Source organism: Poeciliopsis prolifica, unplaced genomic scaffold, assembly GCF_027474105.1.
Source record: "Poeciliopsis prolifica strain line A6 unplaced genomic scaffold, Auburn_PproV2 SCAFFOLD012, whole genome shotgun sequence".
Lineage (NCBI taxonomy): Eukaryota > Metazoa > Chordata > Actinopteri > Cyprinodontiformes > Poeciliidae > Poeciliopsis > Poeciliopsis prolifica.
Window position 1 is genome coordinate 14,286,184 of NW_026562387.1, and position 124,243 is coordinate 14,410,426.

Below are 124,243 nucleotides of genomic sequence, written 5' to 3' on the forward strand. Positions count from 1 at the left end.
ACCGGAGGATTTTGTTAGCGGATCCACCACCAGCCGCCTTAAAAGTGGATCTGTTCCTTCCCTGTTTGCCTGGAATAACTTCACTGCACCGGCAATGAGAGAGTCTGCTTTCGAGAGGGCTAAGAAACGGCAGTTTGTCCTCTCTCAGGAAGCTAGCCAGGCTGAAGATGCTACTGCGGACCATGATTATATTGTACATCCACCCGCAGGTAAAAGATGGTATATTGTATATATTTTCCATGTAAGATAAATTCAGTAAAATATAACTGTTGCTATAATAATAATATTATTATTATGATCACATAATAATAAAATTATGAGATTATGTGGTTATGTATTTTGTGGAGAGATTAAGTCAATGGCTGTATACATAAATGCTCCGACTCACAACATGTATTAATCTTCACAGAAGTAATGCTTCAAATATATAATTAAAACTTATTGCTAACCGTATGTTTTGCTATTTTATTTTGTGGTTTTACAGGTGCACTTGATGAAGCTCTGGATTATATTAAGAAGTTGGAGGCCAGACTTCAAAAAGTGGATTTGTCTGCCACACTTTTTAGCTGCTACTGTGCCTCTGGTGACCAGATCCGGTTCTACACCGAATTTCCATCTGAATGTGTGTTCTGGATCTTCTGGGAGTCCATTGCACCCTCTGCATCACGCCTGGTGTTCTGGAGCAGAGCACAGAAACTTGGAGAGGAAGCATGTTCTGAATCCAGCCCTGCCCGCTGCATGCCTCTGATTGATGAGTTCCTGATGTTCTCATTCAGAGTTGCAGTGGGCATGAAGGAGCAGCTCATTGCTGAAATGTTTCAAGTCAGTACAGCTACTGTCAGCCGAGTGACCATCACCTGGGCCAACTACCTCTTTATTGTGTTCTCTTCCATCAACCTGTGGATTAGTCGTGAGAAGGTAAAAGCCAGTATGCCTCAGAAATTTCTGAAGTTCTCTCCAAATGTCCGTGTCATCTTGGACTGCACAGAAGTTGCTCTGGAAACGCCATCATCCCTCACCTTACAGTCTGAAACGTTCTCTGCCTACAAGAACCACACCACTCTGAAAGGGCTGATTGGAGTTGCTCCCTGTGGGTTAGTGACATTTATTTCAGCGTTGTACACAGGCTGCGTCTCCGACAAAGAAATAATGAAGGTCAGTGGAATCCTTCCTCTGCTTGAGCTGGGAGATGAAGTCATGGTAGATAAAGGCTTCCTCATTCAAGACCTCCTTCATGAAGCTGGAGCCAAACTGATCATTCCACCATTTAGGCGTCCTGGTCAGTTCAGCAAGGAAGAGACAGAGGAGACCCAGACCATTGCTCGGCTGCGGATCATTGTAGAGGAAGCAATCGCTAGAGTAAAGTGCTACCACATCTGGGATTCTCCAGTGCCTCTCACTTTAATAGGAACTGTCAATCAAATCTGGCACAACTGTTGCGTTTTGGCAAATTATCAAGGCTCTATTGTTGTGATAAAGGTTAATGTTGTTTTGAGACCACTTTCAGACCAACTCTAATATACTTCATTTCAAAGTCCTTTTAAGGAATGTAACTTTTATAAATATGTCTTCAATATTTGTTAAAACTGCCACCATGTGATAGTTCATTATGAGACTGATCATCTGTGAAAAGATTGATCTCTTTCACCTCCTCCCTCAGTAAATATGGCTGTCAGAAGGAATGCACCAAAATCACCCAATCAGAGTCAGGAGGAGGGTCTTAGCGCTGTCAATCAACTCATGTACTCGCTTGTAAATGTGCTAATGGCGGAGAAGCAACTTAAGGCTTCAAAATCTGACCATGCTAACTGGACTAAGCATTCACAACAGGCCATGCCAGCATCAGCGTACCACAGAGCAAGAGGGGGAGGATGAGCAGCGCCACACAGAAGGTGATGGACAGCGCTGAGAAGACAAAGGTGTTTTTTAGTGCAAAGTAGAAGCTGGATTAAATCTTTATTCCTCTCCAGTTAATGCTGTAAATTTCATATTTGTGTCTTTTATTCATGTAAATCAACTATATTTGAGTTTCTCTTTAAAGTTTTGATGGCATTTTGGGGGGCATTATGAAGGCATGTCGTCCGAGAATAATGTTGATCCTTGATTGAAGTCGAGAGGAGTAACAGTGATAAAGACTTAATCTATCAAAGACTAATAAACTTTAATTTTTTAAGCATATTTAATACTGAACTGGGAGACATTTCTTTCAAAATAAAACACATCAATAATTAATTAGAATATTAATTATTGATCTCATTTTAATTTACAAAGCAATTAATTGATTGTTTATTGCGACAGATTTACCTATAACCAATCAAATTAACATTATAATTATTATGAAACATAAGCCACAAACTGTAGCCGCAGAATTACAACTGAAGGCGATCAGAACCAGGAGCTCTGTGAGGCGTGACCAGCAGCTCGATCAACTTCCTCTGTACTTCATGTTCCTGTGATAAGGCCAAACATGGACTGTAGAGTGCAAAAGGCTTTGGGCACGTTTATTTTTATTTCTGCCAGCAGCAAAACTTTAATGTAATCTTCAAAGATTAGCCTAGATCTGAGTTCCCCAACAACTTTTCTCCAGAATGCCGGAATCAAATGAATTGCTCTTCACCAAAGAAAACTTATTTTCTCCAGTGACAAAGTGTCTGACGATTGAATTTAAAAGTGTTTTCATTTTTTACTTCATCATATGTGCGGATGAATCCAAACGCAGGCGATAATGATGAGACAAATCATGAGGAATATGAGGATTTGATCAAATAAAAAGTCTAAAACTTAAACAAAGAAATTAGACGGCAAAGATATTTAAACAGGTCTAAATGTGGAAGAAGCGATGGTGAAGGACCAGAAAACCAGGCTTGGAGAATCTGTAAAGGAACGGACAAAAAGGAAAGTAGATATTCTGGAGTTGGAACAGGAGAGGTTGATTAATAAAATATGGAGAAAGAAGAATTAAAAGAGGAGAAAATGACAAAATAGATGCAAATACAGTAAGAAAATAAGACTCAATTTTAAAAAAAAACTAAAATATATAGAAGGGATTATCTTGACCAGACTGTCCAAATATTTTGTTATGTCGGCCAAAATCATCAGCTCAAAAGTATTTGCAAGTAAGAAAAATTCTAGAATAAAAAGGTTGAGGTCAGCATCAAATGGTTTTGAGAAAAGTAGTTTGTCTTTTTCTAGCAAATATTCAACTTGACAAGCTCAGAATTTCCCATCTTTTCCTATTGAATTTCTGAGATTAATTTCAAAATTTGAGTTTTGTCGAGCAAATTTTTAACTTTTAATTTCTTAGATTTTTTCTTTTTCTAAAGGAAAACCTTTTGAAATGCATCAACATTTCAAGAAAAATCTAGAGGAAGTGCTATAATTTCTGGAATTATGGCGACAGAAAACAAATAATTTTGATCCACTACAGAGTAGCATCTATCTGACAGAGATCGAAGCTGATGGAAACTCTTCAGGTGCAGTAAAGCCAGTCTGGGTGGAACAAAGCACATCCTGAATATGATTAGTGTTTAATTAACCTTCAGACCTCGATATTACTGAGGCAGACTGAGATCAACTTTAAAGGAAGAAGAACAAAAGGCAGCAACATCCAAAGAAAAGACGAAGAGAAGGACGTCCTTCAAGAAGCCTGCAGACCTGCTCCTGAATGCCGCTCAAAGAAATAACTTCCTGAAAGCACTTTTCAGTTGTTAGCTTCGTTTAAACAAGTTGACACATTTTCTTTTTCTTTATAAAACAACGAGATGTGCAGTTATAACCTTTGCAGATAAGGAGCTAAATCATTATCCTCCAATATCCCTGTAACAGCAGAAAACGGATTAAACTCATTTATTACATCGTTTCTTCTCCAGTTCATAACTTTACATATTTATTTAAACTGTCAACGTGTCCTAAAAGCATAATATGGAACAAAAAGTAAATAAGTCTACTATTGCAGAATCACACCGTTCCCCGTCAGAAACAGCCAATCAGTCAGGAGGAGGGCCTTAGCGCTGTCAATCACTCTTCTGTATGTACTGCAGCTGTGCTAATGGTAGAGAAACAACCCAACACTACAGAAAAACCTGATCATTTCTTGAGATTCCCCACAACAGATGAAGAGCGTTGCTGGATTTTCCTCCTGAACATTTGATCATATAAACCCTATATAACAAAAGGTGTTAATATGTCAATTTCACAACAGCAAAATTAGAAAAATTTTAATTAGTTTGAAAATGTTGCCCAGAAATTCTGTCTTTATTCCAAAAAAGCATAACCACAAAGTCTTAGGGATAGATAAATCAAAGTAAGGATTTTTGGGTATAATCCACAAACACCTCATTCCCACTTTCACATACGGTGACAGAGGGATGAGGATTTGGGATTGTTTCATAAATTCAATCACTTCTTGAGTCCAGCAGATGAGTTTTAGTTGGTAGTAAATGGAACAACAAATGCTGAAATGAGAAGAATCAAGGTGTCGCAAACCTCAAAATGCGTGAAATGATGCTGTGGGACATTAAGAGAACACAAACAAACATCTACAGACCAGAAAGAACTGAAACGCAGTTGCTAAGAAGAGTGAACTAAAATCAACAACCAAATAGACGGATGAAATCACATAGAAAGCTCATTCCTCTCATTATTAATGCCAAGCATGGTTCTACAAGATGTTGAATGCGGGGTGTCCTTTCTTTCTGGATTGATTAGTAGCTCACAGAACAATTGACACCAATTAAAGCTTAACCAGGACATTTAGTTATTTCCTGTTGTGATGGATCTAAACACCTGAGAGGAAAGATGAAGAACTTCTCTTCCTCTTTCTCCTCCTTCAGTTAGAGGTTCATCCATCTGCAGAGCGGCGCTGTCGCCTCCGCTGATGCAGGGCGAGCTTCTGCAGCAGAGGTCATGCAGGGACATCAGGCGGTGCAGAACAAGGTCGCCGAGTCCCTGCGAGACAGAATAGTGAGAGCTGCATACCAAACAGCAAATCTGAGCTTCCCTCTTCCATTTGGAAAACATAAGCCTTGCTTTTTATTCTTCTTCTTTTCTTTTAGTTCAAGACAATCCATGATAAAGACTTTGAACCCCACCCACAATTAATCCGCATCACTTCCTCTCGTTTCCACGCTCCCCTGTGTCTGATAGTGCAGCGATGCTGCAGAGGACACACCCATCCTCACTCTGCCGCCTCTCTTTGACCCAGAGAAGTTGATGATGCTGCAGTGGAAACAGACTGCAATAACAGAAAAAAGGACATTTCTTCATCAAATAAACAGGAGGAAGTCTGTAATTAAAGAGGGAGGGATGATGGAAACCAAATGGCTTTCTTTTCTAGCAGAGAGATGAGTACTTGTCACTAACATCGTGTAATTATGTTCTCTAAAGAGCCATTAGCTATATTAGAGCTAAAAACCAGAGAAAGGAATAAATTAAAAAAATTACATTGAATGAGTTTGTAATGGGAAAAATTTATGCTTTATTTTCATATTCCAATTAATTTTGTGAGAGATTGTAACTGTTCTCCAAAAAGATGCATTTATAAAAACACCTAAAACCTCCTTTATTTTATGCTTCATTTTGCTCATTTGAAAATAAAACTGCTGTAATGTGCAGATATATGTCCGAAATATTTGAATTTAGAAGAACAAATGTGAATAATCTTCATAAACGCTTTTTCTTAGTATTTTAATGAAATTTTTTTTACTTGTGATGCATTTAAGTTACCTGCGAAATTGTGATTTCCACATGGTGACACCCATGTTTTTGGTACTTCTTGCAAACATAATTTTAAGCTTTAATTTAAACTCCACTTTTAATTTGTGCAGCTTAGAATTGCAGGCGCTTCATGTAACATTGATTTAAGATGCACATTTTACAAGACCACATGTGTCTTGTAAAATAAACACTTTCCATCTTGCTGCCGTTGATGCGAGGAGCGGCCATATTGAAACACAAAGTCTGTCACAGTATAGTTGTTTCAACTATATTTTTTATTTTTATTTTATTCAATCATTTAACTTGCCTTTGAGAGTTTATGCGTTATTTAATGTGCAATGACAATAAACGAAATAAATTTTCTCTTTATGTCCCAGATCATCAAACTGCAAAGTTAAGTTTTTTGTTTTTTTTGTTTTTCAGAAATTCTGTTAGTTTCACACCAGATGTAGCATAACGCACACCTTCCACAAGGTTCCACTTTTGTCTCGTCAGCCCACATGACAATTTGAAAGTTTTGGGGATCACAAAGATCCTTTTTGGCCTTGAAACCCTCCACTGGAAGCCATTTCTGCCGAATCTCTGTTAAACCTGAACTCTAAGCTAAACTGAGGTAAGTTTGGCCTGAGGGGCTTTAGATGTTACTCTTTGTTCTTCTGTGACCTCATGAATGAGTTACTGATCCACTTTTCTCCATTCCTGGATCATGGCTGTCACTGTTGTTCCCCTGAAGTCCCAAAACCACAGACAACGGCTTTGTGACTCTTTACAGGCTGATGCATGTCAATGTTTCTCATCTGTGCTTGACCTTCAGATCAGGGCATGGTGAGTCATTTTTCATTACAACACTGTGTCAGAACATTATGTCTCTATTTCAAAGAAACTTTAAATTTTTACCCAGTTGTTCAGTCTTTGAATGCTACTGGATGTGAAATTTGCGAATAAATTCTCCCTAAAGGGTCAGAAGTTACCACAATCTGGACAAACTTTACTGAGAAAGATCTCTGTTGTCCAAAATACCAAATTATTCAAAAATTAAAGTAAAAAGTCTTCTTTTTTGTGCAACATTTAATTTTATATTACATTTGAAAACATTTTCATCTCCAAAGTCCTGCAAAAACAACTAAAAGGTTGACTTTTTTATGCGTTTTCCAGAATTAAGACATTTCGCCTACTTCATGTTGCCAGACAGGTTCCCTTTAGAACGTTTTTTAATTCTACAGTAAGGCCTTCAAAATTGGGCCTATTCCAAGTCAATATTTGATTTAACAACTAGGATCTGGTTAGCTTGATGGCTTTCTTGAGCTTTTTAAAACAGTTTGCATTTACTCAGATCACTTTTGTCTGATATTAAAGTTTGTCTGAACATCAAAAAAGGCAAAAAAGTTATAAGGGCTGCATTATACCGAGATGTTCCTTTATGCTAAGCTATCCAGTGTAGATTATTTGCAAAAGATGTTTCAGTAAAAGTCGAGCTCATTTCTGAGAAAAACAACAGCTTATATTCAGGGGAACAGATCTGAACGTTTTTCTCGGAGACATTTTGTGGTCAAACGTGAGAATCTGACACTTTTCACATGAGAATTAAAACCAGCTAAAAAAAAGTGTAAAAAAAAACCATTTTCTCACAAATTTGCCAATAAAAACTGATGGGACGTTTTTTGATTTTTTTGTAGAAAACAAGAGTTCTACCTTTAATGTCTCCAGCCACATAATTTTGTACATTTACGGTACAGATCCCAGATTTCATTTTGATTCTGCACCCCTCACAGTTTAAAGTTTTCAACTGAAAAATACATCAGACCAATGAACAAAAAGACATATGCACAAATTAAAACTTATAAAAATATAAAAACAGTACTCTTAAATCTCATGTTGACAAGTACCATTTCAATAACATAATTGATAAAGCACAACAGAGCAAAATTGAACTGTTAAGATTTTTTTTAAATAGAAGACATTTTCATCATGCAGAAGTTGTAATTAAATAACCAATCAAACAAAATAATATATACTTCTCTATATATCTCTCTGAAATTTTCAAGTCAAAGCACTCCCATCCCTTATCCAGGGAAAAACAAGAAATCTTTAAAAACACCAGAGGGTCTGCAATGCGTTCACGAGCCGCCATCTTTGCGTGGCCTTGTGTCGAAAACATCGCATCTCTGCGTCATCTGTTTGGCACAGAAAGAGACGTCGTAATGGCAGTAGCATTTGCATCATAAAAATGGGCGGAGCTGAGCTCATTTTCCAAGAACAACAACAACAAAAAAAGAATAAATGACAAAAAACAAAACAAAAACATTCTGTGCAGCTAAATCCCTCAGGACAGTGAGTGGTGCTTCTCCCCAGCAGTGGTTGCAGCTCAGTTCCTACTGCAGCATGCTCTTGATAGTCTTGTTGGTTGATTCGTCATTCAGATGCTTTGTGGTGTACCTGGGGTCAACATGGGAACAAAAACAGAAGATGTAATTTCCAATTAATACATATTTCATCATGTAAGCCAAAATTTAGCAAATCTGAAGCGTTTCAAGGCCATAAAATCTCATCGTTTTAGATTTTAAAATACAAAAGAGAGTTAATTTTGTCTTAAATAAAATAAACCAAGCATGCAATAATATGCAAAAAGTGATTTTTGCACAGTAGAACCCCTTTATTTAATCTAAAAATTGCATTCCTTTGACTCTTTTTGAGAATTTGTAGTTTACAAAAAAAAACTTCAGTGACACAAGACTTGTTTTAAGTCTCGTGTAAATAAATATGCTCAGAGCGTTAAAGTAGTGAACCTTTTGATCTGGAAAAAGCTTTTTGAAAAACACTGACGAGCAATAGTCGAAAGCAACATATTAAAATGAAAGCTGTCATCGTGTACATTGATATTTTGAAACAAATTGCACACAGGATGAGTTTTAAGGTTCAGTAAAGTGACTGCGAGCATGAATCCTGATGGTATCGTTTCTCCGTATTTTGTCATTCTGTCAGATCAGAGCTGCGATCGCAGACATTAAATCTGCTTGTACATGAAAACGACTGGAGGACAGGAAGTGGTGGCCCGCCTCTGGCCCATTACAGATGTGGGGTTGGCTCAGATTATGACCCTGTCTGTCTGAGAGGCGGCGACCCGGGCGGCCTTTATTTGGACTGAGAGGGACGAGGTGTCAGATTTAATCTGGGTTTTTTTTCTGAGCTGGAATAATGAAGCTCACAGTGAGTCAGGGAGATGAAAACAATCCAGGATGTTCAAATGGAGACGCGACTCGCTGCAGCTCACCTGAGAGCATTGAGAAGGCCTTCTACGCTGTTTGGAGGCTGATCTTTGAGAACTTTGATGCAGCCTTTCATCTGCAGGGAAAAAACAGAACATCTGGATTAAAATTAGATTTGAACAAGATTAAAATGAGATTTCATCTGCACGAAATGTTCAGAAACAAAGTTCTACCTAACAAGTTTTAGAACTGGAAGTGCGAAGAAAGGGAGGAAGGAAGGAACCAACAAAAGAGATACAAGAAGGGAAGGAAGGGAGGGAAAAAAGGAAGGTAAGATACAAACAAGGAAGGAACAAACGCAGGAAGCAAGACAGCAAGGAAGGATAAAAGGAAGAAAGTACACAAGCAGGAAGAAAGGAAGGACAGAAGGATTGAAGGAAGGAAAGAAGAAGGGAAGGAAGTGAAGACAAAATGAAAAAAGGTGGAAATGAAGGAACAGAAAAATGGAAAGATAAAGAAATGAAGGAAGGAAGGACAAGGAGATTAAAGGCAAAAGGAAAAAGCGAATAGAGATAAAAAGACAAGAAATGAATGAGGAAAGGGAAAAACGAGTAAAAGGAAAGGAAATGACAAAAAAACATTAAAGGAGGGAAGATCTGAGGATGAAAGCAAGGAAAGAAGAAATAGAGGAAGACAGGAAACCACTTTTAGTTGATAGGATAGAAAATCAACTTCTCTATATAATCTCTAATTCTTTCCTGGAAAAACTGAAATCATCTCTGGACTTTCCAAGCCTCTGAGTAAGAATCCTGTAAACAGCGTCACAATCTGATCTTTTCTCAGCTTACATCGATTTTAGATGACTTGGCAAAGGCTCCAACAGGATGGACGTAGTCGTACAAGATGATGACTCCGACCATCACCCTGAGACAGAAGGACACCGTGTCCTCACTGTTGAAACGGCTGCGGTACTCCCTGAAAGAGACGCACAGCGGGGATCACAGCCCTGACAAGAAAATGTTAAAAACCCGGAGCAGACAGGAAGCAGGTGGAGGGAATCACTCACGGTGTTTCCAGCATGACTTTACACACACTCGCCATCGTACTCAAGCAGTCTGTCGTGTTCTCGATGGGAAGGTTCTTGTTCTGCAGAAAAAAAAGCAACAAATTTTAAATATTTAGGATGTTCTCTGGGAGGAGTTTAGCTTCATGTCTCAAATGTAAACAAAGAAACTTAAACAAGTTCATCAGAAGAAATTTCAGACTCTTAAAACTGATGTTTAATTTTAACCATAAATGTTTCTGGAGGTTAACTTCCACCAGGAGGAGATGCAGGACACGCTGGAGGAACTCACAATTCAAACTCTGGTGCAGTTTGAATAGATATGTGGATGCAAGCAGACCAGAGACCGCTCCAACAGCTTGAAGGAGACTATAGAGTACGGCATTCTGGGTAAATAAAATTTAGACAAAAGGATGAGTCTGGCGGTAGTGGGAGAAGTGGCTCATGGTTTTTCTACATTTTGTAAAAAAAAAAAAGAAGTTGCGCTCAGTGTCTTCTTGAGAGGTTTTAGTTCTGTTTCCTTCATTGGGTCTTGGTGCAGCGCCACCACAGGCCAGGAGGGGAACAGGCTCTTCAATTAATTTGGTTAGTTTGACTCGGTGCAAAGTGAAAGTGTACCGCAGCAGCTGAAACTGTAACAAATGTTGCAATTTTGCTCCCGACTGGACTATCAGGTATGAAAACACCCAAAGCTTCTCTGTTTAGATTACTGCCACTGTGACTCCAGACTGAGCAGAAGATAACAGATCGAAAGAATTTATTGGGGCAACCACTAAGCTACAAAAATGCTCAATCTTAAACTGGCCAAAACAAAAATAATACATTTCATAAACTACTGAAACATTTTCTTCCTTCTCCTAAGTCTTATTTGTATCCCACAGTAGAGTAAAAGCTTTCATACTCCTTAAACTTGCATCATTTTCCTTCCATTTCACAATTATGTTCTACTTTGTTTTGGTTTATCAAATAAAATACCTATTTACTGGCCTCTCACCTCTGATACGAACTTTGTTGTGCCGTCACTTAACGTCTTCAGCATGGGTGTGGCGTCAGCGTAGAACAGAGATATCCGATTGGCCAGTTCATTGTTGACTTCGTTCTCACCCTCTGCCTGGAAATCGAACAAAATAAAGTCAGACTGACTGTGGTTATTTAACCTGCAGACCTTTCCTCTATTGTTCAGAACGTCTGACCTTCATATAAAATTCTTATGAGGACCTTTATCTGACCCCAGTGATATAAAAGAACTGTTATCAGAGCAAATTTGAATGAAAAATGTCAAAGTAATAAAACAAAAGGTGCTACTGAATGAGTAATCTAAAAGCCATCGCTTCCTGCTTTCACTGCATATTAGAAGATAGAGGTAGAAACTATTAATATCTGGTTGTTCGAGCAGCTTCAGGGGAGAGTGTGTTTGTGCATATAAAGAGATATTTTCTCACATGAAAATATGACAGGAAAACACTGATATGAACCGCTTCACCCCTTAGTTCCCAGTTGCATAAAACACCTGGCAGACAACGAAGAACAAGGCGTCTATTGAAGAGCCAGAGCTAAATTTGTCCGCATATTAAAACCGAAACAACAAGGGAACATTTCCTGCCGTCAAGAGAAACCCTGACAGGATGAGAATAAATCGCCCCAAACTTTCAAACCAATTCAGGTTTTAACGAATCCTGACGGATGTGTTCAAAGACTGCCCGAGCGGGACAGATGCGTTTCATCTCGGATGTCTGAATGATTCAGTTCTCTGAGCGGTGACTAAACCGGGGGACGGCAGCCGGGGCGTCGTTCAGCGCTGACAGGCTCCCAACGACGGCTTGTCCGGGCCCGTTTTCCCTAATGGCAAACTCAGGATCGAGGGGAAGAATGTTTCTGTCAGACAGGTCACAACGGAGACCAGACTGTGAAATTTAAACTACCGCCTTAAACAATCGGCAGACAAGGAGAGATCAGCTGGAGTTCAGCATGAAAGATACAAGACAGCAAATGGCTTTTTGAAGATCGGTAATAGCAGAAACCTTGAACTGGGTCGCTTTAATGGTTCATAAAAACAATTGGCTGTTAAAACTTTTTAAACACCTTCTTTTTATGTTGCAGGGTTATATTTGATCCTCCCCAAAGCCATCAGATCTGCAAGGGAACAAATCAATGGGACAGTTCTGGAGCAGGAAAATCATTATTTTCTCACATGTCAGGCATGAATGGAATAAACAAGCACCTGGATGTAACACTTGGTACAGATGAGAACGCAGAAATGGGACTTTTCATGGCTGATATAAACCTTGCTTTTCTCAGGTATTTGAGAAAAGCAAGGCCAAACATGCTCCTGTAAGCTCAAAACAACCAATTAATTGACCGAACAGCGACTCAGACAGTGAAAAATCAGATTTTTTCCAATTCGAATTAAATGATCCAAGTATTATTTATTTGGTGGTGCTTTGGGTAGGAAGGATCTCCAGTAGCAGTCAATCTTGAACTCATCTGAAAAGCCCTCTGACTGAACACTGTGATTTTATGTCAACAGCTCAACATCCTCAGCTATTAGCAAACACTGCTAATCCACCTCATTTGCTTTTGCAGCTCCTCTTTAAGTCTCATCATACATTTAGAAAGTCAGACAGAGAAATGTTGCCTCTTAATCATCTGTAGAGTCAAATTAACTTCAGTATTTTTATGGTCTGTTGTTTATTTTTTAATTAAAAGAGAATATATCTCAGTTCCTGAGGGTTTAATCATTTCCTCAAAGAAAAATATTTTCAATATGATCCTTCAGACAGACTTTTCATAGCAAGTTTATTTGTGAACATTAATATTGTTAAATGAATCCTACACTTGTCACTATGATTTATCTACATTAAAAACAATTTGAAATGTTTTTTAAATTGTTAGAAAGTCGACAAACAAAAAGATCTAAACTGTTTAAATTTGTAGTAAATAAGCTTGTCTGACCTAAATGTGTTAAATTTATGAAACTGTTTCACAAAGAAATTATGTCATTTGTTTGGAGTGTTTTATTTTCTCCTCCTGAATATTTTGATCCCAAAGCACTTTTAAGATTAGCTTATGAGGGATATGTTTAATTTTTAACAAATTAAGTGCTTTATCGCATTCCCCAGTGTGTACCCAACTGTGTTTGTGTTGTTTAGTGATGAAAACGCCTTTTTTGCTCAACTTGACTTTCTGTAAGAATGACTGTAAATTTTGATCTGTAAAACCAAAAACGAAAAGTTGCCGCCTCCTCCTCCGTCCAAGTCTTTAGTGAAAGCATCCTCACCGGAACGTTATTGATCCGCATTCGGCTCAGGGTTCTCCTGTAGTAGCTGAAGTCGTTCTGAATGGCAGGATTTGTCATCTGGAAGAGAGGAGAAACGGGGAACAATGAGACGGGTCTGCTGCGGGGCGGCGAGTTCAGGATCAAACCCGCTGCTGCGCTGTCACGACAGAACGTTTTAGCCAGCAAAGCAGAAATGCAGCTTTGGGCAGGAATGACATAAAAAGAACACGGATACAATTACAGCTTTATTTGCTGAACTGAATTTAAGTCCTCTGACACCGATTCGGCCCCTTACATCCCCGTCCTCCCTCTCCTCCTGTCAGGAGATATTTGGCTTTTTTCCTTCATTTTAAAGGAATCAGTGGCACCGTTTCTGACAGGAGGGTAAAGCTAAAAAAAAAAAAGTCTCATTAAGTCGAAGCACAGCAAAAATCTGTGACATTATTTACACTCAGAGCTTCACACTTACTTTAAAATATGAAGCATCTTATTTTGACCCCCTGCAAAAACGAAGCTGTCCAATGAGAGAGCTTCTTACAAAAACGGTACCACCAGTGAAAGCTCATTATGTGGGTAATTATCCTCATTCCTGTACGAGCCCGTCACTGTCAAAGCTGCACTTGCAGCATGTTAATCCTGCTACAATGGACTGGTACTTCGTCTTTGTCCACTACTTCCACCAGCGGAGACAGTCTGCACTGCCAGGGTGGGGCTGCATGCCACTCAGACGCTCTAACTAGGTCAAAAGCCCGTGCATGGATGTGAAAGATTGATGAATGGGCCAGGCATGCCACCTTGCACCCCCCATCTTCATGTTTTATCTTGCCAGGCTGGGTGGTGGGCACTAATTGGGGTGTCGCCTCGGGGAGTCAGGGAGCCGTTTGTGTCTCGGAGTGAAGAGCAAACGAGTTCGGGATTACGTGTCATTACAATGGGCATTTGAGCGACACCTACACTTGATGTGTGAGACTTTGAACAGCGTTTCATTAGCACTCTGTGGCTGATTAGAGGCCAGATTCCTCACTTGATCGCTTTTAGAAACACGACACACTCAGAAGCAAGACAAGGATTAGGACCATTTCCAACCCTCAGTCTCCCAAAAGTCAATTTGTTTGCATCTCCGCAGAATAAATCAAATGCTAGTGATGGATGAAAGGTAGTGTTTCATCTTAGGCCTGGTCCACACGTATATCTGTCAAAATGAATATATTCTAAGCATTATGGCCTCAGTTCAATCAGAGTTTCTCCAGGTTTCACCAACTCACCAATTAAGAGGTTTTAAAATCATTAAGAATACAATTTAAGATTTGTATCACTACAGAAATATAGGGGAAAAAAAACACAAATGAATAAATCTTGTGGGTTGGCAACAGAAGTGAATTAACGGCATCTGGCAGATTGACAATGGACATAAAAAACAAAAAATTAGCTAGTTACTGGTAGCTGCAACCGCTTCAAGTTACAAAGCGTGAAGATGTGACTGCAGGTCTTGCTAGAAGTTCCCCCAGAAATAAGAAAACTACACAATATCCTCAAACCAGAGGAAATTTGAGAAAACTCTGCATTTGTATCATTATTGTATCATTATAAATAATGCACCAATATAGCCTCATCGAAATGTTTCCCAGTAGACAAAGTCTTGTGTTTTGTTAAATTTATATTCCAATACACTTTTTAAAAGTATTTCAACTTCTCTTTCTGTTCACACAAATTAAGCTGCTAGTTCCACGTTTAATTTCTAACAGGAAGGTATAATCTGTTTGGCTGACATAAGTGTTAGTGCTGCACTGCCCTCTGTGGGTTTGGCATGTTAAAAATAGGTAGACATGGAAATAGTGGAACCTTCAGCTCGTCAAAGCGCAGGGTGAAGTGCAGGATCTCGGCGAACTGCTTCGCCAGCGCCTGTTCCCGTTCCAGGTGCTGGGTTGGGTCGCTGTACGTCTCGTTGGTCAGAGCACCCAGCAGGCTGTGCAACGCCGCTTCTGTCAGAGAAAAACACATTTAAAGATGTTTATTCTCACAAAAAACAACCAAGAGAAGGTTCTCAAACAAGTGGTGTAGCTGAACTTTATACCTTTCTCCATTCAAGTGCAAAGCTAATGACTAAAGAAGCTAAATATTAGAACCGTCAATATTAATGGAATTAATTAAAAAGTTGTTCATTATTACATAATGCAGATTAATCACATTTCCTATTTTGACCAAAAAGCCTCTTATGCAGAGGGTTATTTAGTTAAAAAAAAAAAAACTTTTGGATAAAACAAAGGTAGTATTATTGCAAATAACCAGCTTATGTTTAGCATTTCTATATTAAGTTTGAAACTAATTTATTTCTTTTAAACATTCCTGTATATGAGAAACAGGAAAAAAAAAGAATTTTTTTTGAAACATTTGGTGAAAATCTGCATTAATCATGATTAACCACAACTCTAGAGTGTTTAACCTGATTTTTTTTAATTGATTTACAGAACTGTTAAATATGCAGACAAAGAGATCAAATCTGCAGCGGTTTGAGATATAAAAGAAAACTTATTTATAACACCTCTTTGTGCTGTGAAAATTATTAAATTATTCACCAAGAGGAAAACCGACATGCTTAACTCTGCAGAGAATTGTCACTGTCTGGGACAAGTGCATGCAAACTGAAGCTGCTGCTAAAAAAAATGAATCCCCACAGCAACAGATGTCCTCACTGCAGGATATCTCCCCACATTGCTTAATTTCCCCCCCAAAAATACAACCTAAAACTTCACAAATCATCCTAAATTTTACTCTCAGAATTCAAAAGGACAAAAGTTAAAGTAAGGATGATCTCCCGCCTTCTTTGTTTGAGGTCAAGGAACAAGTGTCAGAGTGGATCGCGGTAAAGTTCCCGTGTCTGACTGTGTAGCAAAGCGTCAGCCGGCTCAGGGATCCTGATTCTGGGCCAGCGGTGAAATCACCCAGAGGCAGGAAGCTGGGGTGCAGGGCCTCTCCCGTTCAGATGCAGATGAGACATGGGACTAATTATCTTATTGGCATGGAAATAAGAAGGGAGGAGGGGATGGCATGATGTCATTCAAGCAGGATTACAGTCATTGTTTTGACTGTGCCATGCCTCGACATAACATACCCATGGTCAGATAATTAGGGAGGCATGAGGAGGGCCAGGCGGGAAATAAAAAACACAGTAAGGGAGATTCAACTGAGAACTTCCAAAGGAGAGTAATATTGTACAAACATGTCTTCTTCACATGAAGGGAACCCAGAGGGAATTTTATTTATAGATGCAGACGGGGCTTTGAGTTCAGTCTCAAAGCTTCAACAGCAACGTAACCCAGACATCGTTGTAACAAATTCAATTTAAACTGATTTATTCCAAGTATATTTTACAGTTCGTTATGATCACCAATCACGATGCTCATGTCAACACGACCCAGATTCAGAGACGGGTCCACTTAAGATAACGGGGGTATGAGGACTTTCAGGAGACGAGCTGAGAGCTGGCAGGGCCGCGGCGGTGAATTGAGCGCGTCTGCCATCCGGTAATGACTACCATCTGCTTGGGACGGCGTTTGCAGCCGAGCGGCTGATTAAAAATGGCCAGAGTGGTGCAGTTTTTTTCCCCTCCTCCCTCGTCTGCGTCCCAGTCAAAACGGAAGTTAGAGCGGGGCTGCTTTCAGTGCCGTCGGAAACGCGGCGCTCCAAAACGTCGGCGAGATGGGGAGAGAGAGAGACGGGGGAGGGATGTCTGATCTTATCAGGTCATAGGGGAGCAAGCGAGGAGGATTTGAGCATGTCTGATCTTTATTTTCAGAGATTGACACTTTACGGGAAGGTAGATACTGATATGATTGTTCTTCAGAAAAGATGCACCACCTTTATTCACCAGAAACCCAAATTAATGGAAAGACCATGATATGCCTGACATCTCTCCATCACTGTAGAGCAGGAGTGTCAAATTCATTTTCCTTTCCAATAAAACAATGCTTGTCTTAGCATCTATGCAATTCTTTTAGCAAATTAAATATTTACAGAATAAAAACTGTTTCACACAAGTCTAGAAATATTGTAACAACAAGCTTATTGTCGATTGAATCAATAAACTCAATATGAACAAGCAAACATTTAAAACTTCAAGATATCCAGATGATACCACCATACCTACTATTTCACTAATAGTCAAGACCAAACATGTTTCGTTTTGGAATAACTAAAGCACATAAATGCTTCACTTTTGTTTTGATTAGTATCTCTGTACTTTATTTTGAAAGGTCAACATAAACTCTCAGTTGTATCACAGATGATGCTTCAATAATGTAGAACTTTAGCCTATGAAATATTGAGGGTTTTATTTGTTTTAAGAGTAAACATTAAAAGGCCAAATAATGAGCCCTGAGGACTTATCTGAGGCTCTTATTCTGAAAAGTATCCATTATAAATATTAATGATCTCTGAAACCCATTTAGAAACTATCCTTTTGTTGAGAAAATAATTTTAGATTTTTAAATTGCAAATATTACAAAGTACAGAAGAGTGTGAAGCTATTTAATTGATGGATGGAACAGCTGAATTTGTCACTATATATTTTAAAGCATTAGTTATGATTTTCAGAACAAGATAGATAAAATTTTGATGTTTGTCAACAATGGGTCAACAAAATGTAAGATTTTCACTTTCTGCACTCAAGAAAACTGACTTCTGCTGCAGTTCTCTGATTATTCTGCATTTATTTTTGTTTAAAGATGCATTCATTTGTCTGAAAAGCAAAGCTGCTCATTACATAAGCGACTCTTCCAAAAGGTCCAGCTCTGTAGTAAGACTTTCATCTTCGTGTGGATAAGTCAAGACGCCAGGCCAACACGGACCCTGAAGCCAGGAGCCAAGACAGTGAATTAGAGCAGCAGCCAACGCTGAGAGATGACCTACTTGGTTACATAACAGTCGCCGTCAGGCTGCCGCCGCCCACTGATCCCATTGAAAACCCTGCTGTCCCTGCGTTGATGCTACAGAGGCGTGACAGGCTCCACCCAAATCCTCACATAGAGGGTCAAAAGAAGACCAAGGAGCAGAAAGCCAACCCCCCTCACCAATTAAACACACTGTAGCCCCCTCCCACACAAGAGTCAAACAAATAAACAATGCAAATGCATGGAGGCTTATCAAAGCACACAGAGAAACGAGACTATGTTAACGTTACATGGAAATAGGTAGACATGTTCAGCCAATAATTTACAAAAATGGTGCAAAAAAATAACAAATACAAAAAGCAAAGATAAAAGAAGTTCCAACCAAATCACAAACATCAGTAGGAGTTTAAAGGTGATCCACAGGTTAGGATAGAGCTCAACAAAACAGGCTCATTATATTTTTTACACAAAATCATTCTGAAGATTTCAGACTGGTCTAATATTTTGAGCTTCTTTCAGAATGAACTGTTTTAGTCCATCTTGTCACTTTAAATCCAAATAAGTCGGTGCTGGTCACGCTCACCCAACTCAACATTTACACTCGCATGTAAAAACGGCTGCAAACAATGCACAATAATACAAACATACATCTTTGACAAGCAGAAGTGGAACCTCCTGCACAACCAACGAGAATGCAGCAAGTGGTTTCTTAATGGTGAATCATCAACAAAACACTCGTCTTTTCCCATCAGCCACTGTACAGCGCATACAGCGGTAAAACCAGCTGATCAAACATGTTGGTTGCTGCGTGATGAGTAGGCAGCAAATGAGGCTTCGTTAAGGTTGCTTAGTGAGGAGCAGTGTCTGCTGTTGTGCTACATTCTGGAGGTTTTTGAAATAGGTTATTTTCCAGACACCAAAAAACAAACTTATTGCCAAAACACAACTGGATGATTTTTTTAAGCAATTGAGACATAAATGGAAGTACAAAAATGCGCAAAATTTGAATTTTGCACAACATGTCATCCTTCAGGGTAAACCAGCGATATTATTGTTGCTGTCCTACCAGACACAGAGGCAGCATATTGTGTTAAGTTACCTAATCTCTGGGAGAACTCGTAGAACTTTTTCAGTTTTCCCACCAAAGGAACTACAGCTGCCCACGCCTGTTCCTGCAAGGCATCATCGCTTGGATTCTGGATCGCCTGCAGGAGATAAACCATGATTTAAAGTTTTGTATGGCTCTAGGTTTAAAAACATTTAAACCAAACAATCAAAAATATGCAAATCAAATGTGTAAGCGAGAAAAAGAGTTTCAAAATAATCTAAATGACAATGTTTCTGCTGTATAAATTTATTGAAACATTGGGGGGAAGCAGACAAGTTTTGCTTTGTGCACTTGAAAGGAGCTTAGGTTTTGGATTTTCAAATCACTTCAGTCTTCAAAGAATATCCCTGTGCTAGGCCACAGCTCTCAATTATTCTATTTCTATATGTAAAATATGCCACCGACTGTCAAGATAAGCTATATATAGAAACTTAAGTGTTCACTCCTTCCTACTCCATTTCAAACATTAAAGAAGTGGTAAACTTATTTTCTTCTTTTTAGTTGGACATTTGTTTTTGCTTGTCCTACTAGTTACCTGTGTTTCTTAAACTAGGTAGATAAATGAAATCTTATTTTTGTACATTACAAATACATTCATAAACCCTGAACTTCTTTAATGACATTGTAGAACCCCAAACTTAAGATATTTTATTAAGATTTTCTGTGAAACACCAAAACAAGGCAATGCAAACTACGAAGTGAAAGGAATAGAATACATCATTTGGAAAAATAACATCTGAAAAGTGTGGCGTACACTTGTATCCAACGGCAAGTATAAGTAATTGCACTTCTATTACTTTCACTGAAATTACATCTGCGGTGGCCTTTGTTTGGATTCGACTAGCAGCTTTGCACATATACAGACTGAAATTTATGCCAATTCTTTGAAAAACAGCAAAAGTTAACCAGACCGGATGGAGAATTTCTAAAGATCACCAAAGATTATCAACTGGAATTAGGTCTGGATTTTGACATATTCAAAAAAAATTTATGTTTAAATGTTTAGGGTTGTTCTGCTGAAAGGTTGAACATCCAGCCCAGTATCAAATCATTTGCAGCAGTTATAAATATAAATATAAATGCAAAATGTATATCACTGTGATTTTTTATTTTTTTTTTACTTTACAAGTTCAACAGTAAACTTAACATTTTACGTTCTTTATTTAAAGAAACAAAGTGGTTTGAGGGTTGTAGAAAACAGTTGTAATTCATGCTTGTTTCAAAACATAAAAAAGGCCCTGGGATTTGTTAAAAGAGAAGAAAAATTTAAGATCAATTATCATATTAAAATATCCTGTGTTGGTCAGACAAATATGTACCATTTGTAAAATGTTTTCAGAATAACTGCAAGGGCCACAAATGGCCTGTGGACTGCACTTTGGACATCCCTGATTAAAGCCTCTCACAGTTTTCTTCCAGTATTGCCCTGAATTTAGCTCCAGCCATCCTCTCATCAACCGTCATCTGCTTCTCTAAATATTGATAAGAAGTACTGGCAGATTAGTTCATTATAATGTGGCAAAAATGTCAATGAAAGTAGTAACTTTTATAAATATTCAATCATTATTTACTTAAAATAATCTGAAAAGTTACTAAAAGTTAGTTTTGCACGACATTTTCACTAGAAACTAGACCAAATATACTTGATAAGATTGTGTTTTTGCAGTGCATTCAGGTGGATTATAGTAATGTACAGACCTCTCTAATTTCCTGCCCTGCTCCTTTATAGGCCTGCAGTTCGTCCAGGATCCCTTTGGCATCTTTCAGCACCACATCCACCTGGTCCCACACCTCTCGCTCTGCTTCTGTGGGCTGCGCATCTGCAAAAACAACACAAATATACAGAGTTTCTGATTCATATTCACATCCTGGCTCGTTATAAAGACTTTAAAACAACAACATCAAATCGTCAGCAATCATAGAAAGTTTAATAAACATTTCCCCAATTATGCAAATGGAAGTAAGCAGAAATAATCTCTTTTTGACACCGCCCATTTTCCAGGCTGAGAGGCAGAAAACGGGGGAAGATAAGATGAGACAAATGGACTTGTGTACACCCTGTGGCTCTGAATACAGAGCAGAATACTAACGCTTTCCATTGGCTCCAAACACAAACAAGTGTCTGAATCACCTGAGATGATCTCTTCACTGCTCATTAATTTTATTTGCAAACAAAGTCTGGATTAACATACAATATAGCAGCTTTCCTCGACAGAACTGCATCAAATCGTTTGGTGAAATGTAAAACTGCAAAGCTCTTATTATAAAAACTGAGCTTTTCAAGGAAGGATTTCTCTCCCAAGGTATCACAGAGCCTCGCGATTTGCCAAGTGTAGCGGAGGTTCAAGCTGTGTTTAGGGGCCTTAGGCTATGCAGCAGCTGAACTTCGGTGCTTTAGATTTAGGGGGGTGGGGGCTCCCATTGATATTCTGCACACACACTGCAGTGGAAAATAGCAGGTTGATGGAAAAGTGCAGCAGCTCTAGAGCCGAAGCCGAATCTTTCGCTGCCGCGAGGAACTCTTGTGTAAGAGATAAATCGGTGTGGGAAAAAAAAAAAAACTTGATAATGTTATGGAAACATATTCATGTGATCGATATCTGCAGTGGGGGCAATTACTCGCAAAGAAACTCACTTTCAAAATCGAGGAAGAAATTGGGCTCCTGTTCCAGATCTGTGCATGTCAGAACTTTCAGTAGGTTCCCCATGTTATACCTGTTGAAGAAGAGAGAGACACAGAGAGAGAGAAATCAATGAAGGAATGCAGCAATGAATGTGATGAGCAGGTGTTGATGCTCTGCTGCATCCTGTTCGCCTCATTCCGGCTCTGCTTCACTGCTCTGATGCCTGTATGAACTCAGCAAATCCCCAGATGTGCCCACAGCTCATAGGCACCCCAACCTCCCTTTGGACCCCTACCCGCTGTGTGTTTCCTGCACTTAACTTCTCACCACGCAGATGTCAAACCAGTAAGCCCCAAAAATAAAACAATAGCTGAGTTTTTCTGCTTTGCTAAGCTTCTTCCCAGCATTTGAGAAGCATTTACAGGCAGTAGTATGCAAAATACACCATCGTCCACAGGGATCAGACTTCTGAGCCGACTTCATATATGTAGCATGAAGCTTTTTACTCCATCAATTAAACAGTTAAACTTTCAGAGGAGATTAATCTTAGATTTACTGTTATATTTTAAAGAGGATCAAACAAACACCTGTTCATCTTTTGTCCAGTGAATCTACTGTTTGACATCAAAATTTACACACAAAAGGCACTTTACGCAAATTTTGCGAAACCTCAGAAGCATTAAGCAAACATCTTATCAGATATATCTATGACACTAAAGTTTATTCCAAAGTTATAACATTTGCTTATAAAAAGAAAGGACACCAGCGCAAAACTGAAACATTTCCAGATTCAAATTCCCAAGATTTTTCTGAATGTTTCTGCAATCTTGATAGCATTTTTTGTACAAAAAAACTTTTTAAAATTCCGCAAAACAATGAAGTTTTATTTCAGATTGATGTGTGAGCTGCAATGTAGATCAGCTCCATTTCAAAGTTTAACCAGACTGTTTTATTCTACATGATTATTTAAACCAAAGTTTAAATTATAATCTTTATGAGTTATCTCTATTTGTTTCTAATAGTGATATTTTTATCTAAGATCATTATACTGTCATGATTTTATGATGTTTGATGGCAAGAAGATTACTACATTTTCTCATACTTAGAGAAAATACTGGCTTTGCAGATTTTAAATACCTATAGATGCAAAAAAAAAAAACACCAACGTTCAAGACGTGAAAACCAGTGGGCCTCAACCATAACTTTTATTAAGGTAAAACTTGCTAGAGAAACTATAGAAATTATTGAAAGTTTTTACTTTACTACTGAAATTTTGTGAAACCTGAATGTTATTAGACAAAATAGTGCCATAAAATCTCATTCGAGCAGATCCTGAATACAGGACTTTTAATGCAAGGAGATTGAGTGCTGAAGTAAGTTCACCTAGGCAATAAATCAATATACACAAACCCATTCAGCAAATTAGAATATTTCAGTAACTCAGTTCATTAAGTGAAACACATTATGTAGATTAATTGCAGACTGAGCCTTTTATTCCTGTTAATTAAGATGATTTTCCTCTTACAGCTAATGAACACGAGATTTAAGATTCAATAAAATCAAACCAAAACAAAAAAAAGTTGAATGTGGGCCTAATGAAAGTGATGCTCAACACCAGCTATTTTCAAAAGGCACTTTAAATCTAACAAACAAACCTCGTTGGAATGAGTATAACTCTGCTGTAAAGCATGTTGTGCTCTTTTCTGTTAGACCTGGTCGGTGCTGAACTAAAAAGGACCTTAAAGGAACAGAAATAAAGGAAAACTCGACTTCCACAGATTTAGCAGACATTCTGCGTCTACTTTCCTCCTACAGTCCACCCACACACGCTGTATACGGTTTATGTAACCCACAATGTATGTCTCAACTGAAGTTGTGCAACCTGATGTGACAGGCTCGTGCTGCTCTCTGCTACGTTGATCCACTGGCTCCTACAGAGAAGGAAGTTGATGTTTCTCAGAGGCAAAGGTCAACAGATGTGTGACAAGCCAGGAGTGGGGAAGAGTTTGTTTGGAGAAACGGCATCCGGCTCCACCGCCGGCAACAGATTTAACCCCTGCTGACAGGGCGGAGACAGGCAGGATGCACTCTGCAGTGGGTTGGGACTGCAGGACTCACCTGAGATGAGTGGCAGGTAAAAAGCCAAAGTGACTGACTGAGGACGAGATCATGTCACTGCAGGTAATCCTGAACGACAGGGAGGTGCTGCGACAGAGCAAGGTACGCACTCAGCAGTCAGCAGCAGAGGGGTGAGACGAGGTGGTTTTAAAATGCATGAGATGCGTAGAATAGGAGCGGGGAAGGGCGGGGTGCGTGGATTCTTCCATCTTAAATTATGGCAGTAGGTCGAGCTTTTTATTTTCACTTTCAAAGTCAGAAAAATAGCTAATGAAGAAATTTAACGTGGTGACAATTGAGCTCAAGTATTCTTTATTCTTAGGGGTTTTCACACCTGACAGTCCAATAGACTGATTAGGGATCAACATTTGTTACATCTGGAGCGGTTCACATTCACACTGCACTGTGTCAAACAAACCAAATCTTTTGAAAACCCTTTTCCCCTCCTCACCTGTGGTGGCGATGAACCAAGAACTACTGAAGAAAACAACATGAAAACCTAAGAAGAGACAACTTCTTTGCAAAATAACTATTGTAAAGTTTCTCTTGTCTTCAGGAAAAGAGAAATTCTTTGCCAGATTCATTTGGCAAATGAAATCAAATGGAATAAAGATAGTAAAAATCATAATTATGACATTATAATAATGTACAGCTCATACAGCAGTGAAACCAGCTGACCAGACTTGCTAGAGGTCGTCTTAATGGCGCAATGTGACTGAACAATCAGGCGGTTTTTGAGGGCCTTACTTTCCAGACACCTAAACACATTTAACTTATTGCCAAAAAAATGGTTGAATCTTTTTCTTAAAAGCGCTTGAGATATTTTTAGAAGTAATCAAGACCAAAATGGAATCACAAAAAAGTGCAAAATTAGAAATTTACATGTCAAATCCCCTTTAACTCCACATTTTTTTCTTTTATAAAGCACAGTCAAGTACTGATAAGTATTTTGTGGTTTAATAAATACATTGAAAGCTATTTTATCTTCCTTTACAAAATGTTACTTGGACTGCTTCCTCCTCAAAATTTTGAGACCACCTGCAGAAACCCACCTGCCCCGTCTGTCCCCGTCCCATGTACCTTCCACTAATGTGACCTGAATGTCTGACTGTGCCGTCACGCCGGCACCTCACCGGCTGTCAGAAAGTAGCACCTGATGCAGCCTCAAAAGAGGGTTGTCACAGACCTCGCCCTACGCAGTGATGCCATCCTTCCTCTGGTGCTCTGCTGCCACCTCCCTGCTGCCGCTAGCTGACTGGAGCTCAGACTCAGCTCAGGTCGCTTTGCCAGCCTGCTGCGGCGGGGGGCACCGCCAGCCTGGTAGCACCCGGCTCTGCCGCTCCCCTGCGTCATTTGAAATTAGGTCATTTAAGGACAGGGATTTGCGTGGCTGTTTTTCTGAGTCTAAAAGAGAATCCTCAGACTAAATTGGGGCATTTTACAGTCTTTCATTCTCAAAAATGATTCTCTGGTTGAATTTTAAGATACATAAGTAAAGACTAATAAACAACTTCACAGTTTATTCAAACTTTATGAAGAAAGAAACAGGACTGAAACGATTAATCGGATTATTCATGATTGATTATTAAACAATCTAATTTAGTAGTTGATCAAACATTAACAGGTGTACAGATTTAAAAAAAAATAATTTGATGAAAAAACATATTCAGAGAGTAATTAATCCAAAACTGTACAAAAAATATATACATTTTTCAATTGAAATATCTTTTAAAAATATATATATGTTCTACCAAGAACTCAAGTAGATAGTTTTAGCTTCACCTAGTTCAAATTCAGCACTTTTTGCTATCCAGTTATTAATTGGTTTATCCAAAAAAATGGTCAACATTAGCCTTATACTGCATAGAGTATTGTGTTAGCTACAGATGCCTTCTTTTGCTACTAATGGCTAAGAAGTCAGATGTTATTGTATTTGAAAATGTTTATTTCCTATAATAATGAAAAGAATGCGTTTGTTTATTTACATGTTTTAATGCATTTTTATAATAAAAAAAAGTCTATTTCTGACAATTAACCAAAACCAAATTGCTGGGGTATTTTTGGGGGGTTTTTTAGATAAATCAAGGGGTGCCCTCCCTCAGTATACCAGGGACACGGCGGAGAGGGAGCCCAGCGACAGCCTTGTTGTTGTTTTGAACCCCCCCACTGTGCATCGCGTGCTCTCGGAGAGTGAGGGCGGCCAGGAGCAGAATGAGACGAGCCGGAGCCCGCGCAGCGCTCCTATTGGATGGAGCCAATCTACCCGACAGCTCGCTGTATCCATGGAGTCAAAAAAAATTTGGAGCCATTGAAAAACACGGCAGCAGCCAATCGGCGGCAAGCAGCAGGGTGAGGAGTGAGTACAGTAGTAGTAGGAAGTCAGAGCACAGGAATACATTAATACAGATGAGGTAATGTGCCAAAAAAAAAAAAAAAAGAAAAGGTAGGAGGAGGGGGGATTAAGTCAGGAATATTTAATTCCAGAGGTGATTTAATGTGAGCGGATTTTTCTGTGCAGCTCAGCAGAAGTCTGATTTTAATAATTAAAAATCGTAAAGTTATTCACCCAGTAATATCAGCTACTAAATAAATACATATAGTATGAGGCATGTGGAGTTGCTCTGCCACGCCCATGCAGCAGTCTGACCCCTACATGGCACTAATTTTAAACGTCTTCCCCTTCTCCCAGACTGCACCCAACCCCCCCACCCATCATCCCTTAGCAGCAGCTGACACCAAGCACTGCGGCAAGCTGTCTGAATCCAGCCAGGGATACTGCTGACATTCCACTACTCAGCTGCAGCATGAGGATACACGTGCCCTGCTGCTTTACTATGGAGGAGGGGGAAAGAAAAACCACAACAACGCCCTCTCTTCTTCCAGTCAGAGCGAGCCGGGGGCGTCACGCGGGAGCCGCCGTGGACCGGCGGAGGGAATCGGTTTTAGTGTAGGAAGAACTCCACTTCTGCTGCTGCTTGAATGAATGAATTATTTAACCCTGATGCAGGTGAAGTGAGGTGAAGATGCAAGGGAGAATACATTTTTTAAAATGGGTGGGCGGGGGAGGGATTTTAGGGGCGTTGCACTGCGGCAGAGGCGGGGCGGCTTTAAACTTGACCTAGATTCCCCGGGTGACACGCCACATCGCATTAGTCCAGTCGGCCGGACCCTGGACCCGCCGGAGCTCGCCGTTCTGTCGCTGCCCTGATTCGACAGGCAGAAAATGGAGGAGCACTTCCTGAATAGAGCCAACACCCCCCCCCAACAAACCCCCACCGGACACCGTTTCTCCTCGCCCCTTCCCCAGCTGACCAAAAATCGCTCCGGGGGAAAAAGGAGAGGCAGGAGAACGGGGCTTGCGAGGGGGTCTCAATTTGTTTACGTGGGTTGATTTCTTCATGGCCACGCCTCTGCACTCCAGTAAACAAACTGAAGAGTCCCCACACATTTATCACTGCAGAAGTTTAAGCTTTTCCTGACTAAAAGCACTTTATTAATACAAACATTTACCTTTAAATATGGAACCAAAATTTAGACGGTAAAGAAGGAAAAATGAGAAGGAATGATGAATGAAAGTGTGATAGTTCAATAAAAGATTTTAACAACGATGATCTCCAAAGGGCAACAACGAACCACAAAAAAAACATACAATAAAAACACTGAACAGACTGAAAGAATCTGTAAAATAAATGGGAATAAAAAAGTCTAAATAAAAGTACAGCTGATTTTCAATTCACAAAGCTGCATGACAAGACATGTTTAAAATAAATATATTTAGTTTTAAGTACATAAAGTGTTTGAATATAAAGAATCTGAAGTCTGGTACAATGTGGAGAATATTTAATGGATGGACAGACAGTTAGGTGAACAGATAGATGGATGGACGGATGGATGGATGAATAATTCAGAAACTGTTAAAATGGACGGATAGAATAATATTTTTCTAACTCTGTGTTTTAATTCAGACTATAATTCCTAGAAATGAAACGCTGGACTTTTCCGGACCGTGTCTGAACCCCAAAGCGCTCAGCTCTCACTCTGAGAGCTGAGAGCTGCTCAGTTCCCTGCAGACCTGAGCGGCATCAACTAATCTGGAGGTGACATCCGGCGTCAGCTGTGTCATCTTACTCCGATGACTCCACCGGCGGCTAAAAATATCCCTCCAACGCCACATCACCGCAGCCGACATGAACCGAGTCACAGGAAAGAGTAAATGAGCACAAGAACCCGGCTGAGGCGGATCAGAGGGCAGGATGAAAGCCGGAGCGCCTCATCTTCAGCTTCAGCTCTCGCCTGTTCCCTTTTTTATGGGACGGCACCTGATGAAAGATGGAAACCATGGAAACAGGCGAATACACAAGTCTGCGAAAGCACCGGCTCTATTGAAATTGAGCTCAATGGAGAGAGGCTCTTAGTGCCTCTCCAAGACTTTACCGCGTTAAAAAGCACGCAGGAAGCAGCTGACATCCTGGATGGTTTTAAACTCAGATCAATGGATTCACAGAACACTAAGAGGTTCTGCAATCAGATAAATTAAATATATTGTTCTGTGTTGACTGTTGTGGTGATACTATGAAGTTTCCTGCTCCTTTAGTCGAGCGTCTGGTTCCAGACGAAGCCCCTCCTCGCCCTGTCCTTGAGAGTCCTCTGACTCCTTTCTGGGAAGTCATTAAGGAAGGCGCATCGACTCACTGAGGTCCTCCTGAGCGGGAGCCTCCCTCAGGGCGGCTGCCTCCTCAACCCATTCACACACATCTCCCATTCTTCTGCACAAACAGCCCCGAGCCATCATTACTCGACTGTCCTTCTGACTGTGAATCACCAACATCACAGAACCTCTGCACCCCAACTCAAATCAGAATTATACAAATTTTACTATTAAATCTCAGGGAAAAATAACGAAGATCATGTTAGATGTTTGTTTCTTACTTTAGTTTTTACTCAAGCAGGATTTTGGGTGGGGCACGGAGACGGTTTTGAAGTGATGGAGCGAGTCAGACTGAGATGTCACTGCGTTTAAATTGGGCACTAGCGCCATCTGGAGGATGAGAACGGCAAAGACAGGAACCACTCCCAAATACAAACCATGAACCTTTTTCTTAATACCTAATAAAAAGTCAAGACCAAATACATTTAAAAAAAATAAATAAACTTCCAGAATCTTTTCACATCCAAATTTTATATTTTTCTAGGATTAAGTATTTAAGTATTTTTTTTGTGACACATGCAATATCTATACGGCTGCAACTAAATTATTTTAGTCATCATTCTGATGATCAATTGTATAAAAAGCTTGCATGTTCTGCAGATATTTAATTTAAGTCTTTTTATACAATATTATAAAGATATTGAAAGTTGCAAATAATTGAAAAATTTGTGTAAATAAGAAAATGAAAATTTTCTCGACTAAAATGGAATAAAAATATTTCCAACATCACCATCTGAAAAGCTCAGCCCTTTCTGGTCAACTTAACATGAACACAGCGAATGGTTAATCTGTTGATTATTTTTTGGGACTAAAAGATTAATAATTGAAAAGCAAAAGGTGATTGATAGAATATTTTGCAGAATTAAAACAGGGTAAACGTAAAACAATGCCACTTGCATATTTATAGACAGTTATTATTTTAAATGCAAATTGTACAGTTTTGATTAATACTCCGAGTGTGTACCTTTTGCAATTTTTCAACTGTGGCTATAGAATAAACAATTACTAAATTAACTGACAATTATTTCAATAACAAATTCATTGTTTCCTCCTTAAATACTAAAGTTTACAACACATTTTTAGCTTTATATATGTAGCGTAAGGGGGGAAAAGGCAGGAATCAAATAGGATTATTGGGATTGCTTGGTATCAGGAAAACATGCAAAGAAATTGGTGAATTTAGCAACAATTTGACTTGTTGATATATAAGCAAATAACTAAAAATTGTCACCATATTTCTGCTCTGGTTTTACAGCTACTAGATAATAATGAGTTGTTTATCTACCCACAGAAAACAAAACATTTATAATTTCCATTTCAAAAACAGTTTCTGTCGCATGTTTTGACTCTGCAATAAAACAGCTTAAAGTTTCTAATTGACTAGTAAATGAATCTGATATATTCTATAATTAATGTGGTATTTAGCAAATAGAAATAATATTTGTAATTCTAACTGACCTAAAACAAGAGAAGATTGGTTCAATTTAACTTCAGGCAGTGAAAAAAGGTGTTTTTTTATTTGGCGTATGTAAAATATTTTTAATATTTGTCAACAGAAAGAAGATGCTTTTGTATAGCAACTCTGTTCTGACCTTTTACTTAAAGGTCAAGTCATGGTACATCATCCCTGAACTCTATTCTGAGCTCAAATGGAGTCATTTCAGGATAACCATCACACAACATGCTGCATATTAAATTTTAACACGTTTTTGACCGTTTTTCAAGAGTATTTCAGCCTCTAACAGTGTTCCTGCTGTAGGAATGACTGAGCTTCTTCCTGAAACCTGGACAGGAAGTTACACGGTGTCAATCCCCCAGTGCCATAAATAATTGATTAGTGAGGAGACGCTAGGAGCTTTTAGCTGACATAACAAGCCACTCTACATATTACATGCACTCAGACGCATCGTCTCAGATTACAGTGTGGAGCCAATCTGCTGACTCAAGATGTGGAACGTTTTATTATGCTTTCTATTTAATGACTACATTTTCTCATTTTCATATCTCCCATCCTATTTTTTTTTTTACACTGTCAATGATGAGGATAGATTTATTTGGAACTTTATTTGAATAATTTTTTTTCTCAGAAAAAGCAGTGCAGGTTTTCACCAGCTGGGGGTAGTGTTGACCCAAATACAGGGACGAAGAGACACCGTAAACGCCTCCCCCTTGGCTTAAAAACCTAATCCAGCCTGCATCTATTCACACAGGCTGCTGCATTAACTAAGCTCCATCCTCCATGCATAATGCACCACCTATCCGCTTCGTGTGTACGGCCACAGTGTCGCACTCCATCAAACAGCTCTCCATTCATCCGGGCCGTCTCAGTGAATGGGTCTGAGCTCGATATTTGCCTATAAAGCCACGGACACGCACCACGCTCGGTCACACATGGGCGAACACTGACTGAGTGTGTCATCTGAGCAGCACCTGAGGCGTCGCTGTCAGAACGCTGCAGCATTCCAGGAGTCGGCATTGGCCAATCAGATGGCGGCTGTGTGTCATGGTAACAATTTCCAAGGAGACAAAGAGGGAAAATACAACAAGGATGGGGAAACATGCAAACAGATTGGATGGGTTTGGACAGAGTTTCTACGCAGGCTGGGAAACTATTTACAGATTTTTCCGATCTTTCACTTTGTCCATCCATCCGTCTATCCATCCATCCATCCATCCATCCATCCATCCAATCACAAATTATTTCAACCACCAATCAGTCAGTCCACCAATCCTTGTGAAAGCTATTTACTCATTCATCCATCCATTTATTTATTCATCCATTGACCTACCCACACATTCACTCAACCATTCATTTATTCATCCATTCAACCGTCAGTCCATTTAGTCATCTATCCAGGTATCCAATTATTTATCCATTTATTCACCTGTTCATCCATCCATCCATCCATCCGTTTGTCCATTTATTTGTCCATTCGTTCATCATTTCATCCATGCATTTGTTCATCCATTCTTCCCTCCTTCTTTTGTTGCAATCTGTTTTTCCAGGCTCCACATTCAAAGCTTGATCACCACAGCAACGTTTGGCAGCCATGAATGTTTAGTAAATGTTTGTTCATGTTTTATTAAATAAAACCTGTAAAAAGTTAAATTTGGAGTTCTGACATGAAAAAAAGCTGGAATCCTGTTTCAGTGAAGAAATGAAAACTGAGCTCTGATGGGAAACTGGGAAGCATCAAAACAGACGATGGATATTATTTATGAAAAATGTCTTCTTTTTTTTTTTCACTCCAACATAGAGCAGTTCTTTTGGGTCAGCTGTGACCTTTTTGCCCTCTAACTACATAAACATGTTGGCCTTGAAGGGGAAACAGGAAGCCAGGAGCACCTGCATTACTCAACTCCTTTTTATGGTCAACAATACATTTCCTTTCCTCAGCTGGCTTTACAAATACTCCCACACTGCAGCACATTAAGCCCATAATAACTGTAAACGCACCAAAGGCTACCTTGCATAATGTCTGCATCTGTGCTGATTATCATGAAAAACGTCAAACTTAGATGATAAGGTGATGCTTTTTAGATAAGCCAGGTTGTAATTTAACTGAGAGACGCTGTTACCTTGCTGTTTAAGTTATTAATTCATACTAGTGCGAAACAATGTCTCAGTCCGTAATTTAAAGTTACATTTTTATCAGTTAATGTCTGTGTATTTATTTATTAAGGACTTTTAAACAAGAAATGCTTTAAAAAGAATAAAAACAAGTAATAATAGGATTCATTCTGTGACATAAGAACCATTTTACTATTTTTGGGGGGAGTTGTACAAATATACATCAATTAAAGTGTACAATACTGAAAAATACACCCCCCCTTTAAATCGCAGTGAATAATCAGCAATACCTTCATTTCACAAAAGTCCAAAAACAAGAAATGAAATATTAAAACAAATTCAGTTTTTAAAAAAAAGCAAAACCCCTTGGAGCCCATTTCTAATGAAAGGCACAAGTGAAATGGTCCGAAAGGTTATTTCCCTGAGTTCGTAGGTATACTGTGAGTTTCTTTCTCAGAAAGTCTTTATCAATTAGAAAAATTTGTGTTTTGGTCCGAGTGAACTGAATAAAATCCTCTGGAATCCAGTGGTGGGTCAGCAAGAGACTCAGCACTACAGCGCTTTGTTTAATTAGCGAAGCTGTGAAAATTGATGCAACGTCTCCAAAAAAAATTGTTTGTTTGTTACAGTGACAGAATTTAGAATGTAAAAAGTGTTGGACATAAAAAAACAGAGCCTTGTGGTCCTGTTTTACTGCAAAATGTTTAATAGATATCAATAAATTAGAAATATGATTAAATTCAGTTACTGTGTGCTGTTCAGTGATAAAAATATATATTTTTAAATTACATTACAAATGGGAATGTTTCTCCAGAGTAGTATTTTGTTTGATTGCTGTGCACCCCAAAAAATCTCAATAGTACCACAAAATATAAAAAAAACTTTAATTCCTTATCGCCCACCACTAGTTTACTCTGAGTTATCAATGGCTACCAAGTCAATATATTTTTCCAATCTATAAACTTAAGATTCTTATCAAAATCTAGAATCAATAATCTTTTAAACATTTGACCTCTAGACTATATCAAACATCAGAACATCTAGCATTATGAGGTGCTGCCAAAGTTATTTAATGGGAAACAGGAGAAACACAACAAAACAGAGAACTACTTTCCACCCAAATGTGACGACTTCTCTTGAAACTACTTGAACATGAACGAGGTGTCGTCTTTGTCGTCTGCAGCAAATCACGCTAAACCAAATGACGGCGATTTCCGACACTAAACTGCTCTGAGTCAGAATGGAAATCGACTGGGAAAAAGAATAAACTAAAATAATACCCAGGTCAACTTTCAACAAAATCTCCTATTCATTCACAGTCACCACATGCTCCATGAGCTAAGCCGTTAGGGACAATAGGGAGGGAAAAAAGCAGGAATAACACACAATCATTGGGTATTTACGCAATGTCGTCTATTCAAATCAGGATGCGCCAGAGCTGCGTGCTTGGTTATAAATAGCTACACAAACAAATAAAACTAGATTTATACAAGATAACAGTACAGAAATAGTTTATCAGTTAAAATTTGCATTTACAAATAAAATGCAGACATGGAAACAACAGGCAAGTTATTTCAGGTAGAAACTATTACTGCATGAACAGAACAAGGCTGATGTTTCACAAACTTAAATTTAAGACTCTCATCACAACAGACACATGCAAAAGATTATATATGTATATAAAAACATTACAGAAGAGAAAACTGGAACTTGACTGACATATTTGAAATCCACTAAACCTGTTTGTGTTGCACCAAATGAGAGCAGTGGTAGCAGTAGCGACGGATTTCGGGTGTTTAGAAATACAAAACTGGAACATTTCTTAGGTCTGTTTGTGACTCTTGGCTCTTTGTAGCTAGTTAGTTAGCTAGCGAGGGTAGCCAATGAGGCTACCGCTAGCCTCATTGGTTGAGGCTAGCGGTAGCCTCAACCAATGACCGTCCAGAACTCAAACTTTTTCCTTATAGAAAGCTCCACCGAGAAAAATCCTATACATATGAGATTGAATGCTTTTTAATACCTGTGATTAAAGTATTTAAGGTCATCTTAACTTTTCTTTAATAAATGTAGGGCATCTTAAGAGTTTTTAAGGACGCATGCCACACTGGGTGTGATCAGTTAGATATGTAGTGATTTACACTCCACATTTCTAAGATTGTGCAATTTTCCTTCCCAATTATGAACCATTTACATTAATAAATTTATCAACTGTGCCTGATACGCATGCAGATCTCAGCCTGCAACTGTGCTGAAAACAATATAATGGTGGCAAGCCGATGAGCAGAACCGCACCCCATGCTGACTAACACAATCTTGACACCAAAAATCAAAATATTCAATAAAATGTTTGTTTTTGCTAAAGCAACTCAAGTCTTTTACTATGCTTCTAAAATATAAGCATCCCTAAAACGTCATTAGCGCGCAAGACACTCATAGTTAAAGAACTTTTTTGACTTCCATGTGTTTTCCATCATTGGAAAACTCAGAATCTACACATTCAGAATATATAAATAACTCAAAATACACCAAAACATACCCTTAAACATTTGTGTAAGGGGTATAAAAACGTTTGCAAGGCGATATTAAAGTCAGTGTGACAAAGAGGAGAAGCGGGATGAGTGGAGGGATTTACCAGCAGAGGAATTATGCAGGAGCAGGGAAGCCTGGCCTGGGAGGTGGCCCCTGGGTGGACAGTCCTTCCAGCAGAGGTCAGCTTCTGAAAGAGAAGCCAAAACTTTAAACTCAACCAAGAAGATTAAAAAAAAGTCTTAAAAAAACAGCAAGGTATAAAGTTGCTTTATTTTTAAACACCAAAAAAATAAAACTCAGTAGATGCCTTTTTGCCTTTGACTTAAGTGCAGAAAAATCAGAAGAAGGAAATGTAACCAGGAAGTTCTGCACTAAGCTAGCAGGAGTGGCACGTTTTACAACCTGCATCATAGATACAGAGCTAATTAAAGAGTTTCTAAGTCCTTACAGAGCGAACAGACTTTCAGAAAGCACATGGAACTTCCTATTGTGCAACACTTCCTCTGATTCACCTCAGACTTTCTACACAGCTCACTGCTTTCGGCTGTAAAGCAGCAGCGACGCGCCGCACTCACTCAGCTGATGTTTACGTCCATCAAGTCAAGAGGTGAAAAAAAACCAAAAAAAAGTTCAAAGAACCAAACCAGAAGATGTGAAAATATTCCCACAGAGCTTTCAGTTTTAAGACTCAACTTGTGCAGTTCTAATTGGGCGCAAAAGGCTTTTTGGCAGCTCCATCCTCTGCCTGCATACAACCAGTCAAACAGTCATGAAAAACATCTTTCTGAACCTAACAGTGCTTCTCTCCCAGTAAGCAGCTCTTAACCCAGCGGAGCTGACGAGGCACAGCTGCCATGTGAGGTGGGGCAACTCAGAAGTCAGCTATGCATCGCAGTAAACGCCCACAGCCTGACTAAGCACACGAGGTCACAAAGGTTAAGCCTACAGTATGTGGAGCAGTTTGTTAGTGTTTCAACGGGCTTTAAGACAGTATATCAACAGCAGTCTGATCCTTAAGCTGGTTTTTGTGGTGATTCTTTATGGGAAATGTAGATAAATTGATGTTTTTTCCAACATGAAAAAACACTTTTTCAGTGAAAAAAATGCAACAATTCCTAAGTTACTTACAGTAAATAAAAAATTAAAAGGTAGTACAGAGCAATTTCTGTGAATAACTTGCATTAGGACTCTGCAATTACAAAACTTTAAACATAATGAGAGTGTTTTTTAAAAGGAGGGCTGCAGCAAGGCTGCTGGCTCATAAACACTAGGGCTGCTGTCATTCATCATTGCTGCAGGAAAAACCAACAATGATGAGCTCATATGCACATGTGTGTGTGAATGTGTGTGTGTGATTCAGCTTTGCTCATAGCTCCCAGCTACAATTAAACAAGTCTAGAGCGCTGTTACCCAGCAGGGGGTCGCAGTCTCAGAGATGAGCTACGAGTCTTATTAACGGTTTTGAAACCTAATGAAAGCTTTAAAGAAATCTGCTTAAATCACACAGGGGATGGGTTATGTGAGAAGTGTTATAAAATATATTATTCACAATAAATCATTGCTTTAAGCTGACCAATATTTGCCTGCATGTCTGGAGTCTTTATTTTCTAAATAAAGTAGAAACTAAGGACAGAAGGAGATCAAATCCTCAGTTTGTAGGAAAAATAATCAGTTATATAAAGAGGTTTTTACTGTCTTACATCCCTTTGAACTCAGCCTCTGAGTTAAACATGTTTATTCAGAGCTGATTGTTATATTTGCATGCTGATAACTTTTTTTTTTTTTACATATTTGTGTACAAAAATTGAAAAAAACTTTTGAAACATTAATTCTCATGCAGCACAACAATGGTCTGCCCACACAAGCACTAATATTCACATTTTAATCTGGCAGCGTTTGAACCTTTCCACAGCATTTTTAGACAGAAAATTGCCAGTGACTATAATATTTGAAACAATTTGCATCTCTCTGTTGTCCGTTTGATAAACTTTGGAATTGCAAGTTCTTCTTTTCCTTCAAAGTTTGTATTTCTATGTATTTTGAATGGTTGGACTAGATTTCATTTAAGTGTCTTAGGGTAAATAAACATCAAAATGTGTGCTTATTAGTTAAACATCTCAAAAATCATGCATCACTTACCACCACGACACAGTTGTGCATCACTTTGTGTGTCTACATCACAAAATCTTCATAAAATAATCCTTTAGTTGTGTGAAAAAGTTTGTGGAGTGAATATTTTTCATGGATAGCCTCCTTAATGCAACAGCAAAGTTAAATATATCAAAAATAGAGCAGACCAATCATTGCATAGAAAATTTATGCTCCAAAGATGAAATGTAAAATAAAAATAAAACCAAGACAAAGCCTAGCCTTTATGTGATGCTAACACACACATTAAAAGTGCGAGTGAGTCTAAAAGCAGAAGTTTTGTCTTGTGGGAAAGTTTTGGTACAAACTGCTTGCTTCAGCCAGAAGCAGCATGAAATTGGTAAATATTCTCATGCTGATATTTTCTTCTCTAATTTTCACTTGTGCTTTCATCACTTTGTGACTTTTAGTAATTTAATTTTATATTTTTTTTCATTAAATTGTTGGATATTCATCACAAAAGGATGCAAAACCTAGATTTTCATGTGATAAAGATAAAATTATATTTGGTTCACACTGAAATAAAAACTAAGCAAAATAAAGTAAATAAGACTGCATGTTAAACTTTCCTACATTTATCGGCACAGGATGAAAACAATTTTTTTCTCCATTATAAACATAAATTTGCAATTTAACTCAAAATGTTGACTAAAACCAGGTTTTCAACAGCACACACACATAGTTTAACAAACAAAAAGGATGGAAATCTGGGGAAGAACCTCATGTCAAATGTAAAGCACGGTGGAGGATGTGTGATGCTGTGGGCCTTGAAGAATCTTGACAGAGTGTGTGTCGATATAAATGCTGCCCAACTGGTAAAACAAGGTTTTCTCAAAGTGAGCTTGTAAGAAACAAAATATTTAATATTTCCTGAGGGATTTGTTTTCAGTGCTTACTTAAACTCAAATTAAAAGTTGGATTTTCTTTCATTTTTTTTTTTATTGAACAAAAACAGATTTTTTTTTGCATTAAAAAAGTCCAGCATGAAGCATGCTTGCGCAGCATGGACTGAAGAGACAGAAAAGCTCGCCTCAGATGTAAAGTATGTGTGATGTTTAACACCATGAGTGGATGGCGGGTTGGTGCGGGGGCAGCTCATGCAAAAGCTGAATTTACACCATGCTGATTTACCATCTGCAGCAACACGCCTGCTCTTTGTGTCCGCTGACATGTGGGCGGCCATGCCTGGTTTAACATGCCAGAATAAAATATCATAAACGCTTTTCTTTTTTGGTTGCAGTGGATTCAAGCAATCTGTGTGTCTGAGAGGAGAAATACCAACAAACCGAGACGCTGGGGGAATTTTTTGTGCATTTGTTAAAGGTGTGAGTGTTGAGTAGGTCATGTTATTTATAGCTCTCCCTTTTTCCACAGTTGGAGTGAAGATGTTGCACCAAACAGGAGGCTGAAAGCTAAAGCATCCTGCTAAAAACCTTCTTCACATGCAGGAAAAAAACGCTGCTCTTTTTGAGGGATTCAGATAAAGCTCACATCACAGGACAGAAGTGAGACTTGAGATGAATGCTCGCAATCAGAAACTGCCACACACACACCGACTCATACACATCAGACTCAAGAATCAGGAATATGTCTCCAGGCAGCCAAAGGCTACAAACACAAACCACAGCAGGAACCCCTGGAAAGCTCCAGACTGTATTTTCTGCTTATTTAACAGCAAAACACTCAGTGTGGGTCATTTAAATAATACCAAAGTAAGAAAGCACTCAGTTTATGAGCAATGCAGCATGGGATTGCAGAAGTTACAGATTATTAAAAAATGACACCTCAAGTGTTGAGAAGAGCTGAAAACAAACGTAGAGCAACAAGGAAGCTGACCGCATGTCTAGCACAAATTATCTATGTAAATACTGTAGTCTCTCAAGGAATACAGGATGAGAGGAAACAGACTTTCACACCACAGCACTCATTTTAATGATTAAATTAAAAAAAAAATTCAATTGATCATTCAGTGAGTTGTATGATGAATTTTTGCTTAATCAAGAATAAAGTCTTCTGTAAAATCTCAGATTTTTTTCCAACCTGATCAGATTTTAATTACATTTTTTTTCATCTTCTTTCTGAAAAAGAAATCACAAACAGAAAATATTTCCAAAAGGTGGCTTTTTGGTTCATAAGAATTTTTGTTTAATTACAAGAATTATGTCATATCATCAGAATAAAGATACAATTTTACCAAAACATCTAAAAATAGAGGGAAAAATAGCTTTTAGTGATCAACTTTTGAGTAGTTTCTTTAAAATAAACTTGCTTCAAAGTTTAGTAAATTATAATTTAAGGCCAACGTATTAAAAAAATTTAATATTTCCTTTTCTGTAAAATATAACTTTTTAAAAAACCTCAACATTTCTCATTTAATTTTTTTTGTTTGTTTTGCAGTTCTCATAAAACTACCCATTTAATTCTCTAAAATGTTTACTTTACCACCGATTTATTGCTTTATAGTCCAGCCCTACTTAAAGTACTAAACAAAGCTCTGAAACAAATCAGTGAGAGTAAAGTAATTTGAAAAACCCAACTGCCCAAACTTTCTGCTCTCTAATAACTCAATCATGTGTAGGAACATAAATTTGACAGCAGGCCGTTTTTCCCTCACTGATGACTCTAGTATGTCATAATTTCACCTCCGACCGGCTGACAGACAAAAGCAAACATGCAGCTACGATTCAAGATGGAAAATCATGTGAAATCGAGGAGCCAACCATGCCTGAAGAAAACAAATCCCTCCAGCAGTTTATAAAGCTCTCATTCACTAATCTAGAAAATCATCAAGATGAGGCGTGTTGGATTAAAAGTACCGTTTGTAAATAACCTTTAAGCCGGTATTAAGCATTAAACCCACAATTTTCTGTTAAAATGTCTGTATTTTAATGGTCTGATTAAATAATATAATTGTTTTTATTGGCTACACATGGAAAATCATCATAATTAACAGAAAAAGGCTTTCAAGTATAAATCTGTGTGTAATTATATAGTACTTCTCAAATACAAGGTCACCAATAATTTGATGCTAATCTGTTAAAAGATCAAATATTTTCTTATTTGTAAACTAGTAGTGTAACTTCAAAAAATGCTCAGCATTCCTCATTTCAACACAATTTGATGTAGAGTTTTAACGTGTTTCTAATTGTATATAAAGGCCTAAATGGTTAATTTAATTTATATCTAATTAATCGATTAATCGTCAGAAAAATAGATTAATCTGTTTCTAAAATAGTCATTAGTTGCAGCCCTATTTTCAATACATTCCAATTTCTTGAATCATTTGTTTATTGTTTTTAATTGTACAAAAAGGCATAAGTGGTTAACTGATTTTTTTTTATCCAATTACTAGATTGATAGATTAACCGATTACTAAAATTATCATTAGCTTCCCTATTTCAATACTAATTTATCATATGTATCTTTAACACTCATATCTAATGGCACGCACAAATTTCTAAATCATAGCGTTGACTAAATGAAATATCTTTGTCAAAAATCTGTCCTGTATTTTAACGACGCTGTAGCAGAGAGTTGAACAGGCCGGCAGATCAGTCAGAGAAAGCTAATCTCAATAACTGCACCAGCAGCACTACCACAGATCAATTAGCCTGTTTTCTGTTAAGGCCAGAGGCAATGGGACTCATCATCAGCACAACAGCATATGTATTACTCAAGGTGGATACTATGAGGTAATGTAAACATGTAAATCTTGTGCTCCAAGCTGTGCTGAAGAGCCTGTGGTTGTTTCATTAGGCTTCCATGAGTTACACAATTGCTCATGTTGTTGTGTCATCCTACTTCAGAGCAGAAAAACAACGCCCCTCAAATGGAATAAAGAGCTTAAACCTCAAACAACCTAAAATTAATCAAGTACACAGACTGATGTTCTGGAAAATCTGAAGGTTCAGGAAAACATTCGGTAGAAAGTGAATAAAAACATGCTGAACGTGAAACAAAAGGCTGTAGTAGCTGAGACATTTCAAGTGGGGCTGTGTGTCCGCTTGCTCCTAGAAATGGTTTGCATATTATCAGACGCTGGAGCAAACCTGCAGAATAAAGCTCCATGGCACACGGTGGCTTTAAAGGACTCCTGGGTCTGGTCCAAGTCAATGTCTGGACAGAACTTCAGATGATAGCCTGGTTTTGCGGTTGCATTTGGTGAAACCATGGCAAGAATGGAAAGTAGGCATGGGCTGTTTTCAGGTACAAAGTAACAAGACTTCACACACATTCTCTCATACGGTTTGTAGTGCTGTGAACGAGATACCAGACTGACCTGAGTTTTCTCTGGTTAGATGAAGGATAGAGAAGTTGCTGTGCACCGATTCTCAGGGAGATTTAACACCTGATAGTCTGGAAAATTTGGTTTGACTTTCAGCAACTGCGGTTCGCTTTCACACTCCACTGTATCAAACAAACTAAACCTTTAAAAATAACATAAGACTGAGGTAAAATAATTAAATATCCACACACATAAAAGCAACACTCATTCTAGGTTTCAGGAATTGCAGCCGCTGCAGTTTTCCCATCCGTTTCCTCTTGAAGATATAATTCTCAGGAGAAATTATGTGAAAAACTTTCACTCATTGGATTTCTACGGCTTGTTTCATTTGTCCTCTGTCTGTTTTGCTGCACAGCATGAGATAAACGTTTAATTTCCAAGAAAAGGGTCATGCCTAAGAGCGACTGCACGTCTGTACCTGCACATGACGGAGACTTCCAGGTTTGTGATAGGTGAACCGATTACCTTTTCTCTCATTTCACAATTGCTCTACAAAGAGACAGAAACCGATTGTTCTCTGAACAAATAAAAACAAATTTAACAGGAGGTTCACTTTCTTCCTTCTGCCTCTTTTTGCACTGCAGCTGTAAATAAAATAGGAGGTGGAAAGGATTTCTTGGAGAAGAAAGTAACCAACTCTGCCACTTTATTATGAGCGCGCATGCAACAAGTTTTACCATGTCCAACATCCGACAGCCGGCGCACCAATCAGGTACTGTCATGCCTCCTAGTCATTTGAAATAGTGCAAAGTAAGGAAAATATCAGTGGCAAAAAAAAAACAAAAACCAAAGTCATTCACATTTATTACGCACAGCAGCAGAACGTCATAATAAAAAAAATATAAGAAATAGAAAGATACAACTTAAACTGTCTACAACATGTCAAACTCAAGGCCCGAGGGCCAAATCTGGCCCGCCATAGCTTTTTATGTGGCCTTCGAGATTCTAGACTAAACACCAAGTGTGCTTATGTATCATGTTATCAGTCAAATCAATGCCTTTTTCATTTGTTTACTCCCAAATTATATCAATCAGTCCCTCCTGTTTCTTGAGAATCATTGTGGAAATTCACACAAAAATCAACAAATCACTGCACTTGTTTGGGGAGTTTATTGCAAATTTTTCTCAAAAATTGTCAAAAACATTCTTTCTTGTACTAAACGAGTCCCTCAGCCTTAATTGATGTCAGATTGTAGTACATGATCTCGACAGCAAGGATTGAAGTCACATTTACTGTACTAAATAAGCACAAATTAGTACCACAAATACTTTGACTTTTATTGTAAAAATTTACAAAAAGAATCACAAAAACCTGGAGAGACTGAAAAGATGTTTGATAATATTGTTAAATTTTAGGAATTTATTGATATTGTAACAGTTTGTGAACTGGTTTTGTTGTGTTTTTAAGATGTTTTTTCTGGTAAAAGTACTTTATTCTGTGAGTAGTATGATTACATTCCTGTCATTAGTCAAACCTTTTTAGTACAACTTACAGAAGGGACAGCAGCAATAGAAAACAATTTTGGAAAAATATCTTCTGTCATTTGTAATTTCTTTTTCAGGAAAGAAAGCGAGAGAAATAAAAAACGATTAAAATCTGAAAAAAAATCTGAGATTGATTTATTTTTTCCCACGTCACCCAGCCAGAAAGATTCAGATGAGTTCCAAGACCAACTGCGATTGAAAGACATTTTTACACATCATAAAATTGCAACCATTTTCATTATTGTGAAGATCAAATCTTAGCTTTTTAACTGAATGGCGTGTTCTTGTGTTTTTCCCCTTTTGCAGAGAAAGAGAAGCAGTTGTGTCACATTAACACAGAAACGCATCATGAAATTTGACATGCTTAATGACTTTAATCCCTCTACCACTGAATAAATGAACTTAAATTAAACATTTTTCCTAAAAAGTGTGGTGGGTAACAAAATGTTCCAGGGATTTAAAAGTTGTTGTTTCTAAACCATTAAAAAGGAAATAAAAGTAAAAACAATTACTGGGTTATTCTGTAAACTGTAGCTGCCACAAATTAAAACTCTGCTGTGTGGGACATTTATAAAACAGTGTGTCAGTGTCCTGGCCAGCAGCCTGAGCTCCTTTTAAAACAAGTTTAATGTTTATGCTGCACTTTCACAATATGTCATGAGCAAATTTAGCTATCTTAGTGTTTCACTTCCACTTTCAGTAACATCTATTGCAAAGGCTGGGCAGGAAGGAAACGACACGCAGCCTGACTGTGACCAGGCTATAATTGTTTAGGCAATTTATGCAAAACACAGCCCTAAAAAAAGTGGTGTAGTTTATAGCAAACTGTTTTGTTTTGTTTTTTAAAGTGACAATGACTTTACTTTCCTGCATCTGAAATGCACTACCTGAGAAATCCAAACAGAAGTAATAAGTTTTTCCTTTCCGTCTTTAAACACATCAAAACAAAAACATAAATTTTTGGTTTATAGATACACAAATGCCAGGATGGACCTTTTTAAGCTTTGTTTTTCTTTTTAATAAAAAAACTACCACATAGTTCACGCTAAGTTTTTACTTTATGTTACAGTCCTTGAAGAAAAATCTGTCAAACTTTTAAAAGAAAATTAGAAACTTCATGTTTTGTTCTCTAGCTGGAACGCTGGAATGAGGAAATAAAATTAAATCATGAAGCATCATGCGGTTTTACTGAGAAACAAATAAAAATATTCCATAGACTCTTACAATAAGACATCTTTAAATGCAGTGAAGATGCCAGGATACAAAAAAATGTTTCCTAACTACAATAAAACTTCCCCATTCAATTCAAAATTATGTTATTTAAGCCAAAGGAGAATTAAATAAATCATTCTTACTATATATAAGCATAACTACATTTTGTTTGCACTTTTTTGAACTTATTAAAAAATAATAAAAATTGTAAAGACTTACAAACTTTAATTTTATAAACACTCAACTGTGGAAGATATTTGAAATACCCAAAGTAAAAACAATAAAAACACTTACAAGTATAATGTTTCTGTAAACAAAACTACCATTAAAATAATCACCGAAATGGAAATTATCGAGGTAATTTTAATTTATTATGCAACTGATCCCTAATTTAATTAGGTTTCACATAAAATACTGAATCTCGAATAGGCTGTGAAGGTTAGAAGTATATTTTTGATGCAAACATTTATTTAACGTTGTTACTATATAATTTTTAGCTGGGTTCAAGCTTTGAGAAACAAAATAAATGTTAAGAAATTCACATGCATGTCATTTTATTCTTTATTTGAAGTAAGATTATGCTCCTTTTCCCCCCTCTAGCTTCAACAATGAGAAAATAAAATTAGGCAAGTTGGATCTTATTGTTTCACTCACTAGGTGACTTCAACATAAAAATATAGCAAATAAAAACAACTTTATGCACTAGTGTGTTTACCTCCAGACCTATTAAAACAAAGACTAACCAGCTCCACAATTGGCCCAGCTGTCAGTGTGTGCATTTCCTTTAATGATGCATCATTTGCAGCCTGAAATGTTTTCTCAATCCGAGCCGCACGCTTTCAGTCTAAACCTGAGTAAATACTGTAGTGTAAAGGCCAAACAGCCAGCCCGCAGCCGGCCTGTAATCACACGTTATGGGTCAAGCGTGTAACGTTCAAAGACTCTGTCCAAATAAAGGAAAAATCAGCAGCTGCTCTGAAAAGAGGAAGTTAACGGTACATGTACAGGATGCGGCGAGTTCAGTGTAACGTTTTCCGCTGTTTTAATCCGCCATAAGCCAGGGGTTTTTATTATAAAGCAGCACACGCTTCTGGCTCATTCATTCATCGACAAGAGGAGCAGGATGTAACAGGAAAACGAGCTTTGCTCACTGGCAACTGGTGGAAGGTGGAGGCGGATAGTTGAGAAGCAGAAAAGAAAAGCAGAAAAGTAGCGAATGCGCCGATATGATCTGTTTGTTTAGCGTTGTTTCTTTTATTTACCTTGATGCTCGCTGAGAAATCGGTGGTCGACGTCTGGATACCACGCTGGAAGCAGCGGCTCAAAGGAGAAGAGCTATTTGCTGCTGCTGCGGATGTTTCCGGGTTTCTTGTTCGGCGTCATTGTGGTCAGGGAGGGGAGTCCGGTTAGTCCCGCCCCTTTCTGTATGGCAAGTCAATTTAGCATTTTATACTTATGCTGATTCTTCAAATAAGGGATTCTCAAACTCGGGCCAGGGGACCTTTTCATGTGGCCTTCTTGACTCCAGAGGGACAAATAACCTTCAAGAGAATTGTTGTTTACTTAAAAATTATTTTATCTGTCAAATCAAAGCAGTTTTATCTGTTTATTGCCTGATCACATCAAATGGTTTTATCAGTACATTATGGCACAACCAGCCCTTTAAGTAATTTTATGGTCTTGAGATGGCCCAAAATAAAAAGGACTTTAGCACCCCTATGAGATGAAAATTAAGATTTTCTAACATGAGAAATCCAACTAGTGGCCTTATGTTCTCCTTCAGGATTTTCTGCTGCAGAGTAAAATAATAAGGGATGCTATGCATGTCCTGAAGCCCCCCCATCTTACTACCACCACCATGCTTTACTGTCCGTAGGATGCTCTTTTTCTGGCAAATTTCTGAAAATTATAAAAGTGCATTAATGATTTAATGAGGGTAGCACTAATATTTTTATCACCAAGGTTTGGTTTAAAACTTGCATTTTGTATTTACGCAGGTAATCTTTGTCTAATATTAAAGTTTGCTTCATAATCTAAAGTTGAGCAAAACTGCAACAACAGAAGAATTTGGTTTAAAAAAGATGGATTTCAAAACTACTTTTTGAAGGGACAGTGGTACTTTTGGTGTGATTTCTTCTCTGAAGCTAAAAACCGAGACACATTAGTACAAAATGTGACAATTTCTGCGAGGAAGAACTATGCCTAATATTTTGGAAATGGTGACTGTGGGTTAAAACCCCAGATTAACAGGCAATCAGCCTGTTAATCCAAAATTGTGGATTGATTAATTGTTGTAATGACTTGCCATAGTTCCAGGGGAGAGACTCTTCATTTGTTTCCTCCATAGGATTATTACAGAACAGAGCTATAATTAAATCTGCTTTGATCAGGACTTCTATATCTTAAGAGCAGCTAAAATAACACCCTCCTGGAAACAGATATTATAGGGCTGTTCGCTCTGCCTAAATGCCCTTGAGCAAGAAGCTAAGGTGGCTCTAGCTCCCTTTAATCTTTTCCAACTTTTTATGCGTTTCAAGCATAAGTTTAAACAGGATCAGTGTAAATTTTCTCAAACTATTTTCACCTCTTATTTCTAGCATACACTGCATAGTATTGCATTGAGTGAAAAGGTGGAAACTATTGATCAAATGAAGCCCTTCAGTTATTGATCAGGACCATATTGGAAGATTACAGGAAGGTCTGATGTCTTAGAGGTGGAATATTTATTTATTTGTTTATATATTTTTTGGTAAGGGTAGAGTCATTAGACAATATCAAGAGAAAATATTATATTATTTACATTTTTAAACACAGTATTGGACCAAGTTGTTTGACTTTTGATGGTTATTTTTCCTTTAAAAATCACAAAAAAATGTTAATATTTCAATAATAATAATAATAAAAATATATATATAGAGAGAGAGATGCTGTGTAATTACAGGTGGGCAATTACTGTATCGATTATCACTTATTGTGACAAATTTCTGATCATGATAAGAATTTTGATTTATTGATGTCGCAATAAATTTCAATTAATAATATTTTAAAACAAAACTGAGAATATTACCTTTTATGTAGTGTTTCAATAACCAAAATATTGGACGAAATAAAAATAACTAGTTCATTTTTAAACACTTTGAAAACTCAGGATTGTTTAGACATTTTTAAGAAAAATTTTGTATCAAACATTTTTGTTACAGTTCACGTTTCAGCTTTTTATTGAAATACTACCGACCAATTACGTTGATGTGCATATTTTTAATAATCTGTCGTTATGTCATAATCTTTCATTTTCAGCCACAGTTGTTCTTTTCTCACACTTGACAAAGAGAGAAATATAAAAATATGTTAATTTCTAATCGAAACGTGTAACAAAGGACAGTTATATCTAATTATATTTTTAAATAAAGTGTATTTTTACCCAACATTATGTGTTTTCTTCCATACCTATGAAGAACCACCAGTAGAAATAAGACAAAAAGTTTCAAATTTGTCTGAATATTATTCATGTGTATGTTATTGTTAAAAATCACTTAATTAATAAATGCACTCATACTTTTATGTAAAAAAAAATCACTTCATGCTTTTCTTTAATCCTATTAAAATGTTCAATCTTACTTTATTGTTTTTAGTATTTATTTAATTGTTTAAGGTGAATGGGAGCAACATTTTTTTGTGCTAAAAAATAAAAACTGCTCTGTGACCAAAGTGATTTTGATTACAATTTTGAGTAATTCATAAAATGAAACATTATATGAATAAAATTTAGTTTTATCTTAGGAGGAAGAGTTGACACTCTTACAATATTTGATATTTATTTCGTTATTAAGTCAAACTAAATGGTTTATGTGTCAGATAATGAGAGGAAAGATAAATTTACATGTTGGTTTCTTGTGCTGAAATGCTAAATTTAAAATTTTAAGTTTTCATCAACACTTTCACCGTACCATAACCATAATTTCCAATTGTGCTTCTCCTCACTAATAGAGACGCTAAAATAATTATTTAAGTACTAAACAGGGTTTTTCTAAGGATTCTTTCCCCAGGTTTTCTCACTGTGCCGCCTCTCTCTCTCTCTCTCTCCCCACAGATGGAAACTAATCACGCCTAATTAAGCTGCACACCAGTCTCCACTTAAGGCTTGTCTGGTTTATAAAGAGGGACTGAATTTGCCTGGTTGAACCATTTTTGCAGAAGACGCTGAGAGAAAGTGGTTCTGTCTGAGAAGTGATTGTTTTGTAGATTGATCTGCAGCCATGGTGAGAGAAAAGGCTCATGTTAACGTGGTCATCATCGGCCATGTTGACAGTGGAAAATCCACTACCACTGGACACCTGGTCTACAAGTGTGGTGGTGTGGACCAGCGGAAACTGGAGAAGTTTGAGAAAGTGCGGCCCAGGTGAGACTTTTGGCTTTTTATTTTTGAGGGAATCTTAAACAATGGAAATACCTGTAACAGTACATCAGGGCTTTTGTAGATAGAAACTGAGCAAATTTCTAGAACTGTGATGTTTCTGAAATCTCTGTTCAATCTGAAACTTTAAAATCAAGTTTCCTATAAAACTAGGTAATTTCTGAGCTTTAAGAGTCAAAATTTCAACTTTTGAAGCTCAAATTTCCAAGATTTTCTGTGTTCTCAAACTTAAAATTTCCGAGTTTTTGTTTTCTGGAAAAGTTTAACACAAATTTTCTACCAAAAACAACCTTAGAAAATTGAGTTTAAAATGTTTTACTCCTGACACTAAAATGTCCAAGTTCTAGAAACTTGATGGCTGACTTTTTTTCCAAGCAAATTTGACTTTTTGAAGTTGTTTTTTTGGGGGGGGGGTTCTAGAAAACCTGAGCTTCAGGAGTTGATCTCAAACTCTTGAAACTCAGATTTTCTTGAAAAGTCAAACATTTTCTTTAGAAAACTCAGAAATACAGACCTTGAATGGTCTAGAACTTTTAAATGCGAGTGTCGTATATGGAAAATCTTCAAAACTCAAATTCCCAAGTGGTTTTCTTATAGGAAACTTGCTCTAATATGCCTTCAAGTACTCTGGTTTCGTTCCAGATGGGGAAGAGTTCCTTCAAGTTCGCCTGGCTGCTGGACAAGCTGAAGGCCGAACGGGAGCGAGGAATCACCATCGACATCTCTCTGCTGAAGTTTAACACCCAGAAATACAGCATGACCATCATTGACGCACCTGGACACAGAGACTTCATCAAAAACATGATCACTGGCACATCCCAGGTAATAAAGCTAGAATAGTTATATCTTTGAGAGCGGTGTTTGAGTAACTACGGTCTTCCAGGCTGATGTCGCCCTGCTGGTCGTCTCCGCGGCCAAAGGGGAATATGAGGCGGGTGTTTCCAGGAGTGGCCAGACCAGAGAGCATGCCTTACTGGCTTACACTCTGGGCGTCAAGCAGATCATAGTCTGTGTGAACAAAATGGACCTCACGGAGCCGCCGTACAGTCAGAAACGCTACGACGAAGTGGTCAGAGGAGTGAAGGTCTTCCTCAAGAAGATCGGCTACGACACAGACGCCGTGCCCTTTGTTCCGATCTCCGGCTGGATGGGCGAAAACATGATCGCGCCAACACAAAGGGTAACTTTTCAGGGGCTTAAGGTGGACAAACGATGCAATGAACTGCGTTTAAAACCATTTGAGTGCAGATGCCGTGGTACCAAGGCTGGAAGGTCCGACTGAGGGAAGGTGCTGAAAGCGGAAAGACTCTTCTAGAAGTTCTGGACTCGGTAAAACCTCCAGTGCGAACAATCAACAAACCTCTACGCCTCCCTTTGCAGGACGTCTACAAAATTGGAGGTAAATCAGTGCAGCGCTTGCTCGAAATTGCCTACGCTTTAAACAACATCCTCCACTCAACAGATGTGCTGAGCTAAACAAGATGGCTGACAATGGAAGTTGACCAGATTTTTTTTTTTTTTAAGAGACTAAAATATTTAGACATATTATGAAACGAGTATTTTCACACTACTATTCAGCTGATGCTCATTCCAACTTAATTTTGGTTCAGTTTACCGTCTCCAAAATTCAGAGTTGCAATGACAAAGCTAAGATGTTTGTGTTAAGTTTTTAAGATGATTTGGTTTCTCTAGGTGTTGGGACAGTTCCAGTGGGAAAGATTGAAACTGGAGTCCTCAAGCCAGGCATGACCTTGATGTTCTCCCCTGCCAAGCTCACTGCAGAAGTGAAATCCATAGAAATGCACCACCAAGGTCTGGATACGGCTCTGCCAGGTCACAATGTTGGCTTCAACATAAAGAACGTCTCTGTAAAGAACCTGCAGCGTGGCGATGTGGCCGGCAACGCCCAGCACGACCCTCCTTGTGAGGTCTGCAGCTTTGAAGCTCAGGTTTGTTATAGAGAATGTTGAATAAATTACATTTTTGCCTCGGACTCAAATAAGCATACTTCTCCTTTAGGTAATCATCCTGAATCATCCAGGGAGATAAAACGGGCTACTCTCCTGTCCTGGACTGCCACACCGCTCATGTCACCTGCCAATTTGCCGAGCTGAAGGAGAAGCTCGACCGCCGAACAGGGAAGAAACTGGAGGATGACCCTCAGCTGCTGCAGTCTGGAGATGCAGCTACAGTCAAACTGGTTCCCATTAAGCCCATGTGTGTGGAGAGCTTCTTCACCTACCCTCCTTTAGGTAAAGCAAAGGTTGCACTAATGTCCAACTTATTGTACATCCTGTCCTCACAATGTTCTGCTTGCAGGTCGCTTTGCAGCGAGAGACCTGAAGCAGACGGTTGCAGTCGGAGTGATAAAGTCTGTGAGAAGGAGCAAGGGTCAAAAGCTTCCCAGAAAACACAACCGTCTAAATGAGCTGGTTTTAGCTTACATGTTTTCTAACGGTACAAAACCACCTTTTTATTTGAGAAAGGTGACATTTGTGTTGCAACAAATGGTGTTTAGTTTCTTTAAGGTGTATGACATTCCTGTGTTATTGATTCCAAAGTTGTAGAATTGTATATTTTCCTTTAAACCTATTTGAAGCAAAGTTTTGGAAAAGTTGAACTGAATTGTAATTAAAAAATATTTGAGTTCAACAAAGCCTCATTCTTGCAAATTGCCAACATTTTTGGTGTATAAATGAAAACTGGTTAAGCTTGGTAACTTTGCAAAAGGCTTAGACTAGATGGAAATGATCCTTGTTGGGGTTTTTAGCTAGGCTAATGTAAAAGGTTGCATCTTAAGGGGGGGCATCTATCTGTATATTTATTTGAAAGAACTTCAGTTTAACTTATCAAGATCAGATTCTAACATTCTGGATGTTTGGAAGCAAACATCCAGAATGTTTGCTTCCAAACATCCATGAGGGAAAGCTTTGAACATAAATTTGTGGAAGATGCCAAACTGAAGAGGAAGTTTTTATTCTGCATGCTAAATTTAGAGATCCAAAGATAAACCAATGTTGTGACTCACCTGAGTGAAATTGGATCCTGTCTTCAAATTAAACATTTTACTGGACTGCAGCAAGAATTCATTTTAAAGCCAGAGGTCATAAAAGGTCAGCCTCCCAACATTAAGAAAACCAAGCGAATTTGGTGTCAATCAAATCCTCCATATTTTAGCAGCATAAACAAAGCACAATATATTTAATCTCTGTCTGGAAACGCATAGTTGACCTTTGACCTCTGGAAAATTTATATCTTTACAATGATAGCAACACAAATGTTTCACACCAAATTTGTTAAATTGCTCTTGTTCTGGTCACAGAAAAAAACAAATACCGCTGGTTTTCCAGACTTTCCATTTCACAAACCAGTAAGTTCCCTAATTTTTAACATCTCTCCAGGCCATGTGTTGAAATGTGACTGGAATATTTTCCCCTCTAATATGAAGTCCAGTAATAAGAGTTTCCCTTGGAGTTGAGTCAAACCACAAGTAAAAGCAAAACCTAGACTCATTGTTTCGGTACAGCACTTTTAATGATACAATGGGTTGATGGGTTTGTTCCTTAACATGGGAAGAACTGTACGTCAGTGAGGACTGGGTGAAAATACATAGTCTCCACAACCTTCATCTAAAAGACATTTCTGGTTCACAGGCAACCTGGAAATGTTCTCCAGTAACAAGGAATGATTTCAAACTTAAAAAAACTGAACAAAATTCAAGCTCATGAGGTTTTACAAGACACTGAAATGTGAACACAGGTTCTGAAACTTCTAGCCTGTGAAAAAAACATTATTGCTAAGATGTCCTGTTGAGATTCCCATACATATGGTCGATAGTGGCTTAAAACAACAGGATATACCGCTCCTTTTTTTTCTGTGTAGTCCTGCTATAGTGGCTTTTCAAACCCTGAGGTGAGTGTTTGAACTTTGCACTCCACTCGTTTCCAGTCGTCGTTTCATCAAGGAAAAGCTGAGATGGTCGGTTTTCAACACACAGAGCATACGTACGGGTGGACAGTGTAACAAGGAGTAAAATTAGTGACCTACAGTGAACCACGGGCTTTTGAATGTTTTTTTTTCTTTTTTAAATCCACCACAAAGTAGCAGCAGGTTTTTGTACGGTAAAACAATCATAATACGTGTAACACACAAAAAAGCAAGCAAGAACAAGGAGTACACTTGATGAGAATACTTTCCCCCGTTTCGGGGGAGGATTGGCGGGAGACCCCTGCCTCTTCAGTCAACTATGGTGGTAAACAGGGATGCAAGACAAATAATGACATGACCTATTTCACATTCAATTTCATATCTGTCCCTCCTGCCCCACTCTGCCAACCCCACAGAAATATAAGCTGATAATTACTCGAGGACCGGTGAAAGTAATACAGATAAAATTCACGCTCTACCAACCTCGGACAGGCAGAGAGCAGGTACATGTTTTGTACAATAAAACATGTATGTACACTCACACACATATATATTTACATACATATATACACAGGAACAGCATAAACATAGACTTCTAGGTAAGTGCTAGGGTTTTGTTTTGAGTGGCTCTGTCTCGGCCATGCTATAAGGGTTAAGATAATACTGGTAGAGGAGAAATACACACATTCTTTGTACAGCGTGGATGAGCCTTCTTGGTTTTCTTCATTACTTTGTTTTCTTCAGGACACCTGCTGTGTGACCAGGGGTTTTACTGTGTGATAAGGTATTTATTTACATTAAATCCCACGTTAGGGAGAGACGTAGTGCAAGTCTGGCTGTCAGTCACTCAGGATGTGAACAAAAGACATGGGGAACACGCCTTTTCTGTCCGGATCTCCTTCAATGTGTCCGATCTGGGAAGAGAAGCAGAAAACGAAGGATGAAATCTCGAAAAGTTGTCAGGAAATCCAACCAGCGCCGCGGATATTTCTGCCAGAACTCACCCACCACTCCTGGTCCTCTTCTCCTGTAACTATGATCACCTCTCCTTCAGCGAATGTCAGCTCGTCGTCGTTGTCCGCCTGACAGTCGTAGATTGTCTTCACCCGCCGGGTTTTATTCTTACCCTGGACACACAAAAAGGAAAGCTGAAATAACTAATGCAAAACATCTTTTAGGGTGTTTTTAAATCAAAATAAGGAGAAACTGGAAGTGATTTCGAGATGGTAAGTCAACGACTAAACACTTTTCTTTTCCAGCAGTCATTGCAGAGTGGTAAAACCAGCAATGTGCAATCAATTAATTAATTACATAATAAATTAAAACAAGCTCAATAATTTCCATTTGGATGATTTATTGTTTTTCTCTTTTCTCTACCATTTTCTATTAAAATTTGCTGAAAAAGTATTCAGTCTGGTGCCTTGTTCTCAACCAGCCTTTTTAAAAAATGGGAATTTGGTTTGCAGAGACTAAAGTATACATTTTATTTGTTAATTTTGTTGTTTTATTTATTTTAGATATTTAAAAATGTTTTCAATTCCAGAGTTAAATGTTTGTTAGCATTTAAAATAATGCCATAGCCATTGTACATGACTACTTGAAAATGGGATCAAAACAACATTATCATTGGTTATTTCAATAACTTCTGCAAACAATTGATCAACCAGTAGAATTTGCTATTATAATAAGGAGTAGTTGCTTTCAATAAAATAACATTGTAGAATTCTCGTAAATAAATAAAAAGCTAAAAAGTGTTCATACTGTATTGATCTTCCTTGGGAGGCACCGGAGTCTCTGCGGTCCCTGGCGGTGTCCCGTTAGTGTCCTCTGCGGTTTGCTGTGATGGAGTCGCTATGTTCGCCACCTGCTGGTTGGGCGATGGCGAGTCTTGCTGCTGCGGCTGCGTTTGAGGTGGCGGGGGCGGCTGCGTTTGCGGCCTCTGCGCCGTTGAATCCCCAGCAGGGGGCCGGGGTGCAGACTCGGACGTCCCCGGTTTGGGATGCAGGTCCGCCAGGTGCGGCTTGGGGGGAAGGTCTTTGAGCTGAGGTTTGGGCGGCAGGTCGCCCAGCTGGGGCTTAGGGGGGAGGTCGGAGAGCTGCGGCTTGGGAGGAAGTTCTCCCGGCTTCGGGGGAAGTTCGGAAACCTGCGGTTTGGGCGGCAGGTCGCTCAGCTGGGGTCTGTCAGCCAGGGGCGCCTTGTGTGCGGTTTCGGTTGGAGGCGGAGACTTCTGGAAGACCTCTGGAGGAAGGCTGGGCTTGTCCACAGACGGATGGTGGATGGTGTCGATTTTTCTCAACGCCACTGGTGGGAAAACCATGAAAAAAAACGATAAACTAGGAGAATAATGTCAGAGAATATCCAAAATGTTGGTTTTAAAATACAAAATACTGGAATTTAACACAAATATAGAAGAGAGAAAGGAGGGAAGGAAGGAGTAAAAGAAGAAAGAAATGAAGGATGAAGGAAGGACAGAATTATGGAAGGAAGAAAGTAGAGAACAATAAGGAAAAGAAGAAGGAAAGAAAAACAGAAGAAAGGAAGGAAGAAGGACAGAAAAACAGAAGCAAGCAAGGAAGGACAGAAGAAAGGATGAAGGAAGGATAGAAAAATGGAAGGAAGGAATTAGAGAAAAGAAAGAAGGAAGAGAGGACAAGAAAAGGAAGGGAGGGAAGGAAAGAACCAAAGGATGAAAAAGAAGACAACAGGGAAGGAAACAGAATTTTCCTGTCTGAATCCTGAATGGAGCGATAAAGGTCGCACCTTTTTGAGGTAGTTTGGGAAGAACCCTTGGACCAAGTGTTGACTTCGTGTTGCTTGAAGTAGTGCTGAAAAAATGTCAAATTTCAGACAAGATTAAAACTCGTCTTGTTTTCACAAAGAAAACCTTCAATGACTAAAAAGCGACAACAGATGCGAGTCTGTTTCTGCGTTACCTTTGCTGCTGAGGAATGCCTTCAAACTTGTTGGACACGGGGACATCTTACTGACTGGTGGAGGGGTGGAGTCACTTCCTGAAATATTAACAGTGGCGACAACAACAAAGGAAAAACTGAACGCCACATCAGAGCTCGGCCGAGGAATTAATTAATTTGGTATAAATGTGGAAACAAATCAACATGCTGTGATGGTTAAAGAAAACAATGAGGGGAGGGCGTCTTCTGGCTGAGCTCTCCATGATGAATACGTCATCTGAACTGCTGCTATTTACGCTGTGGAGGGGTGGTGACGTGTGTGTGTGTGTGTGTGTGTGTGTGTGTGTGTGTGTGTGTGTGTGTGGTGTGTGTGTGTGTGTGTGTAGGGGTGTGTGTGTGTGTGTGTATGGGTGTGTGTGTGTGTGTGTGTGTGCGTGTGTGTGTGCGTGTATGACAGGATGGAGAAAAACAGTTGGATGAATAATTACAAGCCCAACAATAAAAAAAAGTCAACTTCTTATTGGTTTGAACATAAATCAAGCTTTTGCTAATTAAATACCTGCAATTAGCTTACTATGCTAGCAGTAAGTCCAGCTTTACTGCTAGCATAGTAACTAATTGTATATATATATATATATATATATATATATATTATATATAATATATATATATATACTTTTTAGCTTTTTATTTATTTACATACATATATATATGTATGTATGTATGTATGGATGGATTCAGAGAACGTCTCATCTACATCTCCATTCTGTATAGAAACTCTTCCTTCCCAACAGAAAGAGGCTAATAAACCATGTAAATATGGTTAAAGCTTCACCAACAGGAAACTCTTCAGAAGTCTGATGGAGAAAATGATTTTGTGTTTCTATTTTGCTTCCTACTCTCAAACAACAGCTCTTTATTTCCATCTGATTTCTGGAGCGGAGACCCCGAGTCGAGCCGGCTAGCTGCTGTTTCTCGTGTGCTTTGCGGTCTCACCCCCGATTACTGCGCCCCCTTTACTGTGCGGACTGTGAGAGAGCGGGCTGGGTGGGTCGGACAAGGTGCGTTTGTGTCCAGGAGGTGGGGGCGGAGGTCTCTTCTTGGACAGGGTGGAGCTGCCTCCTGGTGTGAGTGTGGAGGGAGGGCCAGATGGGGGAGGAGCTGGAGGAGTGACACATAAGACACATGAGGCGGTGAAGTCAACGAATCAAACAAACCTAGGGCTGGACAGCATGGCTGAAAAAAGTCTCACGACATAAGTGTTTCATATTGGTCAATATTAATAATTACTGATTATGGTGGACAGAAATGTATACATTTCACACCAGAATTTAGGCCCTTATTTTGAAGGGGCGAGAGAAGACTGGTTGTCATTTGTTTTTCTGTTGGAAGACATTGAGAATAAGGCGAGACTCAAAATACCTTTTTATCACTTTCTTCCTCAACACAAGCATCATATTTCTTGAAAATGCTCTCAAAAATTCAATATTATCGTTTACCGTAAAAACATCTGGGACAATTTATCTTCCAGCTAAATTTGTTATTGTGGCGACAGGCTTACTTTCTGGTTTTATCCAGAGTTTTCAATTTACACCGTTATTAAGCTTATTTTTAATTACTCAACAAGTTATTGCTAGGTAACCAAAGAGTGAGTTAGTTGATTCCTTGTTAAGCTAGCGAAAAGAAGTTTATTGAACACTCTCTATATTGAATATCCTATCAGATGTATCAATTACTGACATTGATCATATGTGTATTGCAATACATATTGTTATTGATTTATTGTCCAGCCCTAAACAAAGCCAACAAAAATAATCCCCAAGCGGGATGGAGGAGTCAGAACAAAACAGCAAAATGTTTGGATACAAATATAAACCACTGGTGAAAGGATGGATTTGGGATGCTTGTTCGGGTTTTCTTCCTGAATTATGTCTAATGGGACCTCTCTAGTTTACTAATGTAGAGTAAAGTAGGATGAAAGCAGCCAGTAGAGAGCTCAGCCAGAGGGCAATCAGCTGTGGTTAAAGGTTTACAGCTCAGCAATGGCAGGGCATCACTCCAGAAAGATTAAAAAATAACATAGGCAAGCAGTAATAGCGAGCCTACATGGTTCAACCACCAAACTGCGCATCTGAGCTGTAAAGAAGGAAACGAACCAAAGGGATGAAAAGGAGGGAAGAACGTAAACCAAGATATTCACTGATGTATGGTCGGGTGCCAGCCAGAGTGGCGTAGTGCGAATGAGAGCCAAGGAATGCCAAGTGTGGAGCTGAAAGAATAGAGAAACAAAAAAAGAGAAAAAAAACAGAGCGGAGAGGATGTGGGAGAGAATCTCTGAGCGAGTCGGCCTTTATGAAGAGCTGCTCCCACACGCTGGAAAATAAGATGAAACCTATCAGTGACAAGCAAAGCAAAAAGAGAGGAGAAAATGGCGAACAAGCCAAAGAGTTAGCAGGTTAATCTGTGAATGTTGCTTACCATCTCAAAGATCGACTTTATCTAACATGACCCAACAACAACAAACTGCAGCTATTCATTAAAATCAGCTTCGGAGAACAAAAAAAACTGAACCTTTGAACTGTTACGTAAACTTTTTCACATACTGCCAAACCAAACTTTAACTCATTTCATTGGAATATTATATACAGAGGAACTTCTAAACCAACTTTGGAGGAGCTGCAGAAATCCACAGTTTGGGTAGGAAACCCACCAAATCCACTTTTCCGCAGCAATCTCAACGGCTCAACGCTGATATTTTCACCCCCCAAAAAATCCAATTTGTGCTGCAAATGTATGTTGTTTTCAAAGCATCTGAACTCTGGACAGCAGATAAAACTCAACATTTATGTCACTGATGAATCATTTGTCATAATTCTGCACCAGAAGAATACAGGCGGGGTAAATCAGGACATAAACAATGGCTGAAAATCCTGCTTATAAATTATGAATAAAATTTAAATCACAATCAGACCCTCTTAGCTCTGACTTCACATCCAAACAGATTTGCTCAGAACTGAGATTCAATAGGATGGCTTAGAGCCAATAATCCATGTGCTACATTGGTCTAGTCAAATTCCGAATAAAATTTTGTGACAATCTGTCTGAATTTGAGCTAGAATTGGCATAAACCTTTAAATATGCTTCTATAGAAAAGACTCAAGAAGCTGAATGAAATCTCTGACAATTTTTAAAAAGTCATATTCACAATTATAGCCTACTTATAGGTTGGCGGCGCTAAGTTATAACAACAACAAAAATCATAAAAAAGTGAAGTTTGTGACTACAATGTGACAAAATGTGGAAAAATTCAATTGGTGTGTTTCTTTTTGAAGCCTTCAAACCAGTAGAGTTCATTTCCTTTCCCAATAAACAGCAGAAACAGGAACAGAGTTGTAAATAAATGCACAAAATGTCTTCAGTTAGAGACCATGTACATGACAAAGAGGTCAGCTGAAGGAGCTGAACGTCCACCATGAGACAGCCAACACACTGATTAGATTTCTGGCCAAGATGAGGCAGCACAGTTCAGCTCTTTATTAGATTTGAACAAATTCACACTTCAACAGGCTGCGCTGAGCTCAATTACAGATGTTCTGGGAACCAAGAAAAACTATATTCTTTTTGTGACATTACATTGTTTGGTTTTAACAATTATAACACTTGTTATTTTTTATGACTTCACCAGATATAATATTTATTATTTTTCCTTCCAACTTAGCTTAAGCATCATTATAAAAACTCACCCTGACAATTTTCCGAAAGCTAAAAAGTTAATGTTTCTTCTGTGATTGGAAATAATTGAGGTTCTATTTGGGTTTAATTCAAGTTAATAATTCAGACATTATCCTGTTGACAATGGGTACAGAGGCAAAAGAAATCAGCTTAAAATCTTTCAGCTTTATTAGTCTTCATCAGTGACTTCCTGGTCTGAAGCTCAATTATACTTTCTGAATAGTGAAAAAAGCCACATGCTAACGCTACCAGCTCAAGCTAACAGCAAAACTCTTTCCTGTGGAAGTTGTTACTGAGTGAAAAATACACAATGTTAGTTGTTTTAAGTACATGCGAGAAGTTTTAAATGAAGTCAAGAGAGGAGAAGATAACAGGAAGGTCACGCAGAGTAAAGCAAAGGTAGTAATGCTAACTGCGCTAATTGTAATATACAGTTAAAACCAGATGTTTATGTACACTGAATAAAAAGAATGTGTATAAAGTGAGATATTGGTTCACATAAGTAGGAGTCAGCAAAAATAAACAGAAAGTATTGCTGTAAATAAAACAAAACTGGTGCAAAAAAAGACTTTTCAAAAAGAAACAGAAGAGCTATCATAAAATTTTTGACAATTGTATTAACTGCAGCTTAAAGCTTAAAGGTCTGTTTTGCTCTGCAGCTGACACTGGGATAACAACAGATTAAACAGCTTATGCAGCATTTTGTGATGTTTTTGAAACTGATGATGTTGTGACAGAGGGAGGAGTGTTATTTTTAATTGCAATACTGCAGAAACAGCACAGCAACCATAATTGAACAAAGTGTGTTTCCAGCGTCCCTTTCTTTAACACAATCATCACCTGCCTTGTCCTGAGCCTCCAAGTTTACTTTATAAGTAATCCTAATGACACCTGATTTACGCCCTCTGATCTGTGTGCTGACAAATTGCATACCACTATAGGGTGTGTGCGTGTGTGTGTGTGTGTGTGTGTGTGTGTGTGTGTGTGGTGACTGAGCAAAGTGGAAACTTCCCACTAACCTCCTGGTAATTCTCTCCTGATAATAAATCCATATATGTTCAGATTCTCTCTACTGTAATAACACACACTGCAAAAACACAAAGTCTATATTTTTGGTGAAGTTACTGGTGCAAATGCCTTATTAGAATTGAAATAAGACAAAAGTAACTTGCAAGTAAATTTATAGGATATAGCAGCTTTTTTAGTCAATAATTCCTTAATATTGATGAAAAAGTTATAGTTTCACTCCCTTGATTAATTCACAAGCAAAACTAGAACTTTTTCATCAATATTAAGGAATTATTTCTTAAAACCTTCCTATATCTTGCTGAAAAGTTACTTGTCGACTTTGTCTTATTTCAATCGTGCTAAGATAGTTGGACTATATACTTGATCAAAACACTTGGTAAGATTTTGAGTTTTTGCAGTGCACAACCTTTCATGCCTCATTGGATTAGAAGCTCACATTTGCATTGATATCTGCAGGATCCTGAATTAGAATTTCAAAAAGCAGATAAACTCTGAAATCGGCCTGGAATAACAGCGGACGCTCTTGGAGCAGGCATGTCTGACCTTTGCCCTGGTTCCTGGGCGGCAGCGGCGGCCCGTCAGCCACTGGGGAGGAGCTGAGGTCGGTGGAGGCGCTGTACATCTGGTTGGTGAAGGCGCTGTAGGAGAGCCGCTGCTGCTTATCCCTCTGGCTGATGAAGCCGGGCAGGGAGCTTGTCGTGGGGCGACAAGCTGGAGGAGTGGCAGAAGCTCTGCGGTCGGGGAGAGCGGTCCTTCTTGATGGGACTAGGCTGGAGAGTGACGTGGACAAAGACACTGATCAGTCTCAAAATGACTTCCTGTAAAACTTCCTGAACATAAAAACCTGGAAAACTGGAAAATAAAATACATCTTCTCTGTCAGTTGTCCCCTAAAGAAGTTTACTACTACTTATATGGGTGTACCAAAAACACAACGCAAAGGTTCCTGTTCAGGACTTTATTTTTTATTTATTTATTTTTTCTAGTATTTTTGTATATAGAAAGACTTTATCCATTTAAGGTCGTACATGAGGAAGGAAGCAGAAAGTCCAAGTGGTTTTATCCAAACAGCATTTCTGGTACTTTCTTTTACAAGTCGTTACTCATTTAACTTGGGAACGATAAAAACAAACAGAATTGAACAAAAATGGGGAGCACCACCTAAAATAATAAATACCATAAAAACAAAAACTGTTCCGGACTTTTTACATGCAAAAAAGAAAAACGCAAATAATTACGTGAAGATTTCTAATGCATTAAATTAGTTAATATAAATTAAGGCCTGGCCTTGACTTTTATGCTTCTGTTTTTAAATTTTGTTTCTTAAAACCAGAAGATGTGGAGACATAAAGACCGTGTCATCACCTTGTCGTCCAGGTCGTCGTCGCTCTCGTCCATCTCCTCCAGTCTGAGGCTCCACTCGTACTCCACATGGATGTGAGGATTGAACTTCCCTTCTGCAGCCTGGACGAGCTGAATCAGAGAAAAATAAGCACAAAATCACTCAAATCAACATCTAAAATAATGCTTTGTGAAAAACCCTACCTTTCGTGTCTTCTGTGAATAAAAGCACAAAGGCCTGTGGCTATGACAGGAATGTCATGAGTTAGATTTGCAAAAGTATTTACACACCTTTACCTTCTTTATATTTACTGAATTTAGTGGCATTTCTGTGGAAAACCAAATGTAAAGCATAACTAAGAAGACTTCAAGTGTCTTTGACTCACTTTTATTGTTTATTTATATTTCTTTCTGGCAAAACAAAATAAGAAAAGCCTTTTCCTTTAGAACCAATTAGAGATTGGTGAGCTGGGTTGCAACAAGTGGAAAAAAAACAAATAAAAATTGTTTTAAACATTTTATTTTATGACTAAAAATATGTTTCCAGCTCCAGAACTCCTTTTTCTGCAATTACAGCTGCAAATCTTTTACCAAATGTGTTAATTTACATACTGATAATGTTCAAGTAAAGCCACAGCATGATACTTTCACCACCATGCCTTAGGATGAAAGAATCTTCACCACAGGCCATATTTGTAGGTTGCAGAACTAATACTAGTGATGTTAAAATACAGGGGGCTCAATACAAATGAATGCCACACTTTTCAGCTGTATATTTGTGAATCAATCAATCAATCAATCAAGTTGATTTGTATTGGATATTTCAGCAACAAGGCAGTTCAAAGTTTTTTACATCATAAAAACACAAAAATCAATAACAAGTGCCATCATTGCACATCAGAATCTTGATTAGTGTTTAGTGTTGTGAATGATAAAAATAGTTTTTATCCAATTCACAATCAAGCACTACTTTGTGTTGGTAAAACATAAAATACATTGAAGTTTGCCGAAGCTACGTAAAATAAGAGGCTGTGCTGTGTGTTTCAAAAAATAAATGTAATATGTATTTTAAATTCTACATACAGTGGGTGCAAAACAGTCTGCTCATATTTGCATTAATAACAAGCACATTAATTTCTTCCACTCTGTTGTCCCAGTTCCCTGAGGCTCAATACAGACTCAACACTGCCATCTAGTGTTCTCGCTAAACACCTCCATTTCTCCTCAGTATCAATCCTATCTGTTTGTTTTAAGCTCTAAAAATCTCTAATTTGACCAAACTGATGTTTATGTTTTTAGTGTATTTTTATGGCTTTAACCGGAGGGTTTATTTTTGTATTTTCTCCTCCGACATCCATCGTTTCCAGCAGCACTTACTGCCTCCTCGCACTGAGTGTTCCTCAGTCGCCTGGCAACATCCAGGGCCGTCTCTCCGTTCTGATTGGCTGAGGAAAGGGAAAGAGGCAGAAAAAAAAAGAAGAAAATGATTAACACTTTGAGGTTGATGCGTGCGCACGGACGGCAGAGGATGAGCGTGACTCACCGATGTCGGTGGCCGGCTTGCCTCTCAAGAGCAACTTGAGGCACTCGGGCTTTTCGTACATGCAGCAGTAATGCAGGGCGGTGTTCCCCCACTCGGTCTGCTTATCCAGGTTACCACTACAGGAAAAAACACTCTGATTCCTCACTTTTTGTATCTGTCTGACATGCAATTATGCACCATTTTAAGAAATAACATTTAATAAGTGCGGTTATTACTTAAACCTTTAACTCTGTGGCGGGTAAGCAATTGGAAAAAGGGAATAAATTAAAGCAGAGAGCAAGAGCTTGACCCATTTCTTTTTGCCTTGTGGGAATCTGAGCAGAGCAGCACTAAGCCTACCTTTGCTCTTCAGCTTCATATAAAAAAAAGAGTCTAATACAATTTGTTTCTGCAGACAAGTTTTCCTTCTCTTGCAGATATAGAGTTAATTCACACATATATGGATTAATTCTTTGCTACCTGTTCTGCACAAGGAAGTCCACCAGATGCAGAGAGGTCTGGTCAGAGGTCCGGACAGCGTAGTGCAGAGCTGTCTCTCCAGCTTCCTGCAGGGGGCCATCAAACACAGCAGAGCCATACTCAGGCAACATCCATTCTGTATTCTGTGGTGTGTGTGTATGTGTGTGTGAGGGTTTTGAGGATTTAAACAAACTGCAGTAAACAAAATGGCTCCTAAATATAGCAATTCTGCATTGTTAAAGCTGTGTTTTTGCAAAATTTTGCCTCTAAAAAAGGTTTTAATTTCACAAACAGGGATGGAAATATGAGAAAACTATTAGTACATTCACCTTTGAAAAGGTCAAAGGATGGACTAGCCTTTTTATGCCGTGTAAAGCCAGGCTTTGGATGTCACTTTGCAGCAATCAGAGTTACTGACAGCAGCAGATCAGATAGTGGTGACTCAGACTTCACAGTGCAGACGACAGCAGCGGCAGCAACTCCCTTCGTCACCAAATCATATCCTCTCTCATCCTTGTTACTCTCCTGCACTGTCGCACACCTAATTTTTTTAATCAGAGGAACTACCGTGTTAGCTTTGTAAAACCCTGACCCATTTATGTCGGATTAAATCTGATCACGCGTGCCGTCTCCACCGCCCGTTATTTAACTTTCATTAAACGCCTGAAGAGGCGCCGCAAACGGAGAGCAAACTGCAGGAAACGGGCAGTGCGGCAAAATAAATAAAGAAGAAAAAAAACAGACACAAAAGCACATGTGTCGCCATTTAAGGGAATAAATAATCGACACAGATTTTGCAGATCAAAGTGGCAGTGGTTTGCTGGCTAGCAGCACCTGCTGTGGTAAAGTCTGTCAGATGACTCAGACTTTTTCCAGTCGCTTACACCCATTTCTTTCCTGGAGTTGGTAAAAATATCTTATTGTTGGGTTTTTCAAGTCACTTAATGATGAAACTCTCTGCGATCTGTGGACTACTAGGAGTTTTAAGTGGATGTTTTACTTCATAAATCTGTGCCTGAGAATTTAATTGATTTTTTTGCATTCATTGGTAGTTTAATGAATGCAAAACTTGGAGTTGATGATTTTAATGTGTGACTCGGTAGGCAGTTTTTTCTTGCATTTTAGTGAATCACAACCAGCCAGGCTGCAGAACAGAATCTCAGTATAATGCCTAACATCTGGTGCGGCATTCTTATATTTGGAGGCCTGATGTTGCATCCTACAAGTAAATGTAACTTTACTGTGGACAAATAGTGGACAAAAACTTTATATAGCTTCTATATAGCTTTAGTTAAAGCTATATAGCTTTAATAAAGCTTCTATATAGCTTTACTAAAGCTATATAGAAGAAAAACATGCCTATTATAATAAAAATACAAATAAATAAAAATATATATGCATTTAGCTGAAAAACAAAAGGTGTAGGAAGAAGATTCACTTATTTATTCTAACTTTTATTTGTATGTATAAATTGTGTGGCTGCTATTGTACTTTGTGTTATGAACAAATATTTTATGTCACTCTTAGCGTCATTACCGAATTAATATTTTAACTATCATGCATTACTTATTAATTATATAATATGAAGTGTGTGTATCTGTTTCAAATATGAATACATTTATATTTAGTAATTCTGTTAATGTATTGGTGCAAACGGGAATCATAATTAATTTGAGTCACAACCGTTACCTTTGTCTGACTCCAAATCTTTTACTATTTCTGAATAAGATTAAAATAAAAACAGTGTGGGGAAAAATAAGAGATGTATCTGATTAGAACAGGAGAATGAAGAGGTAATCAGCACCAAAGAAATAATCAGTGAGACCTTTTGAGAGAAAAAATAATAATCACACCTTTTATTTCCTTATTCTGTTTTTGGTCTTTCTGTGGAGATGCTTTCAACCTAAACTTCTTCAAAATTTGTTCTTTGTTTATTGAGACAAATTAAAGCATTTCTGTGATTTACAATAAGCCTGTCTTGGTTCTATAATGCATAATCTCTGCATATTTAAGAGGGTTTCTTTGGTGTTTTTGGATGAACCTAGCAAAATACAACACTGGTTTATCACTTCAGTCTACGCAAACTTTTAATAATTGAATAATTTATATGCATGGATCAGCTGGCTTAAACTGACATGTGTCTGTACAAGGAAAATAAAAAGTTTATGTCAATTGTCATTTTAAATTAAATGTGTTCATTTCCAGAGCACGCCTTTCAGCTTGATCTCACATTTAAGAAAGCAAAATGGAACAAAAAATCAAAACATGGTTGTGCAGACACATTTGGCTTCATGTACCAACAGAACTCTGTGGACATGCTCAGAGGTGACGCAGTGGTTCCACTCACCGGTCCTGCCTCAGGCAGCGGCTCCATCAGCTCCACCCCCTCGGCGTAGACCTGAATGAGAGCCAGCAGGTCCCGGGTCTGGATGGCCTCAAACAACTCGATCATCTTGGCCGCCGCCGACGTGCACGTCTTCTTCGCGTACTTGTGGTCCACGTACTTGGCGTTGATGAACTCCTTCCTCACCGTCCTGAGGACAAAGTCGAGTTTCTCAAGAAGGTTTTCTGTGAAGGAGACGCCCGGTTGGGAGAAGTACTTACATGTCACTTGAGGGGTTGGGTTTTGGAGAAGGGGAGGGGAGGTTGGCCTCCATGATTTCATTGAAACTACTGTTTCCTACATTCTTGGCCAACTGAGAGAAAGACAAAAACATGCAGTCAGATCTGATTATTACAATTAACAAGCTGTAATTAATCTAGATGAATGGATGGACGGACGTCTTAAATTAGTAAAAAGCAGCATGACCCAAAATCCAACATAATAATCAGTTATTAGTGAGCCTCACCAACAGTTCTGAGGTCCCCAGCTTGTCCAGCTCCATGGACTGGATGCGGGAGATGTGGACGCCCATCTCACGGTGGATCCCAGAGCATTCGATGCAGGTCAGGATACCCAGGTTGGTGGACAGCCACTTCGGCTCTGCAATAACGGGAACCAGAGTTTAATACATATGTCAGACTGAGCAGTGAGAACAATTTACTGCAGAATATGAAATGAGTTGCCAGAAAATAATGAGAAATCCAAACTGAGGCCATCGGCGTCTGACTAAAATAACAGCAGGAGTTCCAAGTTGATTTGACAGCTTTATTAATACACACACTTCACCTTTTACGATATTTATGTTAGGCAACAATTAAACAGAGGAGTGGTTCCTGAATCTGGATACTATCACAGCAAACAGATCTCTAACATGATCACCAGGAAACTAGATTGCCAAGTCATGTAAAAAAAGAAAAAGATATGTTAATTTCTTATTCCCCTTCTAAAAGGGTGAAAAACTAGTTAAGAAAAAATGACAAAAATATTTAAGATCAATGAAAACATGGATGGATGGATGGATGGATGTACCTTGTTTATTCTAGCTGTTCATTTTGTCATAACTGAGATAAAAACCGATTTAGAAATGGATAAATCAACGTTTCATTGATCTCTGCTGTCACCAGATGTTTGTTCAAGTGGTAACTAAGCAACATTTCAACATTCAACCAGAGACATCTGGTCTCACAAATTAAAAAAACAGCTCAAACATCAGAGAACCACTAACCAAGGTAAGCATCACTATGTTAGTCAGCTATAGCTCAAAAACAAACAAGTCGACCAGATAAACACAACGACCAGATGTTAGCCGGTGACAGGCCAAAGAGAGCATGTTGGGCATGATGAGTGAATAACTGCAGGGTGACCTCTGACGCTGAAAATCACACACAGGAAAAGGAGCAGGATCTCAGCTTCAATAACAACCTCTTTCTTCTCTAGCCAAAGTAGTGCAATGCTAAGAAATGAGACATCTGAAACACATTTATTAACCAAATCTGGGCGTATCGATGGATGCAGCAACAAGAGGACAGACGCCACAAATTGCCTCCCTCCCCTCAGATTGCAGAGGTCAGCGGTGCGTGTGCGACTTATGTAACAAAATGATGTAAGCCTTGAAATGTTTTTTTTTATTCTTCAGAACTTAAAATTCTGCCTTTGGTCAGTCAGAAAGCTGCTGATGGTGTGTGTGAACACCCTGCACTGTCAGAAGCCTGAATGTTTGCAGGCCTCCAGAGTGATGACTCGTTGCTTCATGCTATTAGCTTTAGCATTCACACTCTGATTTATTCAGGACAAGATACATTTACTTGAGTAACTTTTAAAAAAAAATTACTTTCTGTTTTTACTTGAGTAATTGTATTATTTTATTATAAAATATCTTGAGTAATATTTAGAATTTTCTACCCACTGAATGAAAAAACATGTTTTAACCAAAAATTCACCAGACACAGACACACACCTGCAGTTTTATTTTCATTAAAAATACTGATATGGGGAAAATTTTTATAAAATCTCATTTAGTTATATTTGTCATTTTGTTCCTTAATATACCAAAACGTCCACTTATACTTTATAATTTGGTCCATATGTAATGTAATTTTTAAACATTAAATGATGCAATAATTGGAACAATTACTCAGTACTTCAGTAGACTTTTAACCAAATACTTTTTTATTTTTAATTGAGTCAAATTTCTGGATTTTCTCCCCCTATTGAATGAAACCAAAAATTCACCAGACACAGAAACACACCTGCAGTTTTTGTTCAAGTTTTATAAGTTTTTAAGAAAAGAAACTGATTTAGGAACATTTTCTTTTGCCTGATTTTGTTTTTTCTTTGTTATTTTTATTAATTTTTGTCATGTTTGTCCTATATTTTGGTCCATCTGATGATGTAATTTTTAAATATTAAATGATTGATAATTTCATCAGTTACTGAAGACTAGAGTAGACTTTTTACCAAATATGTTTTTACTCTTACTTCTTAATATACTGAAGTAGTGCAGGTCTTACTTGAGTATAATATTTAGGTACTCAGGCGATCTGCAGTCAGACAGAGTGAACTGTGACTCAGCAAAAGTGGCTTGTTGGTTTAAATAAAACATTTCCAACTAAGAGGAGGAATCTGGCTCCTCTTCTCAGGACAAGGTGAGGCTTGACTCAGCACTGTGTCTCTGTGGACGGCAGCAGCACAGACCTGAAGCTCCGCAGTCACAGCAGATCTCGTTGCCTGGCATGCGTAGCACGTCTTCTATGATGGCCTTAGTCAAGTCCTCTAATCCGTCCTCCCCGCCGCTGCTCTGCTCACCTCGGAAAGCCATGTTTAAAGCCTCCTCTTTGCTGTTGGTGAGCACGGAGATCCATCTGCAAAACGGGACAGAGTTATTGTCCTGAAAAATAAAAGTTAGAACACAAACAGAAACAAATTGCATCATTTTTTATTGTGCCAAAATCTTACAAACATGGCATGTTGGAAACTATAAACAGTCCTTCGTGGCTTCTATTCAGCCAGATATTCAGATATGCGGAGTTCATGAGTTCACAAATTTTCCGATAAACAATGCAATCAATAACTCGAAAATGTGCATTTCCTATGAAAATGCAAGAGTGAATGCTGAATGCTCAATGCTGAATGCTTTTGGTGAAAATGGCAAAAGCATTTGAAGCCAACTACTGAAGACTTGCAGAAAGGTAAGAAATAGTCCATGCAGCATGAAAAACCCAAGTAAAAGCCAAAATTAGCTAAAAAGCTACAACTAGGTAAAATACTAATGATAGCATCTAAGACGACACTATTACCTGGGTTACAGTAATATATTCAATGTAAAAAAAAGAAGTAAAACCTAAAATTTGAAAAAGACAGAAACATCCCCTTATTCCTTCTGATAAAAACGGTGGATGAATGAAATCCATATCATTTATGTTTTCTGAGATGTTGACATTTATTTGGGGACATCGTTTAGCACGATGGCTACAAAAAACATGCCACAAAAAACATTCACACTAAACGTCTATCAGCAGGTAATTGGCCATTTTAATTGGATCAGGGATCATAATCTGTTATATTTCATTTGCAAAAACTGTCCCCAAAAATATGTTTAATAAACATTATTTTTATTCATCAAAATATTTCACTATAAGAGAAATAAACTGATATGCAAAAACGCATTAGTACAAAGTAAATCCTTTAGGAGCATTTTCATGCTTGATCACATAACAAATCTAAATAGTTAGTTTTAAAGAAAGGGTCATCAACAGAAAAGAAAATAAGTGAAAGCATAATCTTTGAAAAATCTCATTTAGAGACAGGCTGCTGCATCCTGGGTGTAAAAAGAAGCATAATCACAGATCCTTCCTCCTATCCTTTCTCCTCACCACTCCCAACAAACTCAATGAGTTTTTATAATTCTGCTGTTATTTGCACAGTTTCTGACTTCTTGCTTTTTAATGCAAATCTTGAGCATTTTCCTTTCTAAATTAACCTACTCAGGTCTGCATTTAGTCAGAGTATGCATTTATTTTCTTATGTTATGAATTTTCATGCTGTGGGACAATAAACGGTATTTCTATCTTATCAAGACACCTATAAACTAAGAGGAAAATCTCATTGCAAACAAATTAAATACATTTTCATAACCAACTCCAAAGTCCCTTTGTTTGGACAACATAAAAAAATTGGAGACAAACTAACATTTTCCCAACAATAAAGAAGAGCAAAGCTATTTCAACTCTTAATTTCTGAATATGATGTTCTTGCCTTTGGTCTATTTCTGCTTGTAGGTTTGTTTTCTCTGAGAACAAGGTCAAGTGACTCAAAAAGAAACACCCACGCAGGACTGTGGTCACTACCCATCACTCAGACAGGAAGCACTGTAGCTCCCTTTCAAACATGCCCTGTGCACTGTGCTAACCCTTCATCGCTCACCGCACATTTATATGCCAAAGCTTAATGAGACTGACATTTGGACTTCATTTGTTTCGCCTTTAAAGCTGTGAAGAGCCCCTACAGAATGGGCAAAAAAAGATCTGTTAGATTACATGTATATTATGGGAAGAAATTAGGCTATTTTAAGCAACAGCTGAATTAAAATGTGAAGTTTAATGTGCTTCTAATCCAGCTGAGGCTTAAGGTGGGTGCACAAGCAGTGGGATAATGGATTTTTCTAAGGATTTTTCTAACATCCAGGCACATCATTGGAGAGTATATGCATCAAAAAGGATGACCACAGTTTCATGTGATCAGAAAAAAAAAAGACTATCCCAAAAGGAAAACAGGTAGGACTTTCTTTAAAGGGATGTGTACAAGACTGACATAACATTATGGTGTGCCTGTGTCTTATTTGCATTTGCCATCTATTTGGCACTATGAATTATATTAAGACTGCATGAATACTTGAAAGTAAAATTTAGCACTGAAAATGTGGATGAAAGTAAAATTTAGCACTGAAAATGTGGATGAAATCCTTGGAATATTAGTTTTGTAAATAAAATTGTTTTTTGTAAGAACAAACTGGATTTTACCAATTAAATTGTTTTTTTTTATTGAAACTGTTTGAAAAGTTGGTCAAAAGTCCAGATTACCAGATGGGATTATTATTACTTTTTTTAAATACTCACATGACAAACTCTTGTTCGTCTTCAGCTTGAAAGTGATATGTCCGGTTATCTGCAGAGACCACAGACCAGCGTGTCAAGCATGTAAATCCAATGTTTTGCATTTCATAACACAATGAGCAGCAACCACAAGTTAAACAGTTGAGAAATGTCATAAACTCAGAGAGAAAACGGTTTGCACACATTCATTTTCCTCCCAAAGGGATTTTTACAGTTTGAAGGTATCAAGCTTGTCTAAAACTATCATTTGAATCCTAAAACTAATAATATCTGGGTTAATAATAAACATAAGTATCTATTAACAATTTGCATAACCGTTTACAAAGTCTTTAGGGTTTTTTTTTATTACTTATTTATAATTTCAAAGAGCACTGAAGCATGAAGAAATTTATTTCACAATGAAAACAATAAATCGCATATTTATTTCTTGAAAAAGTAAAGCCGGTTAAAATTTTCAAACTAATATTTATTCAGAACTTGAATACTTTTTTCCTTTTTGTATGCACGAACTTTGCACATTTCTAAAAAGTTCAGGTAAGCAGAAAAATGTAAGATTTTTTAAAACTTACGTGAAATTAGGTCGAAGCATTTTCTGTCCTCAGAGCTGGGCTTCACCTGGCAGGTGAGCAGGTTGAGTTTGACAGGCTGCCTGTTGGACTGAAAATATAAAGAGACTTAGGTCCTGTATATTTACTTAGAACTGAATACATTATAAGTTGATATTTTATAAGTTTTGTTTTTCTACCGCTTCTTGTTCAAGTGACTGCAATGATCCAACATGTAAAAATGAGAAATACTGCTGGAGATTGCACCTGAAAAACACTATAAACTATATCACAATGAAGAGAATTATTTGTTTTCTCCAAACAATAAACAATATAAAAGATGAAACCTTTTATCTAAATTATTTGAATATTTGTTGCAAACATGTTTCAGCTCCTCTTGTAGCTTTTTTAGAACTATCTTTGCAATTTTAGCTTTGAATTATTTATAAAACTGAAGCCTGGATCCCCAGTTAAGGACCTGGACTCGACTATTCAGTAATGACACACCTAGTTGGCACAAGCGCAGCGATCATCGTGTCCTGCCAGCGTCCGGGCAGAGGACAGACCGGGGCACGTGCTAATGAAATGCTAACAGGCTGAGATAAGCCTTGCAGCCAAGTTTGCCGGCTGTCAACTGAAGTCACCAAGAGTTCAGATGAAGAAGAACAAATAGAAAGGTGGCAAACTGCCGTCACATTAAGATAAACGATAAGTTTAATATGTTAACCACAAGTGGGCTTCAGGAAATGTAAACATCTAGTCAAACTGTGCAACAGACCAACATACAGCAAGTTTTTAAAAAGTTATTTTTAGGTAATTTCTTCTTCTGGACATGTACACAAATAGAGAGGTGCGAGACACAGCTGTAGAAAAAATTTACAACTTTGTCTTCGAATCATTAGAATCCTTATACAAACACAAATCTAACCCCTTCATGCTGTGTTACAGCTGCTAAACAATCCAAGCTTAACAGAACCACTAAGTCAGTTCAACACTGAAACTGCAATACATATTATAACCTTTCATATATTCTTTCTTATATAACTTTCATGTATATCGTTCACTGGCACCAAAATTCTTTCAACATCAAATGAAGGAAAATAAATGACAGTTTTTTTCACTCTTTCGGCTTTTAGCTAATATATTTCTACTGTTAGCTATGTTTTCTCCCATATTTGGGAGAAAAATGACTAAGTTTTCTCCTGCTCCTAGCAATTTTATACAGGTTTTGTCTCACTGTTAGTGGGGTTTGCTCAAGTTTTTTCTTGGTTTTGGTATGTTGAATTGATTTTTTAAACCCGTTAGCAAAGCTAATGCGGTTAGCTAGGTTTCCTCCTGCTGTTAGCTAGGTTAGGGATGCTTCTCTTTGCTGTTGCATAGTTTCCCAGATGTTTCCCTGCTGCTAGCTGTGATAGGAAGTTTCAACTGTGCTTATTTGTTGTATTTCTTTAGATGCTGGAACTTGCTGATTAAAAGGCAGACAATTTAAGGCAAGAAACTAACTAAAAGTGTAGGTGATAAATAAAATTTTAAAATGCTAAATGTATGAACCAGCACTACAGGAGTTGCCACTGCTGGAAAATAAACATGCAAATTAAAGTCTGTAAAACTTTTTATAATTCAGCTTCTTGCAGCCACAAGGAACTGAATCATAATTGTTGAAGGTTATTTTAATAACAATACTGAAATGTCAAATATGTGATTCATGCTGATGTTAGTGTGAGGCGTAGCAAAAATTTATTAATGTTTTTAAACTCTTTCACAAAGGGCCACAGGGAACAGGGTTAGGAAAACAAAACAGTACATATTATTACTGGAATTTATAAATTATTCTTTTTCACCACTTGAAATAAAGTCATTCACAGGACCAAATTATTTAAAATAACTAAACTAGATGATAGTTATTTTAACACCCTGAGTGAATTTAGGTTTATGAAGCCATTCAGGACGGTGTGAATTAATTGAACTCCTCATGTGATTCAATAAATTTTAATAAATAAATAAATATTCCCTGCATCCTGAATGGAAGCGGAAAAACCAGGCTGATCTGCACAAGAGTGAGGCCGGCGCTCAAGATGTGCCAGCTTAAACAGTACGCACACACTCCATCAGGGATGAGTCACCGCGGCGCAGCAGGCAGCAGGAGGAGGGGTGCCGATGGGAGGAGGGACAGGAAGAGGGGCAGTTTCCATGGCAACCTATCTATGTCAATCCAACTCTGCCTGCTCCAGATTGGAAAAGCCCAACACACCCTCTCCCCGTACAATGTTCTGCTTTTGATCGCACAGTCACACTCCTGAGGGGTTAGGAGAGTTCACACGTCTGCGTTCGGGTGTGCGTGTGTGTGTGTGTACTCACTGTGGCATGAGAAATGGTGAGGATGCCTCCCTTCACCGAGCACTGCCTCCTCTGCCACACCTTCCTCAGCCTGAGAGAGGATGTCCCATTAAGAGAGGGTTGACATTTGCCGTATGTGCATTAAATTTTAATGGTGCGAGCACAACGGCGTTTGCAGCTTACCCGTCACTCTTCTTCAGCAGGTAGCCTTTCTTCTCACTACCAAACTCTTTGTTTCCCTGCAGCTGGTGCATGCTGTAGCCACCTTGCTTACTCTGCGAGTCCTGTGTTGAGCCAAATAAAACATATCCACGAGATTGAAGTGTAAAGATAAAAACACTTTTAGGAAATTACTTTTGACGAAAACATGCAAGGAGGACCCAGACACACTATAGACACGTTGCATGTTTTTATTTATATCTGGAAATTTTGCACTGGAGGTCAGTAGAACCATTATGTTGACAAAATGAAACTTGAAGATGTTAATTTAGTGCAGCAAAGGGAAAAACAACGCAGAAAAACTACTGAACAACAACTCATAGCAACTCGTGTTCTTCTTTATGCCTGCTCTTTGCTAGCTGCGCTACACACAGACCCATTGCCACAGCAACTGACTCACAACAGCTCAAAAAGTGTATCAGGATTCAACACCAAAAAGTTAAGTCAAACAAAACAGTCAGTCAAAGCACAGTACTATTAGTCCTCGGCATTCCTGACTTCAGTAGTCGTAATGTAACTAAAACCGAGCACTGTCAACCGCACAACATTTCTAAAACATCAATAAGCACAACCAGAATTAATCCATATTAATTCAGAAGAGGGGCTCATTTTACTCTAGAACAATAAATAAGGTGTCCTGTTGTGTTTTGATACAATTAAAAGACTTTTATAGTCCAGAATATACAATAATAAGTGATCGTTGAACACAGCAGTGGTTGATTAGCTAATTCAAACACCTACACTACTAATGAACTGTCAGAGTTGGTGTGTAGGTCACCTTGTTTTTGTTTCTGCTGAACCAAAACACCAGATTCCACACCACATCTACATGCTAAGTTGTCAAAGTCAAGCTAGCATAGCTGACCTACTTCCACACTGTTATTTTTTAAGATGTTAAACGTGATACCTTTGATGCTTATCTAGACAATTAGCAACAAAGTACTGCACGGGTGAATCACGTACATGTAAGATTTAGCGCCTTGCGTTAACAACTTGACAGCTAAAACTAACGCTAGTTATTGACAGTAAATGTGATGTCACGCTGCAACGTGTCTATAACACTTCAGTGGAGGGACTTTTATAAGAAAACAGAAATAACTTTTAAAAAGGCTGCAAGTAAACAGCATGCTCTGCAACACCCTTGCACAGTCAAACCACAGCATGCTCAGACTTACTCTTCTAGACTTGATTCCAGACAAGCAGAAAGCAGTAAAAAGGAGATAGAAGGGAGAGGGGTGAAAAATCTGGCTCAAGTGGAGGTAGTGGCTGTGAAGAAGTGGACTCTTCGGGTAAAGCTTAAAAACTTACTGAAGGTGCGATTCAAGCAACTGATTATACATAATTTTGTGCGTTTGAGTGGATCAAATGTGCAAATGTGTAGAAACAGGCAGTGTTGTTAGTTTTTATGGGAAGTGTGACAGTGAGGCCCTGAACTGGGCACCAGTGTGGTGCAGCGTTGGGCACTGGCCAGAGTGAGAGGAAGCGTGTGGTGAGACCAAAGGCTGAATCAGAGCAGCCGTGGCTGTTTTTAAAGCCGGTCTGCTCAGAGTTTGGGTTAAATTTGGCCCCAACGGGAGGTGACATGCATACCTCTTCTTCTGGTCCAACTGGAGGGAGGACTTGATCAGATCCCGCAAAGCAGTCAGCTGTTTTTTTTTCCTCGTCCTGAGTTTGCTTTATCTGACGACAGAAAACACTTAAATTAGAACATTTAGTTATAGGATTCACAAACAAAGCAAGACAACTAGGAATACTTTATTTGAAGGCTGACAAGGAATACTTTATTTGAAGGCTGATAAGACTGACATGACTCATTATTCACTAAATAATTAGATTTTTAATGTAAAATTACATAAAAAGTCCATTAAAAATGTCAATTTTGCATTAAAAGAATAATTAATCATCAAATGACCGCAGTCATTAATATTCATACGTTTTATGTCAGTCTTATGCACATCCTTTCAAATAAAGTGTTACTGAAAAGCTAAACTGAATAAAATAAGAAAATAAAATAAATGCAACATAAAATAAGAAAACAGGACAAATTAAAGTAACTTACAAAAAAAAAGCTAAAAAAAGAACAAAAAACAACAATAAAAACTGGAGTTAAAACAAATAACTGGATTAATTGATTGATCAAATAATTATCAACTAATTTAGTAATCAAATAATCATTAACTCAGAAACAGACAACAGACCTACAGCAATAATTAAGCCGAAACTGTACAAAAATATATGCATTTTACATTTAAGATAAAAACTTTCGCTTTTCTAAAAATAATTTTTTTCCAGAACTTCTTAAGTTTCAGTTTAACTTCGGCTTGTTTGAATTCCTTTAAAAATCTCCTATTAGGTACTTTTTGCAGTTCAATTATTAATTATCACTGAACATTAATTGAAAACGTATTATCAGATTAAATCTGAACTGTAATGATGTTAAATGATGCAGAAACATCCCAGATTACTGCAGATTTGTCCTTTACTACAAATGATGAAGTACTCACTAAAATATTATTGGATCTTAGGCAATAAAATGTTAAGAAAAGAATTTAATTATTTGTTTATTTGCATTTTTATGTCTATTTTATTATTTTTGCAAATAGGCTTATGTGGTTAAATAAAAAATCTAGACAATTTGAAAATTTTTCCATCTTACTATTCAATTAATCGTCAGAATATTAGACAGATTACTTGATTAATACAATAATTATGAGCTGCAGTCCCAATAAGTACAAAGAAGGTAAAGTTATTTAAATAAAACTGCATTAAAATGAATAGAAATAGAACAAAATAAGTGAATGAAGAACCCAAAATTGAATTAAATACTAACAATGAGGCCATACATGATGGAAACAAACAAATAATTACGTTGTAGAGATCAGCCGCCAGCTTCTCGATGTATGCTTCAGCTTATCTGCTGTCTTCAAGCCATCTTGGAAGAAACTTTACAGAAATATAAGAAGATCACAACTTTTAGACACCTATCATTCATTAATACATCAGCTAACTTAACATTGTGATCCTTTTGGTTCTTCCATTTCTGCTTGCAGGCAGAAACGGCTGCAGTTTGTGTTGAACATCAGGCTCAGCTCGCTCTCATTCTTTGGCACCTTTTGGCTTCTGGTGCTGAAATCAGATCTGGTTTCGACCCTTCTCTGCAGATTTGCAAAGGCGTTTAGCACACTCTGAAATCCATTACAGATCTGTCAGCAGTACACACCTCGATTAAGTTCTGCAGCAGCAAATCACCACTAATGACTGCAACCCCTCCCTCTTCTTGGAACGAACATCTCCCTTCCTCTTCCCATTATTTTTTCTGCCACTTCTCGTTCATTCGGCTCGTTTTCTCTCAATCACTGCTCTGATGAGCCTACATCTTTGCTCCCACTGCAAACAGCTTAGCTTGCAAAGTGAAACCGAACTGTACTTGACAGCTGTCATTGCAGCCTTAGATTTACCACTTTTGTTGCATAAATGAAGTTCCTGCTTAAATTTATTGAAGCAAACTAGAGATGGGAATTACAATAAATTAATTTGATTACAATAAATTCTAATTAATATTTGAAATTTTCCAAAATTGTCCGTGTTGCCATTTTACAATTTTTCCTGTTTGTTCAATGAAGGCATCAATAAATGTCAAAAAATGTGATTCAATGCAGTTACTGTGCCACATTTCTGGTGTCCTAATAAAATGTATTAGACATTGGTAGGGTGGCACCGACAAATTGCCTCAGATTTCCTTAATATTGGGAGATCAGTGATTGGCCGATACTTGACTTTCTTGCAATATTTAGCAACATTTCAGACAAAAACAAACAACTGTATTGGCCAAAATTAAAATCGGTAGGTCAGGCTTTTTAAAGATCAGAAAACTGCACTGTTTTTCAGAAGCAGTATTTGCATTTATGTGAAAAATAAGTAATAAATCGCTCTCATCACTTTCATCATGATAAATCTGTCATGATAAAACTTTAAGATCATATTGCCCTCTGCGAGAGCAAACAGGACAATTTTACTTTCTTCTCAAGCTTTGACCACTTTCCTCAGCTCTCAGTCTGCTGTCCTAACGCTCCTAATCCATCATCCCTGCAGCCTTTCTATCCGTTGAACAGACTAGCAGGGAAGTGCATTGTTTTGTCCTGGTGTTATGACAGGACATACTGTAGCAACCCTGGATGAAAATCTGTCATTCTGTCACAGGTCGCTGCAAGCTGCAGCTCTGGAGAGAGGAGCACCCACTTTATTTACCTGCCAAACCCCTCGGCTGTCACAGCGTATCTATATGACGACCTGTAAGGATTTATGAGTGGATTCAAGATCTGGGAGCAACACAAGACAAAACTGCTGCAAAGAATGGGAGCTAGCACCTTCTTTCTTTTTCTAACGTGTGAAATATGACTTAATGGGTAAGAAGCAAAAGAAAAATAGTAGCAGTAGCAATAGCAGCTTCACATTTGGGTTAGGGGGATTATGGAGGTACTTACTTGCACTGTGCGTGGTAATACTTAATCAGGTTTTGCAGGAGGTCTACTCCTTTCTTAGTTTTAATCTCGTTTACTTTGATCAGGTACTGAAAGAAAAGCAGAAAAGCAGAGTTTAAATTCAGGGCATTTGAAAAGCTTTTCAAGTCTGAATAGGAAGAATCAAGTCATCAACACTTACAGTTATGATTCTTGAGTCTTGGGCTGCCACTATTTGTTATTTAGTAATCAGTTATTCTGTCTATTAACTGGATTTTTAAAAAAATTAATTAACCACTGGAGCCTTTTTATACATATTATATAAATTCAAAATGTTTTATACTTTTCTACAGTTTTGGGTGAACTACTGCTCTGAATGTCATTCTTTCACAAAATAAACTTTTTTTGAGTCTGCATACCTGATTAATTACTAAATTAACAGATAATTATTTCAATTATTAACAATCATTTCAGCCCTACTTGTGTCAGAGTTTAGAGAGAGTATTTACACGCCTCAAACTCAACCACAGTTTGTCCAGTTACAACTACAAACTGTAAATATTTTATAAAGATGCCACAACCCCAGCTTATGTACTTTATGTGACAAATCAGCGCAAATTAGTGGTTATTGTGAAATGGAAGGAAAATTGTAAAAAAAATTTTAAAGATTTGAAAGAAAAGAAACAGAAAGAATGTGGCATGCACTGATATTAAATTCAAAGTCTAAACCTCGATTCAGGTGAGAATCTGTGTCAAGAATATTCAGTCTGCCTGAGTTTGGGTACATTTGAATGGAAATATTAGATGCTAAAGCTGGCAAAAAACAAAGACTTGCAGCTGTAATCTCAGGAAAAGGTGGGTCTGAACAGCTTAGACTAAGACAGGATGAATACAAAGGCAAATAACACTTTTGGCATTTATTTTGAAATTGTTTTGAAAACCAGCTTCAATAAAACATATTGAAGCTGATAACTCAACAGTTGCTTTGTTGACAATGTTTGAGCAAGGATCAGAGTAATAAAGTAAAACTTGAATTTCACAGAAAATAGTTTTGTATCTTTAAAGGTTAACATTCCTAAAGAAGATCCTACAGAGGAGCTTTGAGTCTGTTTGAGGATTCAAGACAAATGCTTTCAGACAACTCCCCCACCAAACAAACAAATGAAAGATAATCTACTGATAATCCCAAAGAGAGTCAATTCACAAAGATTTAAGAGTCGGCGAGAAGCTAAAGACCAATTCTAGCCCAGAAAATCTTTGTTTCTTCAATGAAGCTCTGTGCCACTACATCATATGTTGATGCATGTGAGTTCCCACACGCATGAGTAAACGTATGCATAAGTGTGCATGCATGCATGTGTCGTCCCTTTGTCTGCCTGACGGCGGGCGACGGCTGGCAGATTATCCACATTTTTTGTTTGAAGCGCGAGTGGGCTTGGCGTTATTGGACAACGTCGCCGCATGTTTGTGAATCCCTTTTGTGTGAATGAGCGACGACATTCATGCTGCTGCAGAATATAATGCAGCCTGCTGAGCCCTGCCTTTTCTCTCCTCTGCTGGCAGCGTGGGACGAAAAAAAAAAGAGAAAAGGGTGAGAGAGTGAGAGCATCGTGTAATCTGGTGATTGAGTGACGTGGAGAGAGTGTGAGAGAGTCAGAGTGCAGGCAGTGGAAAGAAATGAGGTTAAGTGGGATGAACAGATTGTAACACTGACTGCAGCATTCTCACAACAACAGCATCACAACGAGATTTCCATTAATGACTGCTAATTGGGATTTATTGGCTGAAATGTATCCACATTTACAAAAAAATAGTAAAATATCAAAACTAGAACTGTGTGAAAAAACATCTGATGAAATAAGGATCAAATTAATAGAAAATCAATTTTTTTGGTTGTGTTTTATTTTTGACATCTAATAAAATATCCAGTGTTGTTTACAAAATTTAAATTTATTGGTCTTTGAGAGGACAAATGTGCAAAGCAGCTTATTCTTGCAGGGTTGGAGCGGGAGACTGGTGCCTATCTGCAGATGGCGACACACAGGACACACACTCACACCCAAAAGCATTTTAGAATATTTAATTAAGCCAACAGTCATGAATTTGCACTGTGGGAGGAAAACAGAACCCACACGTGAACTGGGAAAGCATGGAAACTCCATGCAGAATAGATTTGAACCCAGAGTGATTATGTGCAAAACAAAAAAAAAAAACCTTTATCAGAAACTTTTATCAGAGAATCAAAAGGTAAAAAGTTATGAAGGAGCCAACAAATGTCTTTAAATATAGAGTAGATGTAATAACATGAACGTTTTAGCAGTTCAAGAGAACATCACTAAAAGAACCATTCATATTATTTTAGATCTATTTCTTGTCATAGGTTGGAAATTATGTGAATCTTTTATGTAGCTGGTATGAGATGAAAAGAACCTCATTCACTGTTAAGTACGGTGGAGGATCTGTGATACTGTGGGACTGTTGTGAACTGCATCTCTTTTTTTTTATTTCAAAACAATGCAATAAAATAAGGATTTATTTAAATATTCTTAATCAAATAGCCAAACAAACCCTACTGCTCAGAAGTGCTTCAAGCAGAGCCAGTTTCAGTGTATCTGTCAGAAAATGAAAAAGAAATTTAAAACCAAATCTGGAACTGAGAAAACCAACGAAAGAGGAAGGTGGTGATAATGATGTGTGTGCTACAACTCATTACTGGCACGTTGCTGCAACCGGAGGCGGCTGCTATGCTGTAAAACACAGACACTGATGAGTTTCTAGAGCTGCTTTTTTATCAATTCATGGATTAAAAATGGCAACAACCAACGCACAGCACAACGCCGTGCTGATCCTGCAAAAACAAACAGGAAGCCTTTTGGCTGAGCCCTGTTTGACTTTTAGGCAACATTTTCAGTCTCCTGATAAATTCTCACGTTTCCAAAATTTCAGTCTGTAGTGACAAAAAAGAAAGAATGTCCTCTGGAAACCAGCAGAGATGGATACTTTAGAGTAGTGAGACTAAAGCTAAAAATGTCTCAATATCACAAGTTGACACTAACAATGCACTTTAACTTGCAGACATGTTTTAGCAAGTCTGTTAGCAGAGTAAAAGGTGTCAGATTAATTTAAATTCCTAGTGTGTGAGGAGACTAGAGCGAGGCACAAAACTGTTAATCTAGAAGATGATGTAAGATCAGAGCTTCCTGCAGGGGGATAAGGCAGAACAAACAGTCACTGACTCATAAGAGTCTAAAACATGCTGTACTGTCTTCAAAATGCACAAAGACATGCAGAGTCCACTTCTAATCTGACTTTTAATGATGTTTTAGAAAATGCATTGCGGATTCCATTTAGAAAACTAATGATATTCCATGTGCTATCCATTCTAAAAAGTGTAAAAGAAGCCTCTAAACTTCACTTAGGCACAGCTTTGTGTTTAGAGACACTGGAAAATATTACTGATAATCAGATATGACAAAGCCAAGCCTTGGAGCTCTCAAACCAAAGTCTCTGACCCGCTGAAAAAAATATGGGCACAATGAAATGAGGAGAGGGCAAGTCAGTTGGACTTTGCACAAAATTTAATCCAGAAAACCCAAAAAGCAATGAGACCTGCATTATGTAATTTGAGAAGAAAAAAAAAGATCCTAGCAGGATAAAACGGCAAGCGAGGCGTAGGCGTCACCGCCCACAACCAGAGAGGATTTTTGGCCAAGTGGAGAGAGGAGCTCTAACAGTTTGTTCTGATTCTTCTGGGCACAAACACAGAGCTCACATTTGTTTTACGCTTTATTCTCACTGCCAAGTTTCTTAAAAGTTTGGCCAATGTGAAACAGAGTGACTTAATTTAAAAGCTTACAGGATTAGAAGGAAGTCTGAAAACTCTCGGAGAGGAGAAGTTGGTTTTTTAGCACAATTTGTGTGCCAGCACATAATGACCCACAGCAGGCCAAGATCTATCATTTATCATCTCATGGACATTATTCAAATAATGTGTAAATGCTGGGCAATTAAACAGCAATTTCTTCTGTTTGTCGCATTTTAATGTTTAAGATAGCTAAACACTTTGCAATGTCACACAAAGTGAGGAAACACAACAAGCTGAATTAATAAAAACTATACAAATATATGTATTACACTGAGATGTAATATATAAATATGTTTTTAAAATATTTCTTAAAATTGCCATGTCATGACTGTATAAAAATCTTACTTCTCTGCCTCCTTCCTGTTGTTCTACTGCAATCTCCAGGAATATACCGCTCAGTCAGAAACAACCAATCAGAGCCAGGGGGAGGGACTTATCTTTGACAATCATGCTTGTGTATGAGCTGTAGCTTTAAACAGGCCATTCATAACTTAAAGCACTTCAATGTGGGTAAATTAACTAATATCTGCAGAAACAGTGGATAAACATTATCTATGTCCATCCATTATCTTTTCTCTGCAGCTATATATGTAAAAATTCACTCATCCCAAGAGCAAGTGTTGCACCACAATCTACTAGGTTTACATCTAGCATTAAGACATCCTGAGGGACATTATCCACTAAAGAGGTCTTAACTTTTTTTCCTATGAATCAATATGCAGCCTGTAGAAACATCTGGGATGAATTCATGGTGAACATTTGACTTTATTCTTTAAAAGTGAAATTCAAATGAAAGAGAGTTCTGACTTAAAAGAATATAAATGTTTAGGACAAACCCCTGATTGTTTCAGACAGTCTCAAAGTGTTTTTGTCATGTCCGGTGTTTTGTTGACTTCCGTTTCCTGGTTCATAGGGACTGGAAACAAAGCTCAACACACTTGCTGGTCATAAACACCGTTTGGTTCTGCTAATGTAACAGGACGAATATCTGCCAATCTTTGTTATTTCTACATCTGGAATCTCCACATATGAATCATAAATGAGAGTCTCAATAAGCAACAGAAACCATTGCAATATTTGTTTCACCTGTCTAAAACTGAGCAACAGCAACATAGCTACTTTACCTGCATTCAGCTTCTGTGCACCACCAATCTGGAACAAACTTCTAGAAAACTGCAAAACCAGTGAAACACTGAGTTTCTTTAAATCGAGGATAAAAGCCCACCAGTTTAAGAGTTGCTTTTGAACCATAATAAATGGAAAATTGACTGACATATTTCATGTGTATTGATATCACTCATCAAAATGTCAATGGTTTCTCAATTGCTGACTTTATGTTGTTTTTATGACTTCTTGTGTTTCAAACTCCTTTGGTGCTGAAATGTAAACTTGATTGATTGATTGACATCGTAAAAATGCAAGTTTACATCTTTCCTCCCTTTATCCCTATTTGATTTAAGAGAAGAGTGTCAAATTACTCACCTCGCACATCTGCAGCTGGAACAAGCGCCGCTCTTTCTCATCTCCTCTGCGATCTCGGCCCCAGTGATTTCGGTGCGGATCATCCCGTGCTGCTTGGCGTGCTCCCGCTTCTCCTTCTCTATCTTTGTACTGCAGGGAAACAAAATCGGGTGTTTCCAACTGGTAATAATGAGATATCTGGCATAGTTCACCATCGTCTACTTACAACTTAGCCTCATAGTCCTTCCACGCTTTGTCAAAAGGCTTCTTTAAGTCCTGCAGAGACAAAGGAGAAAATCCAGTCAAGTCCGAAGAGGTCAGTTTGAGGACAGAGATGTTTGTGGAGTTGGGAAACCACTCAAGGCCCAACGATCGGCTCGTGATTCATGCCATGGATGCCCAGTAAGGACCACGCCCCTCCTTGAACCTCCAACACGAGGAGTTCATGACCCAGTTACTCTCCTCATGCACCAGACAAAGGCAGTGTTTATGTCTGCCAGATTTACAGTTTCAAAGGAGAATTCCTCTCCTTACTCTCCCCTAACTCCCTTAATCACAGGCATGGGGGGTTTGGAGATGGATAGAGACTTACTGACTCCCACAAGAGTCCAGTAGGACAGAGTTGGAAAGACTAAACAAAGTGATGGTAAATCTTACCCCTTTCACGCCTTTCAAATCCCCCTTGAGCAACGAGTCCAGGGTGAAGATCACATTGTGGCTGAGGCTCTGTAGCTGTTCAAACAAAGCAAGAAAAACATAGTTAATGTGTCACAACAGACTGTCAGAAGAAAATGTTTGATAAATACTCTGGAAGACAAAAAAACAACAATGACTCAATCTAATAAACAGATTGATTCGCCAGGATGTGATGAATGATTAGGCGCAGTGATTTAATTTGCACCACAGATACATCAAAATTTTAAAAAGTGTAGCAACTTTCACTTATTGACAGACTAATCTGCAGTCGACGGATGAGACTGTGTGAAACATTTACTCCTCTTAACTGGAGAGCTCGGCAGAGACGTCAAAAAACAACGAGCTACAAAACAAAACAAAACTAAAATGAGTCAAAAATTGCCAAAGACGCCAGATGTATGATTCAGCCCACCCACACACACAAACATAAGAAACTAGTCATTTGCTGGGATGAGTGAAGGTTCAAGACCGTTTCAGCTGTGAGGTGGCAACATGCAGACAGACTTCAGATACATTTTACATAATTCAGGACAAAAGACTTGGACATCAAGCTCTATTTATTTATATAGGGTAAGATTTAGGGAAAGGACTTTAACATGCTAAAAATTTCAACACAATTACTCAGATTTTTCCCAAGTCGGAACCTTTGTATTTGCATGTTTCTGGTACAGCCGTAAATCTGACGCACAAGCAACTTCTGCAAACATCAGCAAAGGACAACAAAGCCCCTTCTCTTGGCTTTAGATTAAATTTTGCTCTAATAAATTATCTGATGAGACTGGAAAAGACTATTATTGTGTGCAAATTGTGCCAAAAGAAGTTAGCTGTTACCTAAATTAGCATCTCAATGCTAAACTTGTTGCAGCAAATACAGTCACCCCCAAGGCTAATGTTAATATTTTAAAGAAGTAACATGACTGAAACACTGCAATACTTGAAACATGAATATGTATATTAGCACTTGCACCAATCTAATGGTTGAAAAGCCTAAATAACAGATTAAAAGCATTAAGTATATTTGCTGTTAAGTCTATTTACTAACAATTTAGCAGAAAAACTTTTATTTTGAGAGAAAATTCTCAAAATTTGTATCGAATTTTTGTTTGATTGTTAAGAATTTATCAAGTAGTAAAACATTTATATTCATGCTCTTATTTTGAAGCTTTGTCCATTTTCCTTTCCTTCATTTTCTTTCCCCCAATAAATTTATTTAAACATAAAAATAAAACGCTTATCATAGAGAGCAAAGCATAAACAAAGATATTGTAGAACATGTAAATTATAATGTTGAAATTAAATTGGTGCTCAATGGTGGTAGTCTCTCCAGGGCAGATATATTAAATAAAGTTAGCGCTTTAAATTAGTTTTCACTGAATATTGTGTTGGTTTAGTGCGCTACTGTTAGCAAAGCTAACTTTTTAGTTAGTGTTGTGCGCCACTGTCCGTTTTGTAAATTGATACAGGCTGTTCTTTTTATTTGAGGATGCAGATTTGAGCTAGAGTGTTTATGCAAAAAATATTTACTTCAAGACATACAGCAGATATTCAGCAATGATCCTGAATTCAAACCAAAGTAAAGACTAGAAAGATTCTAAAATATGCTAAATATGGGATTTGTTTGCATCAGTGATTCTTCAAAATCACTTCAGTTTTTGACATGCTTATTCCAAGTGTCTGGAAGGTCTAGAAAGGCTTGATTAGTCCTGTTGGCACAGCTTGGCTCAGCAGTTCCAGCTATGAGGATCAGCAAGGTCATTTACAAGACTACTAAGCATTTAAGTCCCTGTTGTTAGCCAAGTCCCACATTGATACTAAAGGAAGTAAACAAGGCCTAATGGGCACTAATGTGCTCCTTAAGTGCCTGTCTTGCATATGGCCAACATCTAAATCAATCCTTCACTGACCGGCTGCTGGCGAGCTCTTCCACCTCCTTTTGAAAACTGTCACCAATGCTTTTTGCTTCCAAACACAATACTCAGAAAGAAGATGCATTAAACCGGGTTAAATCAGTTAGTAAAATCCCGGGGACACATCCAGGACACACGCTCTCAGCCGTCGATACTCATTTGTCATACCAGCTGCCCTCAGGGTGCAGCTATTGAAGTCTGAAAACTCGATACGCTGCTGCAGATAACAAGAGTCAAACTGAGACGGCGGCTGAGAGAGATCAGGTCACTTTTCCACAAATGCTAGTTGCACAGACCGGGTTGTTTGATTTGTGCATGCACGGACACACAACCCACTCAGCTGTTCCTGCTGCTGCCGCCAAGAGTATTTATGTTGTCTAATCTTACTGTCAGCCACATGGAAAAGGAAGGGAAGACCGGGATCGGGCTCTTCTTCCAGCAGGAATCACTCAGAGGGTTTAAACAGGACGTGCTACTTAACAGGAACTGCGGGAAATCCGTGGCATGGAGATAAGAAGCTATCTGGGGGTACAAAGTTTTCAACTGTGCTTATTTTTTTTTAAAGAAATACTTCCACTGTGGCCCAGATTAATAGCTTTCCAGAATTTCTGAAGGTCTGACTGGGTTTATAGTTTTGATGTTTCTTCCAATGAATTCCTTTCTAGATATTTACCTGTCCATCACAGATAATTGTTCAATGTGTGCTTACAAAGAAGTAATGTTGACAACAAGAGAACAACAGAAGAAAACCAGATTAACAGCATCCACACCTGGACTGGTTCATCAGGTAGACTGAGACAATTCCCGGTGGGCTGATCACATGTATATGGCAGGCCTTTTTAACATAAAATCAGTTTCATCTGACTGTCTGTAAATACATTCCAGATGTATACAAATGAGTTTAGATGAGACAAATTTAAGATAGTTAGATACCACAACTAACTAATATGTCATAAGGATTGCAATTAAAATAATGCAAGAGCAAGTGAACTAAAGAGCACCAAATTATGAGGCAGAATTCATTTTGTTTATTTCTATCCTGAAGATATTTTTAAACTAACTTTTCAAGTTATTTAAGTGAATGTTAAATAAGGCATAAGCCCATTTTACATGTCTGGAACTTAAGCATGGTGAAGCAGACTTTTTAAATGGCTTGCCATAGATCAGGTTCACACTGGGAGCTCTCATTTTGTTTTGCTTTCGGAGACACAACCTGACGTAGTTCTTAGTGGAAAGTAGAAAGAGCCAGGATAACATGGTGAAGGACAGAATTAAAACTTTCATTAAAATTAGTTCACATTAGTACCATCAAATCAGGACGGTAAGTAAGGTAAATTATCAGGTTAAAGTTTTTAAGAGAATCAGAGATGTGAAATCTGCCATAACACTGTCAGTCCATCTCTATAAAAAAGTACCTAAAGATCCCGATTAAATGCCTTCTTTGTCAAGATGTTTTTTCTGAGAAGAGTCATTTAGTCCAAAACATTTAGATAAGGCGCAGAAAAACTTTTCTTATCTTTTAAACATGATAAAAAAGTTCATGCATATGTAGGGCAGTCAGCTATTTCAGCTCATGGGAGACCAACCAACAAGGCAGAAGCATTTGAAAAAACCTGGCTCTCTGACTCTAAATTATTGGCTTTACTGGGATGTCGACTAGCCGGACTCACCAGGTTCTTCAGCAGGGCTGACAGCTCCTTGGTGAGAGAGGAGAACTTGACAAAAGCTGTCCCCAGGTCAGGGTTGTCCCTGCTGATGAAGTTGCTACCAAACTTATCCAGAGCCTGGGTGTTTTTTTCTTCATTCTGCACATGATCTGTGTTGGGAAAACCGCAAAGAAGAGGTTAAAATCAAAAGGTCAAGACTGGAAGACCAGAGCTCTGAATATCATTACAAAGTGTAAGATTCATGGAACCTTACACTTTCTTTTAACAAATTAAACCATTTTTAAAACACTCATAACACAAATTACTTAGCTTAAAAATATAAGGTAGAAAACATAACAAAACTCCTTTAAAAGCAACCTAAAGAGAAAACGCTGCATTTTTCTGGAGAATTTCAGGGAGACGTTGAATGTCTGGGATTTGTAGTTTTATCACAGTATAAAATAACATGTAAGTTCAGAAACTAGAACTACAACAAAAGGAACAAATGCAGAACAAATAGAAGAGAAAATATATATATGCATTTCAGATGTAATTTTATCTTTTCACGTAGTTAAGAATTTTTAAAGGTCTGGTATTGAACTGAAGACATTTCATTAAGGCTTCATTATTGAAAGATACACACAAAAATTAAAAATGCCTCCATATAAGGCCAGAGGATAGATATTCTCTGGACTGATGAGACAAACTGGAGCTGCTTGGTTGATAAAAAAAAAAGCTTTAAAAGAAAATAATCCAATAGCTTCAGTGAAACATGGTCGTGGCTTGGTTTTGTTCTGGATAAGAGCCCAAACATCCATGGAAAGAGCTCTTGTTGGTAACGAATGATGTTATTAAATATTTAATTAAAGGTGTCATTCTTTTGACCAGGCAAGTTTAGTTTTTCTTTGAAATATTCAATTGAAGTAAATATCAAAAGCAAAGTCAGATTTGGGCTGAATATGTGATAAACAAAATAAATTAAAAAACCTATGAATTTTAAATAATTTCAGAAATTGTTTTTCTCAAGTGTTTTTCTCAAGAAGCCATCTTTTTATACTGTTCATGTCAGGGTTAGAAGATGTGTGGTTCTCCTGGCGAATCAAACGCTGCAGGAAAAGTCAGTCAACCAGCAGAATCCATCTGTATTCATCGTTAAGTTCCCAATGGAGAACGGCTGCTTACAAACTAAAATCCAAGCAAACGGGACTAATGTTTTACATAAATTAAATAAACTACATTTTTTCAAACTCCTAACTTCAAATGTTCAAATGATAGTCATCTTGTTTGAAGGAGAATATGTTATAAATTACATTTCCAGAACCTTTGAACAACCTTCTCTAGTTTTTCCAGTGGTTTTTCCACTTTTCATCTCAATGGGTTAAAGTGGCCAAAGGGTAAAGTTACTCCTTTCTTTGGAGAGCAAACAAACATCCCAAGCTGTCAAAATACAGGGTGATAGCTGCTTTCAATGACATTCAGTGGAAAATAACTGCAGATTCATGACACAGCACTGAGAAAAACTCAGGTGTTGATTTCTGGGACAAGAAAAACACACAGTACACCATCTGTCCCACAAAAGGCGGCTTTGCAAGAACAAACAGGGATTTTCACGCCTGCAAGAATAAAATACTGAATAAAAGACCCTGGACTTTATAGGACATAAAGATGTCTCACCTTGACCTGAATTGTAGATTGCCTTCACTGATTTCTTCACCTTTTGCAGAGAAGTTCGATCCTGATCCAGTGCCTGGAAAAAAAAGATTTTAACATCTCAGGGTGATTTCATGCTTTCGGAAAGCACAGCACAGTCAAATCAAAAGGCAGCAGATATTTTCCTGATAACAAACCAAATATTTGCTTAACAATCTAGAGCTATTAAGACAGAAAGGCCAAGTGAGTAATTGCTGTTGAACTGGCAAAACAAATCAGGATTTTTATCACCTCAAATTAGTAATCTTTATATCTTTGTTGTTTTAGCTGTTAAAGTACTGGTAATAAAATTGCAAGCAAACAGACATCAATCTTGTTCTTCATAAAAATACAACAAATTTAATACTCTAAAATGGTTTAAATGTGACCCCTGAGATGAGGAGTCCCCTTAATGCTGCTGCATTCATGAGGAAAATGTCCTCAGTGTCCCAAGAAGCAAGCAATGTGGCTGCAATTCAAGTCCGAAAAAATAAAACTTAGATTTTACTTGTTCCAGTCCGAAATCCTGAACCCCGATTGAAACTATTAACAAGTTCAAATCTTAAATCAAGATAAATATAAGGTAGCCTAAGACTGATTAAAATTTTTTTTTCAGTTTCAGCTGCTCCTCTTATTTGTAACTTTTACTCAGATCCAGTTTTCATTTTCCCGAAAGGCTCTGAAAAAACACCCTTGTTTATTTAGGTGCCAGCAGAATCCGTCTGTATTCATCGTTAAGTTCCCAATAGAGAAATACAATCTTCTCACGAAAGCTTTTTTTTTTTCACATGTAATCTTTCGTTCTTATTGTTGAGTGTTTTTCAGTTTCTTAGGAGTATTCTCACCTGGAGAAAACTGACAACAATGCTGTTGGCAGGCATCTAACTTCATGATTAATCACCTGTAAGAGCAGCAAGAAGATTCCCTGTCAGACTGGACGCCATGATTCTGCATGTCGTCTATTAATGTGCTCACTCATTGCAGCTGAGATAATTGTGTGGCTTGTTATTTAATAGCAACAAATGTCTTTGTTACTCGTTTCTGTTCAAGGATTAAAAATGCGAGTGTGTAATGTTGGTTTTGCAGAATAATTTATTCTGACAGTGCAAATATCCACTAATTCGAACAGCAGAATGAAACCAAAATGATGATAAACACATGCAGGAAGACTGTTACTGCAAGGTCAAGCTGTAGAGAACACACACACACCGAGAGAGACACACACACAACAATGCCCTAATTAAATTTAACAACATAATTAAGTCGCCCTTGGCCTTCCTTGGACAGTTTTACACAGCTCTTCTCCAATTATGGCAGCAGTAGTTCACCGCCGCAGGGCTTTTCCTGCCAGGGCCAGGCCCTTTGATCCCTCTGCAAATGGAAATGGAGTTTGATGCCACATAAATCCTCCATTAAACCTGTTACATGGCTACATGCTCCACATCTTGGACCCAAATATCCCTGAATGTGTATAAATAATTATACACGTGGAGATGAACTAATCAGAATCCCACGGCTCATTGTAAGGGTATTTTCACACACAGTCTGGTAGAGTTGGTTTGATCGGGGATCAAAATTCAAACAATTGTTGCATTTCATTGGATATGAAACAACAGGTGAGTGAACTGTACTCCCCACAATGGTTGCCATTTGCATGTATTATTTCAGATCTTCATTAAAAAGCAAGTTTCATTATTTATTTTTTTGCCTCTGATTGAATTAAAACCTTCAGACATCTCCACAATTAAAATACAGAAATGCTTAATCCCCAAACAAGATTTTTTTAAAAAAAAAAAAAGCTGCTTGACTTGCATATTAAAATGGTTTCATAAGACTTTTCCTCAAGCTGTTAGAGGTTTTAAAGTTTGACCTGCCTCCATCTGAATATGAACCAACAGGAACGGCACTGAGGATGAGTAAACAGTTCATTCACCTTTAAATTACTTAGTGGGATGGTACCGCAAGAATCATTTATTCACTGAATGTTAGTTCACAAATTTTGGTACCTGGGGCAATGATCACCATGCACTGAATGGAAAATAGTTTTCAGGACCAAACTAGAAGAAGAAATTGGTCAAATGTGTTTAGATTATTGCGATATTTCAAGTGGGTGGCAAACATCGAGGAGCCATTTGCTAATTTTTATTCTTCTGAGGCAGAGCTGTTTGTACCAAAAATCCCTTACAGATGCCTTCAAAACTTAAAAAAATACACATGCAAGATAACCAATGAGTCAATCAGAAGACAAAAGTGAAAGACTTAAATCTGTCTCAACATAAACTCAATGCAGACTGAAAACATACCAATTAAAAAGACAACGCCTAATTTATCAAGAACAACTACAAGACTACTTTATTAACACTAATAAAAACATATTAACACTGCTTTTCAAGATAGTGTTAATATGTACTGCAGGCAGAGCAAATATCTTTGCTTAGGACAACAAATGCACATGGCAGCAGTCATCTGAGTCAGGCTCCATCTAAATGTGGTTTGTCGTCATGTTGGGTATGTGCTGCAGCAACCACCACACCCTCAACAACAGCTGGCACATCCACTAGCAAACCATGCTTCCTCTCAGGGTCACCGTTAATTCACAGTTTACAAAGGATTAGATGTCTAATTGGGTTTTAGGGTTGCTTTTTAGGTTTTAGGGTTGCCCCAATTAAAGTAAAGGTTTTGACTGGTAGAAAGAAATCTCCATGGAGAAATGCACAAATAGTTCGGTCTGCAAGACAAGTCTGCCGCAGGGCAGAACGACAATGGCGTAAAACTCAACTTCACGTTCATCACGACATCTACAAAGAACAACTACGTAACTATCACTTAACACTAAAACATGGAAGGGAGGCTTTCTTTGCAGATGTCATAAACAAAAACATCAATAATGCTCGAACTTTATTTGCAACAGTTGACAGGCTCACAAACCCTCCTGTGACGTTACCACCTGAATTCCAATCTAATGTTGCCTGTAATACGTTTTCTGATTTCTTTTCAGAGAAAATCCAAAAAATCTGAGGATTAATCTGCACATCAACTTCAAAGCCAGAACCATTGCTGTACCAAAACAAAACAAATACAGAAAAAATGACCCATTTTCAACTACTTAATTATAAAACTCTAGAAGAAATTATAAGTCAATTAAGTTCAAGCTCCTGCTGTCTGGATGTCCTTCCCACACATTTCTTTAAGAAAGTCCTGCCTGTTATTGCTGCTGATCTGATCCAAATCGTAAACTCATCGCTTACATCAGGTGTTTTCCCCCAGGCCTTGAAAACAGCAGTTATCAAACCACTGTTAAAAAAGAACAACCTGGACAAATCACTATTGCAGAATTACAGGCCAATCTCAAACCTCCCATTCATCAGCAAAGTTATTGAAAAAACTGTGTGTAAACAATTAAATAGTTTCCTCATGATGACCAACTGCTTTGACACTTTCCAGTCTGGTTTTCGTGCTCACCACAGCACGGAGACTGCCCTCGTAAAAGTATTCAATGATATTCATATAAATACGGACTGTGGCAGAACCACGGTGCTGGTTCTGTTGGACCTCAGTGCAGCTTTTGACACTGTCGACCATGACATATTACTGAATCGACTTGAAAGTTGGGTTGGACTCTCTGGTTCGGTGCTCGACTGGTTTGAATCCTACATAAAGAACAGGGATTTCTTTGTTTCAATTGGAAACGATCTAGAGTCAATGCACAGCTTCAGTTATTACAACTAAAACCTAGCGATCAGGCCCGAAACCTGGGAGTAGTGATGGACTCGGACTTGAACCTCCAGAGCCACATAAAGACAGTAACAAAATCGGCCTTCTATCACCTGAAGAACATCTCCAGGATTAGAGGACTAATGTCTCAGCCAGATCTAGAGAAACTCATTCATGCGTTTATCTTTAGTTGCATTGATTATTGCAACAGCATCTTCACAGGCCTGTCCAACAAATCAATCAAACAGCTGCAACTGATCCAGAATGCTGCTGCTCGCGTTCTCACTAGAACCAGGAAAATAGAGCACATAACACCAGTTTTAAAGTCCCTCCACTGGCTCCCTGTAGCTCAAAGAATAGATTTTAAAATACTGTTGTTAGTTTACAAATCACTGAACGGTTTAGCACCACAATACATCAAAGATCTGCTGTTGTTGTATCAACCTTCCAGACCTCTCAGGTCTTCTGGTTCTGGTCTGCTCTGCATCCCCAGAACCAGAACCAAAAGAGGAGAGGTCTGGAGCTTTCGGCATCTATGGACCAAAAATTTGGAACAAACTTCCAGAAAACTGTAAAACAGCGGAAACCCTGACTTCCTTCAAATCTCAAGTAAAAACGCACCTGTTTAGAGTTGCATTTGAAATGTAATAAGTATGATTTTGATTTTGTGGATATGTATGTAATTTTTATTTTTATTTTTTCCTGTTGTGGGCAACGGGGCCCGGCGAATACCCGTGGTTAAACGGACGGCGGAGTCTGGCGGTAACAGGCGCTTAAATTCCGTGTCAAAGGGAAGGGGGAAGAAAGGGAAAAAAGAGGGAAAAAAAAAAAAAAACTTGGTATTTTATTCTATGTTGCATGCCTTTGTGTTTTGTGTTTATGGTGTAAAGCACTTTGAAATGCCTTGTAGCTGAAATGTGCTATACAAATAAAATTTGATTGATTGATTGATTTTTTTTTTTTCATTAATGAATCAAATTCTCTCAAGAAGTGTTTTGTATTTACTCAGGTCAACGTAATTAATCTTAAAATAAGTTTGATTACAAATTATTTATAGAGGCAGTATTGTATACTTTCCAGCCACATAGCGGCATTTTCAAGTAACTATGTTACCTTCAGCTGTTGTAAAAATGCTGTATATATTAAATATGGCTAACTTTGTTATGTAATGCCTTGAAATTGGGTCTCTACCTCTTTAAACACTCCAGGACTTTTTGAAACGCTGCTGCTTCAGGAAGTCATCACTACATTACTCCTCTATTAACCCTTTAACAAAATTTTTTACAACCGTTCCATTGAGATGTCGCTCATATTATGAGTTCAGCGGATGTGCAGTTCCACCAGGTGTTTGCTAATTGCTGCTGGCTAGTCTGAAGGAGCTGGATGGCTGTTCTGTAAGGCAGAAGTTTGAATGAATCAGAAATGTTTTTGATGAGGGAATAGTGTAATATTACGTAAAGCTCATAAAAGTTGATTTTACATAATACTGGCCCTTTAAGTGTGACAAAAAAATAAATAAAAAATTAGAAATCTGTAGACGGGAAATGACTTTTTTGTGAAAAATAGAATCCAAAATGATTAATAATAACCAACAGAACCATTTAATGAACTTGTCTCATGTGATTCATTGAATGAGGGTCAGATAATATAACATTAAATAAAAATAAGCCAAGCCTAGACACATAGAGTGACCAAAGCAACCACTGAGGTTAATGGATCCAACTTCCTGGATCCTGAAGACTGCCAGTCATGCTCTGGAGGTCAAAGCTTCAGAGGGGGAATAGGTTTTTCTCCATTTCATACTTCCTGCCGCAGGCCTTATCCTCCCGTAGCAGCCCTGCCACTTCCCCTGCAGACGTCCTTTCTGACGGGAAGCAGGAAGCATCCAGGCTCATCACTGTCCTTTCCCGGATCAGCAGAGCTCTATCCACCGACACCAGCTGCACTCTGCTGACAACCGAGGAACAAAAACATCACACTCTTGACTCCCGCCTCTCCTCCATGACATTCGTCATCGGTTTGGTGAACCGCCTCGTGTGTCAGTCCAACATTCTTCACCCAGGAGGCCGCAGGAAGTTGCCCTGACCGAGCGGTCAGCTCTGCTGTTTGTCAGCAGCTCTCTGGAACCCAGATGTACCAACGTGGCAGATTTTACTCTGACAAATCAGCAGAATGGACTCAAAGATCTCCAAATTACATAAATGCAAACAAATTCCGAGAAGAAAAAAACAGGAAGGGGTACAATCGTCAAAGGACTTCCACAGAAGAGGAAATGAGTGTAAGAGCATTTTTAAAGCAGAGGTCAAAGGGAACACTTTCAAAAAATGTTTTATTTTTTCATTTCCTTTCTGATTGAGGTCCTCTAAATAACAAAAACAAACTGGTTTGTTTTCATGTTCCCAGCAGTAAACCTAAATCTTATAATTACATCTTACAATGATGGGAAAACACTTTATTAGGACAGTTTGTTTGTTTGCCAAGTCACTTTGACTGTCTGTCCATGGTGTCTTTGTGGCATGACTCAAGCAGGATGGGTGGGGAGCCGTTTCATTGGCAGGAAACAAATGCACATCCCTTTTCTCTGAGCTGCATGTGAAGGTTGGAGGACTGATCTGCATGTGAAGGTTGGAGGAAAAAGTGAGAGGAGGCTTAATATTTCCAAAGAAGAAGCCAAGATCTGATGGTGTATTCCTCACACAAAGGGAATGAAGTACTGACTGCTGGTGGTTGAGGGTTTGGTTGGGAGCGGTATCCACCGGACCACATGACTGATGTAGTGTCTCAGACGAGCTGGATAAAGCTGGGCTCGATCTCTTTCCACAACGTCTAAAGAAGCCTGTCAATCTGCATCAACAGTCAATAGATCAAATCTATCGCTCTGAATGAAGGGCAACAAATTACCTCTCATAAAATCTTCAACAGCTGAATCCATCATCAGGGTTTATGTGCTTTCTTCATGCCAAACCTTCAGACATTTCCACACTTAATAGTTCAAAGAATAAAATACAGATGATTGCATTTCCACAGAGGTGATCATTTAAACGGGACTCATTCTGAATAATTCACATTTTGCACATTTTCCTACTTCAGTTTTTGGGTCTCAAATGTTTCTAGAAACAACAGCCACAACAAAAGCACACAGCTGTTTTTTGGCAATAAAATATGAATGTTTTTTGATGTCAAGAAAACTAGACATTTCAAAACCTCCTGATTGTTACGTCACATTCAACAGGCACAGTGCAGTTACCTACCAACCCCTGTCGAACTCTGCTTGGTTTCCTAGCTATCCAAACTGAGTTCCAGTACGCTTACTGTGTGAAAACAATTCAAGTTTGTGGCTGTAAAGTCACAAATTTTGAAAATTTTGTAAAGTACTGCATTTCAGATAGAGGGAAATATCTCAAAGCGGTATCTCCATTATCTACTTCAGCTATCGATCCTGCTGCTTGCATCCTGCTTCGCTCTCTCACACCACGCTGAGGTGCTCAGCCGTGAGCTTTCCTCTACACTGTGGATAAATTCCTGAGCTGCTAAGATGCTGCACGTCTCGACAGACGCTGCGCAGGCCCTACCACGCATGCGTATGGTCAGTCAGTGGAAAGCCAAGCTGTGGATGCAGCAGTGCTAGACTCCCCTCTGCTACATGAGATCCCAGCTCCTTTAGACCAATGTGCATGTTTTCAAACCCACACACTGCTGTGTTTTACACACCTAGCATCACAGACGCAGGAAACCTCTGTATGTACAGTGAGGAAGTCATTTATAATGAGACGTTAAATTATTACCTGACCTTATCAGCTGGCATTAGAAATGACAAAAAGAAAAACTGAAAGCTGGTGACTCTAAAAAATATCCACACATATTGTCTTTTAACAACATTAACAATTGGTGCGAAAACAACAGCTTCAGAAACTAATCCTATCAACATTGATACGAATTTATGTTGGGTGAGCTGTTGAAATCATATCATAGACCTGATTTAGACATGGAGCGAGTCGAGTGGGACATTCTTCATACCAACTCCCACAGGCATTTATTAAGCAACAGGGTTAGCCAAATAGTGTATTTTTCATCTTCAGACCATGGGCAAAAAAAATCACCAAAATAAAATAGAAGATATACATACAAACAATAACAAAGTTTCCCCCAGAAAACTTGCTAAGCCTGATTGTTAGGTGATAGGGCAGTCATTCATCCAGTGGTTGAATGTGTTTTTGAGTTTAAAAAAAAGTTTAAAGTTCACAGAAATTTTGAAAATATCACTTGATAATCATGTGTTATTGAAATATTACAAGATTAATACCTTAACAACTATAAAATCTTAAAAAAATACAAACATAATAAATAGACTTAGCCTGGTAGGGGCACAAGTAAGCCTGGTGGTCCGCCAGGCTTGTAATACACTGGGAGAAACCCTGAATAATACACAAAATATAAAATGCACAAAAAAAGCATCTACCAGAGCTATAATCCGAAGCCACCTAATACAACCGGAGGGGAAAAAATGCTAAAGTATCAACATGCAGTTAGCTAAACCCAATAGTGGTGACAGTAATGTGACGGTTTGGACCTACTTCTGTGCTTCTGGACTGGGATAATTTGCCATAACTGGTGGAAATGTGAATTCTGCTATCAAACAGAAGACCCTGACTGGAATGTCCCAGTTTGTGAACTTAAGGTCAACCACTGTTGGTTTGTGCAGCGGAGCAATGATCCACAGCACAGCAGAGTCACACAGGGCCTGAATAAAATCATGGGTTGGAAACGGCTTTGTGTAATTATTGAGATTATCTTTGTCTGATATTGAAATTTATTTGATTACCTGAAACGAGCTGTGGAAAACAGAAGAAAATCAATTTCACAGCCATGTTTGTATAAGTCAGAGAATTTATTTTATGTATGTTTACCAACTTTTTCTTCCTCAGGAAAATAAAGTAGAGTGATAATGAAGTAGCTCCTAAATTACTTAAATTAAAACAGCTATCAAAAATAAAAATATCCCCTAAAAACAAGGAAGAAAAATGATTTTTTAATCAAATCTAACATTTCTGTTTAAATTTATATTTTAGTGAAGCCAGGCTATTTCATTTTTATGAACTACAGCAGTTAATTTTGGTTTTACGCTGCAAGAAAAGAAAGTTTTCAGTTTCGCAATGAAGATCTTATTTCCATAAACCTCACAAATGTGACTGCTGCAAAAACAAACCAAAGGATGATAGTGCTGCAGATAAAAAACCCACAAGTTTCATATGACTTTTAGGCAAGGAAGAAGTGAAAACTGAAAGGTGCTTTGGTGCTTTAATATGTACGGCAACCCACCAAATAAATTACTAAAAATAAATGTTTTAAAGGAATTAAATTAGTCTTTTATTGAAGTAGAAGAATCTCTTAGAAAAAGACAATATAAGGTCTTTTATTAACTAACAAACCTGACGATTCTTTAAAAAACATACAAATTGTATGTATCCTTTCAATTAGTAATTTATGATTTTATATTTCCATGGTGAGACAAACGCCCATTTCTTTTAGCCACTCTTCAAATGGGAAATAATTTGTTTTTTCATTGAAACACAATGAACTGTGCAGGAATTTAAATAACATATTGAGACTAAAAATGTATTTACTTAAAAGCATTTTACACATTTTCACCAGGCTTGCCAATAAGTTGGAGAGTTAAGTATAAAACAAACAGTTAAACCAACCAATTAAAAATATTCTGCTGCACATCCCAATATGAAAATGTCTACTAAAAGGATAAAATTTCATTTCCATTTGGAGGAAAAGCTTTTGAATGGAACTGAACTGAATGCACAAATATACTGTTAATTCAAATAAAAAAAAAAACAATAGTGTAAAACCTTTAACTCTGAAGCCAAAAACTGTAACGCCTTGATCAACCACCGCTAATAGATGCAACATTTCTCAAGCCTGTAAATAACTTTTCCAAGCACAGACAAGCAGCACAGACATGAGTCGCTGGTCAGTTAGGGATTCTGCAAAGCACTTAGCAGCATTCCTTGAAGTTTTCCTGCAGCTGAGTCTCACATTTCACACTTTGTGTGACTCAAGACATTTTAAGACCACAGGTGTATCTACTCCCACGGACCATTTGGACGCTTCGGCAACTGGACAAACAATCGCAGCAATGCCCAACACAAACTCCAGCTACTATTCAAAGGGCACTTCCATTCCTTCTGCCCAACATGCCACGGATTGTAGCTTTACAGCTGCTGTAAGAATGTCAGCCATGCAGTTCTTTGAACAAGCAGTAAGAGACTTCCAAAATATACTTAAACTTAGAGGTTTAAAACTCTTAAACAGGCAGAGATGGGCATCCTAGGACAGCGTTATCTCCTAAGATTCAGTTGAATGCTAATTATAGTTTGACAGGTGTAGTGACAGTTGCTCAAAGAAACAGCAAAGCTAAAAAGCCCATGTTGTTGCACTGAGTTTGAAGTAGACTAAATATTATTTCCTTCTGTTTTACTTATGAAAACAGAAGGAAATAGCCAAATAATAATGAATGAATGAATAAAGTAGTATAAGCAAGCTAAGCAAATTAATAAACAGATATGGTTATGGTAAAAGTCAATGTTTTAAAATATTCCAATTGACTGTGCCCTTTTTTGAGAATAAAATATGGTTAAATTACTCCGGTTTTGTTTTCATATTTCAACAACCTAGTTTAGCAGCTGCACCTGAACGCATCATGCTGAGAAAATCTTGTATCATCAACAAGATTCCTGCGACTTGCAGTTCAACGAGTTTGGCTGATTGGACACCACAATTAGTTGATTTTTCTGAAATATCTGTGATACTTACTTTCGACCAAACACTTTCAGAAGTGATCGATCTACCAAGATCACACCAAAAGTCCACCAACAGCTCAAACGTGAGGACCGAAACAAACCAAGAACTACATATGGAGTAATCGTGGTAATTGTGGATTTTAATTTATTTCCCTCATAATAAATTAGATTGTCCCTAGTCCAGAATCTCCTGCTTACTATTTCAAAAACATTTTTGAAATTATTATTTATACTTTACATTCTAACCGTGTCTGTTTTAGGAAGGTTATGTGCAGCAGTTTCAAATGTTTGTAAGAAAGTTTTGTGGAATAAACAAACTAGGAATTTTGACTGCAACTTTTTGAAAAAGTTGCCACAAAATGAGTAAGATTAGGCTGCAACAATCTAATAAAAAAAAAAAAAAGTAACATAGCATTCTTGAGGGACTGGTTATCATCTGAAAAGTTTTGTTCATATTTAGACAGGTCATATTTGTCTGGTATTAAAAATGGTTAAATAGTTTGACACAATTGGTAAAAGAAAAAAAAATAGAAGACATTTGTAAAGATGGAAATACTTTCTCAGCACATACAGTGACAGTTTTTTTAAGTCTCTTTATAGAAAAAACAAATATCTGCTAACCCCTCGAAATTAAAGGGCCAAGTAAGTATCAAATTTTCTGGGTGAACACATGGCGTTAGGATTCAGCCAAGTTGTAATACAAAAATATCAACAGATTACATCTGCTGCAGCAACTAGAAATATTTAGTTTCTAGTTGCTGCAGAAACTAAATATTTAGCAGCAAATATCAAACATCAAAAATGTTGATAATTTTTTATTTAAAAAAAAAAAACATTGTAGCACCATGATTTCCACAAAAGTATGAAAACACACACAAGACTTGCTGTTCACGCCCCAAATGTACTGAGCTGTCATCACCGACAAGCTAAAATCTGATGCACGCACACACACACACACACACACACACACAGGAGAATATATATGTACAGTTTGCTTCCTTAAATAGACTAAAAGTCAGCCCATATATTAGGGGGAAAGGTTTGAATTCAACAGCGATAACCCCAACACCCTGAGGTCTGCAGACAGACGTGAACACTGACACCTAAATCTGAGGGAAGAGCGAAGGATCAGAACGCCAGAGGAAGGTCTGGTCCACAGCTTATCCGCTGCCAGCTAATAGCCTTTGATGATATACGCAGTGCAGCTGTGGGAGGAAGGTAGGCCAGCAGCTGTGGCCCGAAGATCTATTATCAGATTTCAGCAAACAAGCAGACAAACAAGTAATACAACACAGCCCTACCTCCTGCTGTGTCAGACTGAAAACAAATTCATAATAAAAAGAGCCAGAAGGGAAATTTAAAGAAGTGATGCCCAAACTGAATGTGTTTCCTCTAGTGTATAATAAGCCTGGCGGGCCACCAGGCTTCACTTGAGTCCCCACCAAGCTAACATTGTTTGTTTATTTATCTTAAAAGATTTTGATGTTTACCTTTTTTAACGTGTTTAGGGATTATTAATAATGTCTTCTAACAACACACAATTACCTAGTGATATTTTCAAATTTTAACTCAAAAACGTCACTGTTCTACCACCTCTACCACCGAGTTTCTGAGGGAAACCCTGTTATTCTGTCAGATTTACTTTATTATTGGGATGATCACATATTACATCTTCATGACAACATCATAAATATATAAACAGTTTTCCTGAAACAGTAAGTTGTTTTTCCACCTTTAGCACATTGAGCAGGACATACACAAGCTTGACTGACAGCGCTAAGACCCTCCTTCTAGCTCTGATTGGTGATTTTGGATTGGGAGCGATGGATTACTTCAGACAGCAATAATACCTCAGAAAGGAGATGGAAAAAACTGATCTTTTCACAGATTATCCATGTTGTATTATATTGTCAATTTGTTATTTTCAAACCATTTCTGTGTAGTTTTAACTTCCAGTTGTGCTACTGTGGCTTGACTTCTGAAATTATGCTACATATTCAATATATATCCATATATTTTAAACAGAATACATACAAATAAAAAGCATGTACATATTAAAATAAAATCTATAAAAATCTTTATGCATAAGTTTAAACTAAACTTGTAATAAACTGCAAGTAGGAGGTTAATTTGTGAACAAGAAATGTCTTCCTGAATGCAGCAAGCTGACCCGTTAGTATGTCTGCATAGAGACATGAGCGTCCCTCTTTTCTGTGAGACCCATTGAGTTTGGAGACATCAGGGACAGACGATGAATAAAAAGCCAAAACTTCATTAATAATTGACTGTGACACAGCTGCACTCCTCTGCTGCAACGTTGTAGAGGGAAGACTTAAATAGCGCGCACTCAAATTTGTTATGTAAAGCCGCACATGATAAAAATTCGTCCAGTCCTGAATAATTCACCGTTTTCTGTCCTGGTGGAGAAGGGAGTTGGTGGTACTTAAGTGATTAAACAAACGCAAATATAAAAAAAAAACTGGCCTTAGAAGAATTTGTTTGAGGGTTGATTGTGAGGATCACAAACAACTTAAAAAAGATTTATAGTCCTCAATATTTAATAACAAGATTTGATTATGAAGAACAGCGAATGCGGCGGGGAGTGAATACAAAAGAAAGCAGCCGTTTTTAGTTATCTGTGCCGCCATTGTTGCAGCCGACTCCCCGCCGGCGGACTGGATGTCACATGTGGCGGCGCTGAAGCCTCACATGATGGCGTGTCATCGGGAACACGGCCTCAGGTGTGCTGGGTTCCAGACGGGCGACCCGAAGCATCTACAACGAATACTCAATGTTTGAAGGACAGATGCTGATTTCCTTCCGGGCACCTTTATAGATGTTTTACTGTAAACAAGCAAAGCCTTGTTGTTTAGCTAGAGTCTATTTTACCCAACCCATGTGTGAATCCAGAAAGCGTTTTAATGTGGAAGGCATTTCCTAATCCCTCATGAGTAAGTGCATTGAAGTGTGGGGAGGCGATGCCTCCCCTTTTATGAACAGAAACAATAACAGTGTTATAGCAATGACGTATTCTCATCATGTTATGCTCAGAAATGTAGCCTTTTCTCTCTGTTTTTTTTTTTTGTTCTGGTTCACGAGTCCTTGAATGAAAGTCTAACACGAGAAACTAAACTGGAGGAATGTAAAGCTGATTTTTATTTTAGCAACAAATCACATTCTTAAAGCTCCTATACAAATGAATGGTAATCTAACATTAGTTATACTAATCAGAATGTAATACGAGATTTCTTAAATAGGTTTTTTTTTTACTCGAAGTATAATCATAATTCGCTAATACCAAAATATCTGGAACGTAAGAATAGTGAAATTGATTTTATGTTGAAACCGCCCGTCATACGGCAAGGTTGGAATCCTCCTGTTCCTCATGCTGAAATAATCCTCCATTTTTATTTGTTTTTCTATCAAAGTCAGTGTCACTGCAGAGAGTGTGCAATCTGAGAAGACCGTTACATAAAAGTAAGAATATATGAAAGGCCCTGCCCATCACGTCAGGTCCAGCCATGCTTGAAAAGAGCGACTGTAAAAAAAGTCAACATTTTTCCTGGTCCGGCCCGAGTGACGAAGAGCAGGGAGGAATGCTCGAAGAATCGCCAACGCATTGAGGGTTTCCCCCTTTGCATCGCCGCTGTGGCCTCTCTGTGGTTTGGAGAAAAGCAAACCCAGTGACGCAAAGTGCCATCTGTGGTGTACAGGGACACACACTGCATGACCCCTTAGGGGGAATTACAAGTCCAAGCTGTTGATATTAACTCACTTCAGAGGAAAAGAATAAAAAAAATGGACAAAAACAGGAGAGCCTCAGAGTGACATGTCCTTTTCCTGTTAAATAAACTCGGCACAATCTGATAAGATACTTTTCTACCTCTGATTTCTATTTAAAGAGCAGAAGGAAATTTTAGACACTGGTGGATTGTTTTAGGGTTTTTTCCCACACCTGATAGTCCAGTAGACATTTGTTACGTTTTCAGCTGGTGCTGTTCACTTTCACACTATACTGTATCAAACAAACTTTGAAATAACAGTTCGCACCCTCACCTGTGGTGGCGCTGTGCCAAGAACAATTAAAGTAAGCCACACAAAAACATCTGAAGAAGACATATGCACAACTTCCTTCTTCACAAAATGTAAACAAAAATTTAGAAGCGTAAGATTTTAGCGGTTATAGGATTTTTCTTTTGTAATAAACTTTGTTTTTTGTAAACAAATATTTTTAAGAAACAGCAGGGCATAGGATGCATTTTAATCACATTTATCATATTAAAATTATACTTTTGCAATAGGAACCCTGTACCAAAACTTGTAATTATAGTTTTTTAAAATTGAAATAAAGGCTAAAACATAGGGCTGGGAATTTATAGTATTATTTATTAAAAAATTTTTTTTTAAATATTTTATAAGTTGATTTATTGTCAAGATGTTATTTTTACTACTTTATCCACTGTTTGTTCAATGACAGCATCAATAAATATCAATAAATTTGAAAATATGATTAAATGCAGTCAGTGTTTGCAATTAAATGATAGAAATCACACTTTTTTATGTGACTGGCGGTGCTACAGAATCATGATACCAATGGGAATGATTTTCTAGAGCAGTCTTTGTATTTGTGGGAATATAATTTCTGTGACAGGTAGCCATACAGCTACCTATAAAAAGTAATAAAAACTTCAAATCATTGTGTTTATCAGTATCACAAGATCAATAAATAAAAACAACTTTAAGTCAATATTATCCACCCCTAACGGCATGCTTTTAAATTAGAAAACTAATTTATGTCCTAAATTTAGAGATTTTTCTGGTTTTCGCTCCATCATTTTATATAAAATTAACAAATCTGGACAATACAAAGAAATAGAGCACTCATAAAAACATCAACTGAATATATTTAATTTCAAATAAGTATTTTCAAGACTCAAATGAGTAAAAATGTTACATTTATTAGTCACTTATAAAAGAGAACAGACAAAAAGATGACTAGTCAACTATTTGCTGAATTTTCTTCTGATTTAAGGGGCAAAAATCCTGCTGATGAAAAACAGAAATTATCTCCAGAATCTGACAAACAAAACAGTCATCTCTAAATCCACCAACAGAATAATCCAAGCTACACACACATACTTTCTCTCTCTCTCTCTCTGCCATGTGCTCTGTGGGAACAACACCACAACGATTTGCTTTGCACCGAAGATGACAGCAAAAATAAAAGCCAGACACATCTACCAGCTTCCGGTTTGCCACCCCCACAGCAAACACACACTTATAATACCCCCAGTGACACTGCCATACACACGCATGCACACACACATACATCTCAACTCCTTTGTCTAAGGCAGACAAAGCAAGAGTGGCTATTTTTAAAACTTTATCTCTCCATCTGGCGGCTCCATGTTTTCCTCACTTCTGATCTGATCCGAGTGTAAACACCGGAGATGATGTTTCTAAAGGCAAAACATTAATGTTTTCATGTCATTAATGCAAACTGATCAATAATTTATCCTCAGAGCTGAGTTGAGACGACATGATGCAGCAGCAGTTTTTTTTTTCCTCCTCATGACTCAGTGGAAGCACAGGGAGAATGACAACTCTCCTGCTGGGTCAAATCTCTCCCTCAGGTTTCAGTATTAAATATTTACGCCGTACCGTTGCATAATTTACCTTGTCAACATACCAAGGAAATTACTTGGAGAGGAAAGGAAGAAAGGCGACGTAAACATCATGGATTTCAATAAACGCGGCGTTTACTTTGGGTGTATTTCCCCCCTCGTCCTGAAAGTTTTCCAGGCGCATCTTTGTTTTAAACTCCCAGGAGGATGCTGCGCTCTGTTTTCGCTCTTCATAATAGTCTTCTCCGTCATGTGATCCCTGCAGAAATTCCAGAGCGGCTACTGAAGCGCCGCGCACATGGCCGCCCTGTCCGACAGATGTTTTTCGTTTGTGCTGCAGCAGCAGCAGCCTCCCCGGATCAGAGGCACGGAGCCAGGGAGGTGATTCATGATGCGAGCCTTCTCCTTGTTAAAAGTCAGCAGACTCGGAGTGTGGCTCCATGTTGAGGATAAACACAGCCCTGACTTGCGTTCTGGAGAGACTTTCTAAAAATATGATAAAACAAACTGGAATCAGGAGTTTAGACGCCGACTCCCAACCTTTTCCGCGTCTTTACATTCTACAAACTCATATATGGGGATTTTAGCTGACACAAATGAGCAGAGCAGATTTGTTTTTACAAATAAAACTCTTAAAAGTGGGGCATGCTTTTATTCTAGCCTCCAGAATCACCTTGCTCAGCCTTACACATCTAGAGATTTGCATTCTTCTTTGCAAAGTCTCTTAAGCTCAGTTAAATTGAATGGAGAGCAACTAACAATTATTTTATTAGTCAATTATTGTATTGATTAATCAGGTGAAGAAAATAGCACATTCTGCAGGTTTTCATCTAACTGCTTAAGCCTTTTTATACAACATTATAAATACAATGAAAATGTATTTTCACAAATAATTTATTTTCTTATTCAAGTAAGAAAATGAACATGTCAACGCCCAACATGCAATAAAATAGCATTCTTCTGATGTGTGCTTTGGTTATTTGTAGCAAATGATGCATATGCAGATAAAGAAATACTTCAACATGTGAAAAGCTCAGTTTTTTCTGCTTTACTTAACATCAGCAATATATTGATTCAGTTTTGGATTAATGAGTTAATAAATGGATAGTAAAATGTGCTTAGTAAGAGATTTTCTTACAGACTTTTAATCAGGTGAAGCTAAAATTATGCAACTTCAGAAGTTCTGGGAAAAACGTATATACAGACAGTCTTTTTATTATCTTAAATGCAAAATGTATATATTTATTCTACAGTTTTCAGTTATTACTGCTTCAGTTATTGTTCTATATACAATTGGTCTTTTTTTGAGTCTAAATACTCCAGGTAACAGTTAATAAATTCCTAAATTAGATGGTGGTTATTTCAGTCATTGATTCATCATAATTAATCATTTCACATCTAATAAACTGTGACGTTCAGCCACAGATTCTCAGTGGGACAAACGCCTGGACTTTGACTGGACCGTTCTGGAAGAACATACACCAAGTCTAAAGTCTTCTTCCAGAGTTTCCTTGCATTTACCTCCATCCATCTGCATTCAACTCTGACCAGCTTCCCTACAGCATAATTCTACCACTACCGTGTTTTTGCATATACCAAACGGTTGAGTTTTGCTCTCATCTCACTGGAGCATCATTTTCCAGCAATTCTGGTTTTCAGTTGTGCCATACTTTCAGATGATTTATTGAAAGGAGCTCTGTAAAATGTTTCAAAGTTTCAAAAATAATGCTTTAAACTTCTCCAGAGCGTCATCCCTGATCTGTCTGCAGTGTTTATTTATCTTAATTATGCCATTAGTTCACTAATGTTCAATAATAAACGTCATACAAAGTTCAATTACACACAGGAAGAGTCCAGTTAGGTGTTTTCTAAACGCTGATTGGATTTCATTTAAGAATACCAGAGTAAAGTGGGTTGAATATGTGTGGAAACTGCACTTTTCATATTTTCATTGCACCATTTTCCTTCCACTTCCAAATAATGTGTTACTCCATACAAATAGTTTAAATCTATCGTCTCTTTTACATTTATACTGTCTTTAATTTGTATTTCAAGCATTGCAAATGGAGCTTTGGGTGTCACAGTTAAAGCTCATGCTACCTTACATGGGAGATTACACTAAATACTGCATCCCTGATGTAATTTGGGCTTGCAGTTGTTGGAAGTGGGGGGAATTAGGTCACATTTGGGCATCAGAGGACGATGGCGAAGGTGTGTGCTGCTCTCCTGGTATGATGCTCCATTTAATCACACCAAGACAGGGCTGGGAACAAAGAAACCCATGCAAACACAAACATCACCTGACCTGAATTTATTCGCTTTTTAAAAATGCACTCATTCCTGAGTGTATGTTTGAAAGAGAGGGATCCACATCTGACTGCCTGTGACTAAAATAGGTCTTTCTGTCGCACAAACACACACACACACACTCAGCTACAGCCTGGCAGCACACTCCAAAGCCCTGAGTTATGTAATCCTGAACACAGAGAGCTGCAGGCCTTGAGTGCACATCCTTCCATTTCCTTCACTCCTCCAACAAAAGCCATCCTCATCCTCTATTATATTATTACTCCACATCTCTGGTTGGACAGATAAAATAGATTAGGTAAATCTGACTGAATGCATTTGGGAAAATATTTGTTTTTACAGGCTGATGGTTGGGAAAATGTAGCTTTAAAGCAACAGGTGCAGTTATTTTCTTCTCTGATTGCCATGCATCTTGTCTATGCAAAGCTCTCAAACATGTGGATTGCACGTTAAATGAGCTGCGTGGTGTGGATTTATAAAAGCAGCATCCCTGAGATTGGTGGGATCGACATATAAAGTCACATTTTTCCATCTTTTCTTACCTCCTCCAGCACATTCACTGTGTTCCTGCAGCTCTGCATGCGGGTGGTGAAGCTGGACGTCGTCGGAGAATTGTAATCCTCTGTTGTCTCCGAGAGAAACTCGGACACCGATATTTGATCCGGCATCCTTTAATTTAACGGTGTGTGTGTGAGAGAGAGGGGGGGTAGGATGGAGGGGGGATAAATGCCCACAAAAGGGTCGGCGATGGCTGCTCAGAAAGGCAAAACCATGTAAGATCTGAAGGAAGAATGATTAAGATAGCCGGCGGGGTCTGGATCGGATCGACGGGAAAGCCAGCGCCGTTTATTTTCCTCTGCAGAAACTGTGTAAAACTATCAGGGATGATGATCTGGACGTGTCTTCTTCTCCTCCTTCTCAAATGACTTCACTGTCCTCCAAAGGCCACGGGAGGAGGATTTTTAGCACAATTCTCAACCAGCTAGCTCCCCCTCGATGACTCTCTCTATATGTGTGTGTTTTTTCCCTTCAGAGGACGTCTAAAGAGCGACGCATTTCTAAATAGTGCTGTGGCTAAACGCTGGAGGAAAACCCGTGAAGAATAGCGGATGCCTTCATTATGCTCTACAGATGTGCAATAAGCCGCTTGTCGTCAAAAAAAACACAGCGTCCCGTTATTACCAGCCTCTGTTTGAGGGTTATCATAGTCCAGGGTAAAGCCGAGGTCGTGTGGGTCCGCACCGGGGTTTGGTCCTCTCTTCTTCCGCCGTAGTTTTTGAGTTTTTTTTGTGTGTTTCTTTTTTTCTCTAAACAGCTAAACGGTGCCTCGGACACATTCACTGCCACTCTCTCCTGCTGCTCGGCCGCGTTCAGAGCTGAGCGAGGAGGCAGAGTCAAGATAACGGTTTGAGAAAGGGCGGCTTCCGATCAAGAGTTTCAAAATAAAAGTCCATGCTTTGGGTATGAAAATCGAAACTTTTTAGCACAACCTTCTTCAATTATTTGTTTCCAGTCATCTATACGTATATATATTTAATTAACTCTGTTTTGATTTATTTTTTTTTATGGCGCAATTTTGTTTTGCTTCGAAAAGCAACCCAATACATGAGAAATCTGGATCAATTCATATATTGATGTTAATATTGTCCCCAGAGAATTTCATCTCCTTATCTAAAACTGTTCTTCATGTCAGTTTTTAAACTTCTTTTTAGCATTACATGCTCATGTACTTTCTTTAAGCTGTTTCTATGTGGATACATGTCTATTTTTGTAAGCACTGCTGCTGTTCATTGCATTTTGTTTAATTGCCTTTTGGGGAATTAATAACATTTTACTGAACTGAATTGAACTGAATATCAGATAATTTTTTTATTCTCATTCAGTTCAATTCAGTTTAGTTATATTGTGCCAAAACAGTCACTTTCATCCAAACATATATCCATTCTACTTATCAAACAATGCAGTGTATTTAATTTATTATTCAAATTAGTCATTGACTTGCAGCATTCAACCAAGCAGCGACAGTGGAGAGAAAAAACTCCCCTTTAACAAGAAGGAACCTCCAGCAGAACCAGAACCTGGTTAGTAGACTGAACAGAGTTTGAGAATTAATTCAAGATATACAATCAGTGGTTTCACTGTTTTGCGAATGTCATTACTTAGAATTTCTTACATTACTCCATAATAACAGACATAATTTGATTATTCTTTCCATGTATTTTATAAAATAACACTGTCCATCCACTAAAGTATAGTTATTGTGATTTACTAATCAAAGACAGTACATTGGTTTAGGTAAGAAGAGGACTCATCTGGACTAGTCAAATGTTTTTTTTTTTTTTTAGATGTTTCTTTAACCTAAAGTACATTTCTCCATTTCAATCAGAGTGAACTTTTTTTATTATTTCCTTTTAGTTTTAAAATGTCTAGATATTTTTTTGTCATGTTTATGGTGTGTGAAATATATTTAAAAATAAATAAATATTTGTGATTGCGGAGGGAAAAACACTTCAATTCTTTTGTGACATTTTGCTTTCTGACTTCAATATAGTCAAAAAGCTTTAATATCAGACAAACACAACAACAGCAAACAAATGCATTTTTAATCATTTACTTTATTTATTTATTAATAAGGGAAAAATATCCCAAACAACCTTTATAATTGGTTTTGCAAACCTTGGCAATAACAACCATCACTGAGACTTTATAATAACTTGTGATCTTTCTTTTGCGTCTCACTCTTTTGTCCCACTCTTCTTTGGAGGATTGTTTAAATTCAGGCATATTAGATCTTTTCGGCAAAGTAAAATATATCTAAAGTAACAAAATAGAATCTCTGTCGTTGTGCTTTAATTTTGAAAACCCAACCCACTCTTTTTTTCGCGGCGTTGGCGTTAACTTCACGCATTTCTTTCCCACCCATTTCGCCTGGTTGACGGGGACGATGAGCCACTGTACGCATGCGCGCTGGGACTCTCTGCCTGCAGAGTGATTCGCTGCAACAGAAGACGACGTACAGAAAATAATAATGACAGCAGAGCACAGATTTGGAAATCACTTCTGTTGCAGCAGAACTTAACTGGTCAACGGAACATCCAAAGACAGACCCGCGCGTGACGTGACAGCCAGCGAAAACACGAAGCATTTAAATGTAAATCAGTTACTGACGTGACGTCAATGTTTATCCACCTCCATCATATATATATGTATATATATATGTATAAATATATATACATATATATATATGTATACATCATGGGAGGACAAGCCCCTACATGGGATGTACCACCAGCAAATAACCCAAGTGGCTGATATCAGTAAATCCTACCAATGGCTGGAAAAAGCTGGACTCAAGGACAGCACAGAGGCCCTCATCCTGGCCGCCCAGGAACAGGCCCTAAACACCAGAGCAATAGAGGCCCAGATCTACCACACCAGACAAGACCCAAGGTGTAGGTTGTGCAAGGAGGCCCCTGAGACAGTCCAGCACATCACAGCAGGGTGCAAGATACTGGCAGGGAAAGTGTACATGGAACGACATAACCAAGTGGCAGGCATAGTGTACAGAAACATCTGTGCAGAATATGGACTGGAAACCCCGAGATCAAAGTGGGAAACACCCCCAAAGGTGGTGGAGAACGCCAGAGCTAAGATCCTGTGGGACTTCCAGATCCAGACAGACAAAATGGTAATGGCGAACCAACCAGACATTGTCGTAGTGGATAAACATCAGAGGAAAGCCGTTGTGGTAGATGTAGCAATACCAAGTGATTGCAACATCAGGAAAAAGGAGCACGAGAAAGTGGAGAAATACCAGGGCCTCAGGGAAGAACTGGAGAGGGCCTGGAAGGTGAAGACCACAGTGGTGCCTGTGGTCATCGGGGCCCTCGGGGCAGTAACCCCCAAACTGGAGCAGTGGCTACAACAGATCCCAGGAACAACATCAGACATCTCAGTCCAGAAATGTGCAGTCCTTGGCACAGCCAAGATACTGCGCAGAACCCTCAAGCTCCAAGGCCTCTGGTAGAGGACCCGAGCTCAGAGGATAAGAACCACCCGCGGTGGGTGAGAAGGGAATTTATATATATATATATATATATATATATATATATATATATATATATATATATATATATATATATATATATATATATATATATATATATATATATATATATATAGCTGACTGGATAGCTCAATACATAAGGCATCAGTATATCACCCGAGAGGGCAGGGTTCGAATCCAGTCTGGGTCCGTAGGCAAGACCCTTCAAGCTACTGCCTACCTCATACCATGAGAGATACTAAGTTGCATAACATGCCGGCTCAGACGTCGCCCGGCCAAACAAGGTCTGCGTCAGGTGTTGGGGAACCAGAGCACCTTGATGACAAATGGGCTACTGGAACAAGACGGAAATGGGCGAGAGATGAAAATGTGGATCTGTTGGAATGCTACTACTCAAGTAACCCTAGTGAGAGAGGTTACATGCAAAGACTGGGGAAGGAATGGTTACTTCGACATCCCCAGTCAACACTAAGCGCTAAACAACTAGTAGCTCAGTGTTCCAACATCCGCAAACGGCAACTGCTATCACAACATGAGATTGACGAGATACAACACAAATGCTACGGCAAAAGGGAGGAACCCGGATGTCAGGACTGTGGGGACTTAACTACAAGTCCCCACCCAGTGAGGGGATACACGGCCCCAATGAGCGAAACAGAGCTGAACGAGACAGCTGCTGACCTGAGAGAGAGAATCATGACCCGAATGACAACCAGGCCTCCCCGGCGCCAATTACAACGGCTGAGTGAAGTACCATCAGAAAGTCTCATTGAGAATGTGAATGCAGCAGTGAGAACGATCCCTACCAACACCATAACTCTGAGGGACTCTCAGAGGGCCTCTCAGGCCCTGAGAGGCCCTCTGAGGGCCTCTCAGGCCCTGAGAGGCCCTCTGAGGGACTTTTAGGAGTTCGAGCTGCTTGATGGGTGAGTGCTCGGTTGGCGCACTGCGTAAAGACATGCGTTGCGGTTCCGATGGGTCTGAGTTCAAGACCCGGGTGAGGAACGGTCCGACGCACCCTCTTTATCTAGAGTGATAGCTGGAGTTTTGAAGTTAAACACGGAAGATCGACTTTGAGGTACTTTTAGGAGTTCGAGCGGCTTGATGGGTGAGTGCTCGGTTGGTGCACTGCGTAAAGACATGCGTTGCGGTTCCGATGGGTCTGAGTTCAAGACCCGGGTGAGGAACGGTCCCAAGCACCCCATTTATCCAGAGTGATAGCTGGAGTTTTGAAGTTAAACACGGAAGACCGACTTTGAGGTACTTTTAGGAGTTCGAGCAGCTTGATGGGTGAGTGCTCGGTTGGCGCACTGCGTAAAGACATGCGTTGCGGTTCCGATGGGTCTGAGTTCAAGACCCGGGTGAGGAACGGTCCGAAGTACCCTCTTTATCCAGATAGCTGGAGTTTTGAAGTTAAACACGGAAGATCGACTTTGAGGTACTTTTAGGAGTTCGAGCGGCTTGATGGGTGAGTGCTCGGTTGGTGCACTGCGTAAAGACATGCGTTGCAGTTCCGATGGGTCTGAGTTCAAGACCCGGGTGAGGAACGGTCCCAAGCACCCCATTTATCCAGAGTGATAGCTGGAGTTTTGAAGTTAAACACGGAAGATCGACTTTGAGGTACTTTTAGGAGTTCGAGCGCTTGATGGGTGAGTGCTCGGTTGGTGCACTGCGTAAAGACATGCGTTGCGGTTCCGATGGGTCTGAGTTCAAGACCTGCAGGCGGAATGGTCCGAAGCACCCTCTTTATCCAGAGTGATAGATGGAGTTTTGAAGTTAAACACGGAAGACCGACTTTGAGGTACTTTTAGGAGTTCAAGCAGTTTGATTGGTGAGTGCTCGGTTGGCGCACTGCGTAAAGACATGCGTTGTGGTTCCGATGGGTCTGAGTTCAAGACCTTCAGGCGGAATGGTCTGAAGCACCCTCTTTATCCAGAGTGACAGCTGGAGTTTTAAAGTTAAACACGGAAGACCGACTTTGAGGTACTTTTAGGAGTTCGAGCGGCTTGATGTGTGAGTGCTCGGTTGGCGCACTGCGTAAAGACATGTGTTGCGGTTCCGATGGGTCTGACTTCAATACCCGGGTGCGGAACGGACGGAAGCACCCTCTTTATCCAGAGTGACAGCTGGAGTTTTGAAGTTAAACACGGAAGATCGACTTTGAGGTACTTTTAGGAGTTCGAGCGTTTGATGGGTGAGTGCTCGGTTGGCGCACTGCGTAAAGACATGCGTTGCGCTTCGATGGGTCTGAGTTCAAGACCTTCAGGCGGAATGGTCTGAAGCACCCTCTTTATCCAGAGTGACAGCTGGAGTTTTAAAGTTAAACACGGAAGACCGACTTTGAGGAACTTTTAGGAGTTCGAGCGGCTTGATGGTGAGTGCTCGGTTGGCGCACTGCGTAAAGACATGCGTTGCGGTTCCGATGGGTCTGAGTTCAAGACCTGCAGGCGGAATTGTCCAAAGCCCCCTCTTTATCCAGAGTGACAGCTGGAGTTTTAAGTTAAACACGGAAGACCGACTTTGAGGTACTTTTAGGAGTTCGAGCGGCTTGATGTGTGAGTGCTCGGTTGGCGCACTGCGTAAAGACATGTGTTGCGGTTCCGATGGGTCTGACTTCAAGACCCGGGTGCGGAACGGACGGAAGCACCCTCTTTATCCAGAGTGACAGCTGGAGTTTTGAAGTTAAACACGGAAGATCGACTTTGAGGTACTTTTAGGAGTTCGAGCGGCTTGATGGGTGAGTGCTCGGTTGGCGCACTGCGTAAAGACATGCGTTGCGGTTCCGATGGGTCTGAGTTCAAGACCTGCAGGCGGAATTGTCCAAAGCACCCTCTTTATCCAGAGTGACAGCTGGAGTTTTAAAGTTAAACACGGAAGACCGACTTTGAGGTACTTTTAGGAGTTCGAGCGGCTTGATGGTGAGTGCTCGGTTGGCGCACTGCGTAAAGACATGCGTTGCGGTTCCGATGGGTCTGAGTTCAAGACCTGCAGGCGGAATTGTCCAAGCACCCTCTTTATCCAGAGTGACAGCTGGAGTTTTAAAGTTAAACACGGAAGACCGACTTTGAGGTACTTTTAGGAGTTCGAGCGGCTTGATGGGTGAGTGCTCGGTTGGCGCACTGCGTAAAGACATGCGTTGCGGTTCCGATGGGTCTGAGTTCAAGACCTGCAGGCGGAACACTGCGAAGCATAGTCTGTATGCAGAGTGTCATGAGGGAGCCAACTCTCTAACATGTGCTTTATTCCGCACATGTTAGGGAGGCTTTACTCAGAGAGGTGGAAAGTGGAGGGAGTTCAAGATCTGCTTATGGAATGGTCTGCACCATACACTGCATCCAGAATGTACTATTGTAAATGTTGGAAAGAGAAGGAAGTTAAAGTTCTCAGTCCATGGGAGCAACAATGGACAACGTTAAACTCTCACTGGGTCTAAAGTGAGAGTTCAAGACACGTGTGCGGAACTGTCTGAAGCACACTCCTTATCCAGAGAGACAGCTGGACTTTTAAAGTTTAACATGGAAGACTAACTGTTCCGATGGTCCTTGGGTACTTGTAGAACTTCGAATGGAAAGGTGCTCAGTTTACGCAGTCCATAAGAGCAACCAAAAAAAAAAAAAAAACTCTGAGGGACTCTCAGGCCCTGAGAGGCCCTCTGAGGGACTCTCAGGCCCTGAGAGGCCCTCTGAGGGACTCTCAGGCCCTGAGAGGCCCTCTGAGGGACTCTCAGGCCCTGAGAGGCCCTCTGAGAGGCCCTCTGAGAGGCCCTCTGAGGGACTCTCAGGCCCTGAGAGGCCCTCTGAGAGGCCCTCTGAGGGACTCTCAGGCCCTGAGAGGCCCTCTGAGAGGCCCTCTGAGGGACTCTCAGGCCCTGAGAGGCCCTCTGAGGGACTCAAACACGGAAGACCGACTTTGAGGTACTTTTAGGAGTTCGAGCTGCTTGATGGTGAGTGCTCGGTTGGCGCACGGCGTAAAGACATGCGTTGCGGTTCCGATGGGTCTGAGTTCAAGACCCGGGTGAGGAACGGTCCGAAGTACCCTCTTTATCCAGATAGCTGGATTTTTTGAAGTTAAACACGGAAGATCGACTTTGAGGTACTTTTTAGGAGTTTGAGCGGCTTGATGGGTGAGTGCTCGGTTGGTGCACTGCGTAAAGACATGCGTTGCGGTTCCGATGGGTCTGAGTTCAAGACCCGGGTGAGGAACGGTCCCAGCACCCTCTTTATCCAGAGTGACAGCTGGAGTTTTGAAGTTAAACACGGAAGACCGACTTTGAGGTACTTTTAGGAGTTCGAGCTGCTTGATGGGTGAGTGCTCGGTTGGCGCACTGCGTAAATACATGCGTTGCGGTTCCGATGGGTCTGAGTTCAAGACCCGGGTGAGGAACGGTCCGAAGCACCCTCTTTATCTAGAGTGATAGCTGGAGTTTTGAAGTTAAACACGGAAGATCGACTTTGAGGTACTTTTAGGAGTTCGAGCGGCTTGATGGGTGAGTGCTCGGTTGGTGCACTGCGTAAAGACATGCGTTGCGGTTCCGATGGGTCTGAGTTCAAGACCTGCAGGCGGAATGGTCCGAAGCACCCTCTTTATCCAGAGTGACAGCTGGAGTTTGAAGTTAAACACGGAAGACCGACTTTGAGGTACTTTTAGGAGTTCGAGCTGCTTGATGGGTGAGTGCTCGGTTGGCGCACTGCGTAAAGACATGCGTTGCGGTTCCGATTGGTCTGAGTTCAAGACCCGGGTGAGGAACGGTCCGAAGTACCCTCTTTATCCAGATAGCTGGAGTTTTGAAGTTAAACACGGAAGATCGACTTTGAGGTACTTTTAGGAGTTCGAGCGGCTTGATGGGTGAGTGCTCGGTTGGTGCACTGCGTAAAGACATGCGTTGCGTTCCGATGGGTCTGAGTTCAAGACCCGGGTGAGGAACGGTCCCAAGCACCTCTTATCCAGAGTGACAGCTGGAGTTTTGAAGTTAAACACGGAAGACCGACTTGAGGTACTTTAGGAGTTCGAGCAGCTTGATGGGTGAGTGCTCGGTTGGCGCACTGCGTAAAGACATGCGTTGCGGTTCCGATGGGTCTGAGTTCAAGACCCGGGTGAGGAACGGTCGAAGTACCCTCTTTATCCAGATAGCTGGAGTTTTGAAGTTAAACACGGAAGATCGACTTTGAGGTACTTTTAGGAGTTCGAGCGGCTTGATGGGTGAGTGCTCGGTTGGTGTACTGCGTAAAGACATGCGTTGCGGTTCCGATGGTCTGAGTTCAAGACCCGGTGAGGAACGGTCCAAGCACCCCATTTATCCAGAGTGATAGCTGGAGTTTTGAAGTTAAACACGGAAGATCGACTTTGAGGTACTTTTAGGAGTTCGAGCGGCTTGATGGGTGAGTGCTCGGTTGGCGCACTGCGTAAAGACATGCGTTGCGGTTCCGATGGGTCTGAGTTCAAGACCTGCAGGCGAATGTCCAAAGCACCCTCTTTATCCAGAGTGACAGCTGGAGTTTTAAAGTTAAACACGGAAGACCCGACTTTGAGGTACTTTTAGGAGTTCGACGGCTTGATGGGTGAGTGCTCGGTTGGCGCACTGCGTAAAGACATGCGTTGCGGTTCCGATGGGTCTGAGTTCAAGACCTGCAGGCGGAATTGTCCAAAGCACCCTCTTTATCCAGAGGTGACAGCTGGAGTTTTAAAGTTAAACACGGAAGACCGACTTTGAGGTACTTTAGGAGTTTCGAGCGGCTTGATGGTGAGTGCTCGGTTGGCGCACTGCGTAAATACATGCGTTGCGTTCCGATGGTCTGAGTTCAAGACCTGCAGGCGGAATTGTCCAAAGCACCCTCTTTATCCAGAGTGACAGCTGGAGTTTTAAAGTTAAACACGGAAGACCGACTTTGAGGTACTTTTAGGAGTTCGAGCGGCTTGATATGTGTCAGTGCTCGGCTGCGCACTGCGTAAAGACATGCGTTGCGGTTCCGGTGGGTCTGAGTTCAAGACCTGCAGGCGGAACACTGCGAAGCATGTCTGTATGTCAGGAGTGTCAGTGAGGGAGCCAACTCTCTAACATGTGCTTTATTCCGCACATGTTAGGGAGGCTTTACTCAGAGAGGTGGAAAGTGGAGGGAGTTCAAGATCTGCTTATGGAATGGTCTGCACCATACACTGCATCCCGAATGTACTATTGTAAATGTTGGAAAGAGAAGGGAAGTTAAAGTTCTCAGTCCATGGGAGCAACAATGGACAACGTTAAACTCTCACTGTCTAAAGTGAGAGTTCAAGACACCGTGTGCGGAACTGTCTGAAGCACACTCCTTATCCAGAGAGACAGCTGGACTTTTAAGTTTAACATGGAAGACTACTGTTCCGATGGTCCTTGGGTACTTGTAGAACTTCGAATGGAAAGGTGCTCAGTTTACGCAGTCCATAAGAGCAACCAAAAAAAAAACAACTCTGACTCAAACACGGAAGACCGACTTTGAGGTACTTTTAGGAGTTCGAGCTGCTTGATGGGTGAGTGCTCAGTTGGCGCACTGCATAAAGACATGCGTTGCGGTTCCGATGGGTCTGAGTTCAAGACCCGGTGCGGAACGGTCCGAAGTACCCTCTTTATCCAGATAGCTGGAGTTTTGAAGTTAAAACACGGAAGATCGACTTTGAGGGTACTTTTAGGAGTTCGAGCGGCTTGATGGGTGAGTGCTCGGTTGTGCACTGCGTAAAGACATGCGTTGCGGTTCCGATGGGTCTGAGTTCAAGACCCGGGTGAGGAACGGTCCCAAGCACCCTCTTTATCCAGAGTGACAGCTGGAGTTTTGAAGTTAAACACGAAGACCGACTTGAGGTACTTTTAGGAGTTCGAGCTGCTTGATGGGTGAGTGCTCGGTTGGCGCACTGCGTAAATACATGCGTTGCGGTTCCGATGGGTATGAGTTCAAGACCCGGGTGAGGAACGGTCCGAAGCACCCTCTTTATCTAGAGTGATAGCTGGAGTTTTGAAGTTAAACACGGAAGATCGACTTTGAGGTACTTTTAGGAGTTCGAGCGGCTTGATGGGTGAGTGCTCGGTTGGTGCACTGCGTAAAGACATGCGTTGCGGTTCCGATGGGTCTGAGTTCAAGACCTGCAGGCGGAATGGTCCGAAGCACCCTCTTTATCCAGAGTGACAGCTGGAGTTTGAAGTTAAACACGGAAGACCGACTTTGAGGTACTTTTAGGAGTTCGAGCAGCTTGATGGGTGAGTGCTCGGTTGGCGCACTGCGTAAAGACATGCGTTGCGGTTCCGATGGGTCTGAGTTCAAGACCCGGGTGAGGAACGGTCCGAAGTACCCTCTTTATCCAGATAGCTGGAGTTTTGAAGTTAAACACGGAAGATCGACTTTGAGGTACTTTTAGGAGTTCGAGCGGCTTGATGGGTGAGTGCTCGGTTGGTGCACTGCGTAAAGACATGCGTTGCGGTTCCGATGGGTCTGAGTTCAAGACCCGGGTGAGGAACGGTCCAAAGTACCCTCTTTATCCAGATAGCTGGAGTTTTGAAGTTAAACACGGAAGATCGACTTTGAGGTACTTTTAGGAGTTCGAGCGGCTTGATGGGTGAGTGCTCGGTTGGTGCACTGCGTAAAGACATGCGTTGCGGTTCCGATGGGTCTGAGTTCAAGACCTGCAGCGGAATGGTCCGAAGCACCCTCTTTATCCAGAGTGATAGATGGAGTTTTGAAGTTAAACACGGAAGACCGACTTTGAGGTACTTTTAGGAGTTCGAGCAGTTTGATTGGTGAGTGCTCGGTTGGCGCACTGCGTAAAGACATGCGTTGCGGTTCCGATGGGTCTGAGTTCAAGACCCGGGTGAGGAACGGTCCGAAGTACCCTCTTTATCCAGATAGCTGGAGTTTTGAAGTTAAACACGGAAGATCGACTTTGAGGTACTTTTAGGAGTTCGAGCGGCTTGATGGGTGAGTGCTCGGTTGGTGCACTGCGTAAAGACATGCGTTGCGGTTCCGATGGGTCTGAGTTCAAGACCGGGTGAGGAACGGTCCCAAGCACCCTCTTTATCCAGAGTGACAGCTGGAGTTTTGAAGTTAAACACGAAGACCGACTTTGAGGTACTTTTAGGAGTTCGAGCGGCTTGATGGGTGAGTGCTCGGTTGGCGCACTGCGTAAAGACATGCGTTGCGGTTCCGATGGGTCTGAGTTCAAGACCCGGGTGAGGAACGGTCCGAAGTACCCTCTTTATCCAGATAGCTGGAGTTTTGAAGTTAAACACGGAAGATCGACTTTGAGGTACTTTTAGGAGTTCGAGCGGCTTGATGGTGAGTGCTCGGTTGGTGCACTGCGTAAAGACATGCGTTGCGGTTCCGATGGGTCTGAGTTCAAGACCCGGGTGAGGAACGGTCCCAAGCACCCCATTTATCCAGAGTGATAGCTGGAGTTTTGAAGTTAAACACGGAAGATCGACTTTGAGGTACTTTTAGGAGTTCGAGCGGCTTGATGGGTGAGTGCTCGGTTGGCGCACTGCGTAAAGACATGCGTTGCGGTTCCGATGGGGCTGAGTTCAAGACCTGCAGGCGGAATTGTCCAAAGCACCCTCTTTATCCAGAGTGACAGCTGGAGTTTTAAAGTTAAACACGGAAGACCGACTTTGAGGTACTTTTAGGAGTTCGAGCGGCTTGATGGGTGAGTGCTCGGTTGGCGCACTGCGTAAAGACATGCGTTGCGGTTCCGATGGGTCTGAGTTCAAGACCTGCAGGCGGAATTGTCCAAAGCACCCTCTTTATCCAGAGTGACAGCTGGAGTTTTGAAGTTAAACACGGAAGACCGACTTTGAGGTACTTTTAGGAGTTCGAGCGGCTTGATGGGTGAGTGCTCGGTTTGGCACTGCGTAAATACATGCGTTGCGGTTCCGATGGGTCTGAGTTCAAGACCTGCAGGCGGAATTGTCCAAAGCACCCTCTTTATCCAGAGTGACAGCTGGAGTTTTAAAGTTAAACACGGAAGACCGACTTTGAGGTACTTTTAGGAGTTCGAGCGGCTTGATGTGTCAGTGCTCGGCTGGCGCACTGCGTAAAGACATGCGTTGCGGTTCCGGTGGGTCTGAGTTCAAGACCTGCAGGCGGAACACTGCGAAGCATAGTCTGTATGCAGAGTGTCAGTGAGGGAGCCAACTCTCTAACATGTGCTTTATTCCGCACATGTTAGGGAGGCTTTACTCAGAGAGGTGGAAAGTGGAGGGAGTTCAAGATCTGCTTATGGAATGGTCTGCACCATACACTGCATCCAGAATGTACTATTGTAAATGTTGGAAAGAGAAGGAAGTTAAAGTTCTCAGTCCATGGGAGCAACAATGGACAACGTTAAACTCTCACTGGGTCTAAAGTGAGAGTTCAAGACACGTGTGCGGAACTGTCTGAAGCACACTCCTTATCCAGAGACAGCTGGACTTTTAAAGTTTAACATGGAAGACTAACTGTTCCGATGGTCCTTGGGGTACTTGTAGAACTTCGAATGGAAAGGTGCTCAGTTTACGCAGTCCATAAGAGCAACCAAAAAAAAAAAACAACTCTGAGGGACTCTCAGGCCCTGAGAGGCCCTCTGAGGGACTCTCAGGCCCTGAGAGGCCCTCTGAGGGACTCTCAGGCCCTGAGAGGCCCTCTGAGGGACTCTCAGGCCCTGAGAGGCCCTCTGAGGGACTCTCAGGCCCTGAGAGGCCCTCTGAGGGACTCTCAGGCCCTGAGAGGCCCTCTGAGGACTCTCAGGCCCTGAGAGGCCCTCTGAGGGACTCTCAGGCCCTGAGAGGCCCTCTGAGGGACTCTCAGGCCCTGAGAGGCCCTCTGAGGGACTCTCAGTCCCTGAGAGGCCCTCTGAGGGACTCTCAGGCCCTGAGAGGCCCTCTGAGGGACTCTCAGGCCCTGAGAGGCCTCTGAGGGACTCTCAGGCCCTGAGAGGCCCTCTGAGGGACTCTCAGGCCCTGAGAGGCCCTCTGAGGGACTCTCAGGCCCTGAGAGGCCCTCTGAGGGACTCTCAGGCCCTGAGAGGCCCTCTGAGGGACTCTCAGGCCCTGAGAGGCCCTCTGAGGGACTCTCAGGCCCTGAGAGGCCCTCTGAGGGACTCTCAGGCCTGAGAGGCCCTCTGAGGACTCTCAGGCCCTGAGAGGCCCTCTGAGGGACTCTCAGGCCCTGAGAGGCCCTCTGAGGGACTCTCAGGCCCTGAGAGGCCCTCTGAGGGACTCTCAGGCCCTGAGAGCCCTCTGAGGGACTCTCAGGCCCTGAGAGGCCCTCTGAGGGACTCTCAGGCCCTGAGAGGCCCTCTTAGGGACTCTCAGGCCATGAGAGGCCCTCTGAGGGACTCTCAGGCCCTGAGAGGCCCTCTGAGGGACTCTCAGGCCCTGAGAGGCCCTCTGAGGGACTCTCAGGCCCTGAGAGGCCCTCTGAGGGACTCTCAGGCCCTGAGAGGCCTCTGAGGGACTCTCAGGCCCTGAGAGGCCCTCTGAGGGACTCTCAGGCCCTGAAGGCCCTCTGAGGGACTCTCAGGCCTGAGAGGCCCTCTGAGGGCTCTCAGGCCCTGAGAGGCCCTCTGAGGGACTCTCAGGCCCTGAGAGGCCTCTGAGGGACTCTCAGGCCCTGAGAGGCCCTCTGAGGGACTCTCAGGCCCTGAGAGGCCCTCTGAGGGACTCTCAGGCCCTGAGAGGCCCTCTGAGGGACTCTCAGGCCCTGAGAGGCCTCTGAGGGACTCTCAGGCCCTGAGAGGCCCTCTGAGGGACTCTCAGGCCCTGAGAGGCCCTCTGAGGGACTCTCAGGCCCTGAGAGGCCCTCTGAGGGACTCTCAGGCCCTGAGAGGCCCTCTGAGGGACTCTCAGGCCCTGAGAGGCCCTCTGAGGGACTCTCAGGCCCTGAGAGGCCCTCTGAGGACTCTCAGGCCCTGAGAGGCCCTCTGAGGGACTCTCAGGCCCTGAGAGGCCCTCTGAGGGACTCTCAGGCCCTGAGAGGCCCTCTGAGGACTCTCAGGCCCTGAGAGGCCCTCTGAGGGACTCTCAGGCCCCTGAGAGGCCCTCTGAGGGACTCTCAGGCCCCTGAGAGGCCCTCTGAGGGACTCTCAGGCCCCTGAGAGGCCCTCTGAGGGACTCTCAGGCCCCTGAGAGGCCCTCTGAGGGACTCTCAGGCCCTGAGAGGCCCTCTGAGGGACTCTCAGGCCCTGAGAGGCCCTCTGAGGGACTCTCAGGCCCTGAGAGGCCCTCTGAGGGACTCTCAGGCCCTGAGAGGCCCTCTGAGGGACTCTCAGGCCCTGAGAGGCCCTCTGAGGGACTCTCAGGCCCTGAGAGGCCCTCTGAGGGACTCTCAGGCCCTGAGAGGCCCTCTGAGGGACTCTCAGGCCCTGAGAGGCCCTCTGAGGGACTCTCAGGCCCTGAGAGGCCCTCTGAGGGACTCTCAGGCCCTGAGAGGCCCCTCTGAGGGACTCTCAGGCCCTGAGAGGCCCTCTGAGGGACTCTCAGGCCTGAGAGGCCCTCTGAGGACTCTCAGGCCCTGAGAGCCCTCTGAGGACTCTCAGGCCCTGAGAGGCCCTCTGAGGGACTCTCAGGCCCTGAGAGGCCCTCTGAGGGACTCTCAGGCCCTGAGAGGCCCTCTGAGGGACTCTCAGGCCCTGAGAGGCCCTCTGAGGGACTCTCAGGCCCTGAGAGGCCCTCTGAGGGACTCTCAGGCCCTGAGAGGCCCTCTGAGGGACTCTCAGGCCCTGAGAGGCCCTCTGAGGGACTCTCAGGCCCTGAGAGCCCTCTGAGGACTCTCAGGCCCTGAGAGGCCCTCTGAGGGACTCTCAGGCCCTGAGAGGCCCTCTGAGGGACTCTCAGGCCCTGAGAGGCCCTCTGAGGGACTCTCAGGCCCTGAGAGGCCCTGAGGGACTCTCAGGCCCTGAGAGGCCCTTGAGGGACTCTCAGGCCCTGAGAGGCCCTCTGAGGGACTCTCAGGCCCTGAGAGGCCCTCTGAGGGACTCTCAGGCCCCTGAGAGGCCCTCTGAGGGACTCTCAGGCCCTGAGAGGCCCTCTGAGGGACTCTCAGGCCCTGAGAGGCCCTCTGAGGGACTCTCAGGCCCTGAGAGGCCCTCTGAGGGACTCTCAGGCCCTAGAGGCCCTCTGA

General features: G+C 39.7%; 3 protein-coding genes across 5 annotated transcripts; 1 reads left to right on the forward strand and 2 right to left on the reverse strand.

Moving 5' to 3' along the window:
• Positions 1–5,965: 5,965 nt before the first annotated feature.
• fam49bb (family with sequence similarity 49 member Bb) lies at positions 5,966–45,296 on the reverse strand. 3 transcript variants are annotated; one of them, XM_055037298.1, is made up of 12 exons: positions 45,201–45,296; positions 34,912–34,995; positions 21,894–21,973; positions 20,957–21,078; positions 19,250–19,355; positions 15,104–15,243; positions 13,262–13,339; positions 10,979–11,095; positions 9,988–10,067; positions 9,770–9,896; positions 8,987–9,057; positions 5,967–8,151 (listed from the first exon to the last, which is right to left on the reverse strand). In XM_055037298.1, the coding sequence occupies exons 3-12, from the start codon at positions 21,964–21,966 to the stop codon at positions 8,088–8,090; spliced, it is 978 nt and encodes a 325-aa protein (XP_054893273.1). In that variant the 5' UTR covers positions 21,967–21,973; positions 34,912–34,995; positions 45,201–45,296; the 3' UTR covers positions 5,967–8,087. The 3 variants fall into 3 exon arrangements, with proteins under 3 accessions (XP_054893275.1, XP_054893273.1, XP_054893274.1); XM_055037299.1 differs by lacking the exon at positions 45,201–45,296 and adding an exon at positions 35,321–35,639; XM_055037300.1 differs by lacking the exons at positions 34,912–34,995; positions 45,201–45,296 and having other exon boundaries at positions 5,966–8,151; positions 21,894–21,969.
• A 2,861-nt stretch (positions 45,297–48,157) lies between these two features.
• Positions 48,158–50,892, forward strand: eef1a1l3 (eukaryotic translation elongation factor 1 alpha 1, like 3). Its single transcript, XM_055037301.1, is given in 9 exon segments — positions 48,158–48,337; positions 48,976–49,174; positions 49,236–49,532; positions 49,601–49,751; positions 50,045–50,301; positions 50,372–50,397; positions 50,399–50,604; positions 50,672–50,725; positions 50,728–50,892. Coding segments are annotated over 9 exon segments (1,386 nt in total). The 5' UTR covers positions 48,158–48,194; the 3' UTR covers positions 50,781–50,892.
• Positions 50,893–51,861: 969 nt separating this feature from the next.
• asap1b (ArfGAP with SH3 domain, ankyrin repeat and PH domain 1b) lies at positions 51,862–109,058 on the reverse strand. The gene is given in 35 exon segments (XM_055037884.1): positions 51,862–53,193; positions 53,284–53,406; positions 54,041–54,059; positions 54,061–54,580; positions 55,040–55,104; positions 55,213–55,247; positions 55,250–55,290; positions 56,188–56,352; positions 60,496–60,641; positions 60,643–60,722; positions 61,317–61,424; positions 62,670–62,737; positions 62,836–62,951; positions 63,295–63,380; positions 65,642–65,828; positions 65,899–65,990; positions 66,144–66,277; positions 68,372–68,538; positions 70,792–70,840; positions 71,358–71,445; positions 73,692–73,761; positions 73,854–73,954; positions 75,065–75,155; positions 75,480–75,544; positions 75,546–75,569; positions 76,758–76,792; positions 76,795–76,832; positions 78,374–78,459; positions 83,697–83,737; positions 83,740–83,825; positions 83,902–83,951; positions 84,333–84,407; positions 87,949–88,094; positions 89,599–89,671; positions 108,610–109,058. Coding segments are annotated over 35 exon segments (3,471 nt in total). The 5' UTR covers positions 108,736–109,058; the 3' UTR covers positions 51,862–53,118.
• Positions 109,059–124,243: the final 15,185 nt, after the last annotated feature.

Bases quoted from the DNA above. Each gene is read 5' to 3' on its own strand.
- fam49bb (XM_055037300.1), bottom strand. From the start codon at position 21,966: ATGGGGAACCTACTGAAAGTTCTGACATGCACAGATCTGGAACAGGAG. The intron at 21,079-21,893 runs GTGAGTTTCTTT...TTGTTTTTGCAG, and splicing joins TTTCTTCCTCGATTTTGAAA to ATGCGCAGCCCACAGAAGCA. The intron at 11,096-13,261 runs GTGAGGATGCTT...TTCGATTTCCAG, and splicing joins TGCGGATCAATAACGTTCCG to GCAGAGGGTGAGAACGAAGT.